This window comes from Agelaius phoeniceus, chromosome 17 (assembly GCF_051311805.1).
Source record: "Agelaius phoeniceus isolate bAgePho1 chromosome 17, bAgePho1.hap1, whole genome shotgun sequence".
NCBI classification, from domain to species: Eukaryota; Metazoa; Chordata; class Aves; order Passeriformes; family Icteridae; genus Agelaius; species Agelaius phoeniceus.
Window position 1 is genome coordinate 7,139,588 of NC_135281.1, and position 141,256 is coordinate 7,280,843.

At 47.8% G+C, this 141,256-nt stretch overlaps 6 protein-coding genes across 12 annotated transcripts; 3 read left to right on the plus strand and 3 right to left on the minus strand.

The window, feature by feature from the left end:
• Window positions 1–3,419: 3,419 nt before the first annotated feature.
• Window positions 3,420–4,211, plus strand: PI3 (peptidase inhibitor 3). The gene is made up of 3 exons (XM_054644611.2): window positions 3,420–3,577; window positions 3,731–3,892; window positions 4,045–4,211. Exons 1-3 carry the CDS (start codon window positions 3,463–3,465, stop codon window positions 4,047–4,049), a joined length of 282 nt encoding a protein of 93 aa, XP_054500586.2. The 5' UTR covers window positions 3,420–3,462; the 3' UTR covers window positions 4,050–4,211.
• Window positions 4,212–15,089: 10,878 nt separating this feature from the next.
• On the plus strand, window positions 15,090–28,638 carry KCNS1 (potassium voltage-gated channel modifier subfamily S member 1). Of its 6 annotated transcripts, XM_077187277.1 has the most exons (4): window positions 16,102–16,199; window positions 17,050–17,236; window positions 20,385–21,377; window positions 25,967–28,638. In XM_077187277.1, the coding sequence occupies exons 3-4, from the start codon at window positions 20,412–20,414 to the stop codon at window positions 26,420–26,422; spliced, it is 1,422 nt and encodes a 473-aa protein (XP_077043392.1). In that variant the 5' UTR covers window positions 16,102–16,199; window positions 17,050–17,236; window positions 20,385–20,411; the 3' UTR covers window positions 26,423–28,638. The 6 variants fall into 6 exon arrangements, with proteins under 6 accessions (XP_077043395.1, XP_077043396.1, XP_077043394.1 ...); XM_077187280.1 differs by lacking the exons at window positions 16,102–16,199; window positions 17,050–17,236 and adding an exon at window positions 15,090–15,503; XM_077187281.1 differs by lacking the exons at window positions 16,102–16,199; window positions 17,050–17,236 and adding an exon at window positions 15,824–15,979.
• A 3,489-nt stretch (window positions 28,639–32,127) lies between these two features.
• STK4 (serine/threonine kinase 4) lies at window positions 32,128–81,185 on the minus strand. 2 transcript variants are annotated; one of them, XM_054644257.2, is made up of 12 exons: window positions 81,054–81,185; window positions 78,160–78,240; window positions 77,189–77,317; window positions 74,598–74,712; window positions 73,902–74,066; window positions 73,342–73,509; window positions 72,637–72,774; window positions 71,839–71,967; window positions 71,359–71,412; window positions 69,372–69,561; window positions 57,157–57,314; window positions 32,128–35,192 (listed from the first exon to the last, which is right to left on the minus strand). In XM_054644257.2, the coding sequence occupies exons 1-12, from the start codon at window positions 81,083–81,085 to the stop codon at window positions 35,034–35,036; spliced, it is 1,518 nt and encodes a 505-aa protein (XP_054500232.2). In that variant the 5' UTR covers window positions 81,086–81,185; the 3' UTR covers window positions 32,128–35,033. The 2 variants fall into 2 exon arrangements, with proteins under 2 accessions (XP_054500232.2, XP_054500233.2); XM_054644258.2 differs by lacking the exon at window positions 71,359–71,412.
• Window positions 81,186–81,231: 46 nt separating this feature from the next.
• TOMM34 (translocase of outer mitochondrial membrane 34) lies at window positions 81,232–85,923 on the plus strand. Its single transcript, XM_054644259.2, has 7 exons — window positions 81,232–81,364; window positions 81,441–81,540; window positions 81,679–81,831; window positions 82,393–82,553; window positions 82,820–82,964; window positions 83,565–83,691; window positions 84,858–85,923. Exons 1-7 carry the CDS (start codon window positions 81,241–81,243, stop codon window positions 84,954–84,956), a joined length of 909 nt encoding a protein of 302 aa, XP_054500234.2. The 5' UTR covers window positions 81,232–81,240; the 3' UTR covers window positions 84,957–85,923.
• A 2,705-nt stretch (window positions 85,924–88,628) lies between these two features.
• PABPC1L (poly(A) binding protein cytoplasmic 1 like) lies at window positions 88,629–100,009 on the minus strand. The gene is made up of 15 exons (XM_054644740.2): window positions 99,817–100,009; window positions 98,928–99,121; window positions 98,323–98,438; window positions 97,442–97,581; window positions 96,574–96,668; window positions 96,228–96,365; window positions 95,646–95,741; window positions 94,489–94,755; window positions 93,556–93,646; window positions 93,135–93,263; window positions 92,016–92,155; window positions 91,636–91,729; window positions 90,360–90,490; window positions 89,475–89,564; window positions 88,629–88,909 (listed from the first exon to the last, which is right to left on the minus strand). Exons 1-14 carry the CDS (start codon window positions 100,007–100,009, stop codon window positions 89,481–89,483), a joined length of 1,908 nt encoding a protein of 635 aa, XP_054500715.2. The 3' UTR covers window positions 88,629–88,909; window positions 89,475–89,480.
• Window positions 100,010–103,072: 3,063 nt separating this feature from the next.
• Window positions 103,073–117,009, minus strand: YWHAB (tyrosine 3-monooxygenase/tryptophan 5-monooxygenase activation protein beta). The gene is made up of 6 exons (XM_054644436.2): window positions 116,863–117,009; window positions 109,125–109,425; window positions 107,983–108,106; window positions 106,864–107,027; window positions 105,431–105,526; window positions 103,073–104,968 (listed from the first exon to the last, which is right to left on the minus strand). Exons 2-6 carry the CDS (start codon window positions 109,416–109,418, stop codon window positions 104,912–104,914), a joined length of 735 nt encoding a protein of 244 aa, XP_054500411.1. The 5' UTR covers window positions 109,419–109,425; window positions 116,863–117,009; the 3' UTR covers window positions 103,073–104,911.
• Between the last annotated feature and the right edge of the window lie 24,247 nt (window positions 117,010–141,256).

A 141,256-nucleotide genomic window follows, 5' to 3' on the forward strand; every position in this document is an offset into this window, starting at 1 on the left:
GGCTGGAGCTCTGTGGGGATGCTGTGGGACAGGGACCCCACTCTGAGGTTCTGCTCCCTATGCAGGCTGTCACTGACACTGAGGAGGAGATGGAAATCGATATGAAAGTTGATAGAGAAGAGAGTATGGCTATAGATGTTGAAGAGAATGGAGATGAAGAAATGGAGGTGGATGTGGAGGAGGAGATGGAAGAAGAGATGGAGGTGGAAATGGAGGAGGAGATGGAGGAAGAGATGGAGGTGGAAATGGAGGATTATGTTGAAGACATGGAAGAAGATGAGAAAGGTGAGGAGAAGTACATACATAGTCTTGGGATGAAGATGGAGCGCAGCAGCAGCACAGGCAGGCACTGGCCATGCCCTGTCCACAGGCAGGGTGGGTCCCCTGCTGCCAGGCTGGGCTGGGCTGGGTGGTCCTGCTCAGGGACACGGTGCCCAGGGGGGCTCCCTGGGTTCTGGAGGCACAAGCACCACCCCAGCCTGCCCTGTGCTTGCTTTGGGCCATGATGTGGGTCCCTGACCTCAGCCCCAGCCAAGCTCCTGCTGGCAGCAGAATGCTGCTCTGGCAGTATGTCCCAGCCTGGGACCACAGGAAACAGCCCTGTGTGCCCCACTGGGGTGACCCTGTCGCTTGCTTTTCTTCCAGGACTGCTGGAGATGCCAGGCGGGGATGCCATCCTTCTGGATATGTACAGAGTGCTCTTCATTAGTCTTCTGTATATATGTTTTAGAGAGTGTCGTTCTCTTTTGTAAATATATATTATATATTTATGTATATTATAATATTTATATATATAGAATATATATAATACAATTATATATCTTTCCATACATAACCGTTATATAGGTTCTTATGTAAATACGTTTCATAGTTTGTTGTTTTTATATAGATTATTACAATACAAATACATGTGTTACATGTGTTCTCTGTGACTCTTCTAGGACAAAAAAAAAATCTCATTTTTTCACATCCCGTTCTCTCTTTTTGTTTGCGTTGATACTACACAGGAAATTATTATAAAGTTAACGGTTTGCTCTAGGTTTCCTGCGCTGGAAGTGTCTGGGAGTGCTGCACAGAGCAGGTCCCACTTAAAGGTCTGTACACACTTTGTATATGTAGAGGGAGCTCCCTATACATGTACAAAAAGGGGCGTTTCCCGTGCGAGCCTATCTGGTAGCAGGGCCGAGCCTGCGTGGCCCATCTATACAGAGATTCCTCACCAGGCGGCACCAGACAGCAGCGCTTGGGAGCGGGAGGCGGAGGCGGAGGCTGAGCTGCGGCCAGCTCGAGCCAGCCCGGGGCTGAGGGGAGCTCGCAGGGCCGGGCAGGGACGGACGGGATGGACGGAGCTCATCATCAGGCTAAAAGCTTTGCATGGATGGATGGAGCTCATCATCAGGCTGAAAGCTTTGCATCACCTGGTGGGGCACAAGCTGTTCCTGGGGTGCTTGTCCCCCAGGGTAAGGCTGGGGGATCAGGGGCTCCTGGTGTCCCTCCTTTCCCTCCCCAGGGAATACAGACTGCAGAGCCCTGCTCTGGCTGGGAGAAAGCATCTGCCACAACACCCTCAAGCACTGCACAACTGGGGCCTTGCAGCTTTGGAAGGAGGGACATTTCATGGAGAAGAGCATGAGCCATGTGGGATGGGGACTGCTCTGAGGGTGCTGGGGCAATGGGTGCTGCACAGGTAACAGAATGCAACATGAGGACTGCAGGCAATCCTGTGCTCAGAAATGCTGGGTCCTGGTTATTTCCTGTGAGTTTGTAACAAAAAGAGTTCACACTTCCCCCCTGCTGTGAATAAAGCACTATAGAATGTTCTTCAGGCGAATTCGTTTCCCTCCCTTGTCCTTTCCATCTTCTCTGCAGCTTAATCCAAGCCTTGGTCCTTGATATTTTCTCCTGTCTTGGAGGCAGAGGTCCAAACATGACCTCAGCCAGATTTGGCACCAGCTGTGAGCACAGCCATGCCCTCTTCAGCCCCAACAGCAGCTGAATGGCAATGGATTGTTTAAAAATTATTCCAGTGCTTGTATTTCTCATCAAAAGTGCTACATTGCTGGTGCACAGGCCAGAAAATCTTTTTGGGTTGGCTATATCATCTGCACGTTATTTAATAAATGACTTCACAAAGAGCTAATTGCAGCCACAGAATCCACAGGGAAATTGGACAGTAATTAACAGATACCAGGTTAGGTCAGGCCAAGTTAACGGGGCCTGTTGTGACTTGGGAATGGAAGTCTGAGCAGGAAAGGGCACAGTGAGACATCCACCATGCCCTGGATGGAAAGTGGCAGCTCCAGGGGCTGGATCAGTGCAGTTCTGGGGGGCTCAGGGGCTGCACAGAGCAGTAGAGGTGATAATGGGCTTTTGCCCAGACCAGTAGAGGCGATACTGAGCTTTTGCTGCTCTTTGTCCCTGCCTGGTTGTGAGATCACGGCTGCCCTCTGCAGGGCTGGGGGAGGTTGGCTGTGGGAGCCTTTCCCTACCCAGGCATTCCCAGAGCCTGTCTCCAGGACAGCTTGGGCTCCTGCCAGCCACAGAAGTCCCACAGAAATATTTGAGGAACCCCTTACACAAGCTGAGTGGGACATTGACCAATTGGTGGGAAATGGAGTAACTTCCCATTGCCCAAGGGCACCTAAAGAAAACAGATTTACCTGGAGGCCAGGGCAGGGTTACAATTTCCTTGGGAGGGAGGAATGGGTGCTGGGACCTTTGCCATCCAAACAAGGAATACAGCCCCTAATCCTCACAGCCATCAAGAGTCAGGGCTCCATCAAGCTGTCCTTGTGCTGCATCATGGCTGATGACAGGTCTGTGAGGAGTGGGTTATCCTACCCCAGGGGGATCAGCCACCTTCTTCCAGCACCAGCCTGCTTCCTATATGGCAGAAGGCACCAGAGAAGATACTGGGGTTCAGGTGACCCCCCCCAGAGCTTGGGAAAGACTCACCTTGGGCTGAGCCAAAGCTGCTTTCCCTACACAAACTCCCAGTGGGGCAGGAGTAAGGAGGATTTGGGGCTGGGACAAGGTACCTCTGAGAAAAATCTTGAAGGATCATCCCTGGGAAGGCACAGGCAGCCTCATGCTGATTTGGATCATGCTGTAAGGTTTGGTTTGCAAGCAAAGTACAGAGGGAAACCCATTGAACAGAACCCCAGAGGAGAACACAGGCACCACAAGGGTTTCTCCTGAAAAAGGATACCTAGAGAAGACACCTGCCCAGGAGAAAGCAGCTCCACTGCCTGTTAGGGTGGACAATGCCCTGGCACATGTCCCTTGGCTTGTCCCTCTGCCCTAGGTGCGAGTTGTGCAATACAAGAGCCGCTTTTTGAGCAATCAAACAATCACATCTGAACCTTGCGCAAGAGGCTTTTCTGGAAAACACAACGCAACAGGCAGAGGAAAGAGGCACCAACACCGGCCCGCTCCCCACCCCCGACCTGCCCAAGGGTTTAAATGTTGGTGTCCCGCACCGCCCACGCTCGCACGCCTCGGGGACACGGCAGCATGAAGGCGGTGGCCGCCCTGCTCCTGGTGGGGATGCTCATCCTCTGGGCAGAGCTGCCGACAGGTAGGAGATGTCCGAGGATGAGGCAGGGGAGGAAAAGCTCAGGGGCTGCGAAGGAGCCGTGTTCACATGGATCCTATGGGAGGGGAGAGGGGTGTTTGCCGGGCAGCATCTCCCCAGTGCTGCCCCGGAGCCAACCGGTCCCGTCTCCTGCAGGCAGCGCCTGGTCCTGCCCCCCGGTGCGCATCATCTGCGCCCTGCACAACCCGCCCAATCAGTGCTTCCTAGACCGGCACTGCCCCCGCGGCAAGAAGTGCTGCCGCACCTTCTGCGGGAGGAAATGCCTCTCCAAGCCACCCTCCATCCCCGTCTCCTACGGTAGGAGCTCCAGAGCCCCGGCTGCTCCCGGTGCAGAGCGGGGTGTGATGCTCGGGGGCTGTGCCCAGCTGCCAGAGCCTCCCGGCAGGCCCCTGGTGGACAAACGTGGGCTGGGGTGAACGCCCACATCTTCCTTTCTCTACCGTTCTCAGTGTGAGCTCCGGCTTCCAGGATGGACTGCGGGTCATCTCAGCATTGCCACCGCAGCTCAGCTCCAATAGCGCCCTGTGACAGCTGCTGCACTGTGCTCTGTGCCGCCCCTTCCCCTCTTCCTCTGCTCCCCACGGCTCTTTCCACAAATAAAAGAGGCTTTTCTCAAGGGTGTTTGTGATGTGTGACTCCTTTCCTCACCTCCTCTCTCCACCCTGGCACACAGTCCCACTGCTGCTTTCACCCCAGAATTTCTTCTTCTGGGGAAAGAGGATGAAAACAGCCTGGCTTCACACTTGCAGTGTGGTTAGGGGCTGGCTTGGGGGAGAAAACCCATCCAGAGGCACACAGCCTCCAGGAGGAGAGAGCAATGGGAAGGGACTGGAACAAAACATGCCAGGCTGCTTTAGGAAGGCTGCAAGGGACCCTGGAGAGCAGTGCCAGGGCTGCACAGGGCTGTGGGAGGGCACTGACCCTGCCTGCCCAGGGGGACACAGAAGGCAGAGGCTCCCTATGGATACCCTGCTTGGGGCTCACCCTGAGAGCGCAGGGGGGGTTACACAGACCCAAACCCCAAGTAGTGCCGAGCCTGGGCTGGTGGAGAAAATCCAGCTGAAGAATCTTGCCTGGGAAAGCCTCAAGACAGGGCAATAAAGCCACAGCTCCAAGGGGTTCCTGTAATTTTTGTACAGCTGAATGCTGGGGACAAAACTTCGGGAACTGCCAAGAAACGTCAGCAGAAGAGAGTGTGCACAGCCTGAGGCACCTGCTGGCCTCTGTGCATGGCAGAACCAGGCACTGCCACCGCCCACTGCAGGGCAGAGCATCACCCAGCCTAATGCCCAAAGGGGGCCTGCCAGCCCTGCCCAGCCCCTGCTGGTGCCAGGCTGGCTGAGAATGTCCCATTCTGCACCAGACTGGAGAGAGGAGCTTGGTCTGTGTGCACACACCGAGGGAGCAGAGAGGAGCTGCTGCTGCTGTGTGAGAGCTGGGCTAATGATCCCCACGGCCAGGCAGGAGCAAAGCAATCTGGAGAGCAGCACCAGCTGGCCAGACCTTAAACTACCCACAAACACAGCAGGGTGAAGGCTCTGGCTGTGGCATTGACACCTTGCATGGCCCATGGGAGATGCTGGGAGCTTCCTGGCCGAGACTGGGCAGAGCATCTGCTGGAGCGGGTCCTTATATGGTCACAGCTGTGTAGGTCCTTATATGGTCACCTCTGTATGGTCACCTCTGTGAAGCAGCTAGAAGAAGGCAAGATTCAGAAGTTACTTGGACGGAAGGAAGAAGTCCTATGATGAAAAAACCCCCAACTCTCTGCTTAGCCTGGCCACGGGAGGGCAGAGAGAACCGGAGAGCTCATGCGGCGCTGGGGAGGCTGAGAGCGCCCGGTGATCCGGCAGGGACAGGCAAAACATGAACTGGGAGCTCATCAGCCAAACTCAGTGTGAAATCAGACATTGCTTCTGCCCAGGGCAGGGTCCTTGCAGGGGAAAACTCCCACTGACAGCAGCCCAGCCTTCTGGAAAGGGGGAGAGCTGTGCCACACAAACCGTGCGCTGGGAGAGGCTGAGCCCCAGCGCTCCGGCATCCATCCACCCATGCCGCAGCCATCCTCGCATCCCGCATCCATCCCCGGCATCCCGCAGCCATCCTCGCATCCCGCATCCATCCCCGGCATCCCGCAGCCATCCCCGGCATCCCGCAGCCATCCTCTGCATCCCGCAGCCATCCCCGGCATCCCGCAGCCATCCCCGGCATCCCGCAGCCATCCTCGCATCCCGCACCCATCCTCGCATCCCGCACGGGGCTGGGGCAGCCGGGGCAGAGCCTGAGTGCACCTCCCGCGGCCATTAGTCGCAGATCACAGCCCTCCTCCTCCTCCACCAGCACCAGCTATTATCAGCTATTAAGCAGGCATTTCCATACAGCTGGCTAATTTGATAATGCTGCAATTATCTTGGTTTGTTAACAAGATTAGATTGCTAATTGGTTTGATTAAGCACAGAGCTCCAGGCGTGGGGTGCCTCTCAGCTGGCCCTGCATAACCTCATGATGCCGTGCTCAGGGCAGCAGCTCCTCTGCAGACACAAGGAAGTGGCAGGGAGGGTTCACCCTCCCAAAACCTGCTGCCTGAGGCCTCCTGATCTCCCTGTGAGAGGAGCCTCTACCTGCTCTGAGACAGCTCATGTCACCACTGTCACCCAGCTGCTAGCCCAGAAAGACAGGAGGAGTTGCTTTGGACCAGAGGATGCTCTGGGGACATCAAGTCTGTCTCAGTCCTTCTGCTTTTTGTTTTGGAGCCCTGCAAGTCAGAAATCCCAGGGGCAATGCACCAACTGTGCCTCCACCTGCAGCTGTGTCAACAAATCCTCTGCCTTTCTCTTCCCAGGCACAGGTCCCTGCCTCCTGGGCACAGCATTTCCAGCTTTCACCAGCTCTGCTGGGGAGCTTCCAGCACTGGATCAGACTCACCTCTACCCCCTCCAGGCAGCAGCATCCACCTGGGAGGGGCTGGGCAGTGCACCAGAACACACACAGGTCAGGATCACTGATTGTGGCAAGCTCCTGGCAGCGTGCATTGGCTGAAATCCTTTGATTCAGCTCTCTGGGGAGGAAGGAAATTTCCCTCTTTGTCCTAGGTAGGTGCCAGCAGGACCATGGGAAAAGCAGTGAGTGTTGAGTCAGAGAGATTCCTCCCACATCACCTGTTTGCCCAGGGCCAGAGCAGCCTGGAGAGGAAAGTGTTCATTTTCTCTGCCTGGGGGCTCAGGACTCACTAATTCTCCTGGGCCAGGCCCACCAGGTCTGGTGCTGGGAATGTGGACAAAGGCTGTACTCAGGGGCTCAGCTTGGAGTCAGAAATGTCCATTCATGGCACATCACAGCAGCAGCAGCACTGCAGGGCAGGCTGCTGCTCTGGCTTACTCCAGCCTCCCTCAAAGCAAAGGTTTTCAGGCCAGTCACTTTTGGCCAATTCCCAAAGGAAACATCCAACACTGCCCAGCATCCCAGGGGATGGAATCCAGGGTGTCTCCCCAGGGATCCATCAGCACCACAGAGCATCCTTGCTCCACACAAAGTCCTTTGTTCCACTCTGAAATGTGCACAGCACAGAGGGTGGAGAAGTCAAGTTTCACCCACAGCACTGCAGAACATCTTTAATATTTCCTTGGAGCCTCCCCCTGCATATGTTATGGTCTGGCTCAGAAGACTGGGTGGTTGGGGTCTGAATACAGAACAGTTTGGTGCTCAGTGGTGATGTGAGACCTTTTCAGGAGATGATTCAAACCAGCCTAATAAGAATTACTACAGCTTTGACAGCCTTTGAAAGGGGAGGGTTATTTAGCTAGCCTGGCCTAGGAGTGGGAATCTGTAGTGCCAGCAGGATCTCAGCAATCACATTAGTTCCAGAGGAAAAAATACCCTGGGCAGAGCAGATCCACTCAGCAGCAGCTCTGCCCATGGTCAGGAGCTGTGCACAGCCTTCATCATTCCTGCTGAGGAGCAGCACTATTCCAGGAGGGAAAAGGAGTCAACAGCACCCTGCTGCCCACCATAAAATAAATAGACACACACCTCTGCAGAAAACCAAACCATCCTCACAGTTAAAGGTCATACAAATTCACTCTGTGCCGTTCTGTGGGATGGTTTATACAAACTCAGCTCCTCACCTGGACCTAGACCCTCTCCAGAGGCAGGGAGAGGGGTCTGGGCCAGAGCTGTCTCACACCAGCTGATGCTCTCCAGCATTTTCTTTCTGAAGACACAGGGCTGCTTTGTCTTACATGGCCAGGACACACCAGTAACCTTTCCCAGTGCCCTCCCACTCCCACCAGTGAGCAGCAGCACAGGACAGCAGCTCCCACTGTGCTGGCAGGGCAGAGGGAGCCCTGGAATTGTGTAGTGGAGGGAGGCAGTGTCTGCCAGCAGGGCACATTTGGGAGCAGGGCTGGGAGCTGTCCCTTCTGCCTGGCTCTGGCACATCACCCCAGCTGTGCCCTGCCCAGCCCCTGCAGGGTGGGGAGCCCCCAGGGGATGGAGCCAGGGCTGAGGGATGCCAGAGCAGCCCTCTGTTGTGATTTCTCTCCTGCCTAAAGTGCTGCCAAAGCTCTCACAAGCTGCTTGTGACAAAGGCCTTCAGTCTGGCAGGGGACAGCTCTGCCTGCCCCAGCCAAGAGGCAGCAGAGATGTGCTGAGCTGCTTGGCTCCATCTCCCCTCCATCCCACCAGGAATCCTCAGCAGGCTGCTCTTTGCTGCAGCTGCACGAGGCTGTGCACACCCAGGAAGCCTTTCAGATGCTGGCAGGACTTCCCTGAGCCAGGCAGCCAAAAGGAAGGCAAAAAAAGGTGAGGCACTGACAGCACCCTGTAGCTGAGGGAGATCCCTACATGCCAGCAATCCTTTTCCCCATGCAGAAGGAGAGGAGGGGAGAAACATCTCCTTCCTCTGCAGCAAGCCACACTGCATGAAGACACATGTGAGGGCTCAGCAGTGGCACGGGAAGGGCAGCTGGGCCTCCTTGTGTCCCATGGCAGGCAGGGCAGCTGGGCTCCATCAGCCCTGCCCTCTCTGTAGCCCCATCTCTCAGCAGGGCACTCCCTCCACAGCCCCTCAGAGAGGCTGATGTCTGTGTTCAGCCAAGCAGCTGGGATGTTCCACAAATAACAGCTCTGGCAAAGGCTGCTGAGGCACTCTGAGACTCACATGAAGCAGTTTGCAGGGAGGAAAGCAGCTCCCACAGATGCCAGCCCTGCTCCAGCCCCTGCTCATCACGCATCAAGCTGCAGCACAGATCCCACCTTGTGGCCCACACACGGCCAGAAACTCACCATCACTCCCAAATCCACCAGCACAGGAATAAAGGTACCTGCACTTCCCTCCCAGACAGGGCAGAGAGCCCCTCCCAGCTGGAACCAGTTCCTCCCTACAGCCAAGTGCTCAGGAAGAGGAGGGTGGGTGATTTATGCTGTAGGGAAGCACAACGAGCTTCTCTGTCTCTCCCCAGCTCCAGCCACAGAGGGGAATCCATCTCCCAGCTCCTTCAGGTCCCACCAGCAGCGTTGCAAGGGGGAATTCCTGTCTCTTCAGGCCTGCCTGTGCCAAGGCACACACAGATGCTCCTTTCCCTGACACTATGTAGGTTAATAACATGCAATGTGATGGCAAGACGCAGGGAACTGCAATGCAATGTCAATATTTAGCTTTTACACATTTGGCTAATTAGGAAGCAACCTGTGATTCCCTGAGAAGGAGGCAGGGCTGCTTCAGCCCCTCCCTCCCTCCCTTTCTGTACATTCCCCGTTCGGATGGGATCAACGTCAGCTCCCTATTTCTGGAAAAAAGGAACGGTCGCAAACGGTCTGTCCCAAAATGCTGTTCCCAGGCAGTGGATGTCAGAAACCATTATACTAAATAAAGCTTCATGAATGATTCATGAGGCTGGATTTCACATTAATCAGGGAGAGATGGGCAGAGCAGCAGAGCCTCGCAGCCCGCCCTGTCGCCTTCCTGCACAGCCAGGGGAACGGGAGGCTCTGGACCTCCAAGGCACAGATCAGAGATGTGGTGCCAATCAGAGGAGCAGCCTGGTCCCAGCATGATCAGAGCCTGACCCAGCAGAGGCTGAAAGAGGCAGCAGACTGCTGCCCAAATGCCCAAATACCTTTCTGCTTCAGGGACTGCTGTGACTGGATCGTGTTAATTAATGAGCCCCAGGGCTGCTGCTCCGAGCATCCCGAGATGCTCCACTGCTTTCTGCAAGAGCTTGGGAATCCTGTACTGGCTCCCTGGCTCTGTGCACGATGGCCTCTAAAAATAGAAAAATGCTTTCCTGAAATGTCATCAGGAGGCTCTTCCCAGGGCTCAGGGAAATGGGGCTTCTGCCTGGATGCCATGGTGCATCCCAGCAAACCAAGAGGCATTTCTTGGGACACAAGTGCCACTTCCACTGCTCCAAGAGTTTTGGAAGAAGGTAGATGTGTTCTCTCTTGGTAGTACCTGAATCTGCCTAAAGAGGCAAGCCCTGAACTCTGTCAGGATCAAAGAAAGAATGAGGGGTGCCCTCAACATTGCAGCTGGTGGAAGAAGGTAATGAAAGGTGGGATCCTGTGTGCATATTGCAGGAACAAGTGCCTGTGTCTCCCCCAGCCAGCAAGCTCTCACCCACCTGCATCCTGCATCCTTGGTTTCTCCTCTGCTGCTTGCTCATATATTCCTGGTAAAAAAACCCTCAAAACTACAAAAATCCAGCGCCAAGCAGCCAGGATGGCTGTACAGCAGGGAAAAATCCATAGCCAGCATAGCAAACCTGGGCTCAGACATGGAGACAGCAGTGATTCTCCATGCAGCAGCAGAGGAATATCTATCAGGAGCCTCAGGAGCTGTCAGACACCCTGCTCCCCCCTGCCGAGGCTCTGCAGCCTTTGAGGGCTGGCAGTGAGTCACCAGCCCTGAACCACAGAACCACAGAACCACAGAGCCACGGCATGGCTGATCCACTGCCAAGGGCACCTGGGGGGCTTGGGGGGTCCCCTGCCAGTGTGGCCCCCCAGAGGCACCCTGCAGCCCTGGGTGTCAATGTCACCCCATCCCCAGTGCTCCAGCACCTCCAGCCCCACATCCTCCTCCTTGGTCTGAGGGTCCTGCCCATGCTGGGATGATGTCTAAGGGAGGGAGAGGCAGAGATGGGATGGAGGGAGCCAGCAAGTCCCCAGCATCCTTCAGAGCCTCAAGACCTGAAGACACTCTGGCAGCAGAGCTCTCTCACCACCCCCAGCACTGCCTGAGCCTTCTGCAGAGAGCCCAAAAGAGAACATCCCTGCAGAGACAGGAGAACAGACCCTTCCCTGCACCCAGCATCTCCAGCTGTAGTTGTGCCTGTGTGCTCATCCCTGTCAGCACAGAGGCGGCTGGAGGCAGAGCTGGAATGGGAGCAGGGCACTCAAACCACCAGGGCACTTCCACCTGCAAAACTACCTCAGTGACAATTCACCAGCAATTTATGGTTTTGAGTCTCAGCTGTGTCATCTCAGTTGGGCAGAGACTGAAGAGCCCCAAACCCAGTGGCCACTCTCTGTCTGCAGCTCTGGTGCACAGGCATAGCCTCAGGTTTGCTGCCCCTGCCTCCACCAGTGCAAGGCCCTCACCTGGGTTTGCTGTGGGACAAAATTATCCACAGGTCCAGATAAATCTCAGGGAAATCACCCTTTGATTGGCCCCCTTATTGCATGAAAAGACTGATTTCCAATTTGCCTAAATACTAATTTCTAAGACATTTCCATGTGCAGTGCAGCACAGGGGCAGGTGGGGACCTCCCTGCTCCACCCAGCCTGGCCTTGCTGGCAGGAATCAGAGGCCACCTCTGGCTCCCTCCATGGCCATGGCCTTGGCTGTGCTCAGCTATCAAAAACAAGATACAGGGCAAGTGTCCTCACTGCATGAGCCTGCAGAGAGTCAAACTTGGCTGCACTCTTGGTTACTTGCATTATTCAACCTGCACTGTTGTAAGATTTAGTTGCAGTTAAAGTTGTGCTTCCATCTTCACCTGTCTCTCTCCTGGCAGAGAATCCAAGAAGTGAGCCCATGCTGCCTGTGCAAGCATGCCTGTGATGACTGGGTTTTGTGACTTTTTCTGTACTGGTAAATGAAGTGTGACTGGACTGACCCTGACACCAAAGATGGGTGTCAGGGAACAGAGCAAGTCCTGCCCTCAACCTCTGCTCTGACACCATGCTGCCCTTCTGCCAGCACCCCTACCTGTGGCAGCTCTAGCCCTGCTGGGAATGGTCTGCAGAGGGCTTGGCCCGTGGGAAGCCTTGGCCTGGGATGCTCCAGGTTAATGATGAGCCTGGGAATAGCCTTTGTTTTTGATGAAATCAGTTTTTAATGTGTCCTGGGTGCTGGAGGATGGTGAGACAACCTGGAGCAGGGATGCAGCACATGGAGATTGCAGGTTGCTGTAAGATGGAGGCAATCCATACGCTCAAGGCACGTGGGAACTCGCCAGACAGTAAATCAGTGCTCTGAAATGCCTGACCTTGCACAGCAGCATCTCCCTGCTCCCTCACCAGAGTCTCTCCATCTCTATAAAAAATAGCCACTGCATTGGTACAACTCTCCAGATTTTCTCACGTTTCCTGTTAGAGTTTCAGAGCCCAAACACAAGTGAAGGTCCCCAGCAAGTTCAGTGAATGTCCATTAATCTTTCCTGGTTCAGGCACCCTGTCAGCTCAGTAAAACCCAAGTCCTGAAGAGTTCCAGGCTATCAGAGGGATGGGCTGTTGCAGGCCATGTTTGTCCCAGGCCTGCTGCAGATGGATTCCAACAAATCCCCTTTCTGCAGGGGGCTGGACATGCAGGTATATCCAAGGGCTCCAGAGACTGAATGAAGCTGGCTAATTAATTTCCAGCATGGAGCAGGCTGATATCCCCCTGTCAGCAGCATCTACAGGCACCCTGTGGCTCTGGGAGGAAGATGAGGATTGTAGGGATGGAATCCCATGGAGTTTGTGTCCCCACTTTTCTCCTCCTGCTCAGAGGATGCTGCCATCACAGCTCGCTTTCTCTCCTGCCCCCCATGAACTGGCTCCAGGGAGAGGCATGGAAACTGGGACAGTTGACAGCACAAGAATGGGAACAGCCAATGGCATGGGAAGGAAAAGCCCAAGCCCCTCCAGCTGGAGCAACCCCCTCCCATAGCTCGGGGAACAAACGCACCAGCGAGCACAGAAACCACCAGGAAATAACAGCATTAAGGAAAGCCCGTGTATTTAGTATGAAATCTTTGCCACTGAGAAACACAAGACCAGGCTTTAGCGTCTGCCCTAATTTAGCTCTTTCCCTCTGGAAAGGACTATTTGTGAAATGCTTTGTGCTCATGTCCCTGGCATTAATCAGCCCCTGTCAGCCTCCAGCTCTGCGGATCCCCCTGCACTCGCAGGTGTGCTGCTCTATCCCACCCTCCCACGTGGCAGGTACCCAGCGGCTCCAGCCTTTCACAACAGATATCCAAGGGGCTCAAAAGTGCCTGAAGATTTTGCTTTTAATTAGAGGAGCTCTGGAGACATGCTATATTCATATGTATTTCCTGCTATTTTTTTTAATTTATTGCTACATCAGCTATTAAAAAAAAAAAAAGGCAAAAAGAAGAAAGGAAGGGAGCTGCCACAAGCTGAGCGCCTTTTGGGATGAGTCACTGCATCACTGAAATGGCTGCTGGCTTCAGACTCACCCTGCCTCTGCGATTTGCTTCCAGCCTGCAGAAGAGACCACAGCAAGAGGTTTTGCCCCTGTGCCCACATGGAGGATTTGCTGTGTGGTTATTGATATAATCCACCCTGGCCTTCAGCGGGTGGAGATTCGCCTTCCTCAACAAAGGAAGATGGGGGGAGACATGAAAGGAAGAGATGGCGAGGCATTTCCAGCTGACCTGATTTTCTGCTTGCTCCCATCTCCACATCACTGCTGGTTAGCTCAGGACTGGCAGCAGGGGCACGGGGCTGGCCTGTGCCATAGGGAGCTGTGCTTTACCAGGGCCATCACAAACACAGCTGTGCCAAGGAACAGCCCTTACACCTCAATTCACTGGAAAACAGCCTTAAAGTGGGAGTCTCCCTTTCCTGCCACAGCTTGCCAGTGTCAGTGTGAAGGCAGGCCAACAGGGTCTGGCTGGCTCGTGGCAGAGTCAGGCCTTTTGCCTCTGAATTTGTGGGGAAAAGGGAAAATTCACCTCAAGTGCCATTGATGCAGCAGCCAAGTCCCCTCTGAAGGATGCTGTGATGCCAGCACAAACCTGCACGGGGCCTCTGCAGCCTGGGACATGAAATTCTCTTCTCTGCAGTTGCTTCCAGCCACAGCTTTGAGCTGCAGCAGGAGACGTGGAGGTATCTCCTCTCCGTGTCTCTCCAGCCCCTTCCCAGGGTGATCCCTCCAGTCTGGGAGCAATAAGGACAGACCCCTCTCAATTCTTTCCCACTCATGATTAAGCTCCTCCACACGGCCCAGGGACACTCAGCAAACCTCCTTGTACTGAGAGAGCTGATTTTGGGGGGGACAAGGCTGAGGTCTGCTCTGTAGTAGAGCATAAACAGGGCTCTGGTGCAGACACAAAGTGCCAGATGGAGTGGGCGCCCTTGCAGCGCCAGGCACAGCTCCTTCCCTGAAAAATGGCTGGATGAGAACTATTTTCAGAAGGGAAAAGAAAATTCACCCTGATCACCATATGTCAGTGACAGGCAGAGAAAACCCCACGTGGGAGCCAGCCCTCCTCCTACCCTGTGGGCTGCACCCCGCTGGGGCTCAGCACCCACCATCAGCCAGGCTCGCAGCTGCCTGGAGCAGACAAAGATGGGCATGTTTATCTTGCAGCTTCCAGGGATGCTCAGCCATCTCTAATTGCCATAAAAAAAAATGCTTTTTGCTTCATATCACAGAACAGAGGAATTTCCCTCCGTTTTTTTTTTCTTTTTTCTTTTTTTTCTCTTTTCTGAGGCCTCCCTCAAAGTCATCCCTTCCCCCTCCCTCCGCTGCCTCCTTGCCATGTAAACAAGCACAGGCACACACAGTCTGACACATCACACACACATGGAGACACGCTGATGGCCCTGCAGCGGCCAGCTCTGCCTGGCACAGGGACAGGACTGGCAGCACACGCGGGAGGCGGGCGTGCGGGCAGGGGGAAGGATGCTCGCCACCAAAAAGAGCTCTCAGTCCGCCTCGTGCAAGCCTGGAGAAGGCTGAGAGCCCTCAGGCTCCAGCCCCTCGGACCATAATCAGCAATCAGCAAGCCGATGGAAGGGACGCAGAGGGTGCTGCGAAGTCTCGCCCCGTGCGAGCCGCCCGTGTGACACAGCTGCTCTGTGCTGGCTGCCGGAGCAATGAGCCATCGCTGCGGGGACATGCAGCCCCGGCCGTCACCCTGGGAAGGTCCCTTTCCCATCCCGTCCTTCCCATCCCTCTGCTCCAGCGGCTGATTTCGGGGGCGCTTGGTGCGCTGTGTGGGGATGGCCCCGGGCGGCGGCGGCAGCTCGCTGACCTGATACCAGCGTGTGCCATGCCCGGGGCTCGCTGCCTTCGCCCACCTCCCAGGGAGCCTTTGGAGAGACACCGAGGAGCTCGGCAAGCCAGGGCAGCGCTTCCCCGCGGGGCTGCCCCGGTGCCCCGCACACTCCCAGCTCCAAGGAGCAGGATGGAGATGGATCGCACGGAGGGCGACTGCGAGGGCAGGGGGGCATCGTGTGCCCGGCGCAGGGCGGCAGCGCTGCCCGGGCCCTGCTCGGCCTGAGCGGGCACGGCACGGCACGGCCCGGCCCTGCCGGCTCCGGGGGCTCAGCGCTTCCCACCCGGGCAGCCTCGCAAAGACCTGGGGTAGCCCAGGGCCGGCCGAGACGGGCACCCCCAGCGCGGCTGGCACAGCCATCCTGTGAGCTCTCCCGCCTCCCAAGGCACTTCCAGCAGGTAAGACTTCAGGAAAGCCAGGGGTACCCTCGCCTGCTCCAGATTCCCGGCTCGGTTCCGTGTGACAGCTGTGGTGGTGGCTCGGCGGGGACACCGCCAGCCTCGCACGGATCTGTGCCGACCTGCCAGCCGGTTTCACCAAATTCAGCTCGCTGGTCTTGTCCAGTGCGTTCTCCCCGGGCATCCTCAGCCCTGTCCCCTATACAGAGCTCGGCAGGGGCTGGCGGGAGGCAGAGGCAGCCACGAACGGGCACCGGCGGTCTGGAACCGGGCACTGGGAACGGGGAATCGGGAGCCGCGCTCTCCCCGCCTGCTCCCGCGCCTCGGCGCCGGCGGGCGGGCGGAGGGCGGCACCGGGAAGGGCGGCGGGCGGGACCCCCGGCCCCGCGGAGCTCCTGCCGCCGCCGCCGCCGGCCCCGCAGGGCTCGGGCTCCGCGCCGGGCGCGCTCGCTGCGGCGGGGGCGGCGCCGAGGCAGGTGAGCGGTGGCGCGGGGCCGGGCTCGCCAGCGGGGTGCTGCGGGCTCCGCCAGCGGGGGGACCGCGGCACCGGCACCCGGGGCGGGCGGGGACGAGGGCAGCGGCATCCCGGGGCGGGGTGGGGACCCGCGGCATCGGCATCCCTGGGAGCGGCAGGCACCGGCATCCCGGGGACCCGCGGCGCTGGCATCCCGGGGTGCGGCGAGGACCTTAAGATCGGTAACACAGGGACCGGGGCACCGGCAACCCGGGTACCCGGGGTACCAGAACCCCCGGGCATTGCAGGGGTCAGCAGCCTGGGGTGCGTCGGGGACTCGGGGCAACGGCAACCCGGGGTGAGAGGGCAACCGGAGCAGCGGCGTGCAGGGATGAGCGGGGAAGCGAGGTACCGACATCCCGGGGTAAGCGGGGAGCCGCCGTGCCGGCATCCACGCCCCGGGATGCTGCTGGGTGCCGGGGCGCAGGGACCCTCCTCCCGTCCCTCTGCGGGCGGGTGTAGGGGAGTCCCTCGCCCCGGAGCCTGCCTTCCCCGGGGGCTGCATTCCCCCTCCCCGGGGAACGGAGCACGGAGGTCCCTCTGGAGAGCTGTGCACGCTCAGCGTGAGACCTGGGAGTGGAGGCTGGCACAGCGCTGGGCTGTTGGTAATCACCCTCTCCTGCACCCGAGGCGAGCAGGGAGTCCCCCGTCAGCTCCATCTCCAGCCCTGAGCATCTCGGTGGCCTCTCAGCATCCAGCAGCCGCTTGTGCTCTGCCTGCAGGGAGCAGCCAGTAGTGGGAATCCCCCTTCCATTCTCCCCTCTGCCTGCCTGGCAAACCCCCGCACCGCCCAAGGCAGGGCTTGGACCTGAGCATCTTCAAGCCGATGAGCACAGAGACGCTCAGCAATGGGAATGGGGCTCTGCAGGGGCAATTTTGGATGACCAGAAAGCAGATGTCTCCCCAGTTCTGTCCCAGCATATGGAGACAGCACCCTGCAGGAGCTGGGATGCCACCCAGCCCCACGGGCCCCCTCAGGTACTCAGCAGGGGACTCCCAGTCCTACCCCAGTCTCATGGATATCTTGCACAGGATCTCCTCAGTGGTCTGCAGCCAGCACCCCTGCACACCTGGGACACGCACGGTCACAAGCCCCGGGTGACAGGGCATTTAGGGTAGGCTACAGGCAAAGGATAAGAGGTTCCTCCTCCTCTACGCATTTCTAATGGCTCCTTTGAGACAAGCCACACGACTCCCTGCTGGGAAGCCTCGCTGAGCTGTAAGTACAGGGTTTTTTATTTGGACTGTTAATCTAAATCCATTGTACCTGGTTGGAAAAGACCCTGTGTGCAATGCTCCCTGCACTTGCTGCATCCTCACTTGAATGTCTATTAGCACCTTCTTTCCCACTCCCCTGAGTTCCCTTTGCCAGGTAGAATAAATATACATTACTTCCATTTGAAAGCCTTTGAGAAAAAAAATATGTTGTCAAGGGAAACTCTTCTAGCATTTCTTATAGACATGCTTGATCTGTTTTATATTTTATTTTTACTGTCATAAATGCATATACCAGGGATTTTTTTCTCCACAAGATAGATATTAATTTGAACGCCCAACACCCAGCTCACACTGGCTTGTGTAATTCTGACGGTTGTCTCAAAATAGCTTACAATATATTTCAACATCTATCAGAAAGAGACTGGCTTGATCCGTTCCCTTTTTCCAATCATTCATGGAAATTTTGGGTCAACTAAAGGAAAATTTTGCAAATTCACTTTCTCCCAGACAGACACATTTGTATTCTCTGTCCGTTGTGCTTTTAAATAAAAATCACCCAAGCTTCCTAAGTGAGCTTTTGTTTCCCAGCTGATTCCCCTGCAAACGTGAGTGGGGTGCAAGCTTTGATGGTCCAACAGAGGAGATCACACTGGGTCCCAGTTCAAAGCCCAGTTCTGTTCTAAAGCTGAGCTTAGCTGCTTGTGGAACAAATAGGCAAGAGAGTTATAAAACTATTAATTGCTGCTTTAGATTCCTAGATGAAAGCTGTATGTGGGCAGAAATAATTTGGTCTATTCATAAGTGAACATCATAAAGGAACACCTCTGGCAGTTCGTGACCCTTCTCCTCAGTCTGCTTCCAGTGCAGGAGGGATGGAGGGATTTCCCTGGGCTACAAACCTTGCAGGTCCTGACACCCACCTTTTAATTTTGAGCTGGGAGAGAGGTAGGAGCCATCCCCTTCTGGCTGTCAGGGTTTGGCACGTCTCACCCAGAGCCACAGCTGTGCACTGGGGATGGTCCTGCTGAGCTGGAGGAATGCTTCAGGCTTGTCCTGCCATCCTGGGCTGTCCTGTGCCCCAGCCCAGCCCCCAAGCCACCTTGCCTTTGGTTTTAGTGGCCTCACCTTTCAGAGAGGCTGCTCTATAGGGAGGGTGCAGAGAGAGTCTGAGGTTGGTTTTGGGATCAGCTGGATCCCACAGATGCACCTCCAGGGCCCCCCATCTGTGTGTGTGTGCTTATAGCCTGAATGCATGAGCATCCTTCTGGAAGGAACCTGGATTAGTCATCCCTACCCCACAGATGGGCTGTGTGATGTCTTCTCTGGAAAAGCCAATCTGACACTGAAATTCCAATTTATCCCTGAAAGAAGGGTTTACACCCCTTCTTCTCCCTTGCTTTTGGCTTAAGCATTAAAAATGGATCCTTCTCCTTCTTCCCTCCCGTTTGAAAGGCGAGACATGGAGTCCATTAAGCTCTGAGGTTTATCACCAGCTGGTTGCCTCCTCCAGACGTGGTGTGATGGAAGTGCTGGTTGTGGTGCAAAGCTGTGTCTTTAAGGAGCCCCGGGCTGGGAGATGCAGTGGAGTTCACAGATGCTTTTGCCAGGCTGTTTCACACAAATCTGGCATTTCCTGCACCCACAGCCATGCTCAGCTTAAAAAACACCTCCAGGGCTCAACCGTGGCTCCGTTACCTGTTCCTCTGCAGCTCTGCCCTACCCTACAGATTTAGAGGTGACCGTGTCCCCCAGGTCCCTCCCAGTCTGACAGACCTTTCACACCGAGGTTCTCAGACTGGAAAGCAGGCAGAGCCCTGGTGTTTGCCCCATAAACCCGGTGAGATGGCTGCTGAGGAAGAACTCACGGGACTCCCCTGGGTGTTGTGACCTAGCTCATGTCCCTGACCTCGGTGTGGGACCAGGCTGTTCTCTGTGGGGTCTGCTGGCACCTCAGCATCACTGCAGGGGCTGCAGTCTTTTTTCCCTCAGCTCCTGCTGCCTGTTTGTGCCCTCTGTCCCTGCGGCCCCTAAAAGCTTGGAAAATTCTGTGGGTGACATAAGACAGGAAAAAATGTAATTCCTCCACCAAGAGAGCAAAGCAGTGTCCCTCAAACCCCACCACTCTGTGCCAGGAGCAGGGAGATCCTGTGAGTACAGGGCTGCTCCATGTGTCCCCTGGTTGTTTTGATGAATAAGGCAGGTGGAAAAATCTGATTTCAAGGTGGTGCATAAAGATCACGATGCTTTTTATTTGCCTTTTTGCTCTAAATTTCTGAGCAAGACAGGTAAATGCATCTGCATCTGGGAATGCTCCTCTTTCTTTGATGCTTTAACGGTTTCTCATTAGAAAATAGAATTTCTGCCGCACAAAAAAGCCCAGCTCCCTGAAACTTATAAATCCCTAAAATGCAATAGAAATCAAAATGCTGGGTTTTTATTTCCCCATCGACATACAGATTTTATTCAGTCATCAGTGATTCTGAATCATGTTTTTGCTCTGTTTCAACATAATCAAAATAATCTTAATATTTTACATGGCAGGACACACAAGAGGAAACAAAACAGGCAGATGAATTGTTTTGACACTTCTTCCTCTCAAATTCTCCCTAAAATCGACACCTTCTGTGACAATACTTTGATTTTGGCAAAACTGCCTGTGCTGCTGGAAAGATTGCACCATCTAAGGACTTTTTGACCAGGTCTAATTAGTAGCGTGGGTAGTGGGGCTACAAAGCACTTTGGCAGAATCACAGCAGTGGTGATTTGACAAGATCTAATTTTTCCTCCGGGAGACTCTTTGGGGAATAAATCTTCTCTTCAGTAACTAATTACCTGTTTGAAGAAGGAGAACCCCATGGGTGAGGTACTGGAGGTGAATTAAACTGCCTTCCTTAGGCCATTAACAACCTGCAAAGGGAGAAATTTTAGCAGGTAAAAAAGCAAGGAAAAGTTTCACATGGAAAAATCATTGGCTTTTCTTTTTTTTAGTTTCCATACCACAGGAGAACAGCAGTCTAAAGCTGTTTTTCTCCCCTTCTCTCTCCTTGGTCCTCACTTCTCAAAATGCAAACATCCCTCCTCATTCCCCAGGGTGCTTCTGCTCCCCCACATCCAGGAGCAGCCCTCCAGCCCCGCTGTCTCATCCACAGGTGGAACCCGCTCCTGCTCTGCTGATCATGGTCAACAAGACCTTAAACTACTGGGGTCCCAGTTTTGAGGAGGACGTTATCAACATCAACGTGGGCGGTCTGCGGCGGCGGCTCAGCTCCAGCGCGCTCTCCAAGTTCCCCGACACGCGCCTGGGCCGGCTGCTCTCCTGCGACTCGGAGGAGTCCATCCTGCAGCTCTGCGATGACTACGACGTGAGCGCCAGGGAGTTCTACTTCGACAGAAACCCCGGCTTCTTCCTCTACGTCCTCCACTTCTACCAGACGGGCAAGCTGCACGTCATGGAGGAGCTGTGCGTCTTCTCCTTCTGCCAGGAGATCGAGTACTGGGGCATCAACGAGTTCTTCCTGGACTCCTGCTGCAGCTACCGCTACCACGAGCGCAAGCTGGAGAGCCGGCACCACAACTGGGACGAGGAGAGCGAGGTGAGCAGCGTGGACACGTCCCCCGATGAGATCTCTGACATCAACCACGACCTGCTGCGCTACAGCACCCTGCGCTGCGGCAACCTGCGCAAGCGCCTCTGGCTCACCATGGAGAACCCCGGCTACTCCATCCCCAGCAAGCTCTTCAGCTTCGTGTCCATCAGCGTGGTGCTGGTGTCCATAGCCACCATGTGCATCCACAGCATGCCCGAGTACCAGGAGGTGGATGAGAACGGCAACGTGCTCGATGAACCCATCCTGCACAAGCTGGAGTATTTCTGCATCTCCTGGTTCACCTTCGAGGTGTCCTCCCGCCTCCTGCTCTCACCCAACCCCAGGAAGTTCTTCAAGCACCCACTGAACCTGATTGACATTGTGTCAGTGTTGCCCTTCTACTTCACCCTCCTGGTGGACGTGACCATGGGCAGTGACTCGGAGCTGGGCAACCTGGGCAAGGTGGTGCAGGTGTTTCGGCTCATGAGGATATTCCGGGTGCTGAAGCTGGCTCGGCACTCCACCGGACTCAGGTCACTGGGGGCCACCTTGAAGGTAAACTGGCTCTCTATCTCCTTACCTACTCCTTTAGACTAGTGCCTAGTAGGGCTGAGAGTGACCTGCTGAGCAGGTAGCAGGCCAGCCAGCAGCTGCTGGGTCTGCCAGCACCAGTGTGAGTGCTCAGGGCTGCTCCTGTCCCCATTCTGGAAAATGGGGAACCCTCCTAAGGGCATGCTGCCAGCTGACCAGAGGCCAGTGTCCAACCCGGGGTATCTGCCCTTTTAGGGAAACAGAAATCCTGCTCCAGCTGAGTTGATACTTGAATGCTTCAAGATACAGTGAGGTTGGCACAGTGACTGACACAAAGCAGCAATAGAAAAGAAACGGGTGAGTTGTATGGCATGGGACAACCAGCCCCAGGAAGGGTCTATGCCCGCAGCAGAGCCTGGGTTTCCAGCAGTTGCCCCTCAGTGTGATAGAAAAATTGGCATGCAGGGCTGGGGGAAGCTGGTCCCAGGACCATGTGGTCCTCAGGAGGAAGGTCTGGAGGAAATGCTGAGCAAGTGGAGGACCAGGATTCAGGTATACCTAGATGCGGCATCCCTGCAGATCTGGTGAGAGGGTCCACATCTCCCATAACATGCCCCAAGGCTGTATTTCTCCAGATCCCCACCCACAGCACCCCTGGTGTCTTTAGACACACCAAAGGCAACTTGAAATCTGTCCTGCAATCCTCACTATCCTGGTGCTGCAGCCAGACCTCCATCACTGCAGCTCAGTGGTGAAGCAGGAGAGCTTCCATACCCAGTGTGGTTCTGCTCACCCCCACCATCTCTCCCCTCCACCCTTCTCCTGCTGAAGACCATGTTCCTGAATCTGGGGAGAAGGAAACTCACCTCCTGTGCTTACACAGAAAATCCAGCCTGGTGCAGAGGCCAATTAAACTCAGCCTTTAATTGTCCCTGGTTCTTGGTGATTGCATCAACAGGAATCCTAAAGCTGATCCTTGAGCCTGCTCAGAGTGACACATGCTCCCAATGCCCTTCCACGCATGGAGCTGGTGCTGGGCATGAGGGGATGATCACCAGGGCAAACACTGCCTCTTCTTGGGTCAATTGCACAAATATCCCTGTGCTTTACCCCCTTCAAATGACTAGTGTGCCACACAAATGGCCAAGGAAGCAATCTTTGTAACAGAGCCTGAAATTCAACCAAAGGGCCACTCTCCTCCCACTCAGTGCCTGGCATGGGAGGGAGCTGCAGCTCCTGGTGCTGCTCCCTCTGAAGGGCCATGCCAGGGATGAGTAGCTGGGGACACCCTGTTTTTGCTGCTGCAGCAGTGACAGGGCTGGCATCGGTGTACTGGCCTTGGCTGCTGGGGTTGGACCCGTTCCCGTGGCTGAGTCATGGAGGAAAGCAACCATTGAGTGTGAATGGGAGTGAGGATGGGCAGCAGGAAAGGTCTTCTGCCAGCTTCTGCTCTGATGCAGGATCAGCCCTGCCCAGAACTAATCTTGCAGAGCCTACAGAGCATCAAAATATTCCTGACATCCTCAAAAACTGCTGAGAACAGGGTCCAGGGTGGGTTGCTTGAAATGAAGATGCCTGAAGTCCTACCTGCATCACACTTGCTTCTGAACACTCACCTTGAAAGGGCACTGACAAGTGACAGACCCAGGTAAAACTGCTGATGAAATTCAAGTAAACTTGCACAGGTGGAAAGGGCTCCCTAAGTCCTGCTGGTGCTCCATCCAAGCATGAACACCACCTTTCAGCAGAGCAGGCACTGATGGACTCATGTGCACATTACTAAGCACTAAAGGAGGTCTGGGGAGCCGGCAGCATCGCGGCTCCGGCCGCTGACGAGCGGCTGATTCAGCCAGTGACGTGCTGGAAAGTGCCCCTTCCTGGGGACTCCGCAGCCAGCTCTGAACGGGGATGAGCAAAGACACAAATCTGATGCAGCAGCTTGGCATTGTGATTTAGTGGGCACATAAATTACAACGTCTTGTTAATCATAATTTACTTCCTATTGTGAGAGCAGAGAGCAGGAGCAGAGCAGTGGAGGCTGTTAACAGCCAGGAAGGGGGAGCGATGGCTCTGGCAAGCTGAGTGATTGTTCCCCTGCCACCAGAGTGCTAGCTGAGGGAATTCTGCCATTTGTGCACTGTAAACCCTGAACAGCCCTCAGACTGCTTGGGGCCTGATCCACAGCGTGTTTAATTTGAGAGGCTTCCTACACATCTCTGCTCTTCCTCCCCACTATGCCCGACATCCTTTACCACTACTGCAGCTCTGTGGGTGTGGGTTTGGACCCCTCTCCCATTGGCTGTTGATAGATGTTGGTCCCTGGGTAATTACAGCACATACAGGGATCTTCAGGGGTTGTTGTCTGTCCCCTCAGGGGCATTAATACATAAAGAGGTTGGAACTCTGCACATCCCGTGTCACCCTGCTGTCACTACCATGGGCCATCTTTGCTGGGTTTCCACACTCCTATTTCTAGCAAGACTCAAAGTGGGCTCTTCCATTCCAATTCTTCTGCTGTGCTGGAGGAAAGATGTGCATTTGGCAGGAACCTGGAGAGACTGCTGCTTGGAGGGCTTTTTGCTGGAGTCTTTTATTACCTAGCATTGCCTCCCCCAAGGCTGGCTGCTTGCTAAGCCTGCAACCCACCCAAACCCTGGTTAAAACTGCATCCCACCCAAACCCTATCCAGGCCTGCATCCCACCTGACCCTTGGCTAAACCTGCATTCCATCTGAACCCTGGCTAAGCCTGCATCCCGCTCAGACCATGGCTAAAACTGCATCTCAGCCAAACCCCAGCTGCAGCTGCCTTCCCCCTCAATCAGTGAGCAAACCAGAAGTTTTGCAGATAAAGGGCTGCAAATAGATGGCAGCCAGTGCCTGAGGATCAGCTGGGAGGTTTCTGGAGCCTTCCTTGTGCTGCAAACCCTGACCCTATGTGTAAATTGAAGCAGCAGGAGTTATGGAGCTGCCTGACTTCCCCTTTGCCTTCCCCCTTCAACACATCCCAGGGCCAGAAGTGATACTCTTTAAAAATGCATGAGGTTATTTGGTGCTGCTGGTCCCCAGCTGGGATGTACAGACCTGCTGTTAACTTCCAGCCAGGAGCAGGTCATTCTTGGCCAAGTGATACACCCTTGGCTCTGAGCTGTTTGTCCTCTCAAGGAGCTCCCCTGGCACTGCTATAGGTGAGTAAGGAGAAAGGGAGGAGAAGGAGGAGGAAGGGGAGGAAGAGGAGGTTATTTGGTATTACTGGCATTATCTGAGCAGCTTTTGCCAGCTGTCTAAGCAAAGTCTCCTCATTCCCTCCCATGAATCCACCTCCTTTTAAGTCTCATCCTGACCACAGAAGCCTTTTCCCACATCTGCTGCTGTTTGCTTTGTTCAAATGTTGTTTCCTTTAGCCGTTATGTGGTCTCCGATAAAGCATTCTCTGCTTGTTAGGAGACTGGGAAAAAATCCCTATAATCAGAGCTCTGCTTTCCTTTTCCCAAAAGATGAAGAGCAAGCTGGCAGGTCAGTGGGCAGAAACATCCAAAAAATTCACTGATGGCAGTCAAGAAGTGATTGGACAAAGCCATGCTGGGAGGATGGTGGTGGCAGCCTGTCCCCTGGCATCCCTTCCTGGCATGACTTGCTGCCTGATCCTCCAGCTGCCCACTGCCTGTTCCCCCTGGGCTCCTGGCACAGGTTTATACTTTGTTCAAATGTTAGGAATATAAAAAGAAAGATCACAGCACAAATGTTTTAGGTAGAAACCAGAGAAATGATATCTTCTTCAAGGAGCATTGCATACCACTGCCATCAGGGTTGGGTGTCCCAGGGCTCTATTCCCACCAAGGCTCCCAGATCCCTTGGGCTGTATCTCATCAAGCTGGGGCTTGCAGCACCCTGCAGGATGGGTGCTAAGACCAGCCCATGCTGACACTGGATGGGTCCCTGGTCTGCCCTGATGACCAGGGATGTTTGGTTTGGTGTCAGCTCTGTGTGATGTTTCTATGTGTGTGTAACAAAGGGTTTCATGAATGCTGTGGCTCAGTGGTGTGGGGGTACAGGAGGGACCCTGGGGCTCAGGGGTCCCCAGGGAGCCTGGGCTGAGACCTGGGTAAGAGCTGAGCTGAGCCTGCAGCAGAGACCACGTCCTCTCTGTGAGCAGTGCCAGCGACTCAGGAAGGTACAAATTGCTTCTTTTAGTGGCTGCTATTAGGTGGTTTCTGGGGACCTGCCAAGATAAAAGGAAAATGTGCTAAATATTGTTAGCTGAGATCAGGCCAGAGTGAGTGCTGGAGGCAGGGGAGCAGCTTCTGCTGGGGATCCCTGGCTGGGGAGCCCAGATCTGTCTTCCCTCTCAGCACTCACAGGCTGGTGGAGTGCAGAGAGGCAGCTGTGGGTGCCAGGAACGATTCCCGGCTGCACCACTTGCTCCAGGTGTGAGTCACTCCTGCCCCACCCCAGCGCACACCTGGAGCAGGACATCCCACAGCAGAGGTGGATGGAACACTGGGATCCCTGGGGAGGAGTGCAGGGAGGCTGTGCAGGGCTGTGTTTGCACTGTGGGATCCCTGTGTCCTGATCAGTGCCCCTCGCTCACCAAGGGCTCTGCTTTGCCTTCCAGCACAGCTACAGAGAGGTGGGGATCCTGCTGCTCTACCTGGCTGTGGGGGTCTCTGTCTTCTCTGGCGTGGCCTACACTGCAGAGAAGGAGGAGGACGTCGGCTTCGACACCATCCCGGCGTGCTGGTGGTGGGGCACGGTCAGCATGACCACTGTGGGCTACGGGGACGTGGTGCCCGTCACCGTGGCGGGCAAGCTGGCGGCCTCGGGCTGCATCCTGGGGGGCATCCTGGTGGTGGCACTGCCCATCACCATCATCTTCAACAAGTTCTCCCACTTCTACCGCAAGCAGAAGGCGCTGGAGGCGGCCGTGAGGAACAGCGGCAAGAAGGAGCCCGAGGAGGGCGGCAGCACCTCCAGCCATGACCGCGACTCCGAGGCCCTGAGCGAGACCTCCCTGGACAGAGCCAGCCCCGACCGACGTGGCCTGACCCCCGGGGCCCACCCCAGCCCCTGAGCCCTTGCTCTGCAGCCCTGGGGCACGTGGCACCTGCTGGGACCCACCTGGGGCACCTGGGACCTGCTGGGACCCACCTGGGGCACCTGGGACCTGCTGGGACTCACCTGGGGTACATGGGACCTGCTGGGACACACCTGGGGCATTTGGAACCTGCTGGGACTCACCTGGGGCCTGCAGGACCTGCTGGGACCCACCTGGGGCATGTGGGACATATGGGACCCACCTGGGGCCTGCGGGACCTGCTGGGACCCACCTGGGGCACCTGGGACCTGCTGGGATTCATCTGGGGCCTGCAGGACCTGCTGGGACCCACCTGGGGCACCTGGGACCTGCTGGGACTCACCTGGGGCCTGCAGGACCTGCTGGGACCCACCTGGGGCCTGCAGGACCTGCTGGGACCCACCTGGGGCACCTGGGACCTGCTGGGACCCACCTGGGGCATGTGGGACTTGCTCATGGTGAGCACCAGGACACAGCAGAGGAGCCATGGCTGGCATCACCCTGTGAAGGACAGGAGGGGTTGGAGGCGATGCCCAGGGGGTGCTGGCTGCTTCCAGACCCTGTGCCTGCCTGGATGTGTCTCAGCCTTCACCTTGCTCACCCGTGGCTGCAAAGGGAGGTGGTGGTGCTGGATACACCCCTGCCAGAAAGGGAGGCAGAAAATAAGAAATACAAGTGACCCCTGATCAGGCACTGCCCCAGGTGTATGGAGGGGGATTTTCCTCTGCCCTCATGTTTTGTGTTGTCCAGGGTGAGGTTAAATAGCTCAAGGATGAGGCAGCCCTCACCAGGCTGGCAGCCCTTAGAGATCCTGTGCCATGTCATCTCCAGCCCTTGTCCCACCCCCAGCAGGAAACAGGCTCAAAAGGCTCAACTGCCCCTCCAGCCATAAAGGAAAGGGGCTGGGAATGAGCCTGTATGGGAGGAGAGGGAGTGTCCAGTCCCATGGGAGTGGGGTGGACTGAACCCCACCTTCTTTCCATCTCTGGGATTTATCTGCTCTCCTGCACTGTCACTGTCAGCACCCGCAGGGATCTGGGGCTGTGCTGGGAGCATGGCACAGCTGGGAGCACTGCCCACACATGGGGCAGGGACACTGCCCACACACCTGGGGATGGCCAGGATGGCAGAAGGAACACTGAACTCTGAGGCAGCAGCAGTCAAAGGGGTCAAAGCTGGGGGAGCTCAGGAGCCAATCCCAGTGGGGCTGTCCCCCAAACCCTGGTCTCCCTCACCACAGCCCCTAGCCTGGCTTTGTCCTGCCTCTTCCCTCCCTGTCTCGGGGCCAGGAGGGCTGTAAGGAGGGGGTCACACTGCCCCAGGTGTCCTCACAGGGAGCTGAGCCCCCCAAGCGCTGCTGCACTCACCTTCCCCCTGCAGGGAGAGAGCTGGGGCAGAGGGGACCTTGCACTGCTTTTGTCACCACAGCCCTGAGCCCCTCAGAGCCAGGCAGGGAGGTCAGCCTGGAACACAAACCCCTTCCTGCCTAGACCCCAGCCCACCTGAGCACTTTCAGGGCACAGCATTAATTCCCTACAGAGCTTTTCCTCACCCTCCCACCCTGTTCTCTGTTTGGAAATGGTGCAGCTCTGTTGCACACAGAGGAGTGCACCCAGCAATGCCTGTTTTGAGCAGGAGAAATGTGCATCCCACAATCCCAAACCACCTCAAACACACTTTAAAGGCTGCAGGATGACCCCAGGTACCTGGACCATGGCTTTGCTGCTGCTTTCCTGGCTGGGTTTCAGCACAGCTGTATTTGCTGGTGCTGGCTCTGCCTGTAGCAATCTGCTGGTCACAGGCAAGGAAAGCCAACACTGGTGCAGGTCCAGCTTTTCCAAGCCCAGTGGGACTCAGGGAGGCTCCCCAAGGAGTGGTGGTGTGGGATGGGAGGGTGCTCACGCTTCTGGCATCATCAAGTCTTCCAGTACCAACTCCATGGTCCTCTCTGTGCTTATTCCTGCTGGGAGCTGGGACTGCAGAGCAGCACCCTCTGCTCCAGCCAGCTCCTGCTGCACTGTTACTTGAATACAGGAAGGAGTTTCCCCTTCTCAACATAAATATTCCAGTAGCAAAATGTATTCAAATGTGAAGAGTAAATTATATCTATTAATGAAAAAGTATTATGCAAATAATTAGAAGCATGTAAATTAATTTTCTATCTATGCATGGGATGCATACTGTATATTTTATTAAAGACCTCAATGACCTGCTGTGGATGCTGGTTTCTGTTTTTGTGGCAGCTGGAAGTGCTCGTGCAGCCCACGAGCTGAGCCAGGGCTGGCTCAGGGTGAGCAGGAGCAGCCAATGCTGCAGGTCCCTGTCAGGCAGCTCCAGCCCCACCTTGGAGCCCAGCAGAGCTCCCACCTCAGCCCTGCTCTGGATGGTGGGAGCTGTGGGATGCTGTGGGATGCTGTGGGATGCTGTGGGATGCTGTGGGATGCTGGATGCTCTCTGGCTGACAGCTGTCCTCATGCCTGGAGCACTGCTGTGATCCTGGCTGCAGTAACTCACCTTCCTGAGGCTCAGTGAGCCAGGCATTCCTGGGGTTGTGTTGGAGCTGGTGGGCTCTGGGAAAAGCCACTCACAGGCATCACAGCTGGGAGGGAGGGAATCCTGGTGCTGTCTGTGGCTCTCTGATGCTCTGAAATGAGGTGGGGTCTCTAGGCTGTTGCTCTGCAGGGGCTGGCTGGGGAGGGCACCACTGCTCTCCCTGTCTGCTGGGCACGATGGGGTAAAAACTGTTCAATCTTTATTCCTTTGAGAGCTTTCCCGTAAAAAAAAATTAAAAATCCACATTCTGCCAACCATTCCAAGGCAAAAGCTGCCCTACCTTGGGGGCTGTAAGCAAGGCAGGATGTGTGAGCCCCTCTGCCCCATGGCAAGGGCACATCAGAGGGGGCTGGGGCACGAGAGCTCTGAGCTCGGGTTTGGGAAAGCCACGAAAGATGTTTTCTTTTTTTAGCCTCCTGCTCCCTGTGAAGACATTAGGATTTGTATGGCTCTGAGTAAGTGCACCAGGAAAATCCTCCCACTGCTGTGCAGGCAGATCTGGCAGAGCTGGAGCTGTGCAGAGCAGGAAGGTGCCCAGCAGCAGAGTGGGTGAGCACAGCCCACGCTCCCAGCGAGGCTGTGCAGCTCTGGGCTGCAAGGACAGGCCTCTCTTACTAGTGCTAGGCAAGCAGGAAACTCGTGTTCTTTTGCTAATCCCTAATCAGTTTTCCTGAGTGGCTGCATTTTCATTTGATACAGTGGGTAAATCAATTACACACTTTATCAGGTTATTCCTACAAAGCTGCTTTCCACATTCACCAAATGATTGACTAAAGCATGACTCTCTTGCCTCCAGGGAATGGTGATTAAGGAGTGACCTTATTAAGCTGTTTAATGCAGCTGAGAATTAGACAACTCTGCTCAAAGAGACAAAGTAAACTTCATTACCTTTGTTTAAAACTTCTTTTCCTTTGCCAACTTTCAGATCCATGACTACCCTGAGCATGGTCTGTGCACTTGGCTGGTAATGAGAAAACCAGGAGATTTTAAAGGGCTTTATTTAGAGAAAGGAAAGACTCCTCACTGGTAGTGTTTCTGGGATCTCTCCTGCTCACAGATTCCTACAACCCTGCTGACCTCAGCAAAAATCAGTTCTCACTGCTTGAGCACACTGCTTGACATGTTGAATCAGTGTTACTTCCGTTTGCTGAGCTATGGAAGGAGATCAGTAAAAACAAACAGTGCAGTAATTCCTTTTTTTTTTTTTTTTACAAAATAATGCTAAACCACTTTTGCCTTGTAGTGAGACAGCCCCAAGGTCTGCATATACTTATGGGTTCACTTTAGCCTTTACCTGAACCCAAGTGCTAACTTAGTTGTAGGAAAAACACAAAATCAAGACTTCTATTCTAACCATCTGAGAGAGCCAAATGAGCAGCCCTGAAGGCATGGAATGAAATGAACCAAATGTGCCTAGACAGGTCACACCATTTCAGGGAATAAAACCCACAGGTCAGGCATGCAGGGAGGCACAGCATCAGCAATGCATGTTCACATCCAGACCTTGAGTCTGCTGAGAGCAGCACAGTGGGAAAGACTGCCCCACATTTCTTTCAAGATCATACTCTCTGTAGTGAAGGAATATTGGTCCAGAGCTTGTGAGCCCCTTGGGCTGAGGAAAATGCACCCTACAGCTCAGTTGTCTGCTGGCTGTGCACAGACAGGACTGCAAGAGGCTCCTGTCACCGCTGAGGATGGGACTCAGGGACTCTGGGCTCCCTCCACGTCCAGCACTGTATTTGTTTGGACAGCAACACCCTAGAGGGGAGCAGGGCCGTCCTTCATAGATGGAATTGAATTGTTTCAAAGTTTTTAAACACATTGGCTTTCTTCCTGGGCTCTTAAATTAAAGAGCAATTAACTTTCAGTCTAGAAAGAGCTGATGGGTATTTCCTGGTTTGACTCGTCAAAATTTTGCCAAAATGATTAGTGAAATGAAAAATTGTCAACTCTCGAGGCAGGGCTGTCAGCCAACACTCAGCATTTATCCAAGCTCAGACTCTTTTGGCCTCTGGACAGCAGGAAATGGTACAAAATAAAGGTGTAGGAAATGAGTACTTGGGCAAAAAGGACACTGGCACAGCAGCTCCTGTAGCTTAATGCTTATAATTATTAAAAACTGCTGGTGCTAGGGGCTTAGTGAAGAGCTGACTTTTTCCTTTATGGGGGAGGAAACCAAGGCTAACCACCAGCCCCAGCTCATGGGTAGCTGCTGTTGCTGGGTTTGTTAGCCACATGCAGAAGTTTGTGCAGCAGGTGCAGTGCTGCCAGAACAGAGGGAATGCACACAAACCCTCCCCTGCTACGGCTGCACAACCCTTCCTCCCTTTGCTCTGGGGCTCCACAATACCCTGGTAATGCTGCTGAGAAGATGTGAGAGCTCCAGGCTTCCCCAGTTACTAGAAAAGCCCGCAGCCTCCCTCCCTTTGATTTCCAAGCTCCTTCCCAACACTTAAAAGCTCAGATCTATTTTGTTTCTTCCGGAATTGCTAACCAAAGCTGACTCCTGAATGAATTCTGTCTCTGCTCCAGTTAGTCATCCCTCCAGGACAGATTTAGTAACTGCTCAGGGAAACCACATCGAAGCCAACAGTTCACCATTGGAAGGCAGCACCCACTCACTGTCAGCTTCATCTTTCCCTGAGCTAGAAAGCTCAAAGTGCAGCAAGTGAGCCAGAATTAGGAGTGAGCCTCCAGCCTCACCTGTTGTGTAGGAAGGTGGATAGATTGGTATGTACCTAGCCCCAAATGTGCCTGCAGGCTCAGGGAAGCTGCTGCAGACAGCAAGGACCTACAGCAGAGCTCAGCATCCCCATCTGCCAAAGCACCCCGTGGGGAAATCATCCCTCCTGCATGGCTGGAGCTCCAGGCAGGGCTGCCTGTGCTCCTCCCTGTTGGAACTGCCTGAGCATCACCTCCTGAACCCAGCACATGGAACTGCCCCTCCGCTCAAGCAATCTCACCCCGAGCTGCAGAATTAGTGAAGTTCTAAAACCTGTTCACTGCCCATGCTCCTGAAAGCTTGTGCTCTCCTCCAGAACGCTGTGTAACATTGGCTGAGTAGAGGTTCATCATCTTAAAACTTGTCCTGGTAAACAGCAACACCCCCAACCACTGCAGTGCATAAATATGAGACACAACACTGATGCTTTCAGGTAGGGACAGTTTATTTGCCCCTTTGAACAAATAAGGCAAGATATTTGAGAAAGATGAAACAAAATCTCCTGTATCAAACTGAGAGGAATGCAACAAAAGTTACTGTTCCATACATATACAAACTAAAGACCCAACACTATTATATACAAACAGCCAGATCTTACAAAACAGCATTTCAAGTCAGCAGTTTATGCCAGTGTTGCTAATTTCTTTGTTACAAAAAAAGTTAAAGCTACAAACTTCACATTTGTAAGTCTCACATGACTGACACCATCAGTATCTCTGGGTTTTAGAAGCAAAGAGAATGGTTTGTCCAGAAGCCTTTCCAAATGCAGATGGGCCCAAGGAGCACGTGAATTCTCAATTATGCAAGTTTTTTGCTTAAAACTTTATCAAAACATCCTTCCCTTATGGTACCAGCCTTGGTCATAGCTTGGAGGACTCTGAGGAATGAACAGGTACTGTGCTCCCAGACATTCTGCAAAGGGACCAAAAGGGGAAACATTTTCTCCAACAAATGGAAAATCAGTGAAGGAGAAAATAATTCCTCTGCACTACAGCTCCAAATGCAAGAAACATCATTAAGTCTCACCCACTGCAAGCATTTTAGAAAGGTTCAAAGACAGTTAAGCCATTGGACCAGTTTTAGTTATTTTGGTTCGTTTGCTATATTTTAAGACAATCACGTCAGCAAAGCAGAGTATTTCAAGAGTGCTTACATTCAGTTACAGCAGTCACAGGTTGCATATTCTGTAAATAGACACCATCTCGTGGTGTTTCACCTTAAAGTTGGGGTTTCTAATGCCCTCTGATCTCTAGAGAGTTATCTATACAGTGCAGAGGAAAAATCCTTCCAGCAGAACAGGCTTGACCCACGCCACATGGGCAGTGCACAATTTACCATGTCACAGACCTCTGTGTCTGTCACACCAGAGGTACTGGGCCAGATCCACCCAAATGACTTATACAGGATCTAACACTGACCAGAGAACTCCCTGCTGAGTTGGAGGAGTTTCTCTGATGCAAAGGATGCTCATGAAAATTGCTCATCATGAAGACACGGTTAGGGCAAAGCCCACTGCACAGATTTCAGATGAGCATGGCAGGAGTCCTGATGTTCCCCAGTACCTGGGGCTGTCAGATTGCTGCAGCACCCTACATACACTGCTTACTGCCTCCCTTTTCCTTAGGGACAGCTGTGATCCCACTGCATTAGCAAACTGAGACAAAGCCATGCAATGAGGGTAAGGATGGCTTGGTTCCTTTCACAGCTGTGGAGCAGAACTGTGAGCAGCAGCCAAGAGCCTGCTCCAGTGGGGAAACAAGACCCTACAGAAACATGAAACAAACACATCACCTCTGTAGCAGCATTTGATTCAGGAGACACTGCTGTTTAATCATCTGGGTGATGTACCAAGGCCTAGTTCAGAAGCATTGGGGAAACCATTCCCTCTATCAGAACGAAATAAAAATAACATTGGTAGAAACACTTGCTTTGCCCAAACATTCCATCATATGCTAGGCACACCTAGAACTGCACAGCTGTGCTGTCAGAGCCCAGGGGGCAGAGGCATGGCTCAGTCTCTGCCCTCAAACAGGCCTTGTTTTACTCTCCACTCTGATGTGAGCTGATTGCACCATCCCCACAGCGATTGTACGTGCTTGGGGCATTGTGGCTGATTGAGCTATGCTGGGCAGGATGGCAGGGAAATTAAAAAAACAAAAACAACACAAGAGCATCCAGAGGAGCTGGAAGAGACTGAACCTCTTCCAGCAGGACACTGGTAATTGTCTTCTCATCCAGATCAACTCCGCCTTTGCTCCACCACCATAAATGCACATCTTTGTTAATTTAACAGTCCTTACTTTCAGTTTGACTCTCCTGATGTGCTAAACCTTGCAGAAATGTGAAGGATTGTGAAATCAAGTTTTTATTCAAGCATCCAAAGGTCTAAATTTGAAATGAAGCCTATAAAATATTTCACAAGCTGTGGAGATTTTTAAGTCCTCTTAGACACAGCTGAAGTACCTAATTCCTGAGAGAGGTTCACACAACTTCCACCCATTCCAACGCTGTTTCTTTTTCCCAGCACTCCATTCTCAGCAGGGTCTCCCTGAAGGACATTTCCAAACAGACAGACAAAGGGGTATCAGATCACTGACTGGCTTTTGGTTTTAAGTGGGTGTGGATTTTAAATTACAGAATGTAATTTCTTATGGAGGCACAACATGCTTTATCTACTTGTGTAAATTCATGAAGTACACAGAATGAGGACAAAACTGAGGTCTTGAAGAAATCACACTTGCTTAAAGCACACAGTGTAAGGCATGGGGCTTATTACAGGCTTTTTAAAAACTGAGATTTAAGTTTCTTTCAAAAGGCTGGAACAGTTTGTACATGTTCTCACCTGCTCTCTTCAGTGACCTAAAACTTATCAGTACCTTAACAGTAGAAACAGTTAACAGCTTGAAATCGAGTCTGTGCATTCACAAAGGAAAACAAAAACAAAAAACCCACAAAAGAATCAGCTGTTACAGACAACCATCTGTATTAACTTAAACCAAAATAGACTCCTGAAAGTTCAGTTGAAAAGAGAGTGAGCCAACTTTCATTAGCCAATTTCTATCTGGTTCCTCTGGTTTAAAAACAACCCTCCTAAAAACAGTAACAGAACTCTTTTGGAATTACGTTTTAAATACGTGTCTAACATTAAAACATAAAATCAGGATTTTCCACGTGACGGCATTCCTGAGTTCACAAAAGGTGCTATGGAAAAATAAACGAGCAGAAGTATTGCCCTCTATTTTGCTAGCATATTTCAATAGAAATCAATCTGTTCAGTAGTCATAAAAGCAAGGGGCTGATTGTTTGAGGCTGGGGGAAGGCTCCCCCCGTGGCTCAGAAGTTCTGCTGCCGCCGCTTCTTGGCTTCGATGGCGTCGAGGATGGGCTGGCGTTTGGATTGGTACTTCTGGCGAATCTCCTCGATCTCCTGCTCCATCATGGGGTCCAGGGCAGAGAGCCTCTTCTGCAGCTCATCCACGCTCCAAGTCTTCAGCTAGCAGGGAGACACAAGAGGAACAGAGACATAAATCAGCACAACCATCACCTGCACAGCTGCAGGGATCCTGCTGCTCCTTGGACGGCCACAGAGCAACTTCCAGCAGGGAAAGACACCCGGAGCTCTGCTCCAGGCTGCTGCCCTCAGTGAGTGAGAGTGGTGGGAGCCCCAGGATACTGCTGCTGCTCATTTCACAGGTACATTACATGCTCTGGTTGCTGGCAGTGTGAGCACACAACCAACCAGTGAAATGTTTCCCCCATGGAGTTGCTTTTTTAATGCTTTGTTTTGCAGGCTTAGGACAGAAATGCTGCACTGAGATGGAAGGAAAGCAAAGTTCTCTTCTCCTCCCCTTTCTTTGCAATGAAACCTCCTTATGCTAAAAGACTAAGACATAGGGAACAGGAAGAAAATAATATCATTGACAAAAGCTGCATGTGAAAAAAAAAAGGCAATTATGTACAATGAGGCTGAATTTCAGTCATGGTGAGGAATTCAGACTGCTTCACCAGAAATCCCAGAGCACAAACACACACCAGGTCACTTTGGGTCAGCCTTGTACTGATAAAATATGCAAGTACAATTTGTATTTTCCTGTACACGTGAAGAAGTCAGGCTCATCTGGACGAGCTCCCTCTCCCCGAATTCTCTCGGTCTGCCTCACCTTTTTGTTTACTGGCTGTCTTTTGCTTTGTGGCAATTTGCCAAGTAAAAGTTTTGCTCTGTGATTACAGATGCCAAGTGTGGCCTGGGACAGTGTAGATTGTCCACAGCTACAGCCTTTATGTAATGTTATAATATTATAACTGGTGCAACAGACAGGATTTTAGTATAATGTTAAAAATATGGACACTGGAAGTGCTTCAAATGTTTACCTAAGCACCAGTCCTTTCCCCATCCAAGACCAAGTGATCACAGGAGAGACTGTTTTACAGGCACTCCAGCAGGACAGAAATGACTCTGCAGCACCTGCTATCACTAAGCACCTGCTGTGGATGCTAAGAATATGCAAAATAATGTGGGTTCTTTCTTGTGCACAAAAAACTGTCAAATTTTTTTTGTTGTTTTCAACAAATGTCATAATTAAGTGACTTATCTTTATTTTCCTGCAAGTGGGGCTGTCCTAGTTTAGCTGTTAATTAATCAGCTGTCATGATTTTTCTTCAAGCCATTTCTGAACCAAAACATGAAGTGAAATGTTTGCTGCCTACAATAAGGCAACAAATGAATGTTTAATGGCAGTTTGCATCACTCCTTAAAACTAAGATATGGAACTCCTGATGCCTTTTCCTGAGTGGAAGAGATACCAGTCCCTAAATCACAAAGTCACCTGCTATCTAATTTCTCACAATGTCTTCTGAAGTTCTTTAGCATATTCTGCTAAATAACTTCATATTCTGCTGCTTCAAGATCACAAATCCATTTTAATAATCCAGGCACACATGAAACAACCTTTCTGCCCAGGGTATACAGTATTTCAGCCTTTCCAATCAGGCAACTGTTCATTAGAAAGACAAAGCACTTCCTCCACAAAGATATATATTATTTATACACATTAATGCAACTTTAACAGGCAGCAGTTTAAGTTGATGCATGGCACCAGTTGCCTTTTCACACTAATTTATTAAGGAGCAGGTAATTATTCAACATTCCACTTCCTCACAGTCCAGGGAATTGAAAAGTCAAATAAAAATGCAAACCAGAAGAAAATATTAATACAAGTACTGAATACATATACTAAGCAGCTACACCTCTCCCAGTGCTGGACTGCTTAAAGAGAGTTTTGGAACAAATCTAAACCACCTTGCTCAAGGTCTAAGCCAACTGTTAGATGTGAGAAATTGCCCTAGGGCTGCAATCTTCCAGAAGTGCCCTTTGAGCCTTCTCTGTCATCCTCCTGAAGTGCCTGGGTGCTGCTCAGAGCCAGAAACAAAGTGCCTGAGCTGGCAGAGCAGATGTACAGCAATGGGCTCTCCAGGACACGTGGAGTAAGAAAACAGTGCCCTACAGCTGTCCTTGAACAGGATGGAGCATCAGGGACATCCTCCCCTGACACACCAAGCCTTCCTGCAAAGGGTAGGAGCTGCTTGCCAAGGGACACAACAGCTTTGACAATCCCAGGGACTGTGCTTGCCAGGACAGATGGCTGAACAGTGTGGAAGATGCTGGAGCACAGCTAAGTCTGGAGTGGGCAAAGCCCCAGATTTATGTGAGTATGAGCCAACTGGAAGTGGGTTACCTGCATGATGCAGAGCACAGCAGAGCTTACAGAGCTGGTCATGGGTTAAACGTGGCAGGGAGGTTGGGGGAAGGAAGGGAGGCAAGTCCATGTGCCCAGGAGCCTGGGAGCACAGGAACACCTGTGTGCAGGGCTGTGACAGTGAGCATGAACAACTCACAGTTTTCACCTGGAACAGAACACCTGTGTGCAGGGCTGTGACAGTGAGCATGAACAACTCACAGTTTTCACCTGGAACAGAACACCTGTGTGCAGGGCTGTGACAGTGAGCATGAACAACTCACAGTTTTCACCTGGAACAATGGCACAATGTCTGTGAATGCCACACTGCTCCTGCAAGGGGGGAGAAGCCCAAGGGCAGCGCTGGTGCAAGGCCCAGGAGGCGACTGCTCAGCCCAGATGAGCTGATGGGAGACTGGCAGGTGCCCAGTGAGAGCCACGAGAGCCACCCAGAGCAGGGGACACCCGGCCCTCTGCCCCTGCTGCAGCAGCAAGAGCCTGGGGACCCGGCCTGGGCAATCACTCAGCCTGTCCTTCCACCCACACACACATCTTCAGAAGGAAACACAACCCCAGCAAACTGTTCAAAATGAGCTGGCCTCCATTTCACTTTGCTGCCTGGCATTGCGCTGTAAGGCAATGCCACAGAAATGAAGTTTTAGACTCCAGTGTATCTGTTTCTGCACTCCTGGGACAATGACATTATTCTCTTAGAGAAATGCCAGGAGCAAAATAAGGCAAGAAGGACAAGGACAGCATCTCATGACAGACAGTTACTCAGGGTAAAGTCTCAGCACTGAGCAGCTGCAATTAGAGCTGGGTTTAGCCACAGGCTCAGTCCCATTCCTCTCCTCACTTCTCAGCATTTCCTCTGCTCTAAGAAGTCTAACTGTCTCTATTTTTGTCCATGCTGATCAAATACCTAAGACAAACTTCTAAAGGAAGGAATCTCATTTCAAATGTAAAGCTGGATAAAAAATACTTGTTCTAAGGTTGGCCAAACAAATCTATCAAAATTGTGAGGAGGCAGCACATGAAACTCTTCCAGCTTGTATGTTGAGAAAGCTAATTTTTAACTGTTTGATTAAAAGTTGAATTTTTACTTGAGATTTTGAGAATGATCTTAACTCTGTAAAAATGCCCAACTGAAGACATATGCCAGAGGTGGAAGTGCTCATCTGAAAGCCTCTCACCCACAGCTGTTGGATGCTGTTTGTTTTCTTCAGACACCACTGACAGCAACATCTTGTTTTAACATGCTGATGATTTCTACTGTATAATTCAGAAGGACATACATAATTATATCCTTTGGAAGGACATAACCTGCAGCCTTTCCATGCCTATGCAGTAGTGATGGACAAATCAGGAACAGATAATGTGAAATACAATTTCTTCCTCAAGGAGAAGGTTTGTAAGCTATTCGTGACATTCCTTTGTCAGCATTTCTGACAGATTTGCAGACAACTACCCCACTGAATAATGTTCAACTCAGCAAACTGCTTCTGAGTTGCAGTTCTTTCAAATCAGCATTTTAAAAACAGGGGGAAAAACCCCACTTCATTTCTTACAGTCAGATAAAGTGTCACAGCAACATGATATTCTACTGAATGTAAAGTAGCCTAAGCAGCAAAAGGAGAATAATCTAAGCTCTCTGCAGACACAGCCATGGGTTTGGCATTCAAGGGCACCATGGTCTGAACTTTATACCTCTGCTGTTCTGTCCCAAGCAGGACACAGCCCAAAACCCTGCCACCATGCCAGGTTTCTGTTTCACATAAAACAAAAACAAAAAATCTGTTGTAAAACACAAAGCCTAGAGAATTAACTCATCCTCTGCCCCATCCCCACGAAAACCAAACAAAACCCCCAAAAATGGTGAAAACTTTTTGAATTAGAAGCTGATGCAAATAATTTATCCCAGTCCTTTTAGTACCCAGAGCTTCACAGCAAGGAGCAGCCGTGCTGGTTTGCCTGCAGCAAGGTCTGCAGCTTGCCCAGCCTGGGGCTTGGCACATCCTCAGGTCCTTCCAGAGCCCCTGAGCAGCACAAGGTCACCACTGCCTGGACCAGCCTGCACTACTGACATAAATACAGCTGCCCAATGACCCCTGAGCCGCTTCAGCCATCATTCTGATCTGCTCCTCTGGCAAAGCCACTGCCAGCCAAACCTCCTTGCTGCATGAATTACAAGCATCAAGCAGAAATGAGCTGTTTCCCAGCAGCTTTCACACATTTCTCTCCCAACAAAGAGTTTTGGCCAAGCTCTAGTTCACTGCCTGCACAGGAATCAAAAACATATTATCTTGGGGCAAGTGGAAAACATGTTCCTCCTGAAACTTTCTTTTTACTCACTGACACTGAATTTGACCCCTGCATTTAGCACAAAGCCTTTTCTTTGCATGTCTGCAAGGTTTCAAGCTATCTGGGCTTTGCTTTTAAATACTATCTTTGAAATCCTGAGGCTTGTGCCAAACAGGAACCTTCCATCCCCTGGGTGGATGCAGCTTTTCTACCATCACTTTTCAAATGTGCAGATGGACCCTGGCTTCTGGAGCTAAAATTGGAGTAAGTACAACACTGGTAAGATGAAGTTACTTTCCTCCTGCTGAAAGCATTTGAACAGTTCTTCAGAAAGAGAATATTTCCAAGTCTTGGTACTACAACCAATCTTACAAATAAAATTAGGAAGTTGTTTTTCCTTAGCCCTCTAGACATATTCCTCTACCATCATTCCTGTGAGTTTGAACACTTGTCTTCCACATGCCCAGGGTGTTTTCCAAATTTCCTCCCACTGTCACCAAGAGCCTGTGGCTTTTTAGAAAGAAAACACCCAGCTGTAGCAATTGCTCTGCCTGCCTTTCACCCAGAGATTCCAGGTGGCATTTACTGCTCAACATAACTTGATGTCAAACTTTTAAGTTTTATATAGCCTTTAGAAAAACTGGCTTTGGCAATTATCACTTCATAAGGGGCAGTGGGAGTTTGAAGACTAAAATACAGAAATAATAAAATTGCAGCTTCCCACGCTACACAGGGAAATAAATTCTTAGTAGAAAAGATACAAGCTAGATGGGAGCCAAGGAAAAACAAATTAATTGTCAATTTAGCATAGCTTTTATTGTTATAGTTTCCTTTTAAGCCTAGTTTTATGCTGCAATCCAACAGCTCTTGACTGCATACCCAGTGATCAAAGCCCCCCACAAAACTCATCAATGCCATCAGCAGGGAGCACAACCCATCAATTTTTGTGTGTATTTAGACAGGCAAACTCTAAGTGTGGCTTGAGAAGGAGTTTTACCCAAATCAAGTTACCCAAGCTATGGTAAACATCAAATGCCAAACAGGAATTTGCTGTTAGAGATAATGCAAAGCATTTCCACAGTAATACAGAAGCAACAGTCTGCTTTGGAAAAACAAAACCAGAACCAACTGGGACTGCAATGGTGTGGAAACCCCTCAGGGGAGGCTGCTGATGATCACACAGCAGAAGTGGCTACATGTGAGACAAGTATAAAACAATTCCTACAAGTTCAATTAAATGTTCAGGTGTCCTTTAGGAAGGGAGGCTCTCCACAGAAGAGAATAATTAAACTCTTGCTTCACTTGACCTTGGCTATCACCAAGGCTACCAAGATGCTTCCCCACTGATAAAACCAAGGGCACTGACACTTCACCAGAACCCTGCAGGTCAGTTTGGTGTGAATCCACCTCAACTCCTGAACTCTTCTGCTGTCACCTCCTCGAGAAGAGTTTTATTTTTGGGAGGAGCTCTCCCATGCCAGCCACTGTTTGCAGCAGCCACCCTGGGGCAGAGCTCAGCCTGCAGCTGCAGGACTGCAGTGGTGCTACACAGAGACAAGCCAGGGAGGGGTGACAGGAACCCAGGGATTCACCAGTGGGAGCTCTGACAAGTGTAAGAGCAGAGATTATCCTGGAATTAGCTTCCTGTAACTTGAAAGACTGGTTAAACAAGGTATCCATTAAATGCTCACATCAAATATACTCTGAGGACACAGATTACTCAAAAGTACTATGCACTTTTTTTAAGCCAGAAAAAAAAAAGTCCTCAATTTCTCCAGCCAAAATTAAATTGTAGTAAGGTAATTTCTCAGGCTCAGCAGTGCTCCAGACTTTAGATCTTGAAGATGGTGATATAAATTGGTGTTGGAATAGCATGCCATTTTTTTCCCATAGCATTTTTCCTGAAATGCTGCCTCAATATCACTTGGCATACTTTCAATCACTGCTCTAAAAATTAAGTGCCTCGTTCTCGTTTACGTTTCCAGCACGAGAAAGCTTTGATGTAATGTATGAGCAGGCATTAACTATTTATTCACTTTAAGTTGTCAAATGCAAAGGACACAAGGACCTACTGGCACTTTCTGACCATTTCTCCTCATCCATCAGGTCCCTACAACTTCACAGATCTGTCAAGCAGCCATGCTACAGAGGGGCTGCAGTAAATCAGAACGAGCCCTTGTGCCTACACAAGCACTAATTATCTTGCTTTTCCTCCCTTTTAGCATCAGCATGTCAGTGAAGTTTCTCACTGTTATGAAAGCAGTGGATGAAATGCACTCATTGTGGGATTTCATGCAAGATTAAAAATACAGATATTAATCTTTCAAAAGATTTGAAAAATAAGTCTCAGCAGCACAAGCTTCTGCTTTTAAAGCACCTTAATTATTTAGGCAATATACTGGCAAAGCACATCATGGGCTGCAGCATCCAGCACCAGCCAAAAGAGCACTGCAGCTACAACTGCACAAAGATGGAGAGATCACAGCAGGAGCTGTGATCAGTGCACATCTGGAGACTCTTCTGAGGCCCCCTCACCTGAGCAGCAGGTGGCTTTCCACAAATAAACATCTTTCAGTGAGATCATCAGGTGACCCACAGGTCAAGTCAGCTTCAGCCAGTTAGATATTTGAGTGCAATCACAGCATCACTTTTCTGAAAAAAAAGATGGACACTACCACACACTCAGCTTTTGATCCCCAGCTGAACTGGAGAAGTGCATCTCAACAGAGATTTATATCAGAGGGGACCCAGGGGCTCTCAAGAGAAGTGTGTGGGATGGCTCTACCTCACTGGCACAGATGTGGAGCTACTGAAAGTGAAGCACTTTATTGTTATGATACCAGTAAGGATCCCAGGTCATTTTCCATGTAGCTCTGCTTACTTAATTAAAATAAAGGCTCGTGACACCAGACCATGGTATCTGTACTACCCCTGCAGAATTCCTACGGGGCCATGTGTGCCATCCTTCTCCTTGCCAGACACACTGGGAAGATCGTGTCTGAACTGGAACTGCCTCTGCAGGAATGACAGACCCCTCTCCCCAGCCTGGCAGCCTGAGCAAGGCTCCTCCCAAGCAGGCACAGGATCCCAGCTCCAGGGGCAGCTGCCCCTCTGCTCCAGCACTGCTCCACTGCTGGGGTCTCACCAGGGCCTGCTGGGGCCACTGTTTGCTGCTGCACTATACCTTATTTCAGGCTACATTTACACCCATAATGTTTGATCCTACTGGTTCAGCAAGGACCTTTCTCAATCCCACCTTGAGCAGCCCATTCCTGTGGCTGCTCTGGAACAGACACACAACTGCTCCTCACCAGCTCAGAGGCACCTCTGCCTTCCCACCCTCCCCACACTTTGGACATTTTCCCCTATTCCTTGAAAGCCTTTAGGAACCAGAGAGCAGCTTTGCTGTTGGCAAGTGTCCCCTATGGCTGGGCAATGTGTATTCTATTTGCCATCTGTTAGAGGTGTGGCAGTTCTCTTCTGTTCATTGGGCTGTTTTCCTTAGCTCTTCCATAAACCTGTCCTCCCTCCAGGAGATCTCTTCTGTTCATGGGCCATTAATCATTAATTATCTTCTGTTCATGGGCCATTAATTATTAATTATCTTCTGTTCACGGGCCATTGAGCCTCCCTGCATGGCTGATAAAATTCCATCATCCCATGGGGAGATGCTCTGCCCAGGGGAGGAGCCAAGCATTCCTACCTGGGTACAATCTGAGATTCTGGGACAGCAGAGCAGCTTCTCCACTGGATTCCCAGAGGAACAGCAGCTGCCTCTTCCACTGGATCTTCAGAGGCAGAGACTGCACCCTTCTACAGGATCCCTGCTCCAACAGAGCCACCCCTGACACTCCTGGGGGACTGCAGCCACAATTCCAATGGTTCTGATGCCAGCACCCTGACCCAGAGGGTGTCAGGTTGGGTTCTGACTCTGTCAGTGTTCTTTTGGTTTACTGCATTGTTTATTTTATTATTTTCTTCCCTAATAAAGAACTGTTATTCCTGAAAAAAAAAAAAAAGGGAGCAGGAATAAGAGGAATGAGAGCCCCTTAATTTCAAATTTATAATTCAGAGGGAGGGGGTTTACATTTTCCATTTCAGGGGAGGCTCCTGCCTTCCTTAGCACACACCTGTCTTTCCAAACCAAAACAGCAAGGTATCAGGAAATTCCCAATTTCAGAGGATCACAGCAAACATCCCATTCCCCCTGGCTACCCTGACAGAATTGTGGGAACACCACAGCCTGGATCCACAGCACTGGCATCCCTGGGCTGCTCCCAGCCAAGAACTGCACTTCACTAATCCCTGCTGTAATCCTTACAAGGCTCAGGGAAGTTTTGGAAGCCCAACCATAGAATACTGCAAGCTGCTACCACCCTCAGCATTGCCTGAAGTATTAAGGAAGAAAACCCATCCAAAGGTCTACTTGCAGATATGATTTCATTAAAAAAATGAAGCTTTTTAAAAAAAAAAAAGAGCAATTCATTTTAATCTTCTAAACTCCAAGATTAAATTTCCTTTTTTAGCCTTAGTGTCAATTATGAGTGTGAATAGCCCCATTGACTTCCAAAATCATCCCAAGTCCTGTGCACACTTAGTGTAAATAAAGGGAATGACAAATGGTCATGACAATGGTATTCTGCAGTACTGAACTTCAAGAAGTCCAAACCTTGAAACCCTTTAGCAACTTAGAAAGTGGCTGACTAATCCTATAACCACAAAGACAAGTTATCTCACTGCTATTCTTTTTTCAGTAACTGAATTACAAACCAAGCTAAAAGGTCAGCCTGTCTGGACAAGCAAGCAAGGGAAAAAAAAAAAAGAAGTAAAAAAACGAGCACAGTTTGCTTTTAAAAAGCACTTGCTTGCCAGAGGTTTGATTAAATAAAAACAGCAGGGTTTTTTTCCTTCTCTAAGTGATTATGATTTAATTTTCTTAAGTAAGAGTACAAAAATACCTCTGAACATGCTAAAATAAATCATGTCATTAGGCCATGAGGATCTGGCTAGCTGCACAACTCAGCTATAAATTACAGAGCTGACCAATGTGGGCTTTTTCTCCTTTTTTTTTTTTTTAAGAAGAGCAATCTGTCAGAAAATGCTGATTCCTTTAAATCAAACAAAATTTTTTTTACAAATCAAACGATTTTTTATAAATTCAGAAAAACTGGATTCCTTATTGGCATTCATAACAATAAGGTGCTTCACTTTAACAAAGTTCTTCTAGGAAGGGTACATATGTCTATAAAGGAGCTCCCTTCCAATTCCAGGTACCCTTCACCCCTCTCTCCCTTGTCCTAAGGGCCCTACTTGCTGAAGGATTAACAATTAATTTCTTCATTCAGGATCACCTATCCTGAATAAAGCAGAATAACTGAAGAAGTAAGAATACCTGAACTCAGAGTGATTAATTCATACAATATTTCTCAGTATGAAATACAAATGTAACTGAAGTGGTAACCAATTAATTAACACTAAATCAGTACTTGAATACAGCCTTTACTAATGATGTGGAGTAAGAAGCATCATTAACATATCTGAAGACTTCACACACTCAAATCTGCAAGGCAGATTTTTAGGTCTTTTCACTTTTAAGTGAATGCTTAAAACACAGAGTTCCCATTTCAAAGGCTTCAGACTACATCATCCATGGCAAGCAGCCATCACAGCTTTAAATAACTTGGGCCTATTTATCTTAAGAGTATTAAACTTTATTCAACAAACACTTTTAAGTCTTAGTCTCCCATTTTAGTTCCAGCTCCAGGAGAGCTGCTGAAAGGGGTTTGCTTTCAGGAAGACTCCACATTGTCTACCCCAAAGAGGGGCTCATTAAAAACCCTGCTCCAATGCTGCTCTGCCTCCCGTTTCACTCAGGGAAAGGAGGAAACAGCTGCAACTTGAAGGCAAAGAGGACAGGAAGGAGAATTAAAAGCTTTCTGAGGAAAGACTGAATTACAGAGATTTCCAGGGCATTCTGGAAAAATAAATAGCTCAATGTCCATGCAGTTGTCTTTAAAACCAGGGGCATATGTTTAAGAGGCGAATATTTTTTGGGACAGTCCCCAAGTGAGCCATCTCCACAAAATCTGTCTTGAATTAACCTGCACAATTCACTAGGAAAGGTTTCCCCAGTTGTTCACTTTTACTTGTGTGTCCATTTATAACAATCCTGCATGATGGCAGGACACAAAACAAGGAATTAAACACTTCATTCCTGAATAATATTCCTTTCAGACCGTATCAGTCTATGTGTATTAAGCTGCTCTTTCTCCCTCTTCCTGAAGGTGAAAGCTTTGATTATCAATCATAAAATGGTTTGGGTGGGAAGGGACCTTAAAGCCCATCCAGTGTCCCCCTTGCCATGGCAGGGACACCTTCCACTGTCCCAGGTGGCTCTGAGCCCTGTCCAGCCTGGCCTTGGACACTGCCAGGGATCCAGGGGCAGCCACAGCTGCTCTGGGCACCCTGTGCCAGGGCTGCCCACCCTCCCAGGGAAGGATTTCACCCCAATATCTGATCCAAGAACCCCAAGGTTACACACACACACACAGAGCAGTGTGTGGCAATAAGCAATGCCTCAATGGTCCTGCAGGTTTTAAAGGGACACAAGAAGGGGCTGCACAAGGTCAAATGCACCAGGTCCTGCAGTCAGAGCTGAGGGAACTTTGCTCCCCTCACAGTTCATCACTTCAGGCACTGGTCCAGGTGAGAACCTGCCCACTGGAAAGTGCTCACAGAGGCCTGATGGAAGCTTCATGCCCTGACTTTTCCAGATGGCCCAGACTCCATCCCCCAAAGGCAACCCAGAGCAGCTAAAATAAACTCTCCATGCAAAGAGTCTCCAAAAAGAGCCCTTTTTGGTACAGATGAGAAAAACCTGGACAAGCTTGTCTTTTTAAGCTCCATTACCCTTTGCAAACATTTGCACTGACAGATGAGCTGGAAGAAGATTTCAGAAGCATTTCAAATAGATCTTGTTTCAGCAGCAGTGTTCTTTCTTTAAGGGAGATGCTGTGCCAAGAACACATCCAGCCCTGAAAACAGATCTCAAGGCACAACAAGGCTCAAACAGGTTTTCTGAAGAATTCAGTGTGGTCAGGGAGCATTTTTCCAGCATAACACCTTCAGCTACCAATTCCTCTCCCCTTTCTCCCAAAGCAGAAATGCATGTTGCAGCCTGACATTAACCATGCAGCAGCAGTGGAACAAACCCAATAATCACAGACCCAGGATGAAATTCTTTTAGTTACTTAGCTCATCTGCAAAACTTTCAGTCAATGTCTTAGCAGATTAAATCTACAGTAGGCAAGGGGCCTCCAAGATAGTCCAGGAAGTTGAATTTACAAGTCTGAGTACTCTGATATGAAGTTGATTTCAGGTTACATTATTTCAGTCTCCATTAAGGGCTATGACCTAAGCAACAAACTACAGCAACTCATTTTACTTCCCATTCACTGCAGGTTTCATCTAAAAGCCTCATGTCACAGAAGGCCTGCTATATACAAAAATATAGCAAAAAATGAAAATTTGACAGCAAGCTGTGGCAGTAAGTGCTTTGCAGTCAATGTCAGTTTGCACCAAAGTGAAAGCAGGTGGTGAGCAATGACCCTGTTACCAAATGGGAGAGAGCAGGAATCTATTCTCTTCCCCAGCAGAGACAAGAGTCATGTCTCTGAAGTACCTTCTTCAATTTTAAATATTGCTAACAAATTTTTAAAACAAATGTGGTATATTCTTCTTTTGTTGTTGTTATAAAGGGAATTTGGAAAGGTTTATCAAACCTACGTACACAGAACTTGCTGTGAGTCACATTGGCCACAAATCCAATGAGGTTTGCAGTGAGGTTCAGAGTGTCTTCCTCATGCAAATGTTACAGAACATTCAAGACTACTTAAACAATAAAAAGGAGAAGCAAGCTGCTCCTGGGTTTATTTTTAAAAAGATTGTTTGACTACAAGGTGACAAGAATGAACCATTTGTCCTTAATAAAGATGTCACAAGTTAAAAAGTATTTGCTGGGAAGAACATACTAAATATGCTGGAAAGGTAATGCTTAAAAGAGAAATAAACAATTAACAGAGCTTTAACAATTCTTGGCAGATGGCTGAAGAGGAAAAAAAAAGGAAATCCATTCAAGGAATGTCAGTGTTATGAATCAAGACAGGTGACATTTAAAACCAATGAATAAAACATCAGGAAAACCTGTCTCTTTTTATAAATCATACTTCACAGTGGAACTACATCTAAGCAATACACTTCAAGATCCTCCTCAATAACCAGGAGATACCATGGGGGTACAATTCAGGTTTGAAAGTTAATAATTGTCTATCCTGGACTGCCTCCTGTTGTCAGAAAAACAGTCCTTTTATTCCAGTTTGTTTATTCCTCCCTCCCACAAAAAGGAAAAAAAATAGTAGCCTTAATGCTCTCCCACAGAAAGAAATCTTTATTTTAGATCCAGCACAGCAGAAACAAGTAGCTCAAGTTTTCTTGCTTCCCAGCCAGGAACCTGCCCTAGTTCCACAGTGCCTGGACAGAGATATCAATCAGCCATCCCAGATCTGGCCTTATCTCTCAAACTGATGAATGCCTCAGCAAATAAGTTCACTTTATGTTCAAAGTAAGACTATTGGAAGAAGTCAGTGTCTGAGAAGTAATTTTTATTCCAGTCACCACTGGGAAAAAGGAGAGTTCATGATAGATGAAGGGAAGAAACACTTGGACAGAGAAATCCCTGAAGATTCACTCAAAGTGTTTGGTTTAGTCTTCGAAAAATGTTTTGAAAAATGCTCTACTTTAACCAAACTTTTTTATTCTTCTACACAAAACTAATGTATTCAGACAAATTTTTTGAACAATCAATCTTGATTCATCACACAAGGGTCAGAGAAACTTGCTCTCTTAGCAAATGAAGAATATAATCTAAGTTTCATAATAATTCAATAGAAGTCACAAGATTATTTGATTTTCAGTGATGCTGTGTAAATGACCTACAAATGTGCACACTCTAACACAACTTTTTTTGCTGCTGTCCAAGCAGACAGACTTTCTGGTGTCTCAGTAACCAACTCAAATTACTCACTTGAGTAATTTGTCTGGGAGAAAGGAGAAACAGAAAGATTAGTGCAGAGGCCTGCATCTGACACCTTTACCAAGCTGCTTAAAAGGCAGAAGTAAAAAGAAGATAAACCTAAGAGGATCACAGCAAAGTCAGGAAACACTGTAAAACGATAAATTATAAAAAGTCACACACCAGCAGTTTTCCCATATAATGCAAGTATTCCTAGCATCTGCCTTAACCCTGCATCCTCACCGTGCCTTCCTCCTACTGCTAGCAAAGACCCAAAGACCAATTCCAACAAAATAAGAGCCAATTATTCAGTCTGCCATCATTTTCAAAGCTGGCAACTGCACAGAAAATACTCTCAAGTTTTTAATCGATTGAACTTTTAAAAGGACAAAAGGTAGTAAAGCTATAAAGCATCAATATTAGATTGCTAACAAATGCTGTCCAAATGGATGTTCAGAGAAACCAAAGCCGTTGGATGTTCCAGGTACTGGCAGACAACGAGCTGTTCACAAGACAAATGACACCTTCACAGACAGAATGCAATAAATTAGAGACTCTGGTCATTGTAAAGCAGCGTGTGTTTACTGTTATTGATAAGCAATAAATCACCTGCCCTCCAACAGTTCCTCCCCATAAATCACTTGCAGTGAAGGAAACAGATGGTTCCAGTGTGCAGCCATGAGCGCTGGGAGAGGGGCTGGGCTGTGCTGAGCCATGGCCACGTCCACTGCAGGTATTGCACAGGGCAGCAGCAGCTGCAGCTCCTGCACCCGGGGTTCCACTGGGACTGTGGCTGGGTGGGGCCAGGCTGAGCAGCACCTGGTGAGGACAGAGGGCATCCTCACTGCACCTCCCTTGTCAGAACTCAGGACATCCCTCTGGCTGTCCTGGAGTGCCAGGACCCCTGCCAGGGGGCTCAGAGACCCTGGCACGGAGCCCAAGATGTCTGTGGTGTTGGTTATGACCCATGGAAAAAATTACCAACCTTAGATGAGGATCTGCAAGCCACGAAAGTCTAAGTAGAATAATAATTAGTTTGTCATGGGTGAAAAATAGATTTTTGGGGTTTTTAGAATGGGGGTTCAGGGGGCAAGATGGAGGAATCTGGGCATGTCCAGCCTTTCTCCTTCTTCTTCTTGGCCTCCATCTTCTGCTGTGATGTTGGCACTTTGGGATTGGTTTAGAGTAGAAGCTCAGTGTCTAACATAGGTGATAGGTATTGGGAAGTTATGGTAAATAATGTACATGTAGTTTTTAATATGAAAAGATAACACCACCCTGGAGGCAGGCAGAGTGCCCCTCCCTGACTGTCCTGCTGAGCAGACCTCGGCTGGACAGGAGAAAGAATTTTATAGATAAGAAACAATAAACGACCTTGAGAACGAGAACTGAAGAGCTCTGACTCCTTCCCTGACTGCCAGGCTGGGAAAAGAGACTTTCTAACACATCTTGGGGTCACTCTGAGCAGCAGAAGCCCTGAGACTCCCTGGCCTGGATTCCAGCCCACTGCCACCCCCCTGGCTGGGTCCTGCCTGACACACACAGGCACACTCTGATCTGCAGGTGGCTGTCTACCCATAAAATATAGAATTAAATACATATAAACAAGATACCATGGTCCTGGTGCTCTGGCAGCCTTGCTCTGAAAGAATTCAGCTTTCTATACACTTCAGTTTCCTGCTATCACACCAATACCTAACTTGTCTAACCAGATTCACATTCCCATTTTCACTGCAAACAAACAGCCTCTTGTTCAAGGTGAAGACACCACACACATTAGACCAACACACTTCCCTTTTTTGCTGGTAAAGATACCAGAAGTGGGTTTACTTATTTATTTATTTATTTAAAAAATCTGTTTCCAATGTAAAGTTTTTGAACTACTAAGTAAAATCACAGAAATGAGGATGTGAATAATAACAGAATATCCCAGGTGAGATCACCATAATCAATCACTGTCTCCAGTAAACAGGAAATTTTATTTTTCTTTACTACTTCAAGAAAAATAATTATATCTTCACTCAGGGAAGAGGAAGGTTTGCTTTTATCTACATTATACTTGTAAAAAAAGAAAAATCTAAGCAGTAGCTGTTAAAAGCCCTAGCCAGAAGCTGCTTAGAGATAGAGAAAATATCAGTTTCCTATCAAATAATTATAAATCGACATGCAGTTATTCAGCTATTTGAAGAAGACTGTAGTTGTGATACCTTCTGCAATTTAAGATCTCCAAAAGAGGCAAATATACTTTTGGAAATTGGACTTAATTAAATTTTAAGAGTTTCCTTGATGTTTTGCTTCAACCACTTGTCGGACCACTGACTTGGTGAGCCAGCATCCAACTCCTACAGCTTCCAGCTCCAAGGAGCCCTGGGCAGCACTCAGGGTAAGCAAACAGAACCAGAGGCCAGTGTGACCCTGTTCACTGGGGTTTTTGGTTGAGGGAAGAGATGAGGATCTGACTCCATGTTTCAGAAGGTTTGATTTATTATTTTATGATATATATTATATTAAAACTATACTAAAAGAATAAAGGAGAAGATTTCATCAATAGGTTAGCTAAGAATAGAAAAGGAAGAATGATAACAAAGGCTTGTGTCTCAGACAGAGTCCGAGCCAGTTGGACTGTGATTGGCCATTAATTAGAAACAACCACATGAGACCAATCCCAGATGCACCTGTTGCATTCCACAGCAGCAGATAACCATTGTTTACATTTTGTTCCTGAGGCCTCTCAGCTTCTCAGGAGAAAAAATCCTAAGGAAAGGATTTTCATAAAATGTGTCTGTGACAGGCCAGAGTAAGTGCTGTACAGACACTTCTGATATGAAGATTTCTCATATCAACACTGGTCTGATTTAAGGAGCTCATTCCACAGAGAAGTCACACATGGGCAGCAAATTGTGGCCTGAGACTTTGGAAGCAGCAGGTGAAACAGCTGGGAAGGGATCAGTAGGTGGGGAAGAGCTGGGTGTGATCCCACAGCTCCTGCAATCACTGAGGCTCCTTCTCTGACAGGCAGGGTGCAGACCAGAACTGTGCCTGTACCTGGGGGCTCTGCCTGTGCAGCCCTGGTAGAAGTAGCAGCTGATGAGCTCTTGCCTTCTTCCTCCCAATTAGAGGCAATTAACACCTCCTGCTCGTCTTTTATTTCCCCCTGGAAAAATTTCCTAAGCCACAGCTCTGCTGCTTGCAGGACAGCCCTCCCCAGCAGCAGCAGAGGAGCAGATGACAGACACTGTGCACTGAGAAGTGATGCAGGCTGCTGGGGAATGCAGGGAAATCACAGCAATCTTTGCTGTCCAAAGGAATTCCCATCAGCAGCCAGGGAGACACAGCTCAGAGGGAGCTGAAGGGATGAGCCAGCCCAGAGAATGGCACCCCCAGCACGGACACAGAGCTGAAACAAACACAGGTTCACCCCCAGCAGGCTGAGGGTGGTGGCACTGTGACCAAAGGCCACGGCAACTGTCACCTTCCACAGGAATGTGACACACTGGCCACGTCTACTGCTTCCACTCCTGCAGAGCCTGACATCCTCCCGGGTATATTGTGGTATTTTCTGGGTCTCCTGGATGAAGGAGGAATTGAGAATCTGACTCCCTGTTCTTAGAAGGCATCATATCATATCATATCATATCATAGTATATTATACTATACTATAGTTATGCTATACTAAAACTATACTAAAGAATAGAGAAAGGATATTTACAGAAGGCTTAACAAGAATGATAATGAAAACTTGTGACTCATATTATATCTATCATATCATATAATATCATATCATAGTATATTATGCTATACTAAAACTATACTAAAGAATAGAGAAAGGATATTTACAGAAGGCTTAACAAGAATGATAATGAAAACTTGTGACTCATATAATATCTATCATATCATATAATATCATATCATATCATAGTATATTATGCTATACTAAAACTATACTAAAGAATAAAGGATATTTACAGAAGGCTTAACAAGAATGATAATGAAAACTTGTGACTCATATCATATCATATCATAGTATATTATGCTATACTAAAACTATACTAAAGAATAAAGGATATTTACAGAAGGCTTAACAAGAATGATAATGAAAACTCGTGACTCCTTCCAGAGTCTGACACAGGCTGACCATGATTGGTCATTAAGTAAAAACAATTCACCTGTTGGATAAACAATCTCCAAACCACATTCCAAAGCAGCAAAACACAGGAGAAGCAAATCAGATGATTATTGTTTTCATTTTTCTCTGAGAAAAGTTTCCCAGGAGAAGAAACCCTGGCAAAGGGAATTTCCAGAAAATATGACAGTGACGGTATTGTTAGTTTTCTTTTCCTAAGGACAGAAGCTCTGCTCCAATGTGTTTCTGCCTCAATGAGGACCTGTGAATGCAGATCCACTCCATTAAGCCAAGGAGAGAGAAGGATGGACCCATATCAGGGCTGTTGATAATTGCAGGAATGGGAACAGGTCTGACTCACCAAGACCTTGCAGATGCAAGAAAATCAGGATTGTCCCAAAAGAAGCAGCACACTTCTTAGGAAAGAGAGATGTAAACCATGGTTGTTATCTTCCTTCCCAGCAGGATGGAGAATGCCAGTGCAGAAAAGCAGGAGTGCCTGCAGGGGAATGGCAGTGCCCCCTCCAACAGCCCAGCTGGCTCCTGCTGCTCTGCAGGGCAGCACAGAGAGCAGCTGCAGTTCTGGAGCGTGTCTGCACCAATCCAGCTCCCAACAGGCACCTCACAAGGCAAGGAATGCCTGGCAGATCCACAGGTGCTGGAATCAAAGAAAGCCTTGGAGCAAACAGCTCCAATTCCATCAAGATTTGATGTCCTGCAGCACTCTTGCCCTAATCTCTGTCAGAAGTTCATGTCCTACTTGACTTCACATCCAAAACAAGCCCCCAGGATAGCAAAAATTCACTGATAAATGAAAAAAATATGACTTAGAATTACAGCAAAACCTGAGCTCAACACTACAGGTATTTTAAAAAACCCACAGCCACATCATGACAGCAAAATTTGAGACTGACAGGGGCCCAAGTGCCACTGATTTTTGCCTGTGGAACCACACTCATGGAATAAAACTGAAAAGGTTTCAGTGCTGTCAAAGCTCCCACAAGCCAGGAGTGGCTGGCACCTGCTAATTTGCTAACAAAACAGGCTTTCAATAAAAGGATTACTGATGTAATACCCAACATTCATGACTGGCTGATCCACAAATATGTGCTACAATGGGTTTGGCAACACTGAGGGCCTTTCAAGCAGGGCCAGAATAAAAACAAGTGATTGTACTTTAACCACAAGTGATATTAGAATACTGACGTGCTCAGAGCAGTTAAAAGGCTTTTAAAATAGGAATAAGTAAAGGATTTGTTGTGTCTAAGGGCAGGAAACACTACACAGCTAATTTTCCTATATGTTACAGTACTACTGAAAGATTAAAGTGAAAAAATGTAGGACATTGTCTAAACAAATCTTCTAGCATTATTAAGTCTGTGCAACAGCATGTGACTAATGTTCACTGGCAAAATCAAATGCAACAACAAAAATTTTGAGATCTGATTATGGCAATTAGGAATTATCCATACAATGCAGCCTGCTTATTATCAGCCTACCCCTGCAGCAATCTCTGCTAGAGTTTGTTATGTTCTTCCTAAAAGCAAGAATTTTTGCCCATAATTAGTATTTTTCTCCCCACGTTAAATAAATCATAACGTTGTTGAAAATATTGTTCACAGTCAAACAGGGCTTAAAGATCCTTGCTCAAACATGAGAGGGAATAAACATTAACAGCATCAAGCACTGAGTAATCATTTAATAACAACTTCCACCTCAGAAATCCAAGGCTGGAAATACTTTTCTGGAAATACTCTGGATTAAAGCCATCTCTGACCACAACCAGAACACTGCCAAGCATCACAGTTAGGAGGAATTTAGGAGTTCATCACCTTTCAGAAGAGGATCTCTGGGTTTTCAGCTCTGCAGTGGTTGGGGTTGACTCAATCTAACCCTCATCTAATGTGACATTGCCATTGTGATATAAATAGTGTCTTATTTGCCTGCTTCAGAACAACAATGTTAGTCAAGAAAAGGTCAAATGGTTTTGCCACAGGCAAAAAAAGAGTAAAAATCTTTTGTAATTTAATATTGCTTTTTTTTTTTTGTTTTGGAAGACAGGAGACTCCAGGTGCTAGTCACAGAGGAGGGAGAGGAATACAGAAAAGGAGAGAAGGCAAATTTATCTAGTCTGCAGTAGCAGAAAGCAATAATATTTCAATCATTTCTTAAGGCCCAGAGGAACAAAGATTTACCTGGCATCTCACTGATCTCATCTCTACTTGGAATGCTGCAAACTATAGAAAAAGGCTGCTCAAACCTGCCTACTTTGGCAATGCAGAAATTATAGCTGCAGGCAGGTACAGAGGTACTGGATACACCTGATTAATGCCTTTTTTTTCTTATTCCACAGTGCTTATTACATTGATGCTTTCAATTAATAAATCATTAATAAACATGACTTTTACCCATAGATAGTCATCAAATCAATCAATTTTTAGCCAAATGGGAAAAATCCATGATTTTAAGTCTTTGACTACATTATACAACGTGAGCTTGTACTAAACCTCAGATAAGGGCAATAAAAACACCCACATTATTTATTAAGGCTGCTTTCAAGCAATTTTCTCATCCTACAGGAAAAAAAGTAGCTCTGTTCCAAAATTTATATGCAAGGCAGGCTGGTACATTGATACACAATTGAACTAGAGAAACACACAGAGCTGGGAAGTGAAATTTCTACAAATTCCTTCATAAAGGTGACCCAAAGGCCAATTAATTGCTCACTTCTATTGCTTCCAGCACAGTGGGAATCTGTGCACATGGCAATACTGCAGTACTAATGGAAATCAGTAAACAGGGTCACACATGGCACAGGAGTTGCTTTTCATGTTCTAAAAATATTTGTGGGTCCTGCTTGCTGGAAAGGCAGAGAGCTTTGCTTGTGCTGCCCGTGCTGGCTGGGTGCTCCCTGCACCTACAGCTCCCAGGGGAGTGCATCCCACTCAGAGGAAATTCACTGCTAAACTTGTTATCAACCCAGTGAGAAAGTAAAATAATTACAGCAAATTTCCCCCTGGGCCATCCCCTGCAGGCTACAAAAGACTCTGAAGATCCTCTGAAGCAGCCCTTGTCTCCTGGGAAATGCCACTCATTAAAAACCAATTGTTTATCATTCAATTAAGGTACAGCATGAGGTGAATGAGATAAATGAAGTATCTGTGTGTTGGGCCCAAGCCCTGTGAGACAAAGGCAGCTTGAGGGTTATTTTTGCACAAACCACATTTATGCAGTGGCTTTATGCCTTGAGACCAAAGATAACAAAGATAAGAGCGCAAAGGGCTAGGAGGGAGGGAATGCAGGAGGTCCCCTCAGCTATTCTTTGCAGCCTGAGCAAGAAAATAAGAAAAGCAGGAGCAAAGACAACAAAATAACAGCAGTAAATCTATACAATCTACAGAAAGGGAAAGAAAAGCTCCAGCTGTTATTCCAGCCTTGAAGGGAGGCATCTCCTCGAGTTGTGACCAGCAGAGGGAATTTGCTTTGCACAGTTTGGGGAGTGAGTATCACCAGCTACTGCCAGAGTGACAGCCTGAACCACTGAAAGGGCAAAAAGTGGAAGATTACTGCAGAAAAATGAGTAGAGAACAATGCCCAGTATCTCCTGGCTTTCTGAAATCAAACATGAAATTTTACATCCTCAAACATACACACACACAAAAATTTAAATCAAATTTATGAACAACAGGTCTTTCTTTGAACTTCTGAAAAGTTCCTGAAACTTCTGAGCACGTCAGCCTTAGGAAGGAAGAATGAAAATAAGGATTTGAAAAGAGAAATGAAGACAAGCTTGATGTTTGTATAATAAAACAAAAACCAGTGCCAAAGCTTGAGAAAAACAAGGAAATTTAATAGTTCTAATGCTGTTCTTTGTCAAACACTAGACACTGAGGATTTGCATTTTCCAACTGCCATCTGGAATTATTTTTTTTTAATTTTAAATGCATAATGGGGAAGTAAAGCAAGACAGCTTATACCTTCATGTCCTCAGGCTTTTTTGTTCCTTTGTTTGCTTTTAAACAAGGAACATTTACAGATAATGACTGGCTGTGATTACTGAGAAATACATAAAGAAAACCAGTTTTTCAAAATGCCCCATCCAAATGCATTAGCAATTAGAACCTCCTCAAGTTTCCATTAGTCTGTCAAAACAAGAAATAATCTCATGGCAGCTGACTAAAATTCTTCAAGATTGTCACATTGATTGAATTTCAAAGTATAGACTTACAAATTCGTAGTCTCCATCCTGTGGTACTTTCCAATCAGATGAATTTTTTGTCTGGCCAGAAACATTCTTCCCAAAGCTATTGATTTGATTCTCCTTCTCTTTCTGTTCAAAGTATTCAAGGAATGATGGTCTGGCTGGCTGCATTGTTTCATCCCTCCCTGGAAATATTAAAAATAAGAAAAAAAAGAGTTGTTTTGAAAAATACAATTTTGGTTATACAGCCCTACATCATACCCAGAAGTGATTTTATTTTTTTAGCACACACTAAATCACACAGTACTGCTAAAGCACTTGCTAAAATACTATTTTCCAGCAGCTTTTCCATCATAAAACTGACGGCAGAGAGGGAAAAGTGGAGAAGGAGAGCTGAGAGCCCAGCACAGAAGTGATTACAGTGCTGGGGGCCTTGGCCTCTAGACCTGCAATCCATCCCTGCCAGAACACTCAGGTAACCAAGTCCATGGCCTGAGAGGCAGAACTGAGCAGCTGCTGGCCACACAGGCTGGGCTCCTCCATCCCTGCCAGGATGCACTGCAAAGGAAGCAAGCTTCAAAAATAAACAGAGCTGTTCTACAAGAAACTCACCTTTATATTTGTGAACAGAACAGGACAAAAATGAGGCTTTCAAAGACCACAAACAGCTTACAAATACCACAAAATTTGCCTTGGGTAGAGGCAGTCAACTTTTCTATATTGTTTGGGTGGAAAGGCTTATTTAGCTTTCAAAATTTGGGGTTTTTTAATTTATTTTTATAAATAGTCAGTAGGTGTTCAAGTTTACTGCCCTAGTTTTTGTAAATTAGCTCTTCTGAACCAACTTTCTTAGTGGAAGAAATGCTTAGACTTGGACTCAAACAAGCCAGCTATACAGATTAACCATTCAATTCTAGGCTGTAATTAAGAAACTTGGGGTAACAAGAAATGGAAGGATGGCTTCATTTGTAGGGTGATGACAGCACAATAAGGAAGGAAGTGATGAAATGTGAGAGGATGGAAAGGCTAATTCCCAACACAGACAGCAACAAAAAGAGCCAAAACAGGAAGAAAACATGAAATTTAACTTCACACCAAGTCAAGGTTACAGGGCTCCCAGCATCTCCAAGGGAAGATTTCTTCAGCAGTGCAACCAGTCCAGCCCCAGATGCTGCCCAGGCTGTGCACACTTCAACTGGGCTGTCCTGAGTTTCAGCACAGCTAATTCCTAAAGAGTCTCACCCAAACTAAGAGGCAGCAAATGTGCTTCAGCAGGGCTGCAGCACAGGACCATGAGAGCTGCAGGCACAGCTGAAGGCTGCTCACAGCTCAGTGCCACTGCCCTGCTCCTGCAATCCCCAAAAGCTGTGAGCAGCACGGAAGCAAGCACTGTAACCCACTGAATGCTTCTGTTCTGTAACACAAGGTTCTCTAGAATAAGTTACTCATACTTGAAACATATGTTTGAGGTGATGCAGAAACCATAATTTTCAGAAAGCAGGATCAGGACTGGAGTTAGCAGAAAATGGCATCAGAACAGCCTGAAGTCTGGAGTGCAGAAATAAGTTCAGTGCTGAATGCCATACGTTTGAAATAAATATAATCTGTCAGGCAGGCAACCAACCAAGAGTTTAGAGCTTCAAACAGGCACACAGGGGATGTCCTGTGATGGGTTGGCAAGGTCTGTGTAATGCAGAGACTCTCCCACAAGAGTCTGTACAGAAGGCAGGCTGTCACAAAACAGTCCTCTCTGAGGACATTCAGCAGCGCTTTCCTCTTGAAAAAATATTAGCTGCTCTGGAAACTCATTAAGATTTAATCACAGAATATTATGCTTGCATATAAAATTGCCACCCAGTGATCCAGAACTTCCCTGGCAGACTCTGTCTGAACCTCAGAGAAGTGGATGAAGTCCCTGGTCAGCTACAAGATATTCTAGGAAATTATTTGTCTATAGGCATGTTAAATGCAGAACAAATTTCTACAAAGTATGAGAAATCTTGGCAGGATATTTGGGTTGTGATACTGAGAGAAGTGTGGTTCTGCACAGCCTAAATGTCATGATGCATTTTGAAAAAGCCCTGCATCTTTCTGCCTCTCCAGGGCCAGCTAAAAGCTCAAGCATGAACTGAAGTGCTGATACTTTTGCACCATGACAACTGGAGCAAAGACAATTTATTATACCCCTGGCAGTAGTTCCCCCTTTTTTAAAAAACAAAACTAAAGAACTCATCATACATAATTAGATCAGGAAAGACACCTTCAGACCAGCAGCGTGAAGGTCAGGCAGAGAACACGTCTGCAAAGTGGAGAACAGCTTTGCTGTTGGGAATAATTACTGAAATACAATCACAATCCAATTACTGCTGAGTGATAAAACATTTATTTAGAATGAAGTAAACACACCCCTTGTACCCTGCTGCAGCTCAGCCTGCTTGAAGCAGGAGGTAAGTTATTATGGACAATCATGGCAATGTTTAACACCAACTAATTTTGCAGAAAGAGAGGAATTCATAACTAGTCAGGCTAATCTATACACAGCTCACTGATAGCCAGCCTGGGTCTCAATAATTAAGACTTCCTAGGGGGAGAAAAAGAGAAAATCTAAATCATGTTTGTATTCTGTTTTGAAGATCACTGTTTGCAGCAGAAGAGACTGTGAAAGCAAATGTTTCACTCCAGTGACATTGGCTTATTCAGTTCTTGTCTACTTACTTTCTAAAAAACTGTTCACTCAAACCAGAGCTTAATTCAGGGTATCAGTTAAAATAACCACGCTCATTTCCTCACATCTTGTGTTTTACCAAGAACTGCAGCTCTTGCACTGGGCAGAAGAGATTTGCAGAGTCCCACGTCTGCAGTGTGCCCAGGTCCCACGGGAGGGCATCCCTTCCCTCCAGCATGCCAGCTGCACCACTCAGCTCAGGGCTGTCGGTGACAAAAGGAAGAACAGGGAATATTATGGACCTATACAAGATTTTCTTGCTGCCCTTGATGTCTCTGTCCATACTTAATTCCGTCAGGGGTTCAGCTTTCCTAACCTGATCCCTGGCTGCTTGGACAATCTATGTGAATTTCCCCCATGCTACCTGTCCTTGCTTTTACCCTCTGTAAGGGTAAGCAAGGCTGCAGGCTTCCTTTTTGTGGCTGAGTTTGTCCAGGAGATCCTTGTTCATCCATGCAGTCCTCATGGCATTTTTGCCTGCCTTTCCCATTGTCAGGATGCATTGCTCCCAAGCTTGGAGGAAGTTAGCCTGGGATGTTTGAACCAGCTTTTTGGGCTCCTTTTCCCTCCATGACTTTATTCCATGATACTCTACCAAGCTTATTCCTGAAGAAGCCAAAATCTGCTCTCCTGAAGTGCAGGGCAATGAAGTTTCTGTGGGATCTCCCAGTGAGAGGACGAGGGGAAATGAACTGCTGCAAAGGGTAACTGGGCTGGGCTGAACAAAAGGAAGGAAGTTTCACAGCAAGGATGGTTGTGCAACAGAATGGGACTGGGGTGACTTTCAAGGCCTCAAGCAACCAGATCTGACTTTGCACTTGTCCCATTCCAGGGACAACTGCACACAGGGAATCAGCATGATGAGCACCAGAGCTCCCTGCCCACCCAAGTGCTTTTGTGGCACATGCTCTTCACACCCACCATCAGACACCTCTCACCCTGCAGCCACCTTAGGCCTTGCAAACACAAGCAACATTTAGTCACCAATTTAAATACATTTAGTCACCAATTTAAGTACATTTAGTCATCAATTTTAGTACATTTCCACACGTCAACACATAACACTGTGTCTTAGTGCTTCTTTGTTTTTTAACTGATATAAAGCAGAGATTGCTAACTGACAAAAAAATGGGGGAAAAAAGAGATGGCAATATAAAAGGAGAAATAGCTGTGATGCAGATCTAAGATATCTGAAATTTTAGTTGCTGCTATGATCTCTGTAGGGGTGTGGATGCAGCAAGATGGACAGAAACGCTCCTGGAGACAGAAAGACATTACACCAAATCAATTATCATCCCAGCACAACTGAACTTCTTTTCGTCAATCTTAGCACTTAGCAGCAGTGTCATCTTTCCAAAGATGACCTGCTATTAATTCAACACAAGAGTCACACCACTGTATCTTTAAAATTTTGGTAACAGGCAGCCAAAGACCAAAATCGATCCCTGCTATTTGCAGAAGCAGATGCTGCTGAAAGATGACACCGCACCAAACGTGTCCGTGCCAAAAAGCATTTAACTTCCTAATTTTATAGGGTTAGGCTAAAATATGAGCATTTGACAGAAAGTGAGATCACAACTGTGGTGGAGAAGAGCCTTTTATGAGAAGGTCACCCCGTGGTGACAAGAAAGGCTTCACTGTTGCATCTATTTTGGAATCTAAAGAGTTGCTTCTAAGGATGAGCCATGAGAGCTCCCTGGAGCCATTAAAGGTCTATCATTTAGATATGCAGTCATTTTTTAGGAGCTATATTAATTACACAAATGGAACACCACAGCTCTGCTGGGGCTGGTCCAACTGACTGCAGAATTGCAGGTTCAGAGTGGCTGTGCAGAGCAGGGAGGGCTGCTCAGAGCTGCATTCTGTGATGAGGCGCAGAAACCCTCCATGGAAAACTCACAGGTGTGGGCTGGTTTTAAAGTCAAGCTTAAGAAGTATAAAAACACCAGTACTATTGTGTATGAGAACAGAAAAAGGTGTGAAACTAGAGGGTCCAAAGGTAGAGAATGCTCTAAGTTTTGCACAACAAATATCCCTGTAAACTTGAATTTCTGTGTTATCCTTCAGCACTGGAAAGCAATGTCCAACTCCACGTGGCAAGGTCCCTCTCCAAGCACAAACAGCCCAAACACAACTGACATGTACAGGCAGGGCTCTGCAAGAAGCCAGCACTTGGATCCCCTCCTCTGCCAGGCTACAGCAAGGACAACTTGTAAGGAAAAAACTGAACAACAGTCCACTCCTTTCCAAAAATGCCACCTGTCTGAATAGTTGAGGGAATGGAATAGGTCAGTCTTAGATGCTGGCTGCAGCATACAAACCACCTCACATGAAGCAAAAGATGACAAAGGAGGTGTGGAGAGCCTCCAAGTCATTTGCATTTCCATATGATGCTGCAGAGAAAGGAGAATGATAAAGAAGAAACAGCCCAGTCAATCAAACCAGCAACAGATTTACTTTTCATACACAGCAGTAAAGAATATCCATGGAACCAGATCACTTGTTATCATCTAGCCCCAGAAATAAAAAGACTCATTTTGTTGATTTTGCCAAATTAGCTCTCACAATTGAAAATTTTCAGAAGCTTACAAGCTTCAAAGGATGCTTTCAAAAAGAAAGGGAGATTTACAAAGGCCTTCTATCTATCTGAACAAGCTTGCTGAGCAATGAAACTAAAATTTCTGCTTTTCTCTAGAATTATTCTTCTCTACTCAAACTTGACATCAGAAGAATCCTTGGTTTATTATTCTTTCCTCTTGAAAGGGATTGCTAAGGTCTACCTGGGGTGAATATTCTGGAGTTACAAAGCTTGTCATGAGAGGGAGAGTAAGAGAACCTCAGGAACACATTTTGTGTGCACTTTACTCAAGGCAGCTTATATAGTTAAGACTTAAAAACTTGTTCTTGAAGTCACAATGATTAGATTTCCTCCCTGTACCACAAAAATTGGAGCTGGAGTTATGGCTGGGCACAGGAGATAATGCTGATTATCTGCATTAATTTACAATGAAGCTGGCATAAATCAGCAACAATTAAGTGATCAACTAAGTGATTAGTGATTTCCAACTAAGACATGATCCTTGGTATATGTATGTGCATTTGTCAAAAATTCAGAGGCTGCAACCTCTACTAAGCCTTAGCCCTCACTAGTCTCAGTAAGCTGCTGCTTTATATTCAATTATGTAACTTTGAGACTGAAAATACATACTTAGGATGCACAGAAAAGTGCCTGATGGTCATGTGTAAGCAACACTTCATTAATATTAAATTTCAAATGGAACTGCAGTTTTCTTTGCTTTAGGCTATTTTTTAGAGATCACAGATGAACTTTAGCAGCTGGACAGCATAATTTGTACAGTCTGAAGAGGACTGAGTCATTTTAAGCAGCAGAGCAGAGAGATGTCAAATTATTCAACCAGAGCAAAAATTGCTCCATCGTTAATAAGTTCATCCCATGGCAAGAGGAGCTGAAATTTCCACGCATTAAAAGCAGAACACGTAACACCTTTTATCTCTTTATGAGGACAAGTCTCCCCATAATTATGGCCTATCTCAAATTAAATCAAACCAAAACACTCCCAACAGCTTCTGCTATTAATAAGAAACTCCTAAATGAACATAAAAATCAACCTATGAATGAATAAGGTGTGAAAGTCATCTAAGGAGAAGAGCACCAACACTTACCCAAAGCTGCAACATCTATAGTGAGAACCCTTCCAAAAATAGGGGAGGAAATCCTCACAGTAATTGAAGGTGCTTAAGGTCAGGTTACCTCCTTTCATGTCTCCCCTGCTTTAAATCTCAGACATGATTATAAATACAGAGCAGCTTTCTCCCTCCATCACAATTTCCAGTGGCCAGCTCACGTCTTTCACCTCATTAGCCTGAATTGCTAATTTAGTCCAGCAGCCACTGCACGTGACAGGCAGTGAGATGTGAAGGTGCATCCACAAAAAGTGAACATTTCCTATTCTGCATCCTCTGGCTCAGCTCCTCATAAATCTTCATGAGAAACACCCTCATCAGCAGGGATGTAGGCTTCACATCCAGCACCTGTGGGTAACAGCTCAGGCTCCCCAGATGGCACAGAACCAAGTAAGCACTTCCTAACTCCCTTTCTATTCATAAGCCAGAAACTCATTTGCTTATCTAGAGAGAACAGAAAACAACATTGCAATGAACATTTTTTTCCCCCTGAAGCTTGAAAATCTGCTGGCAGAAACAAATTTGGTTTTGAACTTCTGCAATGAAGGAATTTAAGAATTTACACTTTTTCTTATTCCTGCTTAGGAGTAAGGCTTTCTCCAGGATTTATTTTGATCCAGTAGGGAATAAGTTTATTCTTAGAAGAGACAGGTAGGCTGCAGTTTGCCTGTATGTGCAAATGCATGAATGTGCATGGGACAGAGATGTACTTAGTAGGTGATTTACTACTACTCTGTCTCTTGGTTGAGTCTCCTGAAGCCCACTGCCTCCTGTACAGTGCAAAGGACCCTGTTAATCACATCTCCCATCTTCACCAAGAAAAATACTTCTGTCCAGAAAAAAAAATAAAAATCCTCTACTTTCTGATTAAATACAGGAGTGCTCAATAATAAACTGTTAAAACCAGCAGAAATAGCTCTGTTAAACACATACATCCTTTCTCCAATTTCAGCATCTCTGACAAGATAAACAGGTAATAAACTTTGTCATGGCAATGAAGCTTTGTCAAATGTGCAGGACAACCAAAGGTGGACGAGCATCCCCCTTAGATCCTGGATTAACTTCCCTTCATTCTCCAGCCTGCCCAGAGCCAATATTTCAATTACTAGGGCCAGTGTTCCAAAAGAAAAACAAAACACACAACAAAAACCCCACAACAAAATGACAGCACACACAACACCTCCCATCCCTAAGAAATGCTGTCTTCATGTTCACACTGCTTAATACTCTTAAACAAATTTTGCTGGCCACTGCTTATGTCAAGCTTGCCAGCAAGGCTGCTATTAAAGTCAACAAGCAAGAGGAACATTTCTCTGTGCAGATTTGTATTCTCCACACCCCAAGAGTGGCAGTAGGATGATTCTTACAGCTCGAGAACAATTTAATCAATGTAGGAGTTGGTATAAGCAGCATGTTATTTAAATGCATTATAATGCTGGGAGTGTTTTATGGTTCAATTATGACTAAATGGACCAATTTGCTTTAAACACAGAACTGCACCACTGGACATTAATAACACTAAGTAGTGGGAAGCTGCTGCAAAGAGCTGTTGTTGTCCATGGAGAAAAGCAGAGGCAAACCAAGAGCCTTTGGTCAGTATCTCTGACACACACATGATGGAAATCCTGACAAATGTGGAGTTATTCTCCACAGTAGCTGCATGAGCAATTTGGATAAAGTGCCACTGCACTTTTCTGGACAACTAATGATATTATAGCTTCCTCAGCTATACATCAGTAATACTTTAGTCAATTACAATATTAATGCAATCACATAATCCTCCTGCCACCCATTCTCATTCTGCTGCTCACACTGCAGGTTTTACAGCCATTGCTTTATGTGAAAAATCTCAGGTTAATTCACGGGGAAAAAATGTTTCCTGAGTCTTGGCAGAAACATTTCTCTGGCTCAGGTTTAAGTGTCACCCACTGGATGTCTCACACAGCCACCAAGATGACAAGCTTACTCTGAATCATTTTTCAAATAGGAAATTGCCAAGTTTGCATCTTAGCTCATTTAATTTGCTAATGAAGCCCAATTCCCCCTCAAAAGGGGAAATACTTTTTTAAAATGACACAACCATGCTTAGTGTGGGCATGGTAAAAGCACAACAAAACCCAAGCCACCTCAAACTGTGTAAGAATGAAGCCTGGATTTTTTTTATTTTGAACATTTACAGACTCTAAAGAATTTTCACCAGCACATTACATTATCAAGGTAGAGACAACAGTGCTATTAAAGCTTCTGGTCTATTTCTGCACCAGACCCTGTAGTGAACGTGTGCCTCATGAAGAAGAACCCCACAGCCACAATCCTTCCCCTGTCTCCAGATTCCTCATTCACCTCAACCCAAACCCCAGACAGCCCAACTCACGCTGCTGCTGGCAGTTCTGCATTCTCCAATGTAATTCACCAATTATTTGATGCTTAAACAAGCAAGATGTACTTTAACAGAGAAAATAGGGCAGACTATAGTACTAGACAAACTAGATCCAATTTCACTTGGATCTGATTGTATTGCGGTGTTCAAGGAAGGCAACATTATAATAAAATTATGTTCCACTCTTTAAATCAAAGAGACAAATTCATGCCAAGATTCCACTATCTAAACAAGTACAGCAAGTAAAGCAGAAAAAGGAAGAGTAAAAGCATAAAGAATAAAAAATGCTTCACTGTTTACTAGCACTATATATTCTCCCATAGAAAAAATTAAAAAAGGACATTTGCAGACATATTAACAGCCCAAAAGTTATTCCAGCTCTCAAGCACAATGGAAATGCCTGTTATTACAAATCATTGCTCATCTATAGTTCTCCAGCTACATTTAAAGTTTTCCTGGAATAGTGTAACTGCAATCCATAAGTAATCTTTCAGCAATCGATTTCGAAGTAAAATGTGTCGCAGCACAATTTAGTACCTGCAGTCTCAGGCAATCACTTGAGTGCTTTCACAATGTGTAACAGAATGTCACAGTGACATTTTTAATGATGCCTGACTATTTATATTGAGTGCCCAGAATAAAGCCAAGCAAACGAAAGAATTTAAGCAAACACAATTACAGCTCAATTGACTGCAAAACAAAACTTCTCCCCCAATGTAAAATACTGGAATTTAAGATTCCTCTGAGCCTAAAAAGTCACAAACTGATTTATGCAAGAATCACTTTCAAGTCTACTGGAAGTTATTTTTACTTTCAAGGCTATTGGAAGTTGTTTGCCAGAGATTTCTAAGACAATCCTATCTATGAAACACTGAAATACAACACTTTACACACTTTTTACATTAAAAAGAAATACAACCAAACAAAAAACTCGTTAAGACACAGATTTATACTTTTTAATTAGAAAGAAGGGCTAGAACACAACTTCAGAAACCTACAGTTAAAAAGCCCAGGACACCTAGGGAAGCTATAATGCCATGTAAAAAAACAAACCAGAAGTTTTTTTATTGACTTAAAAATAGGTTCTATTGTGAGTCATAAGACAAACTGCCAAAAAAAAATTATAGGTGCCTTTAAAAATATGATTCGATGAAGCTCCTTAAAACTCAGTTGTCCTCAAACAGCATTATTATATTTATATCTAAGATTACAAAAAAGCACTTTCTCCAGAGGGTTCTGCAGCAGGCTGATGAGCTTTAGGGCTAAATGCATTTAACTGAATGTTATGAATATGTAAATGGCAAGCTGAAAAATGGAGCTGCAGGGAATCCTCACGAAGGGCAAGCTGCTCAGAGACACTGCCTTGCATCCCCAAAACAAACTGAGAAGTGCTCTGTGCAGCAGCCAGCATTTCAGAGTTACACCACCAGAGGAGGAGAAAAGGGTGTTAAGATAAGGTTATCATTATCATTGACATCAGATTTGCTGGAATGGAGCTACAAACAGGCAAAATGCAGAATAAATGGACTGAGCAGGCATCACTGTGTGAAGCCCATGGCATGGAAGTGGTGCCAGTGCCAGCCACCACCTCCAGGGCTGCTGCCACACACCTGGCTCTGGACGCCTTGCACAGCAGCAGCTGAGGAGCAGGGAGCTCTTAAGGAGCCTGAAGTCTCAGGAGGGTTTAAAGTAAACCTGCACTTTGCAGTCACGGAGCTCTGGTGGTGTCAGAGCCTGGTGTGGAGCTCCCTCTGGAGGGGAGAGCCTGCCCTGTGCTAAAGGCATCGCTGCATCCCTGAAACTCCCTCTGCTCAAAACCTGAGCGTCCTTGCTAAAGAGAGACTCTCAAAGGCATCTCCTCAAGCCTCTGAACACCACTTCACACGCAGCACCAGGTGCTTTTGAGATACAAGCACTGCAGCCTTAAAAAGATAGTGAGAAGATAAGCACATGTCAAACATGGACGATAAATTCAAGAGGTGCTTTACTGCCACAGTGCAGGAGCACCAGACAGCAAAACCTCTGATACTGTGAGCCATGAATTGGAACAATACACACTGAGGATGAGAAACTATCAGTGCTGGCTGTTAGTAAAGAAACTGCAGCTTCCCCAGGTTTATTGAATACCATTGAAATGTCCCTTTCTTTGGATGCCATTTTTGCTGCATCCATCTCCTTGCTAGACCAACCTTGTTCCACCACACCATTGTCTTTGCTGCCCCAAGCTGCTACATGGACTGACACCTCTGGGTTTTAATGTGATGAATCATGTTTATCAAAGTTTGGAAAAATCTTTAAAGGGATTCTGCTGAAATGTCCCTCTCAAACCCAACACTGTTTCACAAGCTTCAAAGGGCCCTGACAGGGAAGAAGCTTTCAGCACAGATATTCCTGAGGAAAGGATGCTTCCAAACTCCTGTGAAGAACAGCTAAAGGCTCAATACCAGATGGCCAAGGAAGCCTTTGGAAGCAGTGCCAGAGCCAAAAGAACAAGCCTTGCATGTGGTGATCACACTTGAGTATTGCTAAGCCCTCAGTCAGCATTTTCTCCAGTCCTTGAGCAAACAAACATCCAGGCTGGCCATCGAGTCATCCCTGACTGCCTCTGCCTCAGGACTGGGAGGTTAACAAACCAGTGGAATGGATTTCTGTGAGAATCCACAATTCAGAAAAATTCCTTTTCTTGTAGTCATACTTTTCTACTTCCTGCCATTTCTTTAATCAAAGAAATATTTTCAACCTTTTTCCAGCTCAAGCTGTAAGACTATCAGTCACAATTTTACATCTTACAACCTCTGACAAGGCTTGTGGCTTTAGTAAGCTCTCCTGTTTTAGGGCAGCATGGATTTCAACTCAAATGTCTAAAACAGCAACACAGCTCACTGGGCTGTCCTCAGTGACTGCAGTAACACAAAAGAAGTGCAGCACTCCAGAGAGATGCCAACCCCTCCCACTGCATGTCCTGATGTGATGAAGCCTTCAATATATTTGTCATTTCATAAATCTGTCTCTTCATTGAATGCACCACTCCTAAAACAGACTTTCTGCTTTCAGAGCCAGGTTACAGCCAGATCATCATCTAAAGCAACACACACCTTGTGATTAACCCCTTGTTAGAGTCCCCTCTACATTCTGTGAAAAATACAAGACCAGCAAAATAGAACTGACAAAAAAAAAAACCCAGATTACTACCAAGAATCAGACCTCATTTGATTAACGCAAAAGCTTGTGGAAAATGTGGAAATTGCACTTCAGCTATACCATGGCTTGAAACTTGGGCCTAGGAAGGTTTCTCAGAGGGCACTGACCTAAGAGTTCTGGCTCCCTACATCCGAAAGACACAATAATCAACCAAAAATATCAAAGCAAATACATATCATAGCCCACATGAAGCTTTAAGCAATATTCTAGAAGTCAGAGATGTTTCCTTACTTTTCATGGTGCCCTCCTCCTCCTCCTCCTCCTCGGTGTTGATGACCATTGTGCCCAGCTGGGACTCCAGGGTGCCATCGTGTTCTATCATGGTGTTGGCTCCATCACTCATGGTGTTCACAGCCCTGATTGTGCCAGTTTCATCTCCACTTGCCCTCACCATGGTGCCCGAATCTGTCTCATCCTCCTCCTGTTCAAACATGCCACAAACACAGATTTTACTGATGAAGTGCCATGAAGAATGGCTGTGTTTAAGTCACACTAATTCAGAGGGGTTTTTTTACAGACACACACAGAAGCAACGTTTGGTTTATGCACTTTGTTCTCTCCCTGTCATCTCCAAACAGGTAATGAAAACTAATGAATGCTTTTCTGCCAGCATGATAAGTAAGAGAACAGATAAATAATCAGCAGAAACTTCTCAGTGCAAGTTGTATCTCATTTCTGAGCTGGTGAAGTGTCTGTAAGAGTAGATTAGAGCACTCAATCAGTCACCAGTGTTTCTATTCATGCAGGCAGTTCTGAGAGCTGACCCTAACCCACTGTTCTCCAGTGGTACAGCTCACTGAGGAGTCACCAGGTCTAAGTCTGGAGAGTATGTGACACATGGAAAGAAAAGCCCCTCATCTTGTTTTTTTCCATTTCTAACATTTAGGGAGTTCAACTCATTATAAACTTCAGGGGCACTGAAAAAAAAATTAATTACATTTGCAAATCTTTAAAAAATATTCAAACAAATGATCAAAGTTGCATAACTTTTTTCAGTGAAAATTACTTTTTATCTTTCCATTTGCTTAAAGGGACTAATAACAAAAGTTGGAATTGCTGCTGCCAAGGCTTAGGAGACTGATTCTGTAGGAAAACACAACCTCTTCAAAGCAATTCTGGCATGGGAGAAGAACAACTTCCTGGCAGTTATGTTAGCCAAAGGTGGCAGTTTCAGCAGGTGGTGTGTGCCTCACTAAGTGTGTATTGTGACTAGGACTTCATGAAGAACAGGGTCAAGATTTCCACAATCCAGTTGGTTTCTTGAAACTGTGGACCAGCTATCCAACTGCAGGAACAGAAGTCCCTTTCCAGGTTTACAGTAGAGTTTCTAGGCATCTCACCTTAGCTGAGATGCTCATGTTTTGTTCTCAGAATGAAGTTCACATTCTTTATGTGACCATTGCCTTACTGATCTGTGTTAGTGTTAGAAGGAAAACACACAGGTGTTGCACATAAAAATCTAATATTCCATCTCAATATCATGGAAAGAGAGAAGTCACCTCTCCATGTTCTGATGTTCCCAGCATTTTACTGTTCTGTCAAGAGTGTCTATAAAATTTACTTTCCAACCTCAAAACCAAAAGCAAGAGAGGAGAAAACTACACAAGATGCTAATAGAGGAGAATTAATTTTGTGTGGAGTTGAGTGGGTGAGAGGAAGTAATAAATTTGTTAGCTACACATCATTTAACAAAGGACTGCATCAGAAGTTTTCACATCACTTGGGAAGTGTTTGGGAAGCTTTTCTGCTAGCAGGCATGGAGTAGAGAAGCTTCAGGAAAACACACACACCAACAGAGAGGACTTAACTCCACCACACAGACACCACCTGTCAGCACTGTGACCCCAGATCAGTCAGAAATGAAGAAGGGGTGGCAAAGACAAAACTCAGGGTAGGGACAGTACTCGTAGAATTGACATCATGGCAATGTGACCAATAAAGTTACTTCCACACTGAATAAATATCCAGTCCTAGAGTGCAAAACCAGATGCACAATGTGTTCAGCACAGACACCAGGGACCATGCTGCTCAAGTGTCACCCCTGGGCAGGGCTGGCATACAATGCCTTGTGCTGCCCATTTCATTTACTCAGGCTGAAGCAGGCAGAGGCTCAAAAACCAGCTTTCAACATGCTTCCCAAATCCACATGCTGTAACCACTGAAACAGAGAGCCAAACTGAAATTCACAGCAAGCCCTGAACACTTCCCATGCCCTCACCTCAGGCTTCTGTCGGTTGCTCTTGTGTAGAAGAAAGTTTCTATAAGGGATGTTCTAAAGCACAACAGTAAAACAACACAACAGACTTATATCACAGTGCATCAGAGATGATATTATTATTCTGTACAAGGAGAGCAGTCTAAGACCTGAATCTACAATGAAAACATTCTCACTACTGCATAAATAATATAATCCAACTGGGAAAATGAATCAAGTCTTCTGCATACAGCACTCTGTAGCCCAGCCTCAAGCTACACTATAAGGTGAACAGTACCCCACTCATGCTGCCTGTCCCACTCAAATACAGCTTGAGCAGGCACCAACCATTAGGTTACACAGTCATAAAGTAGAAAACTCCAGAACTAAGTCAAATCCACTGGCAATTGGACAAAATGTTGCAAAAACAAAACCCGAAGCAGTTAAGCCTTCTGAAAGGAGCAAGAGTTTGGACTTTGCACAGTGCTGCTATTGAATACTCACTGAATTTTCTTCATCCTCCTGATCCAGTTCACGCTGCTGTGCCTCTTGGCGTTTCAGCTTGATGTCCATTGCTTCATTAATCAGGTCTCTCAGAATTGATACTCCTTTGGCACTTTTAACAAATGGATGCTGAGAAACATTTTAAAAACAAATAAGCACTGCATCCAAAGCAGGACAGAACAGTAAAACACTGTTACTATGGCCTACTTCAAATCAAATTAAGGTTTAACTCGAAACATTGCTAAAATAATTACCCAGTCCTTCTGTTTGGCACAGGAGGGAGACCTTCCACCCTCCAAACAAGATCAAGCTCCAAGGGCACAACTGATGTGAGACCTTGGGCTCACTCACCACCCACAGCTCTACACTTCTTTCCTTAGCTTAGCTGTCAAGAACCAATTACACAGACCATTACCATGCCTGGAACATTCTGAGCAACCACTTAGACTTAGCCTGCCCTGTTTTGTGTTTTAAGAGACACTTTCTTGGCAGTGCTGGTGGGAATTTGAAAGTAAAACAACAAATCCAAACAAAACAAAACTAGCAAACCAGCAACAAACTCTGAAAGCCAAAACAACAAAAACACCCCAGAGAAGACAAAGGAAGTTGAAGTCAGACTGGTTCTTAGAGAAGAACTGAGAAGTTGAAGTCGTGTGAAATTTTTATGAGTTACTAAAAAGTAAAATCTGCAGTGAGCAGCAGCAGCAAGAAACGAAACCAACATCTCAAGAGCCACACAGCACAGCCTACCCTGGGCAAGCCTCCCCCAGAATTTATGCTCTCCTAAGAAAAGCAGACCTGCAGCAGCTGTGTTGCAGTGGCTCTCTGCTCCGGGCTCTTCACAAGACACTGCTTCACAAAGTCTGTAAAACTGTCCGACCACAGCTCCGGCTTCCGGAATGTTGGAGGAGGATTGGTAGGAATCATGAAAATTGCCTGAAAGCAGAAGAGCATTTCAGATTTCCACAACAAAGCTTAAAACCAGCAATTCAACATAAATACACCCAAACACATGCTGGTACTAAAGAACAGTCTACTTTTCAAGGTGCTGCCTCTGAGGAGTTTGTGCCAATATTACACACAAATCTGCTCACAGGGATCAAGTAGCAGGAAAACAGACTTTTCTCCCTAGGTGCTCACACCTTGCTGAGCCATTATGTGCCCCAAAAGTGTGAATCTGACATTTTTCAGTCCCTAAAATTTCTGCTTGCATTAAAAAAAAAAAAATTAAAATCCACTTTGCATAAGCCAGCTGAAAATATCCTTCACGTCCAACACAGAGCACCAGCTATGTCTTAACAGAAGAGAATTGTGATTATTTTATTCCCATGCAGATTCTTCTTGACAAAGACCTGTTTTTAATTTAATCAACAGTACAAAGAACTGACAGAAAACAACTTGTTCTATACATTAAAGACAAGATTGCATGCTGATATATGATTCAGCCAGCTGTGATATCAAACCTTTTCCATACAGCAATACATTTAAGGCCACAGTCCTTACCCTCATGGGATGAATATCTGCATATGGTGGCTTTCCTTCAGCCATTTCTATTGCAGTGATTCCCAGGGACCAGATGTCTGCCACACAATTATACCCAATTTCCTGAATCACCTCTGGAGCCATCCAAAATGGGGTCCCTATGACTGTGTTCCGCTTTGCCATGGTGTCCTGAGGAGAAAAGGATAAAGATCCAGACAACAGCAACTGTATTAGCCACAAACAGTCATTAATGATTAATCATCATTAATTATCACCCCAATTATCTTGCTGATTATTAGACTCAGCAAGACTAGAATACAGAAGTCTGCAAAGATCAATTAAAATGTGCTCACAGAACTTAAAAGTACACTAAAAAAAGCAGCAAATGCTATTGCAAACCATTAGTTAATGTAACAGCTTCCACAGAGGAAGATCTGCTCTGATTTGCTGCTGGTTTAGCATCTCATGGTGCAAAGTGCTAAAAACCAGCTATGAACAATTTGTCCAGCTCCACATTCCCATCACACACGCAGGTTAAAAAGATAAATTGAAATGCACACAGCCACCCTGGTTTTACTTACTGTGAGTTGTCCTGCCACTCCAAAATCAGCAAGTTTAGCATGTCCCTCTGTATTTAGCAATATATTTCCAGCTTTGATGTCCCTGTGTATTTTCCTCATAAAATGCAGGTACTCAAGTCCTTTCAGAGTTGATTGTACTATTGTAGCAATTTCCTCCTCTGTGAGCTGAAGAAGGGAAGAGTTACTGCCAACATACCAGTGGATGAGACACAGCACTACTGTGCTTTGGTCTGTATTTTACTGAGATTCACTAATTGCCACCTAATTGCCTTCACTAAAGGTTGCCATACCAATGGGGAATCAGTTAGTGACTTATAGCGTTATGGAGCAGAATTAGATCACAACCAGCATACACAAATAAATAAATACACTGCCACATTTCATATGCCATAACCCTTTCTCAGCTAGTAATTCTTATCCTGAAATAACCTAAGCAAGGCAAAGTAGGGTCTTACTTGGAATCAATATGGGTTTTCAAGAAAACCAATACACCAATTAAATTGTCCAAAAAAACCAAAACTCAATGTAATCAGTTTTCTCATTTTCAGAGTAACAAAGGACCTGCATCTCAAATTATGACCAATGGTTGTGTCAGGCACTGAACTCTGAGAATTATGCCCCAACTACTCAGCTTCCTTGAGCTGCTGGACAGCCATAGTCCCACCCCTGCACTCGAAGGAGAAAGGACACACGTACAGTTTTATTTCGTAACCGAATAATGTCAGACACAGATCCAGCACCACAGTATTCCATGACTATCCACAGGTCTGTGTTCTTAAAATAGCTGCCGTAGTATTTCACCACATGAGGACTAGGAAAGAAGAAGGATAAAACAAAGGGTCAAACACCAGGAACCAGCATCACTGAATAAGCACAATACACTGCAGAGACCCTAAGTACGTTTCAGAAACTCAGTGCTGAAATGCCAACCCAGAGCAGAAGTATTCCAGAACATCCTGAATTCTGCACAGGGCTCCCCAGTCCTGCCAAGCCTGTTCTCACAGCTGGGCTCATATGACCTGCAGTAAGTCACTCCAGGGAGCTAAACTGTCCAACAAATCCCACGGAAACAAGGGGTGATTAGCCTTCAGTCTGGTTCAGCTCCCTGAACCAGGTTACAGCAGGGTCAGGGCTGGGGCAGGACAGGGAATGGGAAACAGGCCACAGCAGCCCCTGGAAAAGGTGCTGCAGAACATTTACAAACAAATAGAAACAATAAATAAAGCCCACAATGTGCTGGAAAATAACTGTCATGCTCATTAAGAAAAATGTTCCCCCACTACCACGTGAACCTACTTGAATGTTTGATTTAGTCCAGGATATATTTTAGGATCTCAGCACAACCTAAGACTGTCTCAGTCAGCTATCTGTCTGCCCAAAAAGCAAAAAACCTAGTAAAGTATACTGCTCAGAAAAATCATGTGTCCTCTGGAAAAAGTAAAGCAGAAACTAACAGAAAGACTGTCCCTGATATGATGGGAATGGAGCTAAGGAACAAAAACGTGTTTAATTTATTTTCTGCTGAACATTTTCTAATGAAAAAGCTTTAAAACTAGCAGGTCAGTCACACTGCACAGTGTCTCTTAATGCTTGCACAGAAAATGTGATGCTCCAGTGATTCACTCCTTCTGCTGCTCACAACTCTAAGGTCTCACTTTAGGCCTTACAATACTAATATTTAATTTAAGAGAAAGTAGTAATGCATTTCAAGTTACACAGTAAGATTTTTCAGGAACAATTTCTTTTCAAGATACACTCTGCTGCCTGCCCCTAAGTCATCTTCATGTAACTACAGTGAGAGTGGAATGCAATAGAGTAAGTGACTGGGACCACAGTTTTATACTGCTCATGTAATTTATTTTAAATGGCTTTCCACACAGGAAGTCCTTCAAAGTAGTGTTTCCTAAGGCCAGATTCATAACACCAGAAGAAATGAGTGTATTTAAAACCTTCAGCCTTGGACTTTGAGAGGGTCTTCCCTACCCACAAGCTCTTCACTGGCTAAGTCACTGCAGCACCTCTTCCTATAAAAACGTGCACAAAGGGGAACAACAACCATCACAGAGCTGCCAGCAGGTTATTCAGGGGATGCTCAGATCAGCAGAGAGCTTGCACTGCAGCAGAGCCTGCAGAGGCAGGAGGGGAGCAGGAAGGACAGTCCTGCCATGAGCAGGTGACAGCACGGAGCTGTGCACACGCAAGAGCAGTCATGCATTAGCGGCTCTCATCCACGCGCCCTTTAAAAAAGAAACAAAAAACCTCCCTCTGACAGTTTTCTATGCCTTGCTGGGAAGGCACCACCACCCCTGTGGGCAGGGCAGCTGCTGTCCAGCACACAGTCAAGGTCCCACTGTCCAAGAAGTGACGGTGCCCAGGCAGGAGGCAGTGACTGCTCACAGGGCTGGCTCTCAGCTGCAGCCAGTGCAGGGCTACTCCTCTCAGCTGAGTGTCCTCTCCTGCTGCAAGCTACACCTCTGCTCTTACCTTTGCACTACCCAAATGGTCAGCTAAGGTGGCTCAGTTGATACCATGTAACTTGATTGTACAAGTCCAGCCTTTCAAAAAACATTTAAGGCAAGATTGTTGGGGAGGATGAAACAGGAAAGCCTTATCAATATGATTGTCTGGCAAAAGATTTTGAGAATATAGAAACTATAAGCGAGATTGAAATGAAAGCAAGCTTTGAGATACCTCAGTTACTGAACAACTGGAAAACAATGCTGTGGCTGGCTGAAGGTAATCCCCTTTTGGTGAAACAACACCCTCTGCTTGCAGACAGATCCAAGGGCCAGAGCAGACCCTGCCAGCTTGGCAGAAGAGGCCCAAAGAGGAGTTTTTAGGGTTTAAAATGTAACACAGGATGGTAATGTAGTGATTCTTATAGGCTGTGTGTAAATGCTATAGGATTTGTATATTGTACTAGATTGGTTAGTGAGAATTAGAATATTCAATACAGAAGAAGATTTATTGTATTGTAACAGGAACCTCACTCTTACGCTTTTGCTCTCTTACCCTTTTTACTCCCTTACTCTCTCACCCTCTCATCCTCTCTACCCCTCTCTTCTCTCAGTCCTGCTCTGAGCTGTGGCTGGCAGCTCTCAGCAGGGCCCTTTGCAATGAACCCCAAGTTCCAGCCCTGGCTGCAGAGATCTCTCATCTCTGTCTGTCCCCACCGTCCCACCCCCATTGCTCCTACACAAGATCAGGGCTCTTATTTGATTAAATGCCAGGTCATGGGTGATGCTTTTCCTTGCATGCCAATAAAGGGTTTTGCAGCACACACTTACCTGTCACATTGTTGCATTATGGATATTTCCTTGATGATTTCTTGCAGGTCAGATTCCACAGGAACTTGTTTAATTGCAACAACTTGACCCGTTTCTTTATGGATGGCTTTGAACACACTGCCATAAGAACTGGAAAATGAAACATTGAACAAATACTGAATGTAGTAATGGTTTAAAAAATGCACATGTTTATGGCTTTGCTTTTTGTAACCATCAGGAAAATATTAACTATCTTTTTATTTAAAATATTTTGTATTTTAATGTAAATAATCAGCGCACTAGCTTTTAAACATTGTAATACAAATAAGTAAGAAAACTTAAACAGTGAGGAAAGAGCACACCATCATTACACTGACCATAGCTTTGGAATGGCCTTTCACACAAATTCAACACCTAAAAAGTCTCTTTTTCCAGCATAGAGTACAAGCTGAGCATCAGGAAGAACTACAGCTCTGGTCACAGAGTTTTGCTTGTTCCTGTCAGATATTATCAGTCCTGTTTCCAGCTTCTTTACTTACAGCAGCCAGGCAGATTTACAACTCAGTCTTTTCAAACTGCTCAAGGCAGTGAACATGTCACTGCAGGAGTGTCCCCATGCTGCTCTGCCTCACCAAAGGGCACAGCATCACAAGTTCACTCCCACCAGGCAGATCTTCCTCAAGAGGTACCAAGGATGAACTACAAAATCTCTCGAGTTCCCACAGGGCTCTACCAACTCCAGGCTGGGATTTTGGACAAACTTTTACACTCCCTACTGCTGACCCATAACCTGCTATTTGAATTAAGCTCCTGGGAATCAAATTCTTTATTCTGTTATTAACCAAACAATGTAACTATGTCAGTAGCTACCTTTCAGAAAGAGGACCATGACAAAAGTGAAATAACATCAGAGTCCACTGAACACATCTCTGTTACACAGATGTGTTTCCCTAGAGAAATGTACACTTGGCCCACTGGAACACAACACATACCCTTCTCCAAGCTTCTCCAGGACATCAAATACTTCTTCAGGTTGTTTGGTTAAACTGTCTTCATCTAACTTCTTCAGCTGCCTGTATGGGTAAGAAGAGAGAAATTATTACATTTAATTTTACGGCAGTTTGGGCTCTGCTGAAAGAGAAGAATAAATAGCACCACTTAAACATACAAAAAGTTTGGCATGAAGTAAATTGATTATGAAGTAAGTTTATTTCACCTGATGAGGAGACCCATTATTATTAGCATCCAATAGCAAAAAAGGACTGGGAATTACAAAGAATAGAATGTGAGCAGGCATATAAATCTACAGGTCCTCTAGGCAGAAATCAGTTTCAGGATCTATATGCTGGTGGTCACATCTCAGCATGGCACAGTCTTGAAGCCATTGAACATATCTGCTGAATTTCAATATCTGGAATGGAAGGATACCTACCAAAAAAAGGGAACTTCATGGGCCTGGACATATACTAGGAAAAATCTATCAGGAAAAAGGAAACTGTATCTGACTCTCAGGATCTTGATGCCATCCCTCTTTAAGTATTGCTAATAAGAGTCAGCTGAAATAATTTCTAGGAATAAAAACCTGCCATGTGCTGTGATTCTTCACGTGGCCACCCTTTCCCCCAGTACAGCTTTTAGGGAGATCCTGTACACAAAGCAACAAGAAGCTCAATCATATTTGTTTGAGTCTACACTGGAGAGCTGTTCACCAAACCTCCTGAAACAGCTAAGGACTACATAACAAAAAGGTCTGAAAACAGTATTTTATTGTCAGTGGTAAGAGTATCCAACAGCCCACAAACAAGTGCTCTTTCATTTTCATGTGAACTAAAAAAAAAACTGAAACAACAATAAACAAAACCAAAAACCAGCCAACAAAACCCCCTCCAAACTCCCTAAATCAGCTCGTTCGAGTTTTTTAAACACAGAAACCTAAAAGAGTCAGAGTTTTTAGCACTGGCTGGTGTTTAAAGTAAAACATGTGGTTGCCAGCAACTGCGAGTTGCTCCTGAAAGCTCTTACAGCTGCTGCTAGAGATCAGGACTCCAGTCACAGGAATACTAATTTTTATACTAAATATATAACTTTTTAACCCAATTTCTTCAGAAATAGAATGAAAAACCATTCATTGACCCCTGGCTATTATGTTTATGTACAAAAGCCACACGGGAGGAACAGCTCACGCATGGAGCACATACAATGGCTTCCTGAAGCAGAGGAAACATTATATAGAAGCAGACTCAGGAAGTGGTGAAATACTGAAAGTAGCTGCTAGCTTCCCTGCTCAGATAAGCATTAAAAAGAATTTACTTGTCCCTGTGAAAATGGAGAGGGAAGAAGCTGTGGGAAAAGGGGAAAAGCAAGTAACACATGCACCAGAAAACACCTAAGCCACCATTTCCAAGGAGCCCAAAATGTGGTGACACAAGAGGCAGACCCTTCTTGTTCAAGTTGAGGCCTAAATTCTACTAGCATAAAAGGAAAAAAAAAAGACATTTCATATACCCAAACACAATAACCAGACAACTACTGTGCTTGCAGCAAACAGCCTAATTTCTACTACAGACCAGGAGCCCAATTACTTTGCATTGTCCTGCTCCATCGAGTGCACTCACTGCTGTCTGACACACTCTGCCTTTCTCCTGGATGTTTATACCACACAGATGGAACAGCAACACAAACCCAATCTCACCTCTGTTGTTATTCAGATCTAATCTTAATCACCTGCCCCATAAGCAATTATAGAATAAAACCAAGCTTGTTTTGTTTTTTAACAGAATACACATCACTGTTTAACCAAAGGGGCCAATGCCACAGGGGACCAGCGCCAGCAGCTTCCTTTGTTCGCTGCCGAAGCGTCCCCGGGCCCCAGCTGCGAGGCACTGATAGGATTCTGACACTGACACTTCATCCCGGCTCTGCCCCGCAGCCCGGCCCGGCCTGGCAGCCCGAGATACGGACCCACGGCTTCGTGCGGGGGTCGCCCCGAAACCCCCGAGGGTCCGGGATCGGTGTGCCCGGTGTGCCTGGGGTGCTCGGTGTGCCCGTGTGTTCGGTGTGCCTGTGTGCCTGGTGTGCCCAGTGTGTCCACTGTGCTTGCTATGCCCGGTTTGCTTGGTATGCCCTGGTGTGCCCAGTGTACCCCGTGTGCCCGGTATGCTCGGTATACCCGGTGTGTCCGGTGTACTTGGTGTGCTCAGTGTACCCGATGTGCTCGGTGTACCTGATGTGCTCAGTGTGCCCGGTGTGCTCGGTGTGTCCGGTGTACTTGGTGTGCTCAGTGTACCCGGTGTGCTCGGTGTACCTGATGTGCTCAGTGTGCCCGGTGTGCTCGCTGTGCAAAGTGTGCCCGCTGTACCCGGTGTGCCCGCTGTGTCCGGTTTGCGCAGTGTGCCCGTCGTGCCCAGTTTGCGCGGTGTACCCGGTATGTCCGGTGTGCTCGGTGTGCCCGGGCACGGAGGGAAGGCGGCAGTGCCAGGGTTGGGCACCGCGCCCGGACACGGCACCGGGGGCGCAGACCCGCACAAAACTCACCCAAAGAGAGACGCGACGGGAGAACAAGTGACCGGGGCAGTGTCACCCCACGGGCACGGGCACAGCACAGCTCGTACAGCCGCGGTAGCCGGCGGGAGCTCCCGCAGCAGCGCGGGCAGCGCCTTCTCCCCAGCGTTCCGGTTTCAGCCGTTTTCACGCACCTGAGTGCGGAGCTGTCCCAGCAGGCGCTGCCCGGTGCCAGGGGCTGCTGCCCACGGCCCCGCGGCTCCAAAGAACCGAGGGGGCCGGAGCTCGGCGCGCCCGCAGCCCCGCTCCCGGCCGCGCACCGCCAGCAAGGGGGTGACACGGGCCGGAGCATCCCCGCTCCGGCAGGGACACAGCCCGCGCTTACCGGCGCGGGTTCCGCAGCTGCACCGTCTCCATGGCGGTCTGTCGGCGAGCCGCTCCGTCCCTCACTGCTCCATGGCACCGCTCCGCCGCCGCTTCCGCCCGCCGCCGGATGCCAGTGGGGAGCGCCCGCCCCGGCTCCGGCGGCAGAGGCGCGGCTTCCCGGGCGCGGCGGCGGCTGTGGCGGCGCGATGGCCGCGTCCCCCGGCTCCCCCGGTGCGCTGCGCCGGGCCGGCAACGAGGAGTTCCGCCGCGGGCAGTACGGCCCGGCCGCCGAGCTCTACTCCCGGGCGCTGGCACAGCTGGAAGCCGCAGGTAGGGCACGGCCCGGGGCGGGCGGGCGGGGACACCCCTCTGAATCGCGGCTGAATCGCGGCTGTGCCCCGCGCAGGCGATGCCAGCGCCGAGGAGCGCAGCGTGCTGCTGGCCAACCGCGCCGCCTGCCACCTCAAGGACGGCGCCTGCAGCCTCTGCGTGGCCGACTGCAGCAGGTGAGCGGCGGCGGGGCCGGGGACACCGGCCGGGGCCGCGGGGAGCGCTCAGCCGCTGAGCCCGGCGCGGTCGGGGCGGGCGGAGCGCGGCGCAGCCCCGGGGCGCGCTGGCTCACGGCGCTCTGCCCTCCTCCGCAGCGCCCTGGAGCTGGTCCCGTTCGGGATCAAGCCCCTCCTGCGGCGGGCAGCGGCGTACGAGGCTCTGGAGAGGTACTCGCTGGCCTATGTGGACTACAAGACGGCGCTGCAGGTGGACTGCTCCGTGCAGGCGGCGCACGATGGAGTCAACAGGTAAGGAACGGGGCCCGGTGCCCGCAGTTGGGTGCTGCTGCTCCAGCCGTGCTCACTCCTACTGCCCTGGCAGGACCAAGCTGGGTCCCAGGCACACGGGTCCCTGGCTGTGCTCCCTCTGCCTGCTGGTGCTTTTCAGGGTGCTGGTCGAGGTCTGGGAATGAGTGCTGTGGGACTGTGTTTGCTCTGCTCAGTGCCTGGTTTAAAGGAAATAATGAACTAAAGTTCAGTACCCTGTCCTTTAAGACTCCCTATGTTTACAGGCTGCTATAGTCCTGTTCTCTTTCTGATGCCCTCTGCTTGCCAGACCAAGGAGTGAAATGCATCTCTTGCTCACCTGAGCAGTCACAGCCCCAGCCCGCGTCCAGTTGTATTTTTAGCCCTGCTGGTGCGAAGATAATCTTTCTGCAAATGTCCTGTCTGTAGAATAAACCTAGCTGAGATGCATGTGAAGAAATTAGCAAACAGAGAGATGCTGTTCTTAATACACAAGCCAGGTTAAAAGTGACCGGGCTGGTACTGCGTGGCCCAGCCAGGGTAACTGGGAGCTGTCTCTTCCAGGATGACTAAAGCCCTGCTGGAGAAGGATGGTGTGAACTGGCGTCAGAAGCTGCCACCAATCCCCACAGTGCCTGTTTCTGCCCAGACGAGGTGGAACGTTCCTTCTGCCCAGGCCCCTGGGGCAAACACTCCTCCTGCAACTGCACCACGGGGAGAAGGAGGTGGGAATGTGCCCTTGGGCTGGGCAGAGAGCCCTGGAGTCCCAAGGGTGATGAACAAGACAGCTGCCACACCTGCTTGGTGTGTTTGCAGCCAGGGCTGAGGCCTGCAGAAACCCAGGCCTGGTTCTGCCACAGCCTTTTCTGTTGATTCTGGTTTCTTTGATGTCTCTGTGTCTTGTCTCTGGTATGGGGATATTTGTTTTCTGTGAGGCTGTGAGATTCTTGTTGGTTTTATAGAGTTCTGTATCCTTTCACACCATTTCCAGACAAGAATGCTGCTGGCGTGGAGAGAGCTAGAGTGCTTAAGGAAGAAGGAAATGAATTAGTAAAGAAAGGAAACCATAAAAAAGCAGTTGAGAAGTACACTGAGAGTTTGAAGCTCAACAAGGAATGTGCAACTTACACCAACAGGTACTGTTCAGCTCTTTGCCCAACTGTTTCTTGGCCTGTATAAAAACCACCATGGCACTTCCTGGCAGAACTGTTTAATATTTGCTCCCAAACTAATAAATAAAACAAAACCACCCCCTCAGGTTCACCCCAAGTGCAGCTCCCCCTGTAGTGTAACATTCTTTGATCAGGTGCTACAGAACCCCTTGGAGACCCTTCCCTCTGGGCTGCCAGGGCATTTCTCCCTTGAGTACTTTGTCTCTGCTGTCCGACAGACCTCAAACTGCAGATTGCTGTTCTTAAACACTCAGAGTACTTGTATGGAGCTGCAGCAGGCAGAGCAGGTGCTGCACTGGCAGAGGCAGGAACCTGCATCCTCCAAATGCAAGTGCACTTTGTCTTTAGGGCAGGTTGCTCTAAACATCTTCCTTTTTGTTTCTTTGAAAAACCATTTCCTTTTTTTCCTCCCTGTAAATGAAACAAACATGAGTTCCAGAGTAAGATGACACAACTCACAAGGATGGTTCTGGAGCCAGCTTTGTGCTGCCCTGACAGCTGCTCTGTTGTGGCTCTGGATGCTGCTTCCAGCCAAAGGTCTCTGAGCAGCTGTGTGTGTTGCAGAGCTCTCTGTTACCTGAGCCTGAAGCAATACAAGGAAGCAGCACAGGACTGCACTGAAGCTCTGAAGTTGGATCCTAAGAATGTCAAGGCACTCTACAGGCGTGCTCAAGCACTTAAAGAACTGAAGGTAAGTCAGGAGTTTCTGCAGGGCTTCAGGCTAGGACTAGATAGCTGTTGCTGCATGATCAGAGCCAGAGATACCCTTTAGGGCTTGTTCCTGTGCTAGACAACCTCTGCCATCAGACCTTTAAGGACCAAGAGTCAGACATCAACTTTGCTGTTTGAATCTCATGAGTTTATCTGCATTAGGTCCTGTTTCTAGAGATGCTGAAGGCAACTGCTTTTCACAGAATCACAGACTGTGCTGAGCTGGAAAGGGCCCACAGGGACCTTTGAGTCCAACTCCTCACCCTGCACAGCACCACCCCCAGCAATGATACCCTGGGCCTGAGAGCTGAAGAACCCTTTCCTAATACACAACCCAAAGCTCCCCAACACAACTTCAGGCCATTCCCACAGATCCTGTCCCTGGTCACCACAGAGACCAGGGCTGAGCTTTATCTTTTTGTCTCGTGAGGAATGCTGGAGTCAGTACTGGAGTACATATTGCATTGGTGTTGGGCTCAGAATGCACTTGAGTGATGAAATTATGATTTCAGCCCTAGCTGGAACATGTTTTAGAATAGCTACATCAATGCCAGTGCTTGAGCAGTCACAGAGAAGGAGGCACAGGCTTGACTGTGCTGTCTTTGCCTCTGTTGCTGGGCAGTAGTTCTGCCTTAGACTTTTTTAATGCACTACCCCTTCTGTCATGGACATATTTTATGAAAAATGCTTTCGATAGGATTTTTCTCCTGAGAAGCTGAGGGGCCTCAGAAATGAAATGTAAACAATGATTATCTGCTGCTGTGGAATGCAACAGGTGCATCTGTGATTGGGCTCATGTGGTTGTTTCTAATTAATGGCCAATCACAGTCCAGCTGTCTCAGACTCCCTGGTCAGTCACAAGACTTTATTATCATTCCATTCCTTTCCTTGCTAGCCTTCTGATGAAATCCTTTCTTCTATTCTTTTAGTATAGTTTTAATATATAATTTTCTTTTAATATAATATATATCATAAAGCAATAAATCAGCCTTCTGAAACATGGAGTCAAGATTCTCATCTCTTCCCCTGTCGGAGATGGCTGCAAATTCAACACCCCTTCACTTTCTAGGATTTCATATTAATGAAATAAAATATATATGAAATAAATTATTAATGAAATAAAAATATAAAATATTCTCTTTCTAGGATTACAAATCAAGTATTGCTGACATCAAGAGCTTGTTGAAAACTGAACCAAAGAACACAGCTGCACTGAGATTACTGCAAGAACTGAACAGAGCCTAGGGTAACCAAGCAACCAGGAAAGCTTTCTTTTCCACTGCAGAGAAAAGCTTTCTCCCTTCTGCTGTTGATACAGGGACCAGTCAATGCAGGATTGGGGTTGAAATCTTCCAGTGCTGCTGAGATCTAAGAGGTTCTGTACCAGCACAGTGATTGCTAAGACATAATCTGTATCAAGCTCTATTCAGCTGGCTCTGTGATCATGCATAGCTTTAGTGCCCCTCCCCAAGAGGCATTTAGGTTCATTTTCCTGGTTGAAGTCAACTTGCCTCTAACTATTGGCCTCAGGGACTCTTTACATGTTGGCTAAGATGCACAGGAGTGGCTGTTCCTGTCTGAAGAGCTACAAGCAGAGGGGTTTTAGTCCTTATTCAGGTGACAGTTTTGCTGCATTTGTGCTGCTATTACTGAGAGAAAGTCGCTGCAAGAGCTGCTGTAGTTGCCAGAGCACCACATACCCCTCTTGTGGCAGGGGCACAGTTACTGCACAGGGCCAAGCTTGTTCCCTCTCCCCCCTGATGCCTGCTGGCCCTCAGCTGGGTTCTGCTGCTTAGTGTGGCTGGGCAGATGTTTACAGTAACAGCTTTCTTTAATTATTCTGCACATTTAAGAAAACAGCAGCAAGTTGGGCCTGCCTTGTTACACTGTGCACTATTCTTTCAGATTCCGGGTGCTTGGGAATTTTGCAATGTTTTTTTTGTCTTGTGTTTTTTGTAAAAAAAAAAAAAACCAAAAAAACAAAAACACTTTAGCTCCTCTGTGCCTTTTGGAGCAGTTGCTATGGGGTGTTACAGGGAGGAAAATACACAGTAACACCCCAGCTGAGGTCTGGCTTACTACTTCAATGCATGTTTAAATTTCTCCTGATCTTGATGGCACTGATTTTAAATGGTAGATAAAGAGATAGTTGGAGTTACTTTGTGAACTGTTAAAACCTGTTCTCATTAAAGCCATGTTTATTTTCACTCTAGGACTGTGGTTTTTGTGATGGATGGAATAGGGGAAGGGAAACACTTGTTTAACCATTTCATCCTGTCCCCTCTGTTTGTCAGAGGACTTCAGGCACTGTACAGGGCTTTGCTCTTTCAGACAGTGACCTCAGCTCATAGTTGCCCTGCAAGTTAGAGTTCAGAGAGCCAAAAGCTCCAGGGACACTGGGGCTGGGAAAGGCATGCCAAGGAGAGCACAGCACTGCATCATGGTTTCCAGCCATTGCTCAGCCTTGCCCTCTGCCTCAGCTCATAATCCAGAATAATTCATAACTCATAATACAGAATAATAAGATAATAAGAAGCTAGCCCCTGGTCAGGGTTGAAAAATATTTGTTTCCTACGTTGCCTGTCCCAGCAGTGTTTCAGGCAGGCACCTCACTGAATGGAAGTTTGGGAACAATTGAATAGAGAGCAATCCCTCTAATGCCATTGAAGACAAAGACCTCTTACCTTAGCCTGACATTAAACAGCTTTTTGTTGTTCCCAGGGCTGTACTCCATCAGCTGAAATGTGCCAGGGCTTGGAACAAGTCCTCCCTGAGGGGCACAAATTGCTCCATTCACTCCATTCCTGCTTCTAAGCTTGGCAGCTCCATTGATCCCACAGCCAGCCCTTGCCCATGCTCTTGGGGCAGGTGTGATGGATTCCAGGGTGGGGAAGCACACAGCAGTACCCAGATAAGCAGAAAAGCACTAGGAGTGGGAGTCCAGGAGTCCAGAAGTAGGACTGGCTTCAGTTAAGAGCTCTCCTTTTGGCAGCCCTGCTGGTACCTGAGTGGCAGACACCTGCACTGTTCGACAGCAGCTCATTGCAGCACCCCCAAGCAGCAGCAGCCACCATCTCCTTCCCCTCAAAACAGCAGTTTTGGTTGTGCCTGACACCAGAGATTTCCCCAGCAACAGCAGCAGGTGGACAAAGGCCATGCACAGCAGTGAGACACCACTGCAAGCTCAGGGGCACTTCTGCCTCTGCTCCTGCTGAGGTGCTGCTGTCTGTGCTGACACTGCCCAGGTGGGCAAGGGTAGTGCTGGCCACAGGGCAGCAGAGGGGTTTTGTGACAGAGACTCACCTTCATCTGCCCCTCTCAGACACAGCAGCTGCTCCTGACTCATTTGTGTTGCTGCCTCAACTCCCTAAAGCCTCAGACTCACCCAGGACTGCAGCCAGGGAGCCACTCTGAATCATTTCCAGTGTCATCAGGGGTCCAAGGGCCAGCTTCACCTTTTCTGATGATTTTGAATCCTCTTCTCCTTGTTCCTATCCTTTCAGAGGCTATTCTGATATCCCTGTGTTCCCGGGCCCCACGTCTGGTTTTAAGGAGAGCTCACCCAGTACAGCCACCTGGCCCTGTAGGTGGTGTCACAGGCACCCCTGAAGTGCCCTGCTACACCTGAAAAAAGGCTGCAGCCAAGCTAAACAACAGCAGAATGAAGTTTACCTGTACAGCTCCCTTCCAGCTCTCCTTTTGTGCATTACACTCCTGCAAATAGATGTTTTTCCTCTAGACACCAAGCAGAAAAGCTTCCAGCCCGTGACACTTGGAGAGAAATAACAAATCAGGGTCCTGTATATTAAGTGAATTAAAGTCCTTTATAAGCATCTCACTGAGAAGATGATATCTAAACAGTGAACAGCTCAGGCTGAGGCATCCACTAGGAGGAAAATAAATATTTAAGGACGTCAGAGGAAGAACTGGTGAAATGAAGGTGAGAAAAAGCAATGATGAAAAGCCCCCGTGAAGAATCCCAGTGGAGCAGAGCAGACACCATGCAGGAGCAAATGTGTAAGTGGTTCTATTAAAATGCTGGAAGGAAAACAAGAGGTAGGAGGGGTGACTCAGCAGGGAGCTGAAGGGAGAGTATGATACAGCACAGAAGGAAGATTGAGACAGCAAAACCAGCAGAAGCTGCAGAGAAAGCAGGTGGGTGGTGCTGGTGGAGGGGTGCTCCTGCCAGCTCCAGGGAGCAGTCAAGTGAGGTCAGTGCATCACCAGCCTCGAGCACTGAGGAGTCTCTAGGGACTGAGATTCCTTTCCTAACTAGGAAGAGCAGAGCACTAAGGCCAAGGTGGTGACAGCAACACAGGGAGCACAAGGACAGCAGCAACAGGTCCCAGCTCCCCCTGCAAGCAGGAGGTGTCCTTGTAGGACACAATGCAGTCATGAATGCTTGCAGGCTCTCCAGTGACTCCTGGGAACCTCTGCTCAGAGACACATGGGAAACACAGCTTTGATTTACAGCTGCCTCACAATTCCTCAGAAAGTTGATCTTGTGCAGCACAGACACACAGACAGACCCTGTGGTGAGCAGCAGGAGACACTCGAGGCCATTGCTACAGGTCTGCAATGTTCATTACTGGAGGAGAACAGCAGCAATCCATCCATCCTGTTTTGCTTAACTCCATCCTCCTAGGGAATCAGAAAGGATTAGAGGAGCCTGTTGGTTGGCAATTTGTTAATGTAATGCTGTATGTCCCTTCTGTCAGCTCTCCAGACTGACACCCCACCAGCTTCAATCCCTAATTACTGCAGCCTGAGTCCATCCTTCCACCTGTGAGAAGCAAAACCTTGGCTTGTCCTGCCAAGGGAACTGACCCTTTGTGGGGGTGGAAGTATCAGCTCTTTATTAGTGTCAGCTACATGAACAAATAAAACTACAGAATCCAATAAATTCACTAAAATGATGATTCATCAGCACTCATCATTTTCTGGGCAGCTGCCCCAGGCTGGGTTCCACACCACATTTCACAAGGAGCTTTCAGTGGTGAGAAGAGATTTAATGTGAGGATTTTTACAGGTGTAGGAGGAGGCAATTCTACAGGGGTTACAATACACACAAACAATAGGATGGGGCATGTGAAGACAAGCCAGGGTCACTGTTTGGGCATGATTCCAACAGCATGGTGGGGTTCCTGCTCCTGTTCTTCAGCAGCAACACTCTCAGGGCTTGCTCTCAGTCCCATAGCCTGCAAGAAACAGAGAACCCACACATGTCATTTTCAACTGCTAAAGGAAGAGTTTAATCCAGAAAACATGAAATTCACCTGAACTTGGATTAATGCTGTTACTTTGATATCATAAGTCAAAAAGATGTCTGAAATATCTTCAAAGTGGTAGATACAATCTGAATTGCTTTGTTAGTGTGTCTATCCCAGCCTCAGCAGCAGGGCCAGTTCCCTGATCAAGCACACAAGGGATATTTTATAGGATATCTACCAAAAAAACCCCACTGGGAACTCCCAGGAAAGATTGTGCTGGTCTCCACTAGACCTACAGAAAAGCAAGGATCTTTCCTATATTCCTTTCTGGTAGCAGAGTCATTGCCCTCATCAACATAGAAAGAGCCCACACAGGTCTCTGCGGTACGACTAAGTCCAGAAAATAGAGGATGCAATTTAAGAAATGGAATATTACAGTCAAAGACACTGATACTGCTCATTAAACCTCGCTTGGCCTGGATGAGAAACCCAATCCCCAGTTGCAGAGTTGAGAGCCCAGAGGCTCTGAGCACAGCAGGGCCCCAGCACCCACCTGGAGTCAGGGCAGGAAGGCCCCAGCAGGGCCCTTGTGGGGTGTCTCGGTGCTCTGGTGTGCCTGGAGAACAGTCACTGCCTCCTCGATCTGACAACAGAGCACAAGGGGGAGGAGTGGAGCTGCTCCAGTGGAAAACTGCACCAGGAACTCAACGCTTCAGGTCCCAATGCAGCCCCCACACAGAGCTGCTCTCAAAAGGTAAAGAACTGGAATAATTACAAAATCCAAGCTTCTGGCAGGAGACTGAGCAGCCCAAAGACCTTCTCTGTCTCTTACCAAGGGAAATTCTGAGGCATCTCTCCTTTATTATCAAGTCAGAACTTGCTAGACAGAAGTCAGCTTTCGCAGGTGAAGCTACCTGACACCACCCAGCAGAGCCCAGGCTCCTCAAAAATACAGCAGGGGAAGGGTGAAAGCAGCTCCTGTCTCCAAGGAGCAACAAAAAGATGCAGTCAATTCACTTCAACTACTTTGATGGGAACCAAAGCTAAATATTTACCAGAATTAAGAAGGAAACTGAAGAAATACTGCAGAGAGGCAGCAGTTTGCTGGTTTCTGTTCTGAGGAAAGAGCTGCTTCCATGCAGAGATACCACCCTGCTTTTCCCCTCTTGCTTCCCAGCCACCTCCAAACCACCCTCAAGCTTGTGCTGTGCTTTCAGGGAGCTGCTTCCAGCCTCTCCTTTTGCTGAAGGCAGGCAGACATTCAGGCACTGGGTGTGGTGACATCAACCCGGGGCTCCTTTTTCACTTGAAAATAAAACCTGCAGCTACTTGCTCTTCCTGCAGTGATCAGTGTCCTGGGCTGTGCTCCCCTTCCCTGGCAGCAGCAGGACACCAGCCCCTTGGAGAGGGATTTGTTTGGGCACTGGGTCTGTCCTACCTTGGAGCGCAGGGACTCTGGGGACTCCAGGAGCAGCAGCAGCTCAGAGTTGTCAATCTCCAGCAGCATCCCAGTGATCTTGCCAGCCAGTGAGGGATGCATCACATGGATCAGAGGGTAGAGGCGCTCACCTGCTCCAAACAGCAGCCAGGACATGAGAACCAGGCAAGCCCCCAGCATTTTAACCCACTGCAAGCCCTCCTGTGCCTGCTCAACTGAAATGGGACACAAGGGTGGTGATGGTGGTGGGGAAAACCACTGCTCACAGGCAAAGCTGCTCCAGCACATCTCAGCCACAGGAAGCTGCTGGGTGAAGTCAGCAGCAGGCACCTACAGTGGGCACAGGGCAGTGGAGCTGTGCACACCTGCCCACCCCTGCACAGTTTCTGCAGGAGCAGTTTCCTCCTGGGAGCAAAGAGCTGGTCTGTTGTAGCTATGATCTTTTCTGAAAAATCTTGTCTTTAGGATTTCTTCTCCTGAGAAGCTGAGAGGCCTCAGGAACAAAATGTAAACAATGATTATCTGCTGCTGTGGAATGCAACAGGTGCATCTGTGATTGGTCTCATGTGGTTGTTTCTAATTAATGGCCAATCACAGTCCAGCTGGCTCAGACTCTCTGGTCAGTCACAAGCCTTTGTTATCATTCCTTTTCTATTCTTAGCCAGCCTTCTGATGAAATATTTTCTTCTATTCTTTTAGTATAGTTTTAACATATATCATAAAATAATAAATCAAGCCTTCTGAAACATGGAGTCAGATCCTCGTCTCTCCCCTCATCCCAAGACCCCTGTGAACACCACCACAGTCTGTGACCTGCTGTGCTTTGGCCAGGCCAAGCAATGCTGTCCCACACCAGGGCACTGCCTGCTCCACCATAGAACACCTTAAACCCAAGGGCTGTGTGGCACAGCTGACCTTAACCCCCATGGCCACCAAGCTGTTCATCAGTGCAGGATGGTTCAGAGCTCAGGGGAATTGGAAATGCCCTGGCACAGCCTGGCAGCACCTGGATGGAGCTCTGCCTCTCTGCAAAGCTTCACCAGACACTTCTCACTGTCAGGCAGCTCATGCAGACAGGGAGTGGCTTTATTGCTCCCATCCAGTTCCAACACAGACTGAATTTATTTATTTTTTTTTTAAGCAGCATAATATCAGAGCAATCCCACAAAGCCTGAGGGCTTCTCCCATCAGTTAATTTTGCCCTGGTGCATACAAGCCCAAATGCCCCCAGGGCCCTGCAGCTGGACCTGCTCCAGCAGAGCAGCCTGGCACCCACCAATCATTTGCTTCTGTTCCTGAGGGGGGGCTGCTGCAAGCAAGGATGCTGTCAGTGGCTCCTGCCCCTGGACATGCACAGCAGGTTCTCCCACCTGGGGGAAAAACAGGGAAGAACAGCAATCAAAGGCTGGAAGGGATCTGAGTCACCTGACTTGCAGGAATGGTGCTCAATACCAACCACAACAGGGCATTTCAGCTTTCCAAGATGCATTGTCAGTTTGTATTCAAACAGCAGCTTGCAGAAAAGCTGGAATCAAGCACTGGAGCTGTGTGGCTACTGGATCCACAGCCCCACAATGGGGATCCCAGGGCTCAGCAGTCACAATATCCCAGAGCAGGACCAGGAATGTCACATTCTGGTGGCTGCAGAGCACTTACCTGTGGGGCCATCACAGGTGGCATGTGCCCCATGGGCTGCATGTTCCTGGCAGAGGAGGAGTACTTGTACTGCTGGGCCCCCCGTGGCAGGGCAGACGAGGAGGGCATCCGGGTGCTCACTGTCTGTGTCCCAATGTTGGCTGCAGTGGGGACAAGAACATTTGTGAGGAGGGGTCCTTAAATGCATGCCTGTGCCAAGGAGGCTGAAGCCACAAGGACAGTGTGCTTGTTTGGAGAGCCTGAGAAGTCCTACATGGGCCAAAGCAGCCCCCAGGTGAAAGGCAGCTTCCCCAGGACAGGCAGGCACTGCTGCCCTTGGAGGGGGTGGTCTGGTGTTGTGCAGAGGGCAGGAGAGCTGGCAAAGGCACCCACAGCTCATCAGCTCTCCTGCTGAAACCCATCAGCATCAGCAGCCAGAGAAGGGGAACAGCTCTGGGCAGGATGGGCTGTGAGAGCCTGCTCATCCCAAAGGGAGGTGAAGACAGAGAAATGAGAGGACAACGACAAAAAGAGAAGGGCCAAGCCACAGACAGCCCTCCTAGTCCCACTGCTCACTTCAGCAATTAGACACTCAGTGACAAAGATAACTTTGGGCAAAATCCCATGAAGATGGGAAGGCAGTCACTGCCCCAGCTGGTCGTGTGTGAAGGGGATACCCCAAGACCCAGGGCCAGCCTCAGCACAGCCAGGCACTGGGGATGCCAGCACGGTCTGGGTCTCAGCTCCAAACCCCTCTAACATGAGGTGTGGCATTGGCACAGTTCAGCCTGTAAGATCCCCTTCCTGTGCCCCTAAGATCCTTTCCCACCCCCTGCCTTTGTCCAGGCACTAAGCCCAGGTGCTGTGGCTGCATCACCATCTGCTTTAAGGATCATATTCAAGGCCTAGCCACCAACAAGACCAATCTGCACATCAGACACCTGTCCCATTACCTGAAAGATCCCAACCTTCCCCAAAAAGTCACATACTTAGCTCCTACAGACAGTGCTCCAACTCCATCACACAACCAGACTCCTCCATGAGCAATCCCACAAACCAATCCATCCTACTGGAGACCTGAGCTCACAGTAAGCACCCTTGCCACCCTGGTGATACCACGGGGGTCCTTCCCCCACTCACCCACTCTGTGGGCCTGGGGGGGCACTCGGGGCACCTGGGTGGAGGCCTGTCTGGTGGTGCTGATGTTGGACAGCAGGCGCCGGGGCGGCACCGCAGCCCTCAGGATGGGGGTGGCTTCAGGGTACACTGCTGCAGAGAGACAGAGAACACACACAGTGAAGCTGCTTGGTAGCAGAGGCATGGAAGGAGACATGGGGAGAGTGGCTGTGGCTGGGGACAGTTCAGGAGCACCTCACCTCTGGTGTCACTGCCAACATCTCACCTCCTGGTGTCCATCACCGTGGGCCTGCACCAAACCCCTGCACACTTTCCCAAGACAAACCCTCATGGTCACACACTCCCTGCTGCCTTTAAAGACCCTCAGTCCCTGACTGAGCCCACCTGGTGCCAAGAGCCCCCAGGGAGAGGCAGGCAGACTCACAGGGAGGCCGGGAGGGCTGCGCACTCCAGCGAGTGGCAGGGCGGACTGGGACAACAGGGCTGGGGCCGTAGAAGGCAGCTCTGGTTTGTGGCTGGGGAAGAAGAACACATCCAACATGACTGGGGAGCTGAGCTGAGCCAGAACTAACTCAGAGCCCCTTGGTGGCTGCTGCACACAGACAGACAAGCCAAAACCATGGCTTTGGCAGGGTGCCAGAGCACTTTAAAGACTGAGCTCCAGCCCTGCTGTCAGCATGGCCTCCAGCAGCTCTGCTTCGTGCCTCCTCAGGAGCTTCTGCACCTCTGTAACCCTTCTCCCTTGCTCTCCATGCTTCCCTCCCACCAAACTCCTCCTGCCTTCCTTCCATAGCAGTAACTATGAAATCCCAGCCCATTTCCTGCAGCACCTGCACCCCACCCATCAGATCCCACTGGCTCCACAGGGTGTGCTTGCCTCAGACATCTTTCATGAAAAATCCTTTCCTTAGGATTTTTCCTCCTGAGAAGCTGAGAGGCCTCAGGAACAAAACGTTAACAATAATTATCTGCTGCTGTGGGATGCAACAGGTGCATCTGTGATTGGTCTCATGTGGTTGTTTCTATTTAATGGCCAATCACAGTCCAGCTGGCTCCGACACTCTGGTCAGTCACAAGCCTTTGTTATCATTCCTTTTCTATTCTTAGCTAGCCTTCTGATGAAATCCTTTCTTTTAGTATAGTTTTAATATAATATATATCATAAAACAACAAATCAAGCCTTTTGAAACATGGAGTCAGATCCTCGTCTGTTTCCTCATCCTCAGACCCCTGTGAACACGGTCACAGTGTGCCCAGATCCGCACAACCCAAGCTCTGCTCCTCAGCCCCACTGCCAGCCCGCTCCAGGGCAGATTTGGGTCCTTGTGCAAGGCTGCCATTGGGGAGCAGGACTCACCTGAGGCATGGGGGGTAGGAAGTACCCTGGGGGGGTCTGGAAAGAGCCCAGGAGAGGGCCAGGCAGGGCCCTCATGGTGGCCAGCCTCTGCATGTACTGGTTGGTGAGGATGGCTTTCCGCTCCTCCTTCCTCTGCGCCAGTGCCACGTAGAGAGGCTTGGTGCTGACAATGCGCCCGTTCATTTCTGTCACCGCCTTGGTGGCCTCCTCTGGGGAGGAAAAACATACAAACCCAAACCCTTTGCTGCGGCCACCCTCTGTCATCACCTAAAACAGGATTAGAACAAGACAGCTCAGTCCACAGATCGCTGCAGCATCCACAAAACACAGTGTGAGAGGGGTGAGTGTGATCCAGCCACAGGCAGCCCATCTCAGCCCCCACACCCAGGGTGGGATGGATGGGACTGCGCCTCTCCCACAAACAGGTTCCTCTGGGGAAGGGCAGGAGTTGCTCAGGCAGTAGGTTTGGGAAATGAAGATGGCAGAGTCAGGACCAGCCTGGGATCGGGAGCCTGTGATCATCTGGGGGTAATCTGTGCCTCAGTCTCACAGGGGCCATTGACCAGAAATGCTCTGGTGCTTAATGCTGCAGGAGCCAGCAAGGGATGGGGATCAGTGGGACTCTGTGCCCTGACACACTGTCCCTGGCAGGTTACAGACAGCTGACCTTAAAGCCAGACCCTTAGATGTTGCCCATCCTTTACATGTTGCCTTCCAGAGAATCCTGACACCAGTGCCAGTGAAAAGAGTGACGCGTCCCTGGTGTTCCAAAAGGCCAAACACCAGCCTGTCCCCCCACTGTCCTGAGAGAGGTGGCTTGTGGGTCATTTTCATTTGTACCAGTGTCACAGAGCAGCTGGGCAATACTCAGAATGCTGCAGCTTTAAGGTCCCATACCTGGCACCTCACCAGGGCTGGGGTAATTCAACAAAGCTCAACAAATATTTGCTCCTCAGGACAGTGTGAGGTGAAGCAGCATGTCCCTTACACCTGGCTTGAGATACAAGCGCCACGTAGAGAGGCTTGGTGCTGACAAGCCATCAGCTTGAGATACAAGCCATCAGCAGGGAAGTGTAATTCAAGAGGATGATAATCCCTACCCATCCCCAAGGGCTGAGTGCACTGGTTTACTGACCCCAGGAGCTCCAGTCCCTCACCTTGGCACTGGTGATGGTGCCATAAGGGGAGAACTCCTTCCTCAGCCTCTCATCATCTATTCCATCATCCAAGTTCTTCACATACAGGTTGACCCCCTGCACAGAGGTGAAAAAAAAGCAGCTTGGGATCCCAAAGTTTACAGCAGTTTGTTACACTGGATGCACATTTCACCAGCAGCTCAGATGGAGGGTGGGACATCCCACAGAGACATCCCCTGCAGGAGCAGAGGCACGGAGAGGGGCCAGGATTGTGTATTTTGAGTAGAATTTATGCAAACACCCCAAGTGAAGAGGGCACCCACACCATCACTGGGACCCTGCTGAACCTCATGAAGCTGTCTCATTTCCAGACTGATATTTCTGGAAATTGGCAGACCCATGTGTTCACCTCTCAACACCACCCTGGGTTTAAATCTTTCCCCTTTCCTGATGTTGCTTGCCAGGACATTCCCAGGCAGTGACTGACCCCTCATTGCAGGAGGTGCCCACCCTGCTGATCTGCTCTGGAGAGCTCTGTGCTGTCCCAAGCTGAGAGTGCCCCTGTTGCAGTCCTGCAGGATGGAGCCCCCTGCTCTCTCTTACCTGGTACCTGTTCACCCTCTCTTGCTTCATCTGCTCGAATTTCCTCTTGAGCTCGCTCTGGCGCTCCAGCCGCTTCTGGGCGCGGCCCACGTACAGCACCCGCCCGTTGAGCTCCTTGCCGTTCATGTCAGCCACAGCCTGCCGGGGAGGGAAGGGCTCTCAGACAGCAGGGAGCCATGGCCACAGCTCTGCTCCTCACCCACCACCCCAGGGCAGCCCCAGCACAGGCAGAGAGCTGCTCCCCTTGCCAGGCCCTGCCCACCCAGGTGCCCAGTACCAGCGCCCAGACAGGCACAAAGCTGGTGAGGTTCCCCCTGAGGGAGATGGGCAGTGAGGAGCCTCTTGCCTTCTGGGCTTCCTCGTGCTTCTCAAAGTTGACGAACCCGAAGCCCTTTGAGCGGCCAGTGCTGTCCATCATGACCTTGACACTCAAGGTCTTTCCTGCAGCAGGGAAGGAAAGCAGAGTCTGAGGGGTGCCCAGTGAGGGGGTGCTGCCAGGGTACAGCACTGTGCTGGGAACCAGCAGGAGAGACCAGCCCAGCAAGGACCCTGGACAGCCAGGGCAGCTGGAAGAGCCCAGCAGGAGGACGGACAAAGGGATCCCCAAGAGGCAGGGACAGCAGGCTGTGAGGTTTGGTGAGGGTTATCCCTCCAACCCAGGCTGCTGCTCTCATTGCCCTGGCCTCTTCAGCCAGTGCAGTGAATTCCTTTAGCTAGAAAATCTCATCTTCTTTATATATGAACACAGACTGGGCTCATATTGAAGGATAATCAGAAATTACTTAGGATGACACTGACCAAGCATGGACAGTATGGCCCATGGATTAGCACAACACTGAAACCCATCACAAGAGGCATCCTCCAGTAGTGACTAAACTGAAAAACCTGTTTTCCTTACATTCAGACTCAACAATTCTTATTCCCAGGGTTCCTGTAACCCCACAGTATGCTGTTAACAAGACAATTAAAAAAAAAACTATCCAAGAAAGAAAAGACAGCACCAAGTACAAGTTATCCTCTGTCACAGCAGGAAAGCACATGTAACATCCTGACAAATGAAGTGACTGCAGTCCTTTTATGTGGGGGATGTTTAAACAAGTCACATCTCACAAGAAAAGGAGCTGCTATTTCAGCCAAACACTCCCCCCACTTCATTTTAGGTTGCCCCAACTCCAGTTTATCAGACATGAGGACATTTCAACAACTGCACTCACCAAACTTGGAGAATATTTCCCTCAGTCTGTCATCATCCATGTCATCCCCGAAGTTTTTGATGTAGACATTGGTGAATTCTATTGCCCTAGCCCCAACCTCTGCCTCGCGCTCTTTGCGGGATTTGAAGTGTCCAACAAATCTGTGGGAAGGAAGGAAAAGGCCTCAAACCCTGCATGTCCTCTGCAGAGGGAAGATGGACTCAGGCACACCTGTGTCAGCACAGGCCAAGAGAGATCCCATCACCTCAGGCCATGCTTTGCTCACCCACAGACTCACCATGAGTTTCACATACAGCACCTTCTGCATGTCCTACTCTGGCATACATGGACCCAAACTCCCCATTGCCACTGCCAGAAGCAGGGATGTGTCACCCCAGGAGACATCAAAAGACTTCAAAGGAGGCCACCACCACAAAAGACCCCAAAGGATACCACCAAGTGCCAGCACTCTTCCTCCAAAGCATTCTCCAACACTCTGTGCAGCCCTTGCCTCTGTGGGATGTAGAGTGAGATGATACAATGCAAACAGAGAGAGGAACAACAACAAAACCTCTTCCTGCCCAGATTATCTGATGGCAACAGCCAAGATCAGGGACCAGCTCCACTTTGTGGGCACTCATTACACCTCCTCAGCAATAAAACCCAGCCTGGGGCTGGACTCCTTCCCCACCATCTGGGAGCAGCTCCAAACCACTATCACACTTCCCCCAGCACCCACCACAAGTGACTCACTGTCCCAGAGAGCAGCAGAGCTGCCATGCCCAGCAGGGATGGAAAAGGGAAGAACACAGAGCAGCAGGAAGGGGATGCCTGATAGTGCCAGAGAGAGGAGTCTGGGCTCTGCACTTGGCTCTGCTCCTCCCTTGCCTTGATCCACTTACACCTTCCTGTCATTGAGCAACATCCCATTCATGGTCTCAATGGCCCGAGTTGCTGCCTCATGTGTCTCAAAGTGGACAAAGCCATAGCCACGGGATCCATTTTCATCACAAACCACCTACAAACACAGCATGAGGGGCAAAGGAAAGAGACAGACACAGTTTTTCTCCATGTTTGTACATGAGTACATCACAGGAAAACCCAGCCCCGTTTTCCAGGGGCATTTTCCCTCCCCAACATTCTGCTCCCACTGCAGCTGAGCTCTTTAGGGTTGTTGGCAGCAGGTCAGGGAGGTGGGCAATCCCAGGACCAGATCCATGCTGCTTTATATGATATCCAGGAACTTGTGGCTCCCCAAGACCCACATGCCACTGGTGCACTGAGCTGGGACAGGATGGCACATAACATCCCTGTGCAGGGACTGGGGTGAAAGCCCTCATTCTGAGGGGAAACATAGCAAAGCCTTTTTGCTTCAAAGCAGCTGGGAATTGAAAGGAGATGTGGGAAGTGAAATGAGAAAGGGAATTCCAGCTGGCTGGAGCATGCTTCCAAGAGTGAGGGCAGCTCTGCAGCAAGTCCTCTCCTGCAGGGCCCTGGGCACACGTACCTTGCATGACAGGATGTTTCCAAAGGTAGAGAATGTGTCATACAGGGCTTTGTTATCAATGGAGTCATCCAGGTTCTTGATGAAGACGTTTCCAACCCCTGATTTCCTGAGCCCGGGGTCCCGTTGGGACCACATGATGCGGATGGGTTGGCCTTTGATCACCTCGAAATTCATGGTGTCCAGGGCTCGCTCAGCTGGCAAAGGAGGGGGAGGAGAGGGGAGTAACAGACACAGATCTGCCTCACATTCTGCAGCAGCTGAGATGGGCACAGGAATTGGGGCCAGGGGCTTGTTAACCTAAATGGGATAGGCAGCTCTGCCTCCCCACCCCTCCAGCCACACCACTCTTTGACTAATTACTTCTTTTCTCTCCAAAGGCACGCCTGACTCCCAAGGATCAACCATTTCACAACAAGCTCCAGTCTGGCAGATGCCCAGCTAATTTACCCAGTAAGGATTTTGGTCTCTAGGGCAACTAAATCAACACCTTCCCATCATTACAGCCTCACTTCAGCGTGGAACACCTTCCAATTACAGCACTGTGTCATGGTAATGCCTGCCAGGGGAGTGGCCTCACTTTACACTGTGAGCCAGTGGGCAGCTGGGTACCCCAGGGGAAGGGCAGAAGGGGTTTTGGTGCCCTTCTCTGATAGGAGAAGAAGGACGGAGGCAACTCTTGCAAGTCACCAGAGCCCAGCAGCTGCATCCTTTCCCAGATGCTAAGAAGAGATGGAAGCAGGATGGGTCACCATCAGAGAGCAGGCTGGGATTAGTGAGAACCAAGCCCCCAACAGCAACACAGCCATTCAGACAACTGCTCCCCCTCTCCCAAGGCCCACCCAAGTCCCTGCTGCGAGGCAGTTCCTCAGAGCTGCTATGAGGAACCTACCATCCACAGGCTGCTGGAAGTTGATGTAGGCGTAGCCCAGTGAGCGGCGCGTGGCCACGTCCCGGCACACTCGGATGGACATGATGGGCCCAGCAGGGGAGAACTTCTCATACAGCATGGCTTCAGTCACATCTGGGTGCAGGTCTCCCACATAGAGAGAGGCTAAGGGGTAGCCAGGGCCACTGGCATTCATGGTCACCCACAGAGCTCAGCTGCAGAAGGAGACAGACCCGAGGCTGCAGGGCACAGGTTTCAGATTGCCTGTGCAATCACAGACCCACACTGGGGCTGGCCCCACTGCAGCAGCACAAGTCAAAGCAATGCCCTTCCCTTCCCACCAGCAGCACTAGGATCAGGAATGCCCCAAGGAAGCTGCAATCTCAAAACTTGCCAGGACACAACAATTTTGGTACAAAACTTGAGCTGGAGTGGTCTGCACCTCACAGCCCTTACACACCCTGGAAGGATGCAGTGGGACACCACACACACAGAAATTTGCTCCTTAAAACACTCAAACCCCAAGAGAAATAAAATGGAGTTTAATTTCTCAGAATGTAAACAGCCCTTCTCCACCAGAGACTTCTATTTTAACTCCTTGATGGCTCCCTCCAGCTGGGGCAGAGCCAAGGAGTGGGGGTTTGTACTGATGGCCAGGGAGCAGAACTGCAGCCCACGTCCTCCCTGCAAACAGGTCCATGTCTAACAAGGCAGACACAGGGTTTTAGCCATCCCTTCCCAGTTTCTCAGCTTGTTGACTACTGTTCCCAGAGCAGGCAAATTGATGCTCAGTCTCTGCCTGGTTTCAGTTGAGTATAAAGTTCTGTGTAAAGACAACAGACAGTGCTTGAGACCCCCGGGCTACTGCCTAGGAAACACAGAAACGCAGGTCCTGCCCAAAAAGCATATAAATCCATCCTTGGGGCTCTTACCTTAAACCTCAAAAGTCCTGAGACACTTGTTTAGACACCTGTAGATACCCAAAATTAATACACATATATAGGAGAGGTGTATCGAGCAACCCCCCGGCCAAAGGCAGGTCCCCACGGCGGAGCCGCGCACCGGCTCCGTGACACAGCCCCGCTCCTCGCACCGCCCTGAGAGCCCCCCAAAAACAAACACAGGGTAACAGAGCAGCCCCAGCGCCCCTCCAGAGCCAGCGGGGCACGGAGGGAAGGGAGCTCAAACGGGGAGGAGGCGGCCGGAGCGACGATGCGGGGAGCGGGCGGGCAGAGGCGGCACAGCCCCGCCGGGAGCCCCGGGCAGCGCACAGCGCCGGCCACGGATCGGGACCGCCCGAGGAGCGCTGCTCACCCTGCCCGAGGCCGCCCGCCCCGGAGAACCGGCCCCGCACTCACACCGAGCGCCCGCCGAGGCAGCACCGCTCCACTGAGGCTGCCGGCACCGGGCGCCTCTTCCGCGGCGGCCCCGGGGGCGGGACGGGACCCCCGCCCACCGCCCCACCCCGGCCAGGTGCGGAGCGGACACCCCCGCGGGCAGGGCAGGGCAGGGCAGGGCAGGGCAGGGCAGGGGCGGCCCCCGCGGGGCTGAGCGCTCAGGGGTTCAGCAGGTGCAATGCAGCTCCTCATCTTCGCGAATCGCAGCTCCTGCGCATCTCCTGCCTTCCCAAAGGGGAATTGAGCTGCGCGTCACCCTGGAACACTGACAGCGTGTCCCACCCACGCGCTTTTGGGAAATCGCATTCACCTTCTGACTTGTAATTCTCTGAAGTTAAGGAGTTCAGGCAGGAGCCGTACACAGCTGGGTTACAAATCCCTCATCACCGGGCGCTCGTGCACTTCTGAATTCCACAGCAATCTCCCTCAGGACCCAACAGAGTGCCAGGGAATATGGCCTCTGCCATCATCACCTCTTGTCTGTATGGCCCAGGGGCTCTGTAAGCTCACTTTCACCCACTGAGATCGCACCCCAGCTGTTCTGGACGTGATTGTGCTGCTGAAAGGCCGGATGAAAGCACACAGGAACCTCGAGCCGCAGGCAGTGAAACTCCAAAGCAGCTCCCCCAGCATCCGGCTCCACCCCATCCTGCACCCTCGGGAGGGTCAGTTGCGAGGCAATCAGAACCATCACCTTCACAAAAGCTTTCTGGTGGTTTACCACACCAAGAGGCCTCACCCGAAGGTCAGATCAGCGTCAGCACCGAGAATCTGCAGCAGCAACAGTTGGATGAGTTGAACATGTTGAGTGCACCTGGACTCTTACTGTGGCTGGGCCAGCTGCAGTGCCCTTTCACAGAAAGACAGAACTAAACAAAAATGGAGACACCCCCGCAACTCATCACTGCTGCAGACCAGCCTCCTCAGCTGACGATTTCCCCAAAAGAGACAGCCAGGATGAGAGATGTTATGTGAAAGGACTAAGACAGGAGGGGGTCTCTGAACAGGAGCAGCTAGCAAATGCAGGGATTTTTCTTCTCAGAGCTGACAATGCCATCAGCATGAGTCAGGCTGGGAGTTGGTGCACACTATAAAAAAATTTGTGTGGTATGTGCATACATTTAGGTATGTCCATGAAGGCTGAAGAAAATGACAAAGTAGCAATGATTCCACACATGGAAGGACCATGCACAGCCATGGCACAAGGCAGAACAGTGGTCAAGCAACAGCTGGTTAGATTTTGTCCTAATGCCTTCATTGGTCAATAAAGAGCAGCCAAGTGACATTTTCCACTGTGCACACTTCTGTGTTGCCACACTCTGGGAGCAGGACCAAGCTTCCCTGAAGCTTTCAGGCTGCCTGGCTACTGCCATCCATCCCTTCACGTGCTCTTATGTCCAGTGCACCTCTGCTATTTTGCACTCTTGGTGTTCCTTTAGCACAGCCCAGTGTGAGACCTCTGTGTGTGCAGAGGTGAAGCCAGTCCTGTGCACAGAGTGGGTATTTAAAAGGTTCCCTAGAAAAATCTCTAAATGTAACCAACAGGCTTTTCCCATTTACAGTGTGTTTGACCCTACAATATGTAATGACTCGTGGCAAGTTCAATGGTTATTTAGAATTGCATTTAAGCTCTGCAATGGCAATGTACTACAAGTATGCCCTTGATGAAAAAGAGAAACGATGTTTTCTCCTCCAAATCTGGGAGGGTGTGTGGGAAAGTCTCTCGTTAAAGGAATGAGTAACTCAGTATTTGTAAACCATGAATCAACTCACACAATCCACGAACTGAAAACCGAGTACAAGTGGTGATTTTACTACCACAGGTTTCGGCACTACTACAGCAAAGACAACAGACAACCAAATGATAAAATTTTTTTTTTATTATTCACTTTTGAATTCTTTTACACTTTCCTGATTATTTTGTGTAAGGTGAAACTAGAACTGTTTAAAAGACATACACAAATCTAGTACATCAATAACCAGGTATTTCTTTTTGCTATACTATTCTCACAACCACGTGTGTGCTAGGCAATATAACCGTCACAGAAGCAAACTTTAGGCAGAATACTGGTCAGTAAAAACAAAGCGAAAAGAGCTACCAGATATACAGACAGGCTCGGTTCCACATTCACTACTGCATTTATCAAGCGCCAAGTATTAACTGCACAATTTGTTCAGCTAGTAGAGGGGAGTTTTAAAATCAGTGCATGAAATTCTCTTCAGCAGACAGATGGACAAACAGATGGATCCTATACCTAAGTGGAATGTGAAGGCAGGGGATGATACCACAGGACTGATAGGTGACTATTCCTAATCTTTTCCACTGCATTATTCACGCAACTCTTACTAGGTTTTGTTTAATGGGACATGTTTGAAACATGACAAGGTGAGGACGTTTGGAGCTCAAATATTACAAGCATTACAGATGTGTAGGTCTGCATTCCAGTATGAGATGGGAAATCCTGAATATTTGAGCCAGTACTTGAGCCAGTTTCCTGGTACTACCAAAGAATGGCAGACAAGAGCTGAAGAACACAGCAGCACTGGCAGCTCTTAAACACCCAAGGAAGAAACCTGTCCTTGGTGAGGTGCAGGCCTCATCCACCATCCTGACATCACCAGGAACCAAAGAAAGGATGATGCATATGGGAGTCCAAAACTGCTTTAATGGAGTTTAAACAGGTGAAAGGGTCAAGGATGAACAGAGTCCAGTGGGAGAATAAAGTGAACTAAAAGATGGCTCAGTGGATTACTTTAAAAGTTTTCAGGATAAATTGAGAATGGGAATACCATGGAGATTTTGATTTACCTAAGAGTAAAGTAATGCAAAAGTGGCAGATCACTTCATGGTATCATTCAAATTAATAAGGCCATTCAAAAAATTGAATCTTCTCCTATTGCAAGTCCATGGCAGCGAACCAAGAATATTTACTACTGAAGAATATCTAAATTGTAACTAGGTAAAAGTTATTGCTGTGGGAAGGGGCTTAGTCATGCATGTGGTATGAGCATGAAAGCACTTTGAGAAGTCAAACCCCAGTTATCTGCCAGTGTAAAGAGTTTGGAAATCAAGCTGCTAACTCCCCTGTTTCCCTCCTCCCCAAAACAAACCCCATCCCCAGAAAGACAGGATTGACAAAGTGAGCTTTTGACTGGAAGTGGTGCCTCAGACTAGGTTACAAATGTCTACAGAGTGTGCCTGTTCAACTACCTCATAGCAGTGTCCCTAACTGAAATGCCATACATTGGATTGTTTTCCTTCCATGCCCCAGTGTCACAATAGAATCTCTATAACTTTCTGTACAACTTTACAACAGAATTGTACTTCAACTATTTTGGTGCCAAATTAAGCTCGCCAGAGTTACATAATTGATGTCTACTTTTCTACCAAGAAGAGTTTTGTAAAGTCAATTGCAATCACAAAACCCTTTATTATTATTATCATCACAGTGTTCAGTTAAAAATATAAACACGGTAATCGGAACTGTAAATGTTCAGAATAGGAAAGTTCGGAATGCCATTGGAATAACCGACCTCCGCTCTAGGTACACAAAACACCAACCAACCGGTTTTACCCCACAGACAGTTTTTGCTACGTTGAGGTTGTGAAAGTCAATGTACTATTCTTTTTGCTTGTCGCACAAAGGGATTATGTGTAGGATACAGGGTGACATTGAACATATAGTGAAGCGTGACAGCCATTAGTTCTCTCCCTCCCCAGCATCCCCTTCATCTCCCTGGTTTTCCGACGTCCATAGCTGTAAGGAAATACAAACACGTGTTTATGCTGGAAGCACAGTTAATTACAATTGTCACGAAAGGGAAGACAGCGTAATTAGTAGTAGCTGTGCAATTTTCTCAGCTAAGAGCAATGCAGAACTGAACTTAATAGTAAAGCTGAAGAATAATAAACTAGAACATGAATAAAAGATAAGCAAGAAGCTAGCACAAGCCAGGAAGTTCCACATAAAACTGTTGAGAACAAACTCCACTCTGTGTTACAAAAGGAATCTGAGTTTGCTACAGCAGTTAACAAGTGATTCGTAGTTTGAACAAGCAAGTCTAACTGGTCTGGTTACAAAAAGCATCGCAGTTAACACATGCAGTTAACGCCTCAGAAAAAGCTTTTAACGGCACAGAACCGCATTAGCTTTCAGATGCTGAGTCCCACTTCAGAGTGCAGCAGCCTAGAGTGCAGTGGTTTGCCCCATGGTACTCACAGTGAGGTTGTCCCTAAGCAGCTGCATGATCAGGGTGCTGTCTTTGTAGGACTCTTCATTCAGCGTGTCCAGCTCTGCTATCGCTTCATCAAATGCCTAAAAACATAAACACAGCCCTTTCACACTCAGCTTCCCGAAGTCACTTCTGCTTATACAGAGCTTAAAATTTGCCACATTACTATCCACATTCTATAAAAAAGCTTCCAGTATTTTTCTTTCCCACCACAAGAAGAAATGTAAAACAAAGTGAGCACCAGATCCTAGACAGCCCAGGGAAAACAGAAGTCTTCAGGGGTGTCCACTTAAAAGCCCAGAAAAATGTTACTAAATGCCAATACCAAATACTGAAGAGGCAAGAGCACTCTATGTGTCATGCTGAAAAATGGTTCACATAGCTTGAAGTCAGGTTTAAGACAACATTTACAAAAAAGGGACTTTCATTAAAAAGTAAGGTCTCCCTGGTCTAAATAAGCAGTGAAAGACAAAGGTACCATTACTTGAATGAGTATATATTTATATATATTGCACATGAGTCAGTAGACAAGAAAATGGAACACGAGACTTTTCGACAGTGGGGAGGACGGTTTCCAATTTCTTTTCAAAACAGCAGAGGAAATCAGGTATGTTCCACTAGAGATTAACAAAGCCATTCTTCCCATCCATCTGTTGCCCTTGAAAATCAATACTGTGAGTCTGAGAGCCGTAGCTGCTATTTCTTCATTCAGGTTTCAAACAGATGTAAGCATTTTAACTAAAAAAGGCAAGAACAGCAGCAGCATTTTACAGCACAGCATCACTTCTTGCTACAAAGTCTTACTGAAGTGCATATTAAGAACACAAATATTCACCTAATGCCATATTATTCAAGTTACTACCAGACAATTTTCACAGACACAAAAAGTTCCATTTAGAAGACTAATCCCATTTTAGCAAAAAGGCTAAGGAAAAAATGACTGGCTATTTGTTTGCCACAACCCATCACAAAAGCTCTTTTTGGTCTCTGGAGAGAGAGGCACACATGCATATGGATAACAAGGACATTTAGGGCTACAAAGACTGGCACACAGACAACACTTCATGTACTGGCTAAGTGCTTCAATTTAAATAAATATTTCACTTTAGAATTGCTAAATTAATTCAAGTGTTTTCAATTTTGACACAAACACATTCTAAGAGAATTAGGTGGACATTAAACAGAGACAATTTGTCTTCCCTGTCACTGGAACAGCTGCAGTAGCAAATTATCTTACCCAAAGCTAAGCTAGTCCAGCAAACCAACTTACCTGAAAATATACTACAATGACAACCATTTTATGACAGCATTTTTAAGGAATTTGATATGAGAAAGCATAATCATCTACAAACTGCTACTGTAACCATGTAATTACCTCCTCAGCCTCCACAAAAATTGGTGATATGAAGAGTCTGCTTACCGTCTTTGCCAGATTACAGGCTTTTTCAGGAGAATTTAGGATCTCATAGTAGAAGACAGAGAAATTTAGAGCCAAACCGAGTCGAATGGGGTGTGTTGGCTGCATCTCTTTCTTGCTAATTTCAAATGCCTCCTGATAAGCTTGCTGGGAGTTTGCTACCGTTGCTGCAAAGAAGCAATTACAACCACATCAATAAACAGTACATCCCTCTACTTCACTGGGGAAGCAATTATATTCTTAGCCTAGACTACCACACCACCAGAAATTCATACAATTACCTATGCACATACACTTCTTTCAATGTTTTTACAAGCAAAACCCTTCCACTTGCTGAACAACTAATGCTGAAATAGATTTTTCAAATAGAAACTTAAAATAAAATTTATTCAACAAATTCCAACCAATCTGAATGGACACAAACTCTACTCAAGTGTTCTGGTTTAAAACATTCATTTTCAGCCCAGCTGAAGAAGTCACAGTTATCAATAATAAATCCAGACAAAACCATATGGGGAAGAAGAGGTAACTAAACTGCTGTAGTTAGGTCATGAACTTTGTATTTCAGGTTGGCAAAGCCAACAGTCCCTTCCCAGCTAATGAGTAACAATAAGCTCCATACTGACATCAAGCTAAATTTGCAATTCATGGACTACATCAGACACTCACAGGAATTCAGACAGTTCAGCACTGCTTTCCCATTTCAGAATTTATGACTTCAGAATCCAGAAGCCCAATATACCAAATTTGAATAGAGAAAGTTTGCAAACAGTGAAGACTTGAGCTGAATTCATAGTTTACACATAAGATCAAACAAACTAAGCATTTTCTATGAGAAAGAAACCTACATTCTCCAGGAAAATGATTTTACACTGCCACATATGCTTGAAAACTAGCTACTGTGGTCAGGGGCTGCAAGCAGAGTTTGACTGTACTGATGGACATCTGCCAATTAATTTCAGTGAAGTCTTTCTCCAAAAGTGACTTGCACTGCACCTATCTTCATAACTACAGAGCAGCAGTAAAAACAAATAAATACAGGATGTTGGGGAAAAGAATACAAGTGGGTTTTATACTTGATTTTGCTTGCTCCACAGAGAGAGAGATTTCATTTCTACTTACTTTGCTTATTGTCCCCAGATGCCACCTCTGAGAGGTATCTGTAGTAATCACCTTTCATTTTCAAATAGAAGACCTTGCTTTCTGGCTGTGTGGCATTGACAATAAGGTATTTATCCAGGAGTTCCTGAGAAACATAAAAAAAAAAAAGTAGTGTTTCCTGAGTCATAAAAATAATGTCTGAAACAGAGCCTTTGTTACAATGGTGAGCATGAACTGTTCAAACAGTAACAATGACTTCTGTCATGACTTACGCAGACTCCTGTGTTAATCTCTTTGCCTACTGCTGTCTAAAGTCTGGGAAAAAAAAGATAAACTACTTGTAGCCTAATCTATGGAGAGCTGAAAATGTGCTATGTTGATCCTACCCACAATTCCCTCCTGCAGGATCTGAAGGCTATCAGGGCTTAAGCCTGCTGATGCAAACCCACATCCATGACCAAACTAATGAAAAACAGCGGCTGGAAATTAGCACATCTGGTCACTTTTGCTGCCACAAATTTGAATTCTGTGCAGAGCTGTGAAATTGTCCACAATAAACTGATTCTATCTCCAGCTTCAGCTGAAAAGTTTGACAGTGGCATAGGCAGCACATGTGCACTCAGAAAGAGATGCAAAGATTGACTGCACTGACATCATCTGCTCCTGACTGATCTCATGCAAATGGAACAAAAATAAAAGGAATCCCTCCTGTCTGAGTGAAAGAAAGAGCAAAATCAGTCTGGAAGAAGAACTACACACCTTCTCCATTAAAAAAAGGTACTAAACAAGACTTAGGACATCAGCATTCATTAATTAAGTAATTTAAAGAGCAGGCCTTTTAGCAGGACTCATGTCAGTGCCCCAGATCTAAATTTGTTTCCATGGTGAACCCCCTCCAGCCAGCAGCCAGGGGTCTTTAACATGGCCTTGCTTGCTATTTGCTGCTAAAAAAAATACACTGTTTTATAACAAATATTCCCTAAGAAGCAAGCTAAATGACTTAGCTGCATTCTAGGAGCTAGAATTGGACCCAAATATGTAGCTATGCAAAATTATTCCCCTGCTAAGGTGCTGCAGTGTCTACAGCACTACTAAAATTCCTTAAGCCTCTCTGAAGAATGCTGCAGTACTAACTACTGTTATTTTTGCTGTTGGATTATTACCAGAACATCATTGCAGATATCCTGCAATTCAGCCTCAATTTTCTCACGATATTCTTTTCCCATCTGCTGTTTCTTCTCATTTCTCTCTGTTTTCTGTTCGATGCTGGAAATCACACGCCAGGACGAGCGGCGGGCACCGACCACGTTCTTGTAGGCCACGGAGAGGAGATTCCTTTCTTCATTGGACAGTTCATGTCCCTGCTCAGTGACAGCCTTCATAGCAGCAGCCATGTCATCGTAACGCTCGGCCTGCTCAGCCAGCTTGGCTTTCTGTACCAACTCACTTTTATCCATGGCTGTCCTGCAATGAGCGAGGAATAAAAAGAGAGAAAAATGTCTCCGTGGTCTGCACTGGGAAAGTTCATGCTGAAGCAGATCTCACAGTTAGTAATAAAAGGGAAATCTATCAACTGTAATAAAGTAATACAAAGGGTTTCTTTTAAAAAATGTATTTGACCTTTTGCCAAATGTGTATAATTTCCATGTGTAAATGACTAATGACAATCCTGAAGATATGAAAGCATCATTCTTCAAAATGCAGCAAAAGTCATTTTGGTATTAAGCACAGTCCTATGTGAATCTTTCCTCTTTCTACCAGCCACAGCTCACTCAGCTGGGGAGATATTAACCAAGAAACCACCAGGTTGCTGGGGCTTTTTCAGGTTTGTTTGTTTGTTGTTGCTGTTGTTGTGTGTTTCCCTCCACTGCAGTACAAGAGCACCTACTTAGGAGCACTGAAACACTGGACAGCTCCTTCTGATACTGAAGATTTTTGCAAAGTTAGAGGAGATGTTTCTGTGGGTTTACATAAACCATACCCAGGAAAGCTGTAGTGTTGGCAACTGTGGAAAGTGCATTTATAATGTTCTGCCAGAAAATAACGTGGGTTATTTTACATATGCATCAACATACACACAATGGACGACTCTACACAGCTAGGGTAGCTGCAGTCTCCGGTTTTCAAGACCTTTTAAATAACATTGACATTCATAAAATCTGAATAGGACGTGGCCCACACAATGGTCACTGCTACAAAGCAAATTGCTTTTATGGAATCAGCTTGTTTATCATTTCTCATAATGCAGTTTAGCAACCAAAGCTGTGAAAGCACTTCACATGGCCACAGGGTCACTGAAGAGCTTATGCAAGGGAGAATAAATAAACTACCCAGGGCCAGGTTCACAGGAGAAAGTAAAGCAGCTTCTTTGCCTTTATCAAAATAGACCTCAATACTTCACAAACTTACAGACAACCCAAATTAATCTGTAAAATTCCTCCAGGTGAGCAGGTTCAATTTTGACACATCCAGTACTGTTATTCTCATCAGTACTGAGCATAATTATCCTCTCCCACTCCTAAATCCTAATCAGGGCTCTCACTATCCAGGTAAATCGTCAGGCTGAGACTTACAGCCTAAAAACCACTTCTAAAACAAAAATAAAAGCCAAACAAGAACAGTAAGTTTTCATTTGTATTTCACAGACTTCTGTTCATTACAGAAGCACCTACAGTCCTATTAGAAAGAACCAACACGCTGAAAGAGATTGCTGCAGCCTTTTTCCTGGCTCTCATCTTTGAAGATTCCAGTCTGACAGGCTTCTGATGGAGAACATCTTGCACACACTGCTCAGCTTGTATTTTACTCCAAGGATCACCTACCACACTATTATAAAGGAAAACCAGTCCCCTGTACCAAATCCTCAAACAGGGCAATGAGACACAGACCCAAATTCCAATTGTGATACATCCCCAAATTCACACACTGCTCACACTGCTGAGGATGAGTCCTAACTACAAAATTATTTTGAGATGAGCACATTCTGTACCTCCAGCTGACGATATTCCACTTTAGCAAAAAAGAAAAATCACCCAGGATATCAAGTCAAACATTGTTATTTCACATAAAAGTTCCTGAAGTAAACCCAGCAACGAAATGTACCTGCTCTGTATCTGCAAGTCACACTCACTTCCTGCTTGTGTTTGATCCTTTATAGATTCTAATACATCCATCTCCTTAAGGCACTCAAAGTATACAACCAGCTTCCTGGAAAGGGATCTTTTACTGGTAAATAAAGTTGGGCTCTGGTTCAGCTCCATTTCAATTGCTGTGTTTAAACCAGTGGATTCTGGGACCTATTGAAAGGTGCCACACAGACTTCAGATCAAAGCCCTCAAATTTGTTTTCATGACAGGGTGACTGTGGGCAGCAGAGTGACAACTTGTGGTAAAGCATGATTCATTTGGTTCTCTCTTTCCCAGTAAGCTTTTACCCTGGGGATATTACCATTGGTTTCCACAGGCTTATCAAACAACTAGCTCCTGATGATGGAAAAGGTTAAGTGGGATTTGTGATGTGCTTTGTTTCTTCCTACTTTAAAGGCTATCACAGCACCAATGCAGAACAAGCCCAAGGAAATCATCAGACCATTTCCCCTTGAGATAGCCCATCCCACTTTTCCCTGTTGGGTCTTTCAAACCTTGTAAACCATTCCCTTAACTCAGCACTATTTGCAGACTATGTGCTCAAGGCAGGAAGTAATTTGTGAGTGGCATTTCTCTAGTCACTCACTAAAATCTGAACATGAGCAAAGTACACCTGAAGAATGCTTTTTACATTACAAGAGCCAACTTTAAACAACAGGACACTGAAACTAAACTGTTTCAGAGCACTTTTAGTTTCTTCATTGTCTGCACAGCTTCTAGAAGTATTTCTACTACAAACATTTTATCTTCTCCTCTTCTTCTCATGGAATGTGATTGTTATGTGGAAGCAGACTGCTTGTTGAAATGCAGAGACAAGCAGCTTCGACTGAGTTTACATTTTGCCATTGAAAAGTCACTTAGTTTTATCTTTGATCTGCACTTTGCCAATAGTGGTGTAATCTGTAGACAAGTCATCTGTGCAGAATTCTGTTTACAAACAATATGGTTTAGTTTTGAAAGGGTGCAGTTTGTTTTATCAAGCTCACTAACATATTTATATTTAGATGCAAGACAGTTCACAGGAGTCAATCGGTTCATATAAGGACACATGAAGGAAATCACAAAGGGAACTGCACATGAAGGAAAACACAAAGACCTAATGGATAAAAGAGATCCAGAAACCAGTTTAACATATCACTTATACAAGTAAAATACCAGCACAAAGATTAGAATGTTGTTTCTCATCAAGCAACTTTCCTCAGCAATGTAACTAATTTATGCACATGAAAGTCATTTATGCATATATGAAACTCAAACTCATCATTAAAGATGGAGCTCCTGAGTGCTTCACTGGCTTAGTTTTGACACAAGAATTCAGGGTACAGAGGCTTGATTTTAGTTAATTTGTGTTAATATCTGTACTGTTAGCAGGCTTGCTATGAAACACAAATATTCAGTAACATGGATTTAACAGAACTCAAATGCAGTAAGAAAATCATTGCCCACACCAAAATATCTGCCAATGACAGTAAGCCTACCATTACTTCCTTCCCAGGATGCTGCATAAAGGAACACTTAAAATCCTCATTTGATTCTCCATTGCTTACCTTGTTAGAAGCTTGGAGAGAGCTTTGCAGAGCTATGCTGGCTTGAGCTCCAAAAGAGGGAAGTGTTTGCCAGAAGGAAAAAAGATACAAGGAAAGGAGTGATGTTTGAAAAGGCAAAGAAGCAACTATCAGTTATAACTGGTCCCTCCCAGAGAGGAGATGAAAGCCACACTCTAACAATGGACCAGTGTGCCACAGTCTGAAACAAGCAAAGCCTAGAGCTAAAAATACACCTAGGCCACACACAGAAGCCATCTACCAAAGGTTACCTGCAGCTAGGAGCAAAACACACAGAGGTGATGAACAGGAGGCTGACAGGAATGGTCTATTCTAGCACTGATAAAGCCATGCCATGGTGGCAAAGGGAAAAAAGGGAAGATGGAAAAAGGAGCAGAGACGTGCAGATCACAGCCATGGAGGAGTCCTGAAAGTTGCCTGTTCTAAGCAGAAGATTCTGATATTAGATGCATTAACACAGTTCAAATTCTTAAGACACTGTCTTCTTAAGAATCTGCCTGACATGACTTAGCAGCCCTCAAAAAAGAAGTGGCTGGACATTGTTCACAATAAGGAATGCCAACCACTGCCCAGCAGTCACAGCCAACAGCACCAGCTGCCAGAAATTTCAGTCACCTGTAGTCCCACACTCAAAATGCAATTTTTTTACTATTTTTCCCCTCTATCTCCCATACAGCCTAGAGTTCTTTCAATCTCTCTTACAAATGCAGAAGAGTATGTGTGCAGGCACTGTAAGTTACAAGTGCTTACTCACACTCCAGAAAAGCTTTACACCCGTGTGGAAAAGACTGAAACACATCACAAAGCACCAAAGGTGAAGGTCAGGACCTGCAAAACTCGACTAGTTTGTAGCTGCCTGCATCTTTCAGTGAGTGGAAGATGCAGTGAGAAGGGGATGGTGTGGCCATCCTGGGAACAGCACCTGGAATCAGATCCATGGATCTTTCAAGAGTGGATGGACACACAAAACTGGAGGTTTACATCCCATTAACAGCTGAGGGGTAAAACATGCAGCTACTGTACTCCAGAAGACTGATTCTGAGGATTTTGAGAACTACAGCTTACTCCTTAGCACTTATTCCATCTGCTCTGTAGCCTTTATTGGCTCCCATTCATATGGGCTCTTTAGGACAAAGCCAAAATGAATCAGAACTAACTGTGCTTAAAGTCTGTAAAAATCAAATGAAAACTGACACTGAAAATACTCTGGCTTATATAACATATTGAACTGACAGGACAATACTAATAAGCTTACATTGGTCTGAAGTCTGCTGCTCTTGATGACCTGTTCTTCTGATGCTAATTAATTCATTGATTTTTGTGCACTGTTTTTCTCTCTACAGCAAGCACGAGAATCTATCAGACCAACACTTCCACTTTGTAGAAAAGAACTGGTGAGGAAGCAGTGTAGTTATTGGTTTGACAGACTGGTCCCTAACAAGTTGAGCAGAGCTGCAGGTAACCAGACCTGCATATTTCACTGCGAGAAAGGAATACAAAACGAGGTTTGGTGAAATGGGAGGCAATCATACCTCCCAGTCATAAGCTCTATAAGTCCACTCAAATTCTAACAAAAGAAGCAGCAGACTGGTACAGAATTTGCAGTTCAGTATTCCAACAATATGTGAACACACCTTATTTGATTTCTGGACAGGCAATTCATTCTGAAAATAAACATTCACATGAGGTGAGTGGTATCTCAAATTACAGTTCTATAACTACAGAGACTAAGAGCTCTGGGGACATTATTTCTAAAATAAACAGAAAATCATTCTCCACCATTCAGGTACACACATGCTGACACAAGTACCTGCATGATGGGGATAGCATTCCCTGTCAACTGGACAGTGCTTCCAACATTTATTTTTTATAGGAAATGGAGTGCAACTCTTTCAGTTGAGTGCAAGGAACCTTCCTTGCTTTCTTGCAGTGTGAGGCATTTGATTTTATTGGTTGTGTTTCTCTAGATGGTTCTCTCAAAGGCTACCATGGGTTGTTAAATAACTGATTAGAAAATGAATGGCTGTTAGGATCTGAACAGCAAAATCTTCCTGTCAGAAGCTTGGGTATAACAAGTTCAGTAAAATATCCTGCAAACATAATGAGGGAAAAAGGAACATGACTTCACAGCTGTGATATTCTTGCTGACCTTGTGCAGCACATAACTTCAGCCTCCTCTGCATCTACCCTGGCCTTCAGCTCAAATCTCTATGCAAATGTTGAGATAAAATTAACATTCTATAAAGCCATGCCTCACCCTGCTCTGGCCATCTGCTGCCATCATTACTTGTTGCTTCGTAAAATTGAATAAAATGACACTCAATGGTTTTCAGTCTCCATAGAGAATTATAAAATGCCTATCACCACTACCAACAGCATGTGGGGACACTGATATTGTATGGACATCTCAAATTTAGTGACAGCAGCCTTGCTCTTCCTAATGCCAGGCTGAAAAGCAGAGCTCTGCTCCTGCCTATGGCCCTTTGCTCAGGACAGCTGCAGGTGGAGACATGCTGGCACTTCCACAGCACAACATCCCCACATGGCAACACCTTTTTGTTCCAACCAAAATTGGTTTTGGCTAGAATCCAGGTGGAAATTGTGAGTAAACCCAAAAAACCTTCCCCCAGGCATAAAGTTCACGCCAAACTAATGTATTCATATCACAGGTAAATCAATTTTGTTAATAATAAACTGACAGTATTTATATTACAGGGTGGGGCAAGAAATGTGGCCATGTAACAGACACACTACTGTAATGCCTGGTATTAGGATACCACACGGATCAGAGCAGGAGCTTTTACCTCATTAACCAAATAATTATTTACTGAGCTCCTCCTCATCCGAGTTTATTCACATGCATCACAAAAGGCTGCATACTGGCACAGGCCTGCTCAGGAAAAAATAAAACGACTCAACATCAAAATAGCAGAGATCAGAACATGCGGTACTGACATAATGAGGTTGAGAAAACTGCACCAGGCCCATCTGTGCAACGAGTCTATCACTTTATTGGTACCCATTTAATAAACAAAATATGATACAGGGGATATTTTTGCAGTCCTTTAATATGAAGGGAGAAAAAGGCACTTGTGTTCTTGTTTTCTTTTCTAGACCAGATTATATCTCATTATTGCTTTAAAATAAAAGCTCATTTTTTCCATATAAAAATATTACAATTTCTGACTGAGGTATCCTGTGTTAGTGAACATGTGAAAACACAAATATTCCTACAGCCACTGAAGATACAAACCATTACAAACGTTGCCAAAGTCTCTGATATTTTTCCATGGGAATTTAGCTTTTATGGTGCTACATGACGTATTTTTTTGTTTTCCTATCACTGGAAAATGTATTTTAACTATTAATAAGGAATCTATCTAAAAGCAACCGATCTATATTGTGATCTTTGCGTGAGATGCATTTATGCCAATACAATGGTTGTGTTCCACTGTTATTTCAACATCCCAATTAACACCTGGTTATACATACCTCAAACAAAACCCATAGCCATTAGATCTGGGCTACTGCCCAGCCTTTTTGTAAGCTGGGACTGGCTTGAACCAACCTTCTTTCCCTGTGGAGTCCTCCCTAAACGCATCCCTATTCCCAAATAGATACGAATGATCAAAATCGGAAAAGAACAAACGCATTTTGTTCCCTTCTAAAGCGCTCATACAGGGCCATGACCACCTACGTGGGCCGGCTCACGGGCACGGCCACGGCAGCTGCGCTCTCCGGGCTGGGCACGGAGCTCCCGGCGTTGGGAAGCCCGGGGCCGGCCCAGCCGTGCGGCGGTGCGGGCGAGCTCCGGGCAGCGCCGCTCGGGGCCCGGGGCACGCAGCCCTTCCTGCCGGGCGGGCCCAGGTGAGCGCGGCCGCGCCCCGGGCACCGAGTGACTCACCGGGGCGGGGCGGGGCAGCGCCGGCCGCTCGCCGAGGGGCGGCGCCGCCCGCCCGAGCCCGCCGGGCGAGGGTCGCACCGTTACCCGGCCCGGGGGACGCAGAAGCGGGGAGGCAGAAGCGGGGACCCTCCCGCGGGGACCCCCGCACGGCGCGCCCGCCGCGGCCTGCGGCTCCCCGCGCGGGGTGGAGCGGGCAGGGGCAGGCCGGGGCGGGCCGGCCCGCGGGTCGCGATGCCGATGCCCCGCGATGGCGATGCCCACCGCGATGGCGGCCGCGGGCCCTCACCTGGCGGCGCGCGCGGATCCCACGGGCGGAGGCGACGGCAGCGGCGGCCGCTCGCACGGACACGCGCACACACCCTGCGGCGCTCGGCCCCGCTTCCGCCGCGCGACACGCCCCTTCCGGCGCCAGGGGGCGCCACCGCCCCGCGCACCGCCCCGGCGGGACGGTCGCCATGGCGACGGGGCTCATCCCGCCCGGCCCGGCCCGGCCCGGCCCGGCCCCGGGGCTCAGCGGGGCTGACTGGGACCCGCTTGCGGTGTGAGCGCACCCCGAGCGGGGAGAACCCCCCAGACACGGCCCGAGGTGCGCTCACACCCCCGCAGCCGCCGCTCTTTGTCTCCGCGGAGCTCCCTGGTGCGGCGGGAAGCGCTGGGGTGGGAGTACGGGCAGGGGGTGCTGCGGCCTGGAAGTGCAGCAGTTTCTCCGGCAACAAAAGAAAGAGTTTCTGGTTTTCTTGCCTTTTCGCACTGCTGTTCTTTGGCTGGACCTCACGGTAGTCACAGAATCACAGGATTGATTAGGTCGGAAAAGACCTCTAAAATCATCGAGTCCGACCTATAACTGACCACCTCCGTGCCAGTTAGAGCGTGGCAGGGAGTGCTGCACCCGGCCTGAGACACCAGCAGGGACAGTGACCCTGCCGCCTCCCTGAGCACACCATTCCAAAGGGACATAGAAGGGACATATCCTCCGAAAACAGGAACTGCGGTTATTCTGTGCACCCTCAAAATCAAATTTCACAAATGCTTTGAATTGCAAAATCACCTTTAAATGCTGTTAGTAGTAGCAACTCTTCCCTACAACAGTGGCATGTTTTCCCTGAAAAATGTCTTCCCTTCAGTTGCATGTTTTCACTGAAAAATCAAGATCCTTACTGGCTAGATAAGTTTTATGCAACTAATAAACTACATTTTCTAGGGAAATGGCAAAAGAGAACATTTTTGGGGCATGAGGAGAAGTCTAGCTTGGTCTCCAAAAAGGAATCCAAGTAAAGTGATTCAGTTTTGTAATCCATATAATCCTTTTGGATAAGAAGTGACAGGACACACAACTCAATTGCGCTGCACCCAGATCTCAAATCTATGGCAGCAGCACTCGTCAGTGTTATTATTTGGGCTCAGTTCAATTACAGCATCCCAGAGTCCAATTTTCTCTTCTACTTTCAGATACAGTCCTGGGCCCATCAAAGTCACTGTCAGATTCCTTTTTGGTGATGGAAGGACTTCATTAATTTCCTGCTTAGTCTCAGTCCAAAGGTTAATTACTTTGGAAAGTCAGAAGGAAAATTACTTGGCACCCACAAGTCATCTTAAGCTGCAAACACTGATTCAGCTCCATTAGTTGCTGTCATCACTCTCTTTTTTCTTTTCTAGGCAAAACTTGTTTTTTCCCCTGATCTTCCCCATAGTCCTTATCTTCTCAGTTTCTATTTGGGCCATTCCCAGTGCTCTTGCTGAGGCCTTGGGGGTGCTGATTCATGGCAGAATTACTTGGTTTTGACACTCCTTGCACTCCTTGCCTGCATATCTGTGTATCATACTCAGTTTGCAGAGGTGTGCTGTCGACACCTGTTCATTTAGACTCCCACTGTGCCTCCCTCACCCTTCTCCCCTTCCTGCCTGTGTTATCACAGCTCATGCCTCTTACTTGCAGTGAGGTGCACTGAGCTCCTTTCATACAGCTCCTCCAATTTGTCCACACAAAATTCTCATCATCACTGCTGAGGTGCTGGCAGTCCTTCTCAACTGGTACTTTTGGAACATGCAATCTTCACCACGGTATCCAGGTGGGACAGTTCCATGCTGTGTAGTCATAGAGGTGAAGCATCAGCCTCTGCTTTCACTGAGCTCCTGCAGCTGGGTCCCTGCTGGCTCAGAGGCCACTGAGACATAACTGTGTTAATGACACAGATCATTCCTCCCTGAGCTCTTCCTACCCTGGGGCCTTCCCCGTCCTGGGGCTGCTCTGGTGCGAGAGATAAGCAGGGCACCCTATTGTAAATAGGGTCTACTGATGAGGGAAGATAAGGATGCATCTGACTCTATGTTCTTGAAAAACTAATTTATTACTTTATTATACTATATTAATAAAAATACTATATTAAACAATATAATATTATTTCATATAATATTATATTAAAAATACTATACTAAAAATACAAAAAACCCCTTACTAAATACTAAAAAAATAATAATGAATACTTGCGATATTATACTATACTAAAAATACAGAAAAAAACTTACTAAATACTAAAAAATAATAATGAAAACTCTTGATATTATACTATATTATATTAAAAATACTATACTATACTAAAAAATAAAAAAAACCCCTTACTAAATACTAAAAAGAAAATTCATGATATTTACTATATTATATTAAAATACTATACTAAAAATAAAAAACCCCCAAAAATATTAAAAATATTAAAATATTAAATTATTATTAATATATTAAAAATACTATACTATACTAAAAATACAAAAAAACCCTTACTAAATACTAAAAAAATAATGAAAACTCGTAATATTATACTATATTATATTAAAAATACTATACTATACTAAAAATACAAAAAAACTTACTAAATACTAAAAAAAAATAATGAAAACTCGTGACTCTTTTCAGGGTCCCAACACAGCTTAACTCTAATTAGTCAATGAGTTAAAACAACTCACACAAAAATCCAATTAAGCAATCACCTGTAAGTAAACAATCTCCAAACACATTCTAAATAAACACAACACAAGAAAAGCAAATGAAATAAAATTTGTTTTTCTTTTCTCTAAAACCTCTAGCTGCTTTTCAGCTTCCCAGAAAAAAAAAATCCTAAACAAAAAAATCATGTCCAAAAAATGTGAATACCACAGCACCCAGCAGTTCCTCCAGGGATGGTGAAGGCTGATACCAGCACCAAACCTCAACTCTGGAAAAGCTTGCACCAGCAGCAAGTGGTTCAATGTGTCACCTTTCAGAGGAGGAAGTGCACATCAGCTCAAAGGATCTAAAACAGGAGACACCAAACTCTGTGCAAGAACAGCCTTTACCTCAGGGACAGGCTGGATCCATGAGTAAACAAGCACAACAGAGAGGCCAGCCTGCCTGGCTCTCCAGCAGAAAACATCCTGCTGTGTGTTTTTTCCAAAGAGCCACATTTCAGGTAGATAAGTGTGAGATATAAATGGAATTTGGCTTTAGCAGCTGGTCAGTGTTAACCCTGTCACTGCCGTGGGCCGCACAGAGCAGCTGCCCTGAGAGAGTGCTCACAAAGAGTAAACCAGAAGGGAGGAGATCACGGGATTTGCTCTGAAAGAGGAGACAGCTCCTGGCCGAGGTGGAGTCCCTTTGCTGGAGGAGAGGTTCTTCACAAGGACTGTGAGACCCGAACCCTTCCCTGGCTACACCCCAGGCTTCACCCTTCAGAGGAGGCTCTGCTGGGGCTGCAGGGACACTTTGTTCACGTCTTTTGCAAATGATTCACTAGAGAGAGAGAATTTCCATCTCCAAACCACTTCTCTAGCACTGAGTTAGTACTTAACATCAAGAGCAGGTAGAAGAAGTGGAACAAGCTCTTTGACAAAGATGTCAGCTGCCAAACAGGGAGGGCTGGCTCCACTCCCGTGCGAGCAGCCGTGTCAGAAGAACATTCTGATATCTGTTCCCAGCAGATGGCACCAGAGCTCGAGTGCTCCAGTCTCTGATCTCGGCAGCCCGTACCTGCCCTCAGGTGTGCGGCTGCTGGTACAGGACAAATGAACCCGAGATTTGTACTAAAATAAGTGCATAAAGCTTTGTTCAAAAATGCCATGCTGACCAGTCGCTCAATTTTTGTGATTTTTTGTTTAGGTTTTGGTCATTTGTGTTGAAAGTTGTCGGTCTCAGCTGCTGTGGGTACCAGAAGCAAACAGTTGATGGCAGTGCATGATCGCTGTCCCTGCAGCTGATCTCTCCCTACAGCCTGAGTGGAAAACGAGGGTGTTTCACTTCCAAGCTGTACGAAAGACACTCACAAAATGCAATCGCCACCAACTGAGTATATTGTATTTCTTGACTGTTCTGGTACTCATTTTCCCAATCTTCTGCTCTGTGTATAAGAGTGTACAGCCAGATGTTTCAGTTATTCTAAGCTGGATCTCCCAGATCACTAAATAGTGGATTAGGTGATGGATCCCACATGGAACTGGTGTAGTGGTTTGTGGCAGCTGACACAACTGACCTGCTGGAGCTGACAGCTGGGATGTTCACCAGAAGTCTCATCAGAATATTAAGAATTCCATCATTTGCTGTTTGTGGTGTGCTTTGAATTGCACATGATGGCTCTAAGAAAGGAGACTTGTAAGAAATCAACAAGGAACGTGAAAGAGCAAAACAGTATTTTTAAAATTAATATTTCTGCAATAGGAAATTTTAAAAAGCTCCAAGGGAAAAAACTTCTGCATAATGTCATGTATTTTCTGTGTGCATAGGCTGCTTGTGACATTACAGACTACTGTGATGAAATTAAAACTAGAGTTAGGTTAGTTAGAACTAAAATTACAACTAAACTGGGCTCAAGCATAAGCATTTTGCATAGGATAGAACTATTAATAAGTTTAATTAAAGCAACCTTTAAAGCAAAGAGCATCAGGTTTTCCTCATGGTCCCTGCCAACTAAATGCTAGACTAAATAATACTTTGTTTGGGCATCTTTCAGTCCTTCCTTCTGTCCAAGGAATGCAAGTGGTTTAGTGCAGCTTCTCTATTAAATGTGATTTGGACAAAAGTCAAATGGTTGTTTTAATTTGAAGGTGTTTAAAGGTCTGAAGGTGACTTTAGAGAACTCAGTTAAGAGCATAATTGCAAAGCAACTTACAAGAAGTAACTGTGGGAGCATGAAAATATAAATGACCTAAATAGTATAAAATAGTATGATGGGAAATGTGGTTGGAACAAATGTCTTGGATGGGATAGGAATTCAGCTCCAGGAATGCAATTTTGGCAGTAGTGCCCCAAACAGAGAATGCTATTTCTGGGGAAATGCACTGAACTCTGGGTCATGAATTAAACTCAGGTAATTTATGTTCTGCTCATAAAAAGTGGCAGTGTAAAAAAACAAGGAGAAATGGAATGGAATATATTGCTGTAAATTTTGTAGCTGCTGGGACCTGGAGAGTCAGTGTGTACTTCTGATGCCAGGTAATGCCTAAGAAAAATTCAAGCCAAGGAACACATAGCAAACCCTTCAAAGCTGCCAACTCAGTGACCCTAAGGAAATCCAGTTTCAAAGCAGCGTATGAAGAGAGGTTTGAAGAGGTGACTTCCCAACCCCTGAACTTTATTTATTAGCTGTTTCTGAGAAGCTCTAAAGAAAGGCAAATGTCTTGATATTTTGAAATTGCATGGCATGTGTTCATTTTCATAGGAAACTCTGATCTTTAGGAAATACCAATATTATTCCATTTCCTGATTTCTCATTCTTTTCTCTTTTGGTATTTAATACCAGTCTGCTGTGTAGAACTTCCAAGCCAGTGTCTCTTCCAAGCCTTGGCTGCCTGGGTCCCACAGAGCTCCAGCTTCCTCACAAGCAGCTATCTTCAGGTGCCTTTGAAGTGGGATTTCTGCTAGAAAAGCAGCTATGGGAGGAATAACCCTCCCTGGGGTAATGACAGGTAGGTCAGCTACGGTTTCGATGCTTCACTCCTCAGCATGTGCAGGTCAGCTGGAATTCTTTATGGAAAGATGCAGCCAGATGAGGAGCCTCAACTTGGCAGAGGGATGGGTCCCTTTGGGATTTGGTGAGATCAGCTTGGACAAGTCCAGGCCCCTTATGGAAAACTGGGAGAAAAATCTCCTTAATACACAGAGTGGTGGAGCTCCTTCTTTGGTATAATGCATAGGGGAGCCTGGCATGACGTTTTCTCTGGATGTCTCTGGGGAAAGGCAGCTTCTCTCCCAGCAATATGGATCTGTTTCAGGCCATACTTCAAAGTCCAGCCTGGGTTTTTGGTGTTTGCTTTTCTCCTTTTAAACAGGAACTATCCAAAAGGCTAAAAATGTGAAGTTTAAAGAACTATACAAGCTGCCTGGAGCTCCAAAGTGTTTCTTTATAATTAGTATAAATGCATTAAATATTTAACCTTCATCCTGTGAAAACCCTGACTTTTAAAAAAGAATTTACAGCACAGGGTGGAGTTTTATCTGCTCCTAAATAGGACAGCAATTTCCTTCTTTCCATTTCTGCCCCAAATCCCAAATTCCAGAGTGCAATGAATCAATTGCAGAGGAGGGGATGACTGTTCATCCACCTCCCCATGCAATTGACTCTCAAAAACTTGATTTTTCTCAGACGAGTCAGGGTGAGAGTTCTGAAGTAGCACAACTCCAGCTGGATATCTATTCTTTATTCTGGCTTGTGCTTCAAGGTGTCTTTTTCTTAATAAGCACCTACCACTAGACTGTTAATAGTTTAACAGTTCACAGCTTCCAAGGAAATGCTTGCCAGCAGTCAGAGCTGGAAAATAACTCAGAGAATGGCATAGGCCTGATAAAAGGATTAATAAATCATAGCCCTGAGAGCTGTGAGTTCAGTTTTGTCTGACACTGGCTCCATGGATTATTCTGTGCATTCAGTGCTCTTAATTGCTTTTTCTCCCCGGAAGTTTGTGTGCAGCTCTGGGATAGATTTGGAGAGTTTTCCCAAACAAACTGAACTAGATGTCTTCCTAAATTATATTTAAACTCTGGTCCTTACAGTAGACACTTTTATTTGAGCTGTACTGAGGGGGCTGAAAAACAGAGAGGGGAAGGAGTGACACGTCTTCTCATGGCAAAAGTAGAATATTTTTGCAGAATAAAACTGCCAACCATTTCAACCTAGCTCTGCTATTCCACTTTTACTGGAATTGTTCCGTCTGTTTCTCTGAAAATGAAAGTCTGTTTCTACTCCTGCCACCTGCTATTTCCATATGAAAAAGCTGTTTGGTTATAATGAAGGTACCATTTCTCCCAAGGGCGAAGTAAGGACATTTCATCACACTGCTCTTCCTGAAATTTCACTAACCAGATTCAATATGTTACTAGATTTGATCTACTTTTCCACAAAGCTTAAAGCCTTTAAGGGAAACCTCAAGTTCTGTGTGAGTATTTACAAAACAAAATGTCATTTCCCTGCTGAACTGTAAGACAGTCTGATCTGGCAAAACAAAAAAGAGAATCCAAAACCAAGATTCACTTTAGCTTTGAGACTTACCCAGTGACAAGCTTTTGGAAATCACAAGGATTTCCAAGCACAGAACATATTTTTATCCCCGGCAGAATTCAACAACAGGATAAACAAAAAGTTCCTTCATGCTGACCTTGATGTGAGCAGTGGGGGGCAGTTGAGATGGCCAGAATTTGGGTTCCTGAGCAAGTCAGCATTTTGCAGAGTCATTTGTGTTTTTAAGGAGCTGTTTAAACAGTCCCTTGACTCCAGGAGGATCTCTCCAAATTAGTCACTTTTGACATCCTTTTAATGAACCCTTTGACATCATGAGCATTGTTCTCCTGCTTTCCAGGAACAGAGCAACAAAACAGTCTGAAGGCTGATACTGGGCCACCTGAGTTTCCTCAGCAGGATTCCTGGAAAAGAATCATGGAAAATTGATCCTGCTCTTAACATTTGTACAGCTGACTCAGTATCTAACCCATGACAAACTGTACTCTGGAGTACGTGACACCCAGGAGTTTATAACAAAATTAATTTGATCTTGCAGACCTGGGTTCACTGCAGGAGATTCCCAAATGGCTGATAAAGGATTTGGCAAGGGAAAGAGCAGGGGGTCTGCCCTGGGCCATTTGCTGCACTTTCAGCTGTGCCTCAAGTCACATTTTCAGAGCAGTGCAGACACAAACATGAATCAGAAAAGATTGCACAGTTACAAAGCTCTTTCCAGCGCTGAATCCTTTTTCCTGGTAGCGTGGCAATCTCCTGGGCTGAAATACACTCTCTGCTTTGTCCAGGGCTAATAGGTATCATCAGGGATGGAAAGGTACAGGCTGCATTGAAGACTGAAGAGAAGACATAGCTGAATTTTTTCTCAAATCCCCAGAAAGCCATCAACTGTGACTAGAGCTCTGGTCAGGATACTGCAGCTCCTTGGAGACTATCCAGGCTCATAAAACACACCAGGCCTCTTACTGCTTCTTTGACTCCTTTAGGTTCCAGTCTAAGTTTAATCCTGAAAGAATAAGGATTGGGCCCCATAGCAGACTGAGGCTTTCTTGAAAATCCCAATTCACACTTCTCTATTAATATTAAAGATCTGTCTGGTTTTTACAAGTCATCTTTATTTCAGGCCTGATTCATTTATCAAATGCTCACAGATCAGCCAAAGGCCAGGGCAGTACATGGGAATGTGTTAACACATTCACTCTTGGATTGCCAAAACATTATCCAATTATCTATGCTAATGCCAGCTGCTTGGAACATGGCAAGCCTTTAATACAGAAAAAACTGTGGGAAAGAAACAATGAAATGAGAACAGCTGAAGATGTCTTCCCAGGCTGGGTGAGACAGAGATGCAAAGGAATCATCACAAATGCACACCTAAACATTTTGCAAACATGAATATATCAAGGGATGAAGTCTTTGTAGTCCCAGGAATAGAGGCAGCATGTGTCTTTTTGTTTTAAATTGGTTTTCTGACAGATTTCTTGGGGGAAGCACCACAAAACTGCTGTAAGCCCTTAACTACAAGTGCTACCAGCCACTAGATGTCCCAGAGCTGCACTCAAACTGCACCCATCAGCTGCAGACAGAGGGAGGGCAAACTTGGCAGTGCAGGAGACAAGGTATAATTTAACAGAGTCACTGATTTGTCTGGAATCAGCACATATATGTCCTTCTTTGGGGCTTGTATTGTACCTCTGATGGTGCAAAGAAATAAGGGATCTGAACACATGGATCTGAGGAAGAGTTTCCACATCCCAAAGCTGGTCTTTCTTCATTTATTGTTACCTTAAACAAGGGTACAGCAACACTGCTGCCACAACAGGAAAGCAAGGAGGGGTGGGAAAGCTGACACTTCAGTGTTAATGAACTCCTCAGAACAGCAATATGGAAGAGCAGAAGGCAAATATTTCTGATCTTGTCAAGCTGGGGTAACTGTGGGATCTGCACGTGCACATGAAGGTGCAATGTCGAGTTGCTTTTCTTTTCCTGTTCCTCATTTGTGGTTTAGCATCTCTGCTCAGCAAGCTGCAATGATACAAGTTTCTGTACACACGTGCACTGTTCTGTGCCCACTGTTTCTCCCTGCATTTAATAGCTTTGCTATAATGTTCAGAAGTGTTGTGATTCTGCATTTGACTCAGGAGAAAGTTGTGAACAGCTCACTCAGAGGAAAAAATCCAGAAAATGGCTCAAGCATGGCTTGTGCTCCTTCCACACAGAAGTGGTTTAGAAACATTCACTTTTCTGACATCCTGATGCCCACAGGGCCTCCTTCAGCCTATGTTTAACCTCCCTTCACCTCCAGTTCTTGGCAAATTCTTCTCTCTGAACAATCTTTATGATGATCAGCCATGTCTCTGCTTGTATGAAGCCTTCTGCAGCACTGGAGTGTTGTGTTAGGGCTCCCCTATTTCTCTTCCCCATGTTGCTCTGCTGCTTGATCCATCTGATACAGCCCAAGCAGAACAACTTTACCTGACATGCACAGGATACCCTGGCACTGCTCTGAACACACCCCTCACACATGGTTGGGATTTTGGGGTGCTCAGAAACCCTGGGGAAAAATCCTCAAAGCCCAATGCTCTGCTTCCTGCTTGAAGTCATCTCCTACACATGATTTTTTCCTGTTTATCAGGGAAAAGAGAAACTTTGCTCCTGCAATGCTCCCAAATCTGCCTCTTTCCTATGGCACTCACTTGCCACACAATTGTTATTTCTTCTCTGTCAGAGCAGTAATTTAATAACACATGCCAGGATCCAGCCAGCATGTCCAATAAAGGAACAGAAGCAATTTAATGTGATTCATGGTCAGGACTAATCATGACACGACTAATTCTTTGGCATTCATTCCTCGGAGTAAAGAGTCAAGGAAAAAAATATATTCTTGATTAGATTCGAAGAAAGCAGAAGAGGCTACAACCTCTTCACAGGCAGAAAGGAAGGGAAATGAATCCAGGACATAATTTTTTTTTTTGTAAGTGATCCCGTGCACTGCTGGATGAGGAGGCAGAAAGGATTGTGTCAGAGAACTGTGGTGCTGCCACTTGCCTCCTCTAAACCATTCCTGCCAGAGTGTAAAAAATTTCAGGAGACAAGGCTGGATGTGACAGTAAAAGGTTCTTGAGGTACTGTGGTATCTTGCTTGCTTCCCCTTGATACATCAACTACTAAGCAGGGTGAGATAGAAATGGGGTTTTGGATGCAGAAAGGTTGCATGGGGGCATCTGCTCTCCATTCTGGTGCAGAATGGTGGTGTCATTTGGGCTTGGCAGGTCCTGAGGATGAATGAGAGAGAACTAATGAGAACATCAGAAAGAAACCATTTATTAATGCTTCCCTTGCTAGGAAAATCCATCCTGTCAGTCTCCTGTTCCTTCTACCTTACTTACAACTCTGTGACACTGGGTGACATTTTTATCTTAGTCATTTTATCAAGGCTGTGAGATAAATCACTACCCAGTGCAGGAAATGAGCTCAGCAACATTTATAGCAGTGTGGGGGTCTCATGAAATCTTAATTTAATGACCTTTGAGTAAGAGTAGAGGCAAATATACACCCCTGTCAGGCGACCACATCCTGGACTCAATCAAATCCTGCCATCTACTGCTGTGGCTGTTCTGATCTTGTGCTGCACACCAGCCCAGGTCTCATTTGATCCTCTGCTTCAGTCTAATGGGAGTGCTCAGAGAGTTCATTTCTGCAGCCAAAGCTGCAGGCAAGAGGGATGAAACCCTTTTGCAGGGTGCAGCAGTGCTGGTGACAGAGCTGTCAGTCAGCAGGACTGCCAGGCAGCTGATGGTTAATGCCATCTAAAGGCAGGAGAGGCTGCAGCCCTGCTCTTCTGAAGCCTGTCTGTGGCCATAGGAGCCACAATCAAGACCTGTTACAGCATTATCACATCACAGTCATCTGACAAAGCTGTCATTTTGCACTTTGGGGCTGGGGAAGCCCCATGATGGGCATTGTCACATCATGCATAGATCAAGGCAGCCAAGCCTTGATCTATGCGAGATGTGACAACCCTGTCACAGTGCCTAGGGACCTCCTGTGGCATGTATGGCCCTGTGGTTAATGGCATTAACCCAGGCAATAACTGTGAGGGATCAGGACAATGTCCTGGGAACTGCACTCCAAAATCTCAGTGATGACAGGTCCAGAGTGCAGCTGCAGATCTTGTGACCAGCAGGCAGCAAGACAAAGCACAGAGTGGGCTCCTGAGCAGCTGAGCTCAGATTGCCCAGGCTGTTACACTCCTCTGGTTGTCAGAGGACTGGTGTTATGGTCCTTCATAACACATCCCTTCAGTGCCTCTTTATCTGCCCACTTCTCTTTCTATGGCCAAGCCTCTGTGCTCTTCTCTTCACATTTATCTAAATAAAGGAAGAAATCAGAAGAAACAGTGGAGCAGCAGTGTTGCCACTATTCCCATGATCATCATTATTTGTCATATCTACCATCAGTTATGGTTTGTTTGTGCTGGGTTTTATCCAAAAGCATGGGAATAAGATCTTCCTCACCAGAGGGAACACAGAGTGCAGTTTAGGATGTGATGCAACAGGTGGGGGTGTTTCAGGCTGGCAGGGACCATCACTCCCTGCTTGGCTGTGTGGCAAATCTCTCTGGCCCTGGGCAGGAGGCAACCAGGGAGCCTCTCACCTGCAAGGAAGCAAAGAGAAAGGGTTTGGTGTCCGCTCAGCCTGGTGACAAGGACAGGAGCACTCCTCAGAAGTGCAGGAGTGGCTTTGCCAGGAAGCTGAACTCCTGGGTGGTGGGACACGGCTGTCAGGAAGCCTGGCCAAATGTCTCAGAGAGCCTGTGACGTGGCACTGCCTCGCCACCACACACACACCATCTGCCACCAGCCGTCCCCAAGCACAGCCTCAATGTGTGCCTGCTCTGCAAAGCAAGGCTGCAATTAGCTCTGGGAGAAGGAGGCTGGTACCAAATGCCACCCCATGTGGGCTCTGAACTGAGGTGGGGGCACTGCACAGTGTCCTGGCCACCAGTCTGCCCAGCTCACACAACCACCATGTCCACGGGGCAAAGTGACTTCCTCATCAGTGGCTTCCTCACAAAAGTCTGAAGAAACTTCCCTAAAGAGAGAGAGGGGAGAGCTCACACTGACAGGTTGACTCTGGGCTGTGTTGGGGTGGTGGAACATGTGCACGTGCAGCTCCTTGCACCTTGGTTTGTTTGAGAAGATTTGGAGCCCAACTCCCCAGCCAGCACAGGGTCCATCAAACTGCTGATTCTCTGCCAACCTATTCCCCTTCTGCAGCTCAGACACCCCTGGTTTCCCCATGAGAGCTGCAGGGATGACTCTCCCTTCCATCCACAGTGTGGCCATGGAATGCACGCTGGTCCCTGCCATGGGTGCACAAGATAGGCTGGAACTGGTGTTTGCTTTTTTATAGGGTCTGTCTCCCACATGTCCTTTGCTTTCTTTACTGGTAGAACTCCCCCTGAAATAGAAGAATTTGACATTTTAAGTGGAAACTATTATTGATGAGCACTAGGGTGTCACAGAATTTACTGTTCTCTATCTTCTCCCTTTCCTCTCTTAATTTTCTTGCTGTTGGAGACAGCCATTTGCTCTGCCTGCCCCAGGCTAAGCTCTTGGGATTATAATATCTCCAAGCAGTCCTGAATACAGGAAAGCTATGAACCAGTAGACTTTGTGAGCACCAGAGTGAGGAAGCCTCATGGGAACAGAGTGAGAAAATAGCAGGCCCAGCCTAATCATCATCTTGGAGCTCTCCCCTCACTTGGGAAGCTGAGACTGGCGGCAGAGGGAAGTTGCTCTGTGTAATCACTGCTGCACATGGAAAACCTGTGCCAGGCATCTTTCTTGGTTCCCAGGCTGCTTGGCACCTGTCTGCCACCCAGCTCAAATCCAGAAACTTTGCAAAGAAAAAAATGCAAATCTTCTGAACTGCTTAGTAGTGAGTTCCTTCCCAAGAAGGCAAATGTGGCTTTCAATGCAGCTCCTGTTCTCCAGGGGTTTACAGTGATCAGCTGTAGCCTGACACAGCCTACTTGAAAATCCCACCAGGTGATCGTGAACAGAGCAGTAGCACAGAGCCCTTTGCCAGCACTCCAGGAGCTCTGCTGAGCCAGGGACCCACCACCTGCCTCTGGGCTTGTTCCTACCACACTCCCAGGTGCATGAGGACTCCATGAGATCCCATGAGGACTCCAGCAAATACAAATCTGTGGCACAGTCAGCAGAGGCTGGACAGAAAGAGCTGGAAGCTTAGGATTGCCCCTTGCCTGTCCTTCTGCAGACTGGGGCTCTGGTGCAGGTGCATGGGGCTGATAACTGGTGACAAGGACAGGCTCCAAATCTACTCAAACAACATGGACCTGCTGCACTGCCTCATGGGCACCTCACAGAGCTGGAGGGATCGAGCCCCAGGACTCATCATCAAAAGGGTGGAATGTCAAGTCCAGCCTGGCCAGGACAATCAATTCCTTCCTGCCCAAGGGCAGGGTGAGTCCAGCAGGCCGTGCAGTGGACATTTACTGTTTCTTGGAGAGTAGGGTTGAGCTCCACCATCCAGGGCATTTTCTCTCCTCCCTCAGGAAACAGAACTGTGCTCCACTTTTTCCTCTAAGAACTTTCTTTTCTCCCTGCAGTCTTTAGTTAACGAGACTTCCCCGCTCCAGAAACTCTGAAAAAAAAAAGTAAATTGTTGCCAACTTTCTTCAAGATTCTGTTACAAGGAGTCCAATAAAGCACAGGAATAGATCTGATTTGCTAGAAAGTAGGACTTTTTTTTTCCCTAGAGCTTGTTCCTATTGCCACAGAGAAAGCTCCAGCACAGTGATCCACCTGCACCTGGGAGTGTGGTAGGAACAAGCCCAGAGGCAGGTGGTGGATCCCTGGCTCAGCAGAGCTCCTGGAGTGCTGGCAAAGGGCTCTGTGCTACTGCTCTGTTCACGATCACCTGGTGGGATTTTCAAGTAGGGCAGATGCATGTAAACTCTGTTTCTCTGACCCTCCTGTCAGGTATTATCTGTACATGCTGGAGATTGCATCTGTAAAGGATTGATGTCAACAGAAGAGGTGACAAGGAGTGAGCCATAAACAAGAGGAGGTGACAAGGAGTGAGCCATAAAGAGCCTTCCAAAGAGGGAGCTGAGGGTTTGGGAGTTTTCAGATCCAGGCTGAGTGTTGTCCTGCTAAGGTGGAAATATGGAAGTGCCACAGCTCCACACCTGTTCAGGTCACTGTGTCCAGCCCAGGAGGAGCTGGAGCCCACCTGGAGTCCCTGGGGAGGGCATCCACATAATCCCATGTTTACAAAATGCCCACGTAGTGCTGGAGCTGGATGAGTGCCTCTGCCAGGGAAATACACTCACTCAGGGTGACAGGCTGCCTGCAGCCCTGCACAGGCGTGTAGGACAGGAAACCGAGGAGAACAAATATCCTGTTCAAATACTGGAAGACAGTGTGTAATTACCTGAGCTGGGAGCTGGCCAGGATTCCAGGAGCCATAGTGCTGCAAGAGCAAAAGATGAAACACGTGAGGGAGTGATGGATGGGGGAGGTGGGTGGGCTCTCTGTACGAGAGAACCAGGCACAGATTTTTACTCTCTTTAGGAAGGCAGCATCTCTGCACTGTGCCCATTGCTGGGGCTTTGACCCAGCAAGGATGGAGAGAGAGATGTGTGTGCCTGCTGTTCCCTTCCCAGCCACTCCATTGCCCTGCAGAGCTGGGGATGTGCCCAGGGGATGCTCTGGGCCAGGCACCCCTTGTACCATCCCTCACTGCTGTGTCCCAGCCATAGCTTCTCACACAGAGCCCTCAGCAGCTCCACAGGACTCTGTGCTCTGGGCATACCTTGTGCCAGGCCCAAGGTGCATCCACACCTGGGCACTGCTGGAATGGCACATAAGCATTTCAGCCAAAGCAATCCCAGAATCTGGTGAGGAAGATGCAGAGGGGTTGGAGCAATGCATCATAAAACACTTTGGGACAGAGCAGGGAGTCACAGCCTTCAGCTGATGGTAGGAAACCCCTGTGACAGGCCTGTGGTGCTTGCAGAGACCAGCCCACAGTTCCCTCTGTGGAGAAGTGTCAGCCTCCACCATCTCTTCCTTCCCATCCACATCTCCACATATCCCATCACACTTTTCAAGAACCATTTTTCTCCTTAAACACCAGCCCCAAGTTTCAAAGTTAATTGGGGCTGGTGAGGTATAAATAGATGCTGGACCAGATGGAAACTCTGTCGTGATTTATAGCTCACTGAGCCATCACATGTTCCACTTGTACTCTGAGCAAGGGCACCATTAATTATGACACTGCCCAGGCAGATCACAGGGGAGGTTACAACAATGATTTTCAAGCTGAGGACTTAAATATAACCAGGTTGTGACGTTTTGCTGAGTGTGTGAGATGCAGACAGGACCTGCTTGTTGCAGTGGCACCGTTTCCAGAGCATTTCTCCAGTGAGCCCTAGGGGAGCTTGTGAAGCAGCTATTTTGGTGACTTTTGCATGGACAGAGCCAACACAGCCAGTCTTTTGCAGGGTCTTGTCTTTGTCCAGGCAAACTGCTTTAAAGCTGAAGGATATTTTCAATAAGTCCTGGGAAGGGAGAACTTTGCATTCCTGGCCTGAGGAAACCAGAAAAAGAAAGGAGATGTGGGCACCCCATGCTACAAGCTCTGTGTCCTTGCCTCCATGGACCACCATGCATCAGCCCCAGGGGCTGCAGTCCAGGCTGATGAGGGACATCTCCTCAGCAGTGTTTCCAGGGGAATGCAAGGATCAAAGGACTTGCTGGAGGTCATCTAGGAGGGTCTGGTGATGCACCAGGTCTCCTGAGTTTTTCAGGCCTCTTTTTATCACTGCCTGTTTCTCCTTCTAGCCCACGCTTAAAACTTCTATTCAGTTATCCATTGTGAATTGGGATTTTGATAATTACGGGAAGAAAGGGAAGCTCAGGGCAAAGGGGGTGACTAGTCCTGCCTTTCCCCAAACCCATTCTGCCTCAGGAACACACTCCCCATCACTTGTGAAGCACCCAGTTCAACAACAATTTGCAGTTGTCCTGATTTTCCTGGGACTGGGACCTGCTGCTCAGAGGTAAAATGAGAACACAAGCCCCAGCCTCCTCTTGCTTTTCAAAAGTACTGACCTCTTGCATTCCCTGCACAGTGCAGCTTCAAAATTCAGACATGTGTCACACCCTACTGCCAGATATGGAGAAATCTTTACAAAATCTTCCTTGGGAACTCTTTGCATGACAAACTGAATAAGATGTGCAATTACAGAGCCATGATTAAAGAACTTAAAACCCAGCTAAGCTCAATAGAAGGTATCAGACTTAAAAACAATACGTAGGGAGAATTTAATCTTGCAGGGACTGCAGTTATTTGAGGGGAGAGATTGTGTTTGGGATTAAGAGTCAAATTACTCCACAAGTTTTTATTAAACCTTTATATTTTCAGCTGTACCTTCTTACAGCTGTTTTGGGACAGGAGCTTGATTTTATGATGGGCATAAATCCCCCTGAAATAGTTTGGATTCTCTGAAACAGGAAAAACATGAACAAAATGGATTTGGACTTTATCTGGGCTGCTGACGACTTAGAGCCCACACACAAGCATTTCATTAAGGCATGCAATTTTCCAGAAAGCAAAAAGAGGTCTAAAAAAATATCTAATTTCCCTAGTGTTTCTTAAAACCCCAGAGAAGCCTTGAGCACATACACACACCCCTCGCTGTTCTGCATGCACACTCCTGCTGGGAAGTGCATGTCTGAGCATCCCTGTTTTGAATGGATCCCAGCACTGGCACACCACAGAAACATTCACTTGGGGAAGCAACATCCTGATTATCTTAGTGCTCCAGACAACACAGCCCAGCTCCTCTGGGGGGATGCTGGGTGGGATGAATGCACAGACAGGGCTCTGCCAGTGCCTGGATCTCAGAATCTCTGCTGGTCACAGGGACTCTGAGACACCTACAAGCCTCTTTTTCCAGCCTGGCTGTCCAAGAAGGAGTCAGAATTCTTCTGTTCTCGTTCTTAAGGTTGTTTATTATTTCTTATCTATAACATTTTTTCTCTGACCCGCTGCAGGTCTGTCTGGCAGGTCGGGTCGAGGCACTCTGGTGTTATCTTTTTATACTAAAAACTATATGTACATTATTTACCATAACTTATTTACGTGTAGCAGGTCTGTCAACACCAGGTTGAGGCACACTGGTGTTATCTTTTTATACTAAAAACTCTGTGTACATTATTTACCATAACTTCCCAATACCTATCACCTATGTTAGACAGTGAGCTTCTACTCTAAACCAATCTAAAAGTGCCAACATCACCCAGAAGATGGAGGCTAGGAAGAAGAAGGAAAAAGGATAGGGCATGCTCAAATTCCTCAGTCTTGGGACCCTGAGCTCCCATTCTAAAAACCTCAAAAATCTATTTTTTTACCCTGTGTTAAATTCACTGTCATTCTACTTAAACTGTTGTGGCTTGTAAATCCTCATATAAGGTTGGTAATTTTTTCCATGGGTCAAGATCAAAGGCACAGGGGTCCTGGGCTCTGTGCCAAGGTCTCTGAGTCCCCTGGGCAGGGGCTGGAGCCCTCCAGGGCAGCCAGAGGAATTTCCTGGGTTCCAGCACCTGGATGGCCACAGCCCTGGCTGGACACATGACGTGCATCAAATACAGGCTGACCCCTGCATCTAGGAATGATGGGCATCTGACCCCACTGATTCAGAATGCTGAACAATTGCTTTATTAAAACAATATTATATTACATTAATACTATAACTATAATATATTAAAGAGATACTATACTATACAAAAGATACTAAAGAAAAACCTGTGACTGTCTCCAGACAGTCAGGACACAGCTTGGACCAGTTGGCCAAGGAAACAAAACAACCCTCAGCAGAATCCAATTGACAAATCACTTCAGGTAAACAATCTTCCTAACACATTCCACAGGTGCAAAAACAACAGGAGTAGAGAATAGAGATAAGAATTGTTTTCTCCTCTCTCAGGCTTCTCTCTGCCTTTCCCAAAAAATATCCTTGTGAAAAGTTGTGCCTGCTTGCTCTCAGTGAAGAGAACTGTGGTTGCAGGTGTGGTGTTATGGTGGTGGGGGGCTCAGGGGCTGCCAGGGGCTCACACCTGTGACTGTATCCACAAATTTCCATCTTCCACCTGACAAATTAATCCAAGCACACAGATATCATGTCCTGGTGTGCAGTGGATACAAGACTAATGGTTGGTTTTGAGTGAGCATCATTGCTGTAGCAGAGAGGGCAGGAGCTGGGACAAATGCTTTTCCCCATTGATGTCTCTGATTCAAAGTGGTTTTATTCAGCTGGCAGCCAACTCTGGGACTGGGAGCTGAGTTCAGAGCTGAATGGAGCTGGTTGTCCCCAGCTGCAGGGTGGCATCCCTCTCCAGCTGTGTGAAGGGTAATGTCATGCTATCAAAACATCCCTGCCTGCAAAAATACCTGGGGAAGAAAAAATTGGTGTCTCTGGCTTGATGCAGGTAGTGCTGGCCTGGAGGTCCCTGTGCAGCAGCTCCCTGCAGCTCATCCTTGGTGCCATCACCCAGCAGCAAGTGATCATCTTGCCAGGTGGTACTGAACAAACCCACTCCTGTCTCTGCATCTTTGCAAGTGGGGTGACAAATGCAAAGTGCTTTAAGGCCCTCTGTGGGAAATAACTCACTCCTGTTGCCAGACCTGAGCGTGTGAACATCATTTTATCTACAGGGAATGCAGGTCCATGCCAGGTGAACATGGGTATAGATCACATATCACTAAATGAACCACAGAGGCCAGGAGAGAAGGAAGGAGCAGTCGGAGACAGGGAGCAAAATACTAAACACACACTGAGGTGTTTGCAGGTCAGGTCCACAGCACAGAAACCCTTCTTTGCTGTGTCTCTGCAGTGGATCTGTGCCACCTCCCCACAGGCAGGGCTCCTGTGCAGGCTGTGAGACCCCGCGGGGCCAGGCACTGTCACAGCTGACACGGCAGAAGGAGGAATGGTCTGCTCCTGTCCCTCCTGCTCTGCTCCTTGTCCCTCCTGCTCTGCCCCCTGTCCCTGCTGCTGCTCTGCCCCCTGTCCCTCCTGCTCTGCCCCCTGTCCCCTCCTGCTGCTCTGCCCCCTGTCCCCTCCTTCTCTGCCCCCTGTCCCTGCTGCTCTGCTCCCTGTCCCCTCCTGCTGCTGGCTCACCCACTGCTCCATAATGGCACCCTCTTCCCAGCTCTGTTTGCTGCTTCTGCTTTGCTCTTTCCAGCCCAGCTCAGCTGCTTTACTCCTGTGGGGATTCACACAGTGTCCTAAATTGTCTGAGTCTGGGCAATTCCAGCTTGTGCCAGATCCCAAGGACCTTTTCACCTTTGCACTTTTCATTTGGGGAGGATGAGGCAAAGTGGGGCAGCATTGTGCACCAGGGTACCTGAGGTGGGTACCAGGGAGCTGCACCTCTGAAAGCATCCTGGGTACATGGATTATTATTATTATTAAATGTTATTTGAGGAATAGTGTGGTACCCTGAGGTGGGTACCAGGGAGCTGCACCTCTGAAAGCATCCTGGGTACATGGATTATTATTATTATTAAATGTTATTTGAGGAGTAGTGTGGTAACACACTGCCATGAAATTGTCCTTGTAACCATGGCTGTGTCACCTGCCATCACAGACTGATCCAGGCAAAGGCCCCTTTCTGTCCTACAGCTGTGCAAATGCTGTTTGCAATCCCTGGCCTGCAGCATCCTCCCAGGGCAGCACCATCCTCCCTGCCCATCCCTGCTTTTCTGCTGGGCAGCAGAGAGGCAAAAGGCAGGGAAATATTCACCAGGTTCAGGGCTGGCTTCATACCTGTTTCTCTCAGCAGGATGAGCATTTCTAATTTATGGTGCCAGGGTGAAGTAATTTGATGTTTTCTGCTGGCTGCACTCTTCCATCAGCCTGACCCTAACCCTGGTGGTGTGAAGCACTGGCTCTGTGGAGGCAAGTGGCAGGAAAGGAAGACAAGGGCCCTTCCTTGCAGCACCTTTGCCCAAGCAGCACCATCCCTGGTGCAGGGCTGCTGCCTCCTCCCCAAGCCACCAGCTCCTTGCCAGTGACCCTGGCTCACTCCCACTGCGGTGCTGCCGCTCTGGGTGATTAATTCACTGTGAGTAATTTTGGAGCAGATGATCTCATTCACGTGGTTCCTGCTATTTCCTTGGCAGAGTGGAGAGAAGGGGGAGAGGAGAGGAGAGGAGAGGAGAGGAGAGGAGAGGAGAGGAGAGGAGAGGAGAGGAGAGGAGAGGAGAGGAGAGGAGAGGAGAGGAGAGGAGAGGAGAGGAGAGGAGAGGAGAGGAGAGGAGAGGAGAGGAGAGGAGAGGAGAGGAGAGGAGAGGAGAGGAGAGGAGAGGAGAGGAGAGAGGAACATGATGTCCATGGGAGTTGGCCCTCTGTACATGCTCAGGAAGCCCAGCACCAGTTTGATGACCACTTAGTGGTACAGTGCTACAGGCAGAGCGGAAGAAAATTTGCTGGCAAATTGGTTTCTCTCAATAGAGAGAAATGTGATCATTTAGCACGATAGGAGCTCAGTTATGGCTTTGTAACAAGGCCAGCATTTGGGGCAGCAAGTGGCTCCTGTGGCTGAGGAGCAGCCTGGCTTGCTGGGCTCCTGGGGGGCTGGGGAGTGCCCCCAGTGTGGGATGTGGCACTGGAACTCTGGGCCCTTGGGGAGTGCCAAGTTCTGCCCCTCCAGGGGCTGGGGAAGCTTTGTGAGGAGCTGCAGGGACTCGCTACAGTCCCCAGTTACCAGTGGGAAAGCCCAGTGGATTTAGAAGCCTCCAACTGCCTGCTGAGAGAGTCAGAGATGTTAAAGAAGCCTGTGAGGCCGTGTTTGGAGAGACAGGACCTGCACTGAGGTGGCTGCTCCACACTGGCAGCATGATGGGTGAAGGGAGAGCGAGGGCAGCAGCACTGCCCTGTCCCGGGGTGCACCACGAGCAAACTGGAATGAACCCTATGAAATGGGATGAGATTAACAAAGCAGCTGAATTATTCTAAGCTAATAAAGTACCAAGTCCAGATGGCTCCCACTATGAATACTATTAAACAGAAAAACTCAGGGTAAATTAGGAGATTTGAAGCTAAGGCTTTTCTTGTACAGAAGATGCTCTGTGGGCTGGGCAGCAGTCTCCTCTCCCTGGCTACCTCCAGGGACAGAGATTTGGTGCTGTTTTTCAGCCCTGGTAAAAAAGAGCATGTGCTCCTTTTCACTCAATTTCTGCTGTCTTTCCCTTGGAAACCATGCTCATTGCCTCCTGGCAGTGCCAGGCTCGGAGCCATGGGGGCATCTTCCTGCCACAAACATGCCCCAGCTGCCTGAGATCCATGTGCAGAATTACCTCCCCAGGAGTGGTGTGAGCCCCCAGCCATTTCTGTGTTGGCCTCTCTTACTGTCTGATGGGATCCCACTCAAAGACTTTCAGCTAAGGGAGTAGAAAACATGAATTTGGTGCCTGAAATCAGCAGCAGCAGCCCTGTGCTGTGTTTGCCATGGGAAGGGCTGGGCTGTACCCCTGCGTGGAGGGGCTCAGCAGGGGGCTGCATTTAAGGGCCAGATCCAAACCACAGCATGCCAAGGGCTGTTTGTCCATCCCTCAGCCTGGGAAGCGGATCCAGAGGCAATGAGTGGCTGCAGGGAGTGAGGCACTGCTTACCAGGGGTCAGAGCACCTGGGACATCTGTGCCATGCAGAAGGGAGTGACAGCTCGTGACATGGGGCTGGCACCAGCCAGAGCAGCTCAGGGCAGGGCAGCAGAGCAGGCAGGACCCAGTGGGTGCTTGGAGGCACAATATTTCCTGCTCACTGTGGTGTCTGGCTGAGGATGGACATTTAAAGCACATCCTTCTTCCAAGAGGGAGAAGAAACCACGTCAGGGAGAGAAAGAGCTGGTTTTGCTCCATCCACAGTGCCTGGGGCAAGAGATGGCTGATATGTTTAGAGTCTGAATTACCCTGATGAGATGTATAAGCTTGTTATTTGTTTTAATTAATGAGAAGGAAACTGTTAGAGTGCCAGAAAGTGTGAAGAGAGGGGGAGCAGAGAGGGGAGATGGGGACATTTGGAATGGAAGGATCCTATTAATATCTCTGCTGTTGAATGAAAGGTCATTAATGATCCAAAGAAAAATGAGCGTGGAGAGAAACAAGAGAACCAAATCCCTCCCTGCCTCCCATCACCCACGTTGTTAACAGAACATCTTCCAAGCCCTGCTGCAGTCCTGCTGCCCCTTGTTCCCTGCTTTTTTTCTGCTCTCTTTAATCTGTCACCCTCCCCTTGGTGCTGGATGGGGTGGGAGGGTTTCAGGCATGATGAGAGTTGGTGCCTCACAACACTGACAGAAAGCTCCTCAAAACTGCATCCTCCTGCTGAGATCCACAGCAATGTCTCCTGCTTTTGTCCCAGGACCTCACCTGGACACAGCAAGTCTTGATCTCTGCTGAAGGCATGGAAATACCAGCCTTGGAGTGATGTTTGACAGGCAGAGGTGCTGCAGCAGGCAGAAAAAACCTTCCTTGGTTTATCTCCCTAATTTTTTCTGCTCTTTTCGAGGTTTCCATGACCAGTGTGTGTTCCCAGCCCTGTGCTGAAACTGTGCTTGCCCAGGAATTGGTTTGTCACGCCTGAGGTGGAAGCAAACACAGATTAAATTTAAGCTATTTGTTCAGTACCTCAGTTACGCAATTGGACATCACAGATTAGGGAAGGTGACCTCCTGTAGCACAGGGGGGATTTACTGAGATGTTTGAGCAAATATTACACTTCCTGGGATCCAGCACAGCTCAGGATAAAGGGAAAAAAGGCACTGGCTGGCTGCCTCCCTGCACAAGCACCTGAACCCCAGTGATCTCTGTCTTCCCTCAGAGCCTCAGGCTGGAGGACCCAGGATCTCCAAAGCAGGGCCAGCCCTGGTTCCTCCTGCAAGAAAGAAAAGGAGAAAAGGAAAGAAAGATAAATGGAAAGAGAAGGGAGAAAATGAGCCTTTGTAGGGTCTCAACTACCTGCTAAACATGACCAGCCCCAGGAGATGCAGGACTTTGTTCCAGTCACCATCACCCTGAGACCTTCATGGTGTTGGTAAATCCAAGGCTGGAGGCTCTTGCTTGCTGCAGGGAGGCTCCCAGGGTCAGGGCTGGTCTGAGGGCTGTGGCAGTGGGTGTGGAGCTGGCAGAGGAGAGGACACAGCTCTAAGGACCACGGGAAAATTCATTTGCTCAAGAGGCCAGCGATGGACCAGCAATTGAAAATTTCAATCTGTGAGCTTAAAAAAAGGACAGAAAGGAAAGGAGCCAGCCAGGCTTGGTGGTTGCACTGCAAACTGTCAGTGTCTGTTTGTGAAAAGGGTTTTGACTGACAGCAAAGTTGTCAGAGGCCCCTGACGTCAGAGCTGCACAGTGAGGTGCCGAGGGAGCCGAGGGCACCATTGCCAACGGCAACAGCAGCATCAGCTGCCTCTGGGTAGCTCTGAGCCCTCCTCCTCCTCCTCCTCCTCCTCCTCCTCCTCCTCCTGGGCTGATTTTGGAGCAGACAAGCAGGCTGCCCCAGCACTGATATGTACCTGCTGCCTGAGGAGCTCCCAGGTGGAGGAGGGAAGGGGAGAGGCTCCCTGGGGGCTGCACGGCCCCAGAGCCATGGATGTTTGAGAGGATGACATCCTGGCACAGGCAGGGCAGTGCCCAGTGCCACCTCCTTGTGCCTGAGCCCTGACCTGCACGGGCTGGGACAGGCTGGGCCCTGCCTGCACCTGGGAAGGGAGAGGGAAGGGGAGCTGGGATCTCCCACAGCCCCGTGCCAGAACAGGGTCTGCCTTGCACTTCCCACAGCCCTCCCACTCTTCCAAACCTCACCCAGGGTTTTACCCACCCAAGTGCTCCACAGCCCCTTGTCTGGCTTCAGAAAATTCCTGAATATACCAAGTGCCAGAGTGTAACACTAACCCTGGGCCTTCCCACTCTCCTCGCCTGGTTCTGTACCACCTCCCACACGACCTGGATGAAACCAGGGCTCTACCTGAACAAACCAGGCAAACCAGATGGAGACCAAGCCTGTTTCTGCATGCTTTGGCACTGAAAAAAATACAGAAGCTGTGGCCATGGCAAGAGCAGGGCAGAGCTGGGACAGAGGGGGAGGCTGGGGCGAAGGCAGCACGG

Bases quoted from the DNA above. Each gene is read 5' to 3' on its own strand.
- PI3 (XM_054644611.2), top strand. From the start codon at position 3,463: ATGTTGGTGTCCCGCACCGCCCACGCTCGCACGCCTCGGGGACACGGC. The intron at 3,578-3,730 runs GTAGGAGATGTC...CGTCTCCTGCAG, and splicing joins CTGGGCAGAGCTGCCGACAG to GCAGCGCCTGGTCCTGCCCC.
- PABPC1L (XM_054644740.2), bottom strand. From the start codon at position 100,009: ATGAATGCCAGTGGCCCTGGCTACCCCTTAGCCTCTCTCTATGTGGGA. The intron at 99,122-99,816 runs GTAGGTTCCTCA...CTCCTTTGCCAG, and splicing joins CTTCCAGCAGCCTGTGGATG to CTGAGCGAGCCCTGGACACC. The intron at 90,491-91,635 runs GTGGGTGCCAGG...TGTTTGGAGCAG, and splicing joins GGAACAGAAGCAAATGATTG to GTGAGCGCCTCTACCCTCTG.
- TOMM34 (XM_054644259.2), top strand. From the start codon at position 81,241: ATGGCCGCGTCCCCCGGCTCCCCCGGTGCGCTGCGCCGGGCCGGCAAC. The intron at 82,965-83,564 runs GTACTGTTCAGC...TGTGTGTTGCAG, and splicing joins TGTGCAACTTACACCAACAG to AGCTCTCTGTTACCTGAGCC. The intron at 83,692-84,857 runs GTAAGTCAGGAG...TTCTCTTTCTAG, and splicing joins AAGCACTTAAAGAACTGAAG to GATTACAAATCAAGTATTGC.
- STK4 (XM_054644257.2), bottom strand. From the start codon at position 81,085: ATGGAGACGGTGCAGCTGCGGAACCCGCGCCG. The intron at 78,241-81,053 runs GTAAGCGCGGGC...TTACCCATACAG, and splicing joins CAGCTGCGGAACCCGCGCCG to GCAGCTGAAGAAGTTAGATG. The intron at 71,413-71,838 runs GTGAGTATTCAA...GTTGTGCTTTAG, and splicing joins AGGAGGATGAAGAAAATTCA to AACATCCCTTATAGAAACTT.
- KCNS1 (XM_077187280.1), top strand. From the start codon at position 20,412: ATGGTCAACAAGACCTTAAACTACTGGGGTCCCAGTTTTGAGGAGGAC. The intron at 21,378-25,966 runs GTAAACTGGCTC...TTTGCCTTCCAG, and splicing joins CACTGGGGGCCACCTTGAAG to CACAGCTACAGAGAGGTGGG.
- YWHAB (XM_054644436.2), bottom strand. From the start codon at position 109,418: ATGGATAAAAGTGAGTTGGTACAGAAAGCCAAGCTGGCTGAGCAGGCC. The intron at 108,107-109,124 runs GTAATAATCCAA...TATGTTTCTCAG, and splicing joins ATATCTGCAATGATGTTCTG to GAACTCCTGGATAAATACCT. The intron at 107,028-107,982 runs GTAAGTAGAAAT...GCTTCTTTGCAG, and splicing joins ATCTGGGGACAATAAGCAAA to CAACGGTAGCAAACTCCCAG.